This window comes from Citrus sinensis, chromosome 3 (genome assembly GCF_022201045.2).
Source record: "Citrus sinensis cultivar Valencia sweet orange chromosome 3, DVS_A1.0, whole genome shotgun sequence".
Classification (NCBI taxonomy): Eukaryota; Viridiplantae; Streptophyta; class Magnoliopsida; order Sapindales; family Rutaceae; genus Citrus; species Citrus sinensis.
In genome coordinates this window covers 43587335-43726089 of record NC_068558.1, presented here as the reverse complement: position 1 = coordinate 43726089, position 138755 = coordinate 43587335, and the positions used below count along the sequence as shown (strand labels likewise).

At 36.4% G+C, this 138755-nt stretch overlaps 17 protein-coding genes and 1 pseudogene across 64 annotated transcripts in view; 15 read left to right on the top strand and 3 right to left on the bottom strand.

Moving 5' to 3' along the window:
• The first annotated feature begins 16121 nt into the window (after nucleotides 1-16121).
• On the top strand, nucleotides 16122-22037 carry LOC102625540 (serine/threonine-protein kinase Nek2). 2 transcript variants are annotated; one of them, XM_015530830.3, is made up of 15 exons: nucleotides 16122-16452; nucleotides 16922-17055; nucleotides 17188-17254; nucleotides 17785-17850; nucleotides 18109-18155; nucleotides 18252-18297; nucleotides 18406-18486; nucleotides 18589-18631; nucleotides 18763-18812; nucleotides 18899-18980; nucleotides 19064-19113; nucleotides 19814-19887; nucleotides 20106-20157; nucleotides 20489-20950; nucleotides 21172-22037. In XM_015530830.3, the coding sequence occupies exons 2-15, from the start codon at nucleotides 16970-16972 to the stop codon at nucleotides 21796-21798; spliced, it is 1833 nt and encodes a 610-aa protein (XP_015386316.1). In that variant the 5' UTR covers nucleotides 16122-16452; nucleotides 16922-16969; the 3' UTR covers nucleotides 21799-22037. The 2 variants fall into 2 exon arrangements, with proteins under 2 accessions (XP_015386316.1, XP_006479670.1); XM_006479607.3 differs by lacking the exon at nucleotides 16122-16452 and having other exon boundaries at nucleotides 16492-17055.
• Nucleotides 22038-22245: 208 nt separating this feature from the next.
• Nucleotides 22246-25685, top strand: LOC102625270 (uncharacterized). 15 transcript variants are annotated; one of them, XR_008053083.1, is made up of 6 exons: nucleotides 22246-22941; nucleotides 23050-24168; nucleotides 24357-24421; nucleotides 24819-24935; nucleotides 25053-25169; nucleotides 25398-25685. XR_008053083.1 is itself a non-coding variant. In XM_015530831.3 (3 exons), the coding sequence occupies exons 1-2, from the start codon at nucleotides 22672-22674 to the stop codon at nucleotides 24124-24126; spliced, it is 1347 nt and encodes a 448-aa protein (XP_015386317.2). In that variant the 5' UTR covers nucleotides 22246-22671; the 3' UTR covers nucleotides 24127-24168; nucleotides 24819-25685. The 15 variants fall into 15 exon arrangements, 1 of the variants encoding a protein (XP_015386317.2); XR_008053082.1 differs by having other exon boundaries at nucleotides 25395-25685; XR_008053075.1 differs by lacking the exon at nucleotides 25053-25169.
• A 2738-nt stretch (nucleotides 25686-28423) lies between these two features.
• On the top strand, nucleotides 28424-31556 carry LOC102623744 (VAN3-binding protein). Its single transcript, XM_006479599.3, has 7 exons — nucleotides 28424-28858; nucleotides 28934-29056; nucleotides 29874-30306; nucleotides 30422-30655; nucleotides 30754-30803; nucleotides 30905-30962; nucleotides 31059-31556. Exons 1-7 carry the CDS (start codon nucleotides 28529-28531, stop codon nucleotides 31271-31273), a joined length of 1443 nt encoding a protein of 480 aa, XP_006479662.1. The 5' UTR covers nucleotides 28424-28528; the 3' UTR covers nucleotides 31274-31556.
• Nucleotides 31557-31901: 345 nt separating this feature from the next.
• On the bottom strand, nucleotides 31902-35331 carry LOC102624031 (protein LIFEGUARD 2). The gene is made up of 4 exons (XM_006479600.4): nucleotides 34796-35331; nucleotides 34602-34715; nucleotides 32374-32531; nucleotides 31902-32270 (listed from the first exon to the last, which is right to left on the bottom strand). The coding sequence occupies exons 1-4, from the start codon at nucleotides 35043-35045 to the stop codon at nucleotides 32064-32066; spliced, it is 729 nt and encodes a 242-aa protein (XP_006479663.1). The 5' UTR covers nucleotides 35046-35331; the 3' UTR covers nucleotides 31902-32063.
• A 2790-nt stretch (nucleotides 35332-38121) lies between these two features.
• On the top strand, nucleotides 38122-41739 carry LOC127900841 (uncharacterized). The gene is made up of 4 exons (XM_052436101.1): nucleotides 38122-38797; nucleotides 39056-39834; nucleotides 39940-40074; nucleotides 41659-41739. Exons 1-4 carry the CDS (start codon nucleotides 38122-38124, stop codon nucleotides 41737-41739), a joined length of 1671 nt encoding a protein of 556 aa, XP_052292061.1.
• Nucleotides 41740-48342: 6603 nt separating this feature from the next.
• Nucleotides 48343-49195, top strand: LOC127901308 (chlorophyllase-1, chloroplastic-like). Its single transcript, XM_052438386.1, has one exon. It carries the CDS (start codon nucleotides 48347-48349, stop codon nucleotides 49028-49030), a length of 684 nt encoding a protein of 227 aa, XP_052294346.1. The 5' UTR covers nucleotides 48343-48346; the 3' UTR covers nucleotides 49031-49195.
• A 4612-nt stretch (nucleotides 49196-53807) lies between these two features.
• Nucleotides 53808-54985, top strand: CHLASE1 (chloroplast chlorophyllase). Its single transcript, NM_001288890.1, is given in 2 exon segments — nucleotides 53808-54139; nucleotides 54250-54985. Coding segments are annotated over 2 exon segments (990 nt in total). The 5' UTR covers nucleotides 53808-53845; the 3' UTR covers nucleotides 54946-54985.
• A 4793-nt stretch (nucleotides 54986-59778) lies between these two features.
• Nucleotides 59779-63339, top strand: LOC127901492 (uncharacterized). The gene is made up of 8 exons (XM_052438931.1): nucleotides 59779-60583; nucleotides 60664-60813; nucleotides 60919-61059; nucleotides 61190-61282; nucleotides 61510-61638; nucleotides 61731-61940; nucleotides 62160-62509; nucleotides 62668-63339. The coding sequence occupies exons 1-8, from the start codon at nucleotides 60076-60078 to the stop codon at nucleotides 63280-63282; spliced, it is 2196 nt and encodes a 731-aa protein (XP_052294891.1). The 5' UTR covers nucleotides 59779-60075; the 3' UTR covers nucleotides 63283-63339.
• An 8493-nt stretch (nucleotides 63340-71832) lies between these two features.
• On the top strand, nucleotides 71833-74543 carry LOC107177588 (K(+) efflux antiporter 4-like). Of its 11 annotated transcripts, none has more exons than XR_008053657.1 (5): nucleotides 71833-72283; nucleotides 72537-72653; nucleotides 73034-73166; nucleotides 73592-73687; nucleotides 74291-74543. XR_008053657.1 is itself a non-coding variant. In XM_052438935.1 (4 exons), exons 1-4 carry the CDS (start codon nucleotides 72910-72912, stop codon nucleotides 74330-74332), a joined length of 306 nt encoding a protein of 101 aa, XP_052294895.1. In that variant the 5' UTR covers nucleotides 72660-72909; the 3' UTR covers nucleotides 74333-74543. The 11 variants fall into 11 exon arrangements, 2 of the variants coding, with proteins under 2 accessions (XP_052294895.1, XP_052294894.1); XR_008053651.1 differs by having other exon boundaries at nucleotides 74209-74543; XR_008053653.1 differs by having other exon boundaries at nucleotides 71834-71987; nucleotides 72100-72283; nucleotides 73034-73687; nucleotides 74209-74543.
• A 2528-nt stretch (nucleotides 74544-77071) lies between these two features.
• LOC102618533 (chlorophyllase-1, chloroplastic-like) lies at nucleotides 77072-79812 on the top strand (annotated as a pseudogene).
• Nucleotides 79813-84046: 4234 nt separating this feature from the next.
• Nucleotides 84047-85363, top strand: LOC127901493 (chlorophyllase-1, chloroplastic). The gene is made up of 2 exons (XM_052438932.1): nucleotides 84047-84468; nucleotides 84579-85363. Exons 1-2 carry the CDS (start codon nucleotides 84175-84177, stop codon nucleotides 85272-85274), a joined length of 990 nt encoding a protein of 329 aa, XP_052294892.1. The 5' UTR covers nucleotides 84047-84174; the 3' UTR covers nucleotides 85275-85363.
• Nucleotides 85364-90143: 4780 nt separating this feature from the next.
• Nucleotides 90144-93747, top strand: LOC102618249 (uncharacterized). 3 transcript variants are annotated; one of them, XM_052438930.1, is made up of 8 exons: nucleotides 90144-90907; nucleotides 90985-91137; nucleotides 91243-91383; nucleotides 91517-91585; nucleotides 91859-91978; nucleotides 92071-92385; nucleotides 92504-92853; nucleotides 93015-93747. In XM_052438930.1, exons 1-8 carry the CDS (start codon nucleotides 90400-90402, stop codon nucleotides 93624-93626), a joined length of 2268 nt encoding a protein of 755 aa, XP_052294890.1. In that variant the 5' UTR covers nucleotides 90144-90399; the 3' UTR covers nucleotides 93627-93747. The 3 variants fall into 3 exon arrangements, with proteins under 3 accessions (XP_052294890.1, XP_052294889.1, XP_052294888.1); XM_052438929.1 differs by having other exon boundaries at nucleotides 90145-90907; nucleotides 90988-91137; nucleotides 91517-91609; XM_052438928.1 differs by having other exon boundaries at nucleotides 90145-90907; nucleotides 91517-91609.
• A 1319-nt stretch (nucleotides 93748-95066) lies between these two features.
• LOC102624612 (uncharacterized) lies at nucleotides 95067-98589 on the top strand. 2 transcript variants are annotated; one of them, XM_025098964.2, is made up of 8 exons: nucleotides 95067-95729; nucleotides 95810-95959; nucleotides 96065-96205; nucleotides 96336-96395; nucleotides 96669-96788; nucleotides 96881-97195; nucleotides 97314-97663; nucleotides 97831-98589. In XM_025098964.2, the coding sequence occupies exons 1-8, from the start codon at nucleotides 95222-95224 to the stop codon at nucleotides 98440-98442; spliced, it is 2256 nt and encodes a 751-aa protein (XP_024954732.2). In that variant the 5' UTR covers nucleotides 95067-95221; the 3' UTR covers nucleotides 98443-98589. The 2 variants fall into 2 exon arrangements, with proteins under 2 accessions (XP_024954732.2, XP_006479665.2); XM_006479602.4 differs by having other exon boundaries at nucleotides 96336-96419.
• A 609-nt stretch (nucleotides 98590-99198) lies between these two features.
• LOC102623067 (protein TIFY 4B) lies at nucleotides 99199-104050 on the top strand. Of its 3 annotated transcripts, none has more exons than XM_025098965.2 (9): nucleotides 99199-99514; nucleotides 99602-99720; nucleotides 99934-100070; nucleotides 101233-101323; nucleotides 101414-101573; nucleotides 101761-101826; nucleotides 102431-102488; nucleotides 102720-102802; nucleotides 103334-104050. In XM_025098965.2, exons 1-9 carry the CDS (start codon nucleotides 99397-99399, stop codon nucleotides 103348-103350), a joined length of 849 nt encoding a protein of 282 aa, XP_024954733.1. In that variant the 5' UTR covers nucleotides 99199-99396; the 3' UTR covers nucleotides 103351-104050. The 3 variants fall into 3 exon arrangements, with proteins under 3 accessions (XP_024954733.1, XP_006479660.1, XP_052294893.1); XM_006479597.3 differs by having other exon boundaries at nucleotides 99200-99514; nucleotides 102588-102802; XM_052438933.1 differs by lacking the exon at nucleotides 103334-104050 and having other exon boundaries at nucleotides 99200-99514; nucleotides 102582-102731.
• Nucleotides 104051-108712: 4662 nt separating this feature from the next.
• LOC102622277 (ETO1-like protein 1) lies at nucleotides 108713-114345 on the top strand. 5 transcript variants are annotated; one of them, XR_003065288.2, is made up of 5 exons: nucleotides 108713-109841; nucleotides 109955-111670; nucleotides 111999-112290; nucleotides 112586-113155; nucleotides 113256-113462. XR_003065288.2 is itself a non-coding variant. In XM_006479593.4 (5 exons), the coding sequence occupies exons 1-5, from the start codon at nucleotides 109711-109713 to the stop codon at nucleotides 114148-114150; spliced, it is 2670 nt and encodes an 889-aa protein (XP_006479656.2). In that variant the 5' UTR covers nucleotides 108732-109710; the 3' UTR covers nucleotides 114151-114345. The 5 variants fall into 5 exon arrangements, 4 of the variants coding, with proteins under 4 accessions (XP_006479657.2, XP_052292945.1, XP_024954134.2 ...); XM_006479593.4 differs by lacking the exons at nucleotides 112586-113155; nucleotides 113256-113462 and adding exons at nucleotides 113469-113778; nucleotides 113930-114345 and having other exon boundaries at nucleotides 108732-109841; XM_006479594.4 differs by lacking the exon at nucleotides 113256-113462 and having other exon boundaries at nucleotides 112586-113166.
• Nucleotides 114346-115485: 1140 nt separating this feature from the next.
• Nucleotides 115486-117963, bottom strand: LOC102621785 (probable protein phosphatase 2C 51). The gene is made up of 5 exons (XM_006479591.4): nucleotides 117344-117963; nucleotides 116697-116950; nucleotides 116458-116599; nucleotides 116160-116322; nucleotides 115486-115956 (listed from the first exon to the last, which is right to left on the bottom strand). The coding sequence occupies exons 1-5, from the start codon at nucleotides 117663-117665 to the stop codon at nucleotides 115710-115712; spliced, it is 1128 nt and encodes a 375-aa protein (XP_006479654.2). The 5' UTR covers nucleotides 117666-117963; the 3' UTR covers nucleotides 115486-115709.
• Nucleotides 117964-119047: 1084 nt separating this feature from the next.
• On the bottom strand, nucleotides 119048-133158 carry LOC102621122 (probable protein phosphatase 2C 51). 10 transcript variants are annotated; one of them, XM_052435974.1, is made up of 22 exons: nucleotides 132551-133158; nucleotides 131528-131786; nucleotides 131250-131359; nucleotides 131025-131162; nucleotides 130628-130892; nucleotides 130087-130454; nucleotides 129209-129282; nucleotides 128280-128433; nucleotides 127655-127838; nucleotides 126868-127102; nucleotides 125028-125585; nucleotides 124440-124497; nucleotides 123582-123669; nucleotides 122836-122910; nucleotides 122665-122748; nucleotides 122347-122490; nucleotides 121508-121580; nucleotides 121030-121112; nucleotides 120862-120916; nucleotides 119968-120083; nucleotides 119696-119870; nucleotides 119048-119639 (listed from the first exon to the last, which is right to left on the bottom strand). In XM_052435974.1, the coding sequence occupies exons 1-20, from the start codon at nucleotides 132843-132845 to the stop codon at nucleotides 120021-120023; spliced, it is 3363 nt and encodes a 1120-aa protein (XP_052291934.1). In that variant the 5' UTR covers nucleotides 132846-133158; the 3' UTR covers nucleotides 119048-119639; nucleotides 119696-119870; nucleotides 119968-120020. The 10 variants fall into 10 exon arrangements, with proteins under 10 accessions (XP_052291934.1, XP_052291932.1, XP_052291933.1 ...); XM_052435972.1 differs by having other exon boundaries at nucleotides 119048-119621; XM_052435973.1 differs by having other exon boundaries at nucleotides 119048-119608.
• Nucleotides 133159-138627: 5469 nt separating this feature from the next.
• The window catches only part of LOC102620280 (heat stress transcription factor A-7a), a 3266-nt gene continuing 3138 nt past the window's right edge, over nucleotides 138628-138755 (top strand). For all 5 annotated transcript variants that reach the window (XR_008053142.1, XR_008053141.1, XR_008053143.1 and 2 more), the window contains exon 1: nucleotides 138628-138755. This exon is cut by the window's right edge and continues 541 nt beyond it. The gene's annotated coding sequence lies outside the window, so the exon portion shown is untranslated.

The following is a 138755-nucleotide window of genomic DNA, read 5'->3' as shown; positions in this document are numbered from 1 at the left end:
CTGTAGGGCCGTAGCTTCTTTGGCTTGCAACATTCAGCAAATTTTAATTTGCGAGAAAGATATTTGTATGGAAAGCACATTGATTGATGTAATCTAGTAGGATCACGAATTTTGGCTTGAAGGATATGACATTATTGACTTACTATATATGCCATTCTATCTACATTATTGGTTTGACTGTCCTTATGTTTATAGCATTCGGAAGACATCATCAATATAATGAGTTCTCCATTTCAAAGAGGGAATTAGTGAAAGCTTGGAGAATCATCTTTTTGGCCTGGTGACAATATCTTTTATATTGACCAATGGTCTGCTCTAAACTCTAATGATACAAAATTATTAAACATAATTTATGGTTGAAGCCATGTGGATGTTGGGACATTTAAGCACTATTTAGATGACCCAGATGAGCAATAATTGAGTTAGCAGAACATGCGCAATATGGCCGCATTTTAATTTGTCAGAACAGTACTGTTCTTTGCATCGCAAAATATCATCTGCTTATAGTTTAATTTGATTAAAAAAAATCATCTGATTATTATTGAGCTACATGAACATTGAACATGTATATGTTATTGCTATATGTTTATCGGACATTGGCCCACGATAAACAGTATCATTGAAACGAAACCAGAAAGGGTAACGATGGGAACCGTGTATGGAAAGTGTTTTGGTGGAGGAGGTCATTTAAGTTGGATCTAAAGATTGAGAAATAATGAATGGTGGTGATAGCGATCCTTATGAGTGGTGCTGATAGCGATTCCATCCTTCTTGTATGGTGAAAAGGGGTTGAAATTGAATCATTCTTTTTCCACACAGAAGATGACATGGAATTTATGGTGCAAATATTAATGAATCATATTGATTGTAGCCCTGTAGGTCAAGAGCTCGGAATGATGTCATATTACAGAAGCTCATACCTCATACCACTAAACTCTAAACTTATATATATTTTTAGTCCAATAATGATTGTTGTCAACAAGTTTGCTGTGATATTTATTCCCGTCACGCGCTTATCTATATTTAGCTCTGTAATGATCCTTAACAGACGTGAGAATAAACAGTTTTTGTGTTCCACTAGTGCACGAGTTGATGCCGATGCCATATAAAAGTTCGTCAGAGTTATAAACTCATTCTTACAAATTAGTTTATCGATGATCGTTTTAGACTTACATATTCAGCCTAAGAACCGTACGTTCTCAGCAAATTTAAGACTATTATGTGTAGTGTTAGATTTCAGAAACAAACTTTGTATGAATATTTCACAGACTTTTTTGAATGGTTCCAAATAATTAATTATAAGATGGCTTGACCATGCTGTCGCATCAGTAAGTAACATCGATCCACCGCTTTTTCTGATAAGAACTGTTTTGTTATTTGGAAATAATTTTTTCGTTGCATGTATAACTTATGCATTCGCACTCAATGTGTGTCACAGAATATTTGTGACTTATAAGGACAATGTTGTCATTTATAATAAAAAACTTGTTTTAGTAATAATGAATGACTGTTGTTACTTAGAATGCTGGAGGACTGTAGTTGAAGTCTTATGTTTCAGGCAGTGTGAGAAAGTGTTAGATGCCAATTTCAGTGAGGTGAGCAATGTTCTGCTTCAATGATGTATATAGTAGTGGAGTTGGCGAGGCCAGTCACGCTTGGGCCCTCGATTTTATCATTTCTTTCTGTTCATTTGATCTCTCAATTACTTACATGCATGCACATATATTTTTCAACTTGCCAAAAATATACGAATGATTGAAGTTAGAATTTCTTTTGATGATATCAATTCCTGCGCCGTCCTCCATCATGACATGCTCGGCATAAAATTCAAAATGATAAAATTTAATGTCACACACACACATAAAAGCATCTGAAAAGCTGAAAACAGACTTATGAAAAAGTGAAAGAAACAAGCACTAGTTCCAGGATCATACCCTTCAGTCTCCACATGGTGATGGACCTCTCTCTTTTTCTTCCCATCACATGTAGTGTAGACTGTGGACTGTGCAAGTAGAAATCCATCCCCTTCACCCACCTCTCTGCAAGAGAAGGCTGCCTACTTTCTTGTCCCTCTCCAGAAACCCTTTTGCTTCAAAACTTTCAGCTTTAATTTAATTATTATATTAGCCTTACTTAACACAATGTTAGACGCCAGCTGACCCACCAGTTGTGGCTACATATGGCATTACTGGTATATTTTCTGTACGTAATTGTTTCGATATATATTGTGAAGGTACTGAGCAGTGGTCCAATTCATCAAACTTTGCTAGATGGAAATTCTAGAGGGCATTGATTCCACCAATTCCATCACCCCCCATGCCTCTCTATATCAAATGTGTGCATATCTCTAATGAAATCATATTGACCCTACCGCAATTGTATACATGATTATCACTTGTACTAGAGAATCTTGACTATGGTAAATGCTTGTTTAGTTTTTATATTTTAGCTTAAGTGTCGGTTTAATTTTTTTTTTATATTAAAAAATACCTAGAGAGATTCCTACTATTAAATATATTACACTCATGTCCTTATTTTTTCTTACAGCAATATCCTTACAATAATATTCTTTGAGATATTAATTAATTTATATATATAAATTTTAATTATTAAATTAACCATAAAGGTAAAGTAAAAATGAATATAATTTTTTTATCATTTTACTTTTAGGATTAATTTTGTAATTTTTTAAATAAATAATTACTAGTAAGATCATAATTGCAAGCATATTAAACATTATTTTAAGTTAGCAAAGTCTTAATTTATTTAAAAATTGGAATATTGTTGTAAGGGTATAAAAAAATACCAATTCATTCAAATCAATAATTATTGGTCATTGAGTAATAAAATAAGTACGGGTTAATTTTTTAATTAAATATTTTCATAGATAGATTAATTGATGTCACCAAGATTGTAGTAAGTGTATTATTATAGAAGAAAAGAAAAAGCAAGCGCAAGAGCGTCACATATTCAATAACAAAGATGTCTTAAGATAATTTTTTAAAATATAGAAATTAAACGAATATTTAATCTAAAATATAGGAACTATTAAAATACTTGCCCCTTATAAGGGTCCAATTTTATCTACTTCAATGAGTTCACGGGTATCATCCAGTCGTTTATACTCCTATTTAATTTTCTCCGCTCTAGAAAAAATAGGTATCTTTTAGCCGTTTGTACTCATACTTAATTTTCTCCTTTCTAGTTAAAACAATAGAATCTCTTATGTTAAAACAATAAATTCAAGTTTCGAACCTTACTCATATAAACAGATAGAAAATTATAATTCTTAAAAGGGTAATTTTTAGGGACCTCCCCTGAGGTTTGAAGTATTAACACTTTAATAGTAAGTATTGATGTAATTACACATGCCTCCCTCGCCGTTAAGTACAAGTTAAGTTGACCGTTAGTTGACTATTAAAATTACTAAAATATCTTTCCCGCCAAAATAATAAATTATTAAATAAAATGAATGAGAACCAATGGGTACTAAAAATCGGGGGAATCACAAAAAATAAAAAAGACCAAAATGTCCAACTATATGAAGTAATTGACATTGCTTATTAAAAAAAAGTAAAACTAAAATAAATTTGTAAGTAAGCGATAAAAATTTGAGCAACAGCAGTTGCTATAATTGGAGGCTTAGTAAATCCCAAAGTACAATTTATTCTTCATTTTCTTCTTATCAACAGAAGCATTCAACAAAGGCATAAAAAAGCTTTGCATTTGTCTCAAACTCATCATTCATTCAACTCATCCACAGCAGCATTCAACATAAGGAAACTGCTGCATTGTCTCAACTAAATGGATTCTGAGAGCTCAAACACATCCAGCCAATCAAGCATGCAACAAATTTATGAGCCAGCTTGGAGGAACTTTGTTAATGGGAAGCTCATTAGGTTTTCAAATCGAATCTGCAGGTGCTGGATGAGAGCCGAAGTGATGATATCTGAATCGAATGACAACCCTCATAAGCTTTATTATAGATGCTCAAACAAAGCTTGTGGGTACTTTAAATGGTAGGTTCCAGAAAGTTATTTGGACTCGTTCCATACAATCTGACTGGCATGACTGCATTTATGGTAAAATCATATCATTTGGAAAGGAAAATGATTAGACAATCATCATATATAATCATATCAATGACCTAAAGTACACACCGAATAGCCTAAATTAGCCAAATTATCAATATATAATGTCTAGTTTCTTATCTCAACACTTGTGTAACTTGCATGATTATAAAATCCACAAGAGTTACAATTATTACAATGAGTAAGAAAATTTTTTTAATCGATTTAATGCTAAAACATTATATGAGAAATTATTGCTATTTCTTGTCAGAGGATTTAATTAACTTGTCAATTGATAGCAATCACATTGCTCAGTTCAGTGAATGCAGATTAGCTTAGACCAATACTTTCCTCTCGATAATTTAATGTCCATTTCTGCCCATTTGATGTATATACAAATCACGATGCTCGGTTGTGACAGTGATAAACCCACTAATTTTTAAATCAAAATTTACATAAAGGCTAAAGCTTTCTATCATTACACTTTGATTAGCTCAAAATAAAGAAAATCAAAACTCATAGTTGTTGAAATTAGCATGCCCAAAAAAAAATTCAAAATACAAAGAACTCATTTTCAGGTTCAAATTCAACAAAATCATCTACTGCATGTGATTCACATCTTTAAACTGTAATAAATGAAGATTACCTCTTTCTTGCTCCAATTCCAATCGCGGATGAAGCCGTTCGCCTCTGGTACTCGCTTCGTGGAAGACTTGGGCCACCATCAGAACTCATCTTGTTCGTAATTGAAGCTAAAATGTTTTTTAATCTTGAAAAGGTTTCAGGCAAATGCAGCTGCTTCTTCACAACCCTAGGAAGACGAAAATGGTGCTGGGTGTTGCTTTCATGAAAGAGAAAGCTAAGTGCAGGCTTGATTTTGTGAAGATTTTTTTGGCTTTTGTCCGTTGGATATTTACACACCACTGGATAATAGAGTAAATCAAGCAAGATTTCTCAAACATAAAGAAGTTTAAAGCTTTAATTTTGAATTATATTGAATTTTAAATAAGCTTTTACATTTACCCTTTTATACTAACACCATACGTATTTTTGTACTAACGGCGAGGGAGGCATGTGTAATTACATCAATACTTTCTATCAAAGTATTAATATTTCAAATCTCAGGGGAGGTCCCTAAAAATTACCCTTCTTAAAATTGATTTTATACCGGAATTGATTTTCTTTTAGAATTATAAAAATTGTACTTATTTGTAAATCTTGTTTGTTTTCTTATAAATTGTAGAAATAAAAAAATAAGTATCTGTTATGAAAATTAACAGGTAGTAATTAAAAATTCAAGTAAATAATATTGATTAGATAAAGAATAAGAGCTGAGAATAATGTAAACGAGAGAGAGAGAGAGAGAGAGAGCCTTGTAACTTATGTTGTCAGTATGAATTCGGTATTACCGAATTATCATTACATATTTGTAGTAGCTGACAACCAATAGAAATTCAACAGGCGTCAAGCATGCATGCACGCAGCTAATAAACTGAAAGCACCCACCCCTTGCTAATCTATCATTCGGTAGAGGGTAGGCCACGGCTATTCTTTGTACTTCTTCTGAAGCTAATAGGGATGGGCCAATCGTTGGGCATGACAGCACAGTCTCCTTATTATCATGTCCTTAAACCAAAGCTAGAGATGTGGATGCCTGGATGGACACTAGCGGTCATAACAGTTTCATATTTTCTTTTGATTTTGTTTTATTGTTTTCTATACGAAGGGTAATCTTGTCTTTTCAATAAAAATGGGGTTCCTTGTGGAAATCATCAGGGTCAGGACAGAATAACCCCAGTACTAGTCCCTTTCTCATTTTACCACTAAAAGGGCCCAAAATTGTTCGTGAAAGAATGTTCCCTTCTTCAGTCGCTTTTCTTTTGCGTCTTTCAAAATTGTGTTTTCCTTTTAAGTGGAATATTCTGTTACCTTTCAAATTTTTTTTTTTCATTTTTGTCTCGCTGCTCGATGTTTAAAGAGGTGTTTGAGATTAAAATTGGACAGTTATAAATTAAAAATTATATTACTAAAGTATTTGGTAAACACTATCTACTGTAGTTTAAAAGTTATATTAAAATGATTTTTCACTTGTATCATGGAAATTTTATTATATCTTTAATAATTTTATCAAAATTATTATTTAAAACTTATATTTACCATAAATTATTAATTTTTATTTCATAGTTACGGATTTTTTCTACAGCAGTTATAGTTTAAAAGGAACAACACCTCAATCCCAAATAAAACCAAATAGTACTAATAGTTAAACACTATCGAAACAAAAAAAGTATGATACTGTTCATACTACAACATTATTATTGTTTATATTATAATACTGTAGTTTCTATTATTATGGTGTTCAATTTGTTGGTGATCAAATATTATCATTTTCCAATGTTTAAAGCTAAAAAACAAAGTAAAATTAAAAGTTCTAATCTTATCTTTAGAAATTACTTTCTCAGCTACCAAACATCTACGGCCACTATTTTCACTGCATGCTTTTAGCTAGCAAGTAACTTGGGCAACTTGGACAAGGGATCAAATCCTAAGGAATGGTGCCGCTTACCGATCGGCTTCCGTAATTATCGACATTCTCCAAAGAAATTTCAACTTATTTTGAATGTACCAATTGGTACAATCCAAAAATTGAAATTAGTAAAGTAAAAAGTAAAATTAATTTATCGGGTTCATCACCGTACTATTTTCCTAACAAATGTCTGTTATCAGTCATTGTCTTCATATGTTGCAGCTATAGACTAATACATAGTAATGAATAGACAACATTTTTACCATGTTGTGCCCTGCTGTGTATAACTAGATTATAGAATTCATATCATCAACGTACAATTTGTATCAAAGTAAGATTCTGATAGCCTCATCTTTCTATTCTCAAGTGTACCTTTCCTATTTCAAATTTTCAATAAATTTTAAAATATCTCAATTCCCAACATAAGAGATTGCTGAAATGTTGAGTATATTATTACATGGAATATACTCAGATGCAGTATGAACAATAAAGTTCTCATGGAAACTGTGAGCTTTGCTCCTATCATCTTCCACTAGAAGGGATATTCAGAAGTATTCCAATTCGAACATATATAATTATCCGTAAATGTAGTATCTTGAGTAGATCATACCTTTATTTTGAGGAATGTATTGCCTTTGATCTTGTGAGATATTAATAATTTTCCAGCATGATACCTGCTGTCTACGTGAATGAGACTTTATGGAACCCTGCAGGGGGGCTGGTGGCAAGCAATCCCGATCGAATGCACAAGGTAGAGCAATGATAAAGAGCAACTATACTATCAATGCGACTCATGCAAGGCTGGTGTCCTGGCCAGCCTCAAGAAGAGCTGGAGGAAGGTCTCGGTGATCAACACCGTTGTGCTGATAATCCTGGTGATTTTCTGTGTGATTGGATGTGCAGCTTTTAGCCAGGAACAATCGCCGTATCGATAACGAGGAACCCTATGGTGAAGCCAGGATGACAAAATCACTACCTAGTATAGGATTCATATTTAATTAAAATGTGGAAGGCATGGAAAGTTGGTTTGTTAAGATTGTAATAGGTTTCGGCATTCCATTAGGACCGGTTTGCTTAAGACGAGGGAACTCAAATATTTGGTTTAATTTTTAAAATTGTTGGCTGTACAGAGCATGTCGTGTTCACAATGTATTTTATTTTCTCAGTCTTCCATTTGGAAATAGCAAGAGACACTACCAATGTATCAAAACTAATGCAATGGAGAATGGATTTCATTTGTACATGTGTGGCGCATGGAAAATGTTGATCGAGCAGGAAAAATTGAATCCAACAAAAGAAAAACAAATCCTGGGTTTAGACAACTGATAAAAATGGAATGCTGCAGATCTAAAGTCACAAATATATTTTTCCTACTTTGTTGACAAAAACACATTGTATCCCATTTGGAAATTTGCAGGAACCAATAAGGGACGGCCACAAATTACAACTTAGAACTACTTACGCGAGTTCTTATTGAAAAATGAAAAGCAAGATTCTTGTATGCGATCGACGTCTTGCAAAAAGAAACAAATGATTCAGATTTATGGTCGTCTAAATACCATATTTAGTTAATTTTGACGTGACAGCATATCATGCATCTGCATAAGACTGCAGGAATGCGTAAGGGAAGACGACTAGACAAGGAAACCATATTTTGGGCGTTGAAGCTTTGTGCTCTGCTGCCCATGCCTCTCACAACTGACAAAATTATAGTTGTTTTATCTTCCTCGGAAACAAGATTATTTTTTTTTTTTTTTTGAACTTTCATAAACAAGACAAGAATCTTGGATACTCCAGCCACAGAAGCAGTTTATGCGAATCCAGTTTCGTTAACAATTATGACCGAATCTCTCCAAGTATCAAAAATCTGCTCCTTTGACTTTGTCTGGTCTAAAAGTAAATGATATATTTTCGTATTCATTAGAGAGACATCTTGATGTTTAATTTTTTTTCCTAAAACTCTGTATGCCATTCAAGTGACATGATTCTCGATCAAGACATCTAGTTGCCCAGAAACTGCCTGCTTTTGCCGCAATACCTCATGTTCCAAAGAAGTGGATGCACAATCCATAACCAGCCATTTGTCCCTTATGGAAACTTGCAATTGATTATTTACGGCTATAAACCCAAACCATCTAACCTTTGCAAACACATGCACACAGAGCCAAATTGTAACACCTTAGGCGAATCCCACATCGGCAAAGCACGGGAGAGATACTGGGTTTATAAGGGGTGATCCACACCTTAATTGGCAAGACGCGTTTTGGGGTGTATGGGCGCCCCAAGAACAAATCCGTGCGGGCCTTGTTAAGGCCCAAAGCGGACAATATCTTGCCAGGTCTGGGTTGGGTCATGACATTATGGTATCACAGCGGCTTCGCGTGTCCTCTTGAGCGATGGTGGGGCAAACCTCAGCGAGGACGCTGAGTCCCCAAGGGGGGGTGTATGTAACACCTTAGGCGAATCCCACATCAGCAAAGCACGGGAGAGATGTTGGGTTTATAAGGGGTGATCCACACCTTAATTGGCAAGACGCGTTTTGGGGTGTATGGGCGCCCCAAGAACAAATCTGTGCGGGCCTTGTTAAGGCCTAAAGCGGACAATATCTTGCCAGGTCTGGGTTGGGTCATGACATTAGCCAATTAAGGTGTGGATCACCCCTTATAAACCCAGCATCTCTCCCGTGCTTTGCCGATGTGGGATTCGCCTAAGGTGTTACATACACCCCCCCTTGGGGACTCAGCGTCCTCGCTGAGGTTTGCCCTACCATCGCTCAAGAGGACATGCGGAGCCGCTCTGATACCATAATGTCATGACCCAACTCAGACCTGGCAAGATATTGTCCGCTTTGGGCCTTAACAAGGCCCGTACGGATTTGTTCTTGGGGCGCCCAATCACCCCCAAACGCGTCTTGCCAATTAAGGTGTGGATCACCCCTTATAAACCCAGCATCTCTCCCGTGCTTTGCCAATGTGGGATTCGCCTAGGGTGTTACACAAATAGAATAACGATATATAGTCTTTGCTTCAAATCTGCTCTCTTAAGAAAAACGATACCTTTTTAGGCGAAGGAAATAGAATAAATTTAATGCTCAAGGAACAACACCGAGAGAAAAAGCAGCAAATCCGTTAGTACTTGATCAAATTGACTTAATAATAGAACTGGATTAGAGGTCCAAAACAGTATGCTATATTCTTTGCTTCTGAGTCCAAACAACGCCCAAGAAGAAAAACCTAGTTTTCTTGAAAATCAATTTGATATATTTTTCTACCATAACAAGGTAAAAATAGATATAAAAAGGCTTTTTATGGCCAAATAAGATTTTAGTGAAAAATAAATTGAATTTGTTTTTTTAATCTAATTTGAATTTATTTTTAAAAAAATCTAATTTTTCTTCTAGGGTCCTCAACCCAAGGAATAGCATAATAACAATTATTATTATTATTATTTTGATACATTTATATTACAATCAGAATTTTATTGCTATATTACAATCATAGATCTACTAATATTTACAATTAGAATTCTATCAGAACTATCCTTATAGTTATATTGTGACACTGTCCGAATTTCGGTCCTCACTTAATAGTGGAGGGATATCTTTTCTACCCCTACCCAATTTTCTTGGGAGGAGAATGGAGTCCTAACAATGGTATTTTTTTTTTTTTTTCAATTTTCTCATGTAAAAAGGTATCATTGTTATTAAGAAAGCAGATTTGAAGTAGCATGATAGAATCATCAATCATTCTATTAAGAACAAAATGTATTTATTTATTCATTTCATTATGAAGATTGAAATTATTGCACTTTTTATCAGCAGCCAAGTTATATGATATGGTATGTAAGAATACTACAGAGGTGTTAAAGGCATTACTCTATCCATGTAACTTGCTTATTAAATTTAATTTTTTACATTCGGCCTTTTGCTTTTTCTAGCCCATTGCTAACATGGCTGCCCAAGATATTTGTGAATAATGCAATTGTTGCATAATTCATCGACGATCAGTAAGCTGCGGTGCATGCCACATGTGCAGCAATAATTGGCCAGGATGTGACCATGTTATGGGTATCCAGTTGGATACTCGTGCCTAGTTATCAGATCTTTCATACATAAAATAATGCTATCGATATTAGGATTTCTCTTTGAAAAAAGAAAAAAAAGTTGAGAAATTTACATCAATAACCATAAACATTTTGACTTTTTCCATCTTAACCCGCCAAACAAACTTCTATCAACATTAGCCATAAAAAGACATTTGAGACTAAAATACCCCTCTCTCTTATCTCTCCCCCAACAATCTCTCTTTCTCCCATCTCTCCCAAACCGAAGAACCTCCCATCATCGGCAGCCGTCGCTGGGCAACAGCGGGTGCGCTCGCGCCCATGCAGTCGCACCAGTTCTGCAGTGATCTTCCTGACAAGGCTGGGCCTCATTTTTTGCAGTGATCTTCCTGTCGATGCCAAAAACATTGTTGTTCATATTACCATCATTTGTTCTATTCAGGAAGCCGAGATATTGAGATGCAGCAGCGCCTTGGATGCCTGCGGATGGCATGAAGATGAAGACCAGACCATGGCCTGCAATTCTAAGTTGGCTAGCAGTCTGGCAATATATAGCTGCTGCTGCAGCAATAAATCGAAATTTTCTTCAAACATTAAATCCCAAACTAGAGAGTTAAGGCCCCATTTGCCCCAGTTTCTAACTTGGCTGCTGCATGGGAAGAAATGAAAGTTGACTAGTAGATAATTAAATACGTTTTGAATGGCAAGAGAATACCAGAACTAAAATTGTCAGCATGATAAAGTATGTATCAAGCTTAAAGGCTCGTAGGGATCAACACGATACTTGGCAACTTCAGCAAGGGATATCCAACACATTCCTCCTATTAATCACATAATAAGATATTGTCGTTTCTCTAAAATAATTTATGGCTAATAGTGAGCTCCACAAGAATGGCCCATAACGTAGAAATTACAGTTGCCGAGTGGAAAGAAAAATACAAGTGATGAATTGCAAATAGATTTTTCAAGTTTTGGTGCGACAGGCACCGGTCGTCTGTCGCACCAAGCCTTAGTGCGACAGGCAGTCTGTCGCCAAATTCACCCACGATTTGCAGTTCACTGAAACTCTCGAGCAAGTTCAGAAAATAATTCATACCACTATGTGATGCCGATTAGTGTTGGATTCGGATAAATTATGATCGCATTTCATTTTTATCGTTAACTTTTGCCGTCGTCGTTAGTTGATGATTCAAGAGTGGAAAGCTGGCTTTGGTTTGACGAAAGAAGAGAAAGAAAGTTGCTTTTGGTTTGTAAAGAAGGGTAATTTGGGGAGAAAAGCGTGTGTTTGGCTAATGTTGATAGAAAAAAGTTGAGAGGGTTAATTGTGAAAATAACAAAAATTTTATGGTTATTTTCGTAAATTTCCCAAAAAAGTTTATCTATCAAATATTTCAATTCACATTTTCATTTACTTCAATTATCTTAATTGATTTAAATTATTTATGTATTTAACCATTGTTTATATATTGGATATTTATAAAATTCCTTACTTGAAAAAGAGGGAAAAAAAATAAAAAGAAAGAAGAGGAAGCTCCTATAACCGTGACAGTTTTTATATCTGGATCGGGTCAAAATATATTTCAAAAGTCTAAGTAACCATTTTAAAATTAAGTAACAACTTACACGCAAGTTACTTCTTTGTAAAGGAACAAGACATCTGCTTAATTTATAATAATTTTTTTACTTTATTAATTATCTAATTTATTCCGAATTAAAGGAAGAAACTGTCATATGAGTTTGACCGCAAATTTTGGAAATCAAAATCACGCAGACCCAACCCAGCAACTTCTCTGAATAGATCTTGTATGCATCAGCCAGTGGCCACGTGTTAGAAATGGAATGTACCAAATACCAGTACATCATGGACTCTCGAAATCGACGGTTTGATTCTAAAATTACATCAAACTTATCCAAAAAAAAAATCACATTAAAAGTCAAAATTCTGAATTAGAATTCAGTGTTGAATTAAGTTTTTTTAACTGAATCTGTGTAAAAGGCATATTAAAAAATGAATTGCCCAATTTGCCATTAAGAGTCGTCTAAAATTGTAACTTTCAATATTAACAACTAATATTTTCTCAATTTTGTCATCCCTTATTCACATAAATTTATTTGCATGCTTCACATGTTGTATGACTCAATTTTCCTTCTTCTTTTTTTTTTCATTTATATTACAACATACTAAAATTAGATTAAAAAATTCATAGAGGATTTAAATTTATACCACTATAACCTAATTTTATAGGTACCGAACGTAATTCGAAAATATCCACCAAATATCTAAATTAATAACTCAACGAGTTTTATCTCTAATTATTTTTTGGATGGGATAAATTAGTTTTGAAAATATTGATTTAAAGCAGTCTTAAAAAGAAAATATTGTTTTAAAGAATTATTGAATTTAAATTTACTCCACCGTTAATAGTTGTTTTTTAAGCAACGATCAAGATTAGATTTTTAGGAAAATTGTGGCCAATAGGAAAGTGATATCAAATTATCAATACAAAGTAACCGATAAAGAGTAGTTTTGGTTAGAAAAATGGTAGCAAGAAACTGGTTAAAAATTACGAAGAGACATGAAGTTCTATATTTTCAGAGCAAACATTTTTTACTTCATTAATCAAAAACATTACAAGAAAATTGCAATTTCAGGAGGCGCATCATTGTGAGCCACTAAGATGCAGAATCTTGGTACATATATGTAAAGAGACAGAAAGTTCGTAGCATCGAATGACGAACGTTTTGTTGCAGTTAAATGCGAAAAGAAGGCACATAATGTCAAGTTGCAGAAGCCAGAAGCTCCATTTTCTCTATAATCTATTCAGAAACCAGCACCACCACATAATTCTGCCATCGCTGTCACTACTCCAAACTTGCCCCCGGCCATAAATTCAATTCAAAGAGAGAATACAACTTTTGTTGTTATACTTTCTCTTTATGGTAAATTAGTTTGTAATATTCAAATGCTCGATGTCCGCCGGCGGCACGACAATTTGGGTATTGTTATCTGTAAGTTGAATCATTTAATTTATAATAGTTGATGTTTTTGATAATACATGTTAAGCTTCATAATCTTTTTAACACATTGATATATTACAATCAAAACTTTATTAATATTTACAATTAAAAATGAATTAAGACTCTCCTTAATAATTTTATTATCCTCAGAAGAATACCCATTTTACCTCAAATTATGAAAAAAATAATTATATTACTACCACATTTTATTGGGAGGAGAATTGAATGTTAACTATTGCTGAAACTCGAATGCATATGCGCTGAGTGCGTGGTAGCTTACAGAAATTGAGATGTTTAATGACTGAAAAAAAGTGGAAGATTGCAACTTTGGTGCGCCTTTTTAGTATGGAGGCTTGCTTCAATAGGCTGAGCTAGTATCTCTATGAAAAAACAAATTTTCCCCTTTCCCATTTTTTGGCTTTTTCTTAACCATTAGCCTCTTTCCTTGATTGGTTGACTTGACTCTAGTTTTGAAGTCTCTTGATTTTGGATTAGGGGTAGGGGATGTTGGTAACTTTTGGCTTCATTAGTTTGAAAACACATGCTTTCTACTAAAATTAAGCCCACACTAGAGTATTACATTCACCTTAATTGTTGATACGGAAGTACATTCACCTTAATTGTTGCGTTGTTGTTATAGTTATTTACTTGTGCTTTTAATGAATAGTCTTGTTTTCCAGATCAGAAGATGGTCCAGCTCGTTACAAGGATGAAAATAACAAGCTTCGGTTAGGTAATGGACTTATTATAGCTCCCCGGATCTCGGCAAGGTAATTGGTTATTGAGTTGCTGCCTCTAGTAATGATAGTGTTGTGGCCTGTAAGGTTACATTCTATCAAGAATATAATACTGTCTGCGGAAGTCACCTTACTCCCGAGTCACGTTCTATTAATTATGGATCAATAATGCTAAGACCTTGTCACAATTATCATTCACTTTTACTTGGATTTACTGTTCATTATTCAATCTTCTAATATGCAGTTGCATTGATGTGTTTCAGACTTTTGAGTTTCATATAGGTGGGAGACTAGTGATATAATATTCCTTCAATTTCAGTTCCAGGGGCTAATAGAGATGTGTAATCAGTAGTCTATTGGAGGTTTTATGTTTTCTATTCTCTCTTCTACTAAATTGTCTAAAATTAAATGTTTTGTACTAAATTTTGCTACTTCAAATTCTACAATTTTCAAACTACATTCTAATATTTTTGCATAAGAATTATTTTGTATCATAATTACCACATCGAATTAGGAGATGAATTTAGTGTATAAGTCCATTATGTCATTCTTAAAAAGGCTATCCAATCGCCCACTTTTTCGCTATTCCGCAATGATGTTCAAAGCCTATGGGATATGGACAAGTCAAAGTATTTGGTGTGTATATATTATTCCAAAAAAGAAAAAAGAAAAACCTCTTTCTAATATATTTGTTCATGTAAATAGTAAATTAATAAATTGATTATCACATACCTAAATAATAATAAAATATTTGGGGATTTTTTTTTTTTGGAGAAATTTATGTTAGAAAGATTCATCAGAAATAGACATAATCACGATTGATATAAAATTGAATTAAAGAGTAACAAAGAGATATTTGATGTGAAGCATTATCTTAAAATTAAATAGTCCTTCCTTGATGTAGGTAATTTTAACCGGAGTCATGCTTTATTACATCATGTGTAATAATATATAGCAATCCGTGAGTAATTATCTTATGTAAAATAATCGAATTATTATAAGTGACAACTCATAGATTTATCGTATGTTATATTATATGTAATAGATTTATTGTATGTTATATTATATGTAACATGGTTAGTCGTGTTAATAAATTATATCACCATCATTGCCTTTATATCAAGAAACAAGCTTTTTTATTAGTTGAGTTTGGACTTAAGAATTAATAGAATAGGACAGTATCATATACCGTCCGATATTGCAACTCTTTTTATAGTCATTAATCGATCATAATAGTAGAATTAATGATACATTACAAATTTTATGTAAAAATATTTGTAATAACCAGATGCTAAAGAACATAAAATCTTTGAAACCTGAAGGAACGATGAAATATAATTGAAAAAAAAACGATAAATTCAGCATACATGGACGTTTGTTTGCAAAAACTTTGCAGTCTAGATCTTTTAACTACGTCATCTTAGCCACTCGGCCTTTGGTCAAGTGGTTGAGCTGTTACCCTTACAAGTATGAGGGCAGTGGTTCAAGCTTCCATAAAAATATTGTGGGGGCTGAAATATTAATAAGTCTTTATCTCTTATGAAATATAAGTGTAGTATAAATATCTTTCGTTCGTGAGAATTATTATTAAAAAAAAAAACTACGTCGTCTTAAGTCAAAACAAATGTCGGCGAGCGGACAGAGCAGTGTTAAAATTTAGAACGGCACGGCGTTGAACGTAAGCAAAGGCTCCACCACTTCAAAAGACGAAACAAAATAAAAGCAAGCCACCACCGCACCCGTGCACAGCCGTTGCTTTCAGGAAACCCAAGGAAATCATTTAAAAACCAAAACCAGTGAAAGTGCCACTTCACCTTTCTCTCTCTCTTTTTTGAATTTTAAAATTCTTTCTTCAATATTTTTGCCGCTCTCAGTCTCCTCACGTCCCTAGTATAGTAATAAAAGCATTAAAAAAATAATATTAAAGTGGGGCAAAGTTAAAATCAAAATTTCAAATTTGCCCACGGGCAGTCACAGACTCACAGTATACTATATCTTTCTCTCAAGCCCACCCCCAGTAGCTTCTTGCTAATTTCAGGTACTTTCTTTTTTTATTTTATTTATTTATTTATTTTTTGAAGATGCGTCAATTGAATTTTTCCTTCCTTTTGCTTCTTGGATGAGTGTTATCTGTTATGGATACATAATGATGGTCAAGTTGTTTAATCAGTGATTAGACGCACGAACGACTGGCTAAATGATACAATAAACACTCAATTATTCACCAATTCTTTTCATTTCACTGTTGCTTTGAAAGCGAAGCACTAACTTTGATGCATCAATTTCGCTTCCTTTTCTACGGAGTTGTGCAGTATTTGTGCTATTGGCTTCTGTACTTAGGCTGTAATTATGGGTTTAAAATGGAGCGACCTGTTTGATAACTCAAACCATTCCAAATAGAGAGGCTTATGCTTTTTTTTTTCATTTCTTTGTTTCTTTTACATGTTATCCAGCTTTAATTTAACAATATTGAATTTTGATTTTGCTTCCGTGTGGATGCTTGGTAGATTGAAAGTGAGAAACTATCTCTTCAAAGGTTCGTGATAAAACCTACAATGGAGCAATATGAAGTTTTAGAGCAAATTGGGAAAGGATCTTTTGGTTCGGCTCTTCTTGTTAGACATAAACACGAAAGGAAGAAGTGAGGATGCTTGCAGCTTTATTATGTGTTTGTTCTACTTGCTCGTGTCTTTGATGAGTGTTGGGTTTTTACCATATTTACGTGATTATAGGTAGTGCATTTTGTTCATGTTTTTTTTATGATCACCCGTAGGTATGTCTTGAAAAAGATTCGGCTTGCCCGTCAGACTGACAGAGCACGCAGATCTGCCCATCAGGAGGTCAGTGCTTCTTCTTTGTTTGCTCCCCAATTTAAAGCAGAGCTAGTTGAATTATTGCTTTTGTACTATTTTTCAAGGAGCACATTTGATAATCTAACATAATTACAATATAATTTTTGGGAAAACCTGGAGGTTGATTATTGAACCACTTTTTTTTATGTAAAATATCTAATGTATACCTTTAGTCAAATTATTGTATGTAGAAACATGAAAATAATGAAGTTTTAATGAATTTTCAAGAGCTATAGTCTCTCCTTCAATTTGTTTCTCTTTTTATGTGTTGATGTTGTGAGAACAATTTCCCTTTTTTTGGGGCTTCTTTGTAAGAACGATAGTTAATTTTAGATTGCGTGATACTTTAAACTATATATTGCTGCTTTGCAGTCACTGAAATTTCGAACATTATACAGTTGATAACTTGTTATAGATTGCAAGCATTCTTTTGCTAGCATATTTCGTCATAGACTGTGGTCTCAATTTTTTATTGTGATTTTAATTTTGAGATGCTGTGGTGCTTCTTTGTGTTGCAGATGGAGCTTATTTCTAGAGTGCGAAATCCATTTATTGTGGAGTACAAAGATTCTTGGGTAGAAAAGGTGAACAAATATTCACACAGATTTATTCTAATACTTTTGGATAAAAAGTATCTACAACCTTTATAGTTTTCTGTGGCTCTTGGGGCTCGCTAAAGATCTATGTTTTTGTTTAATGTTGTTGTGGAATTCAAATATCATTCTTTGTGAGATTACCGTATTTCTATTGTGTTTCAGTGCATTCAACATGACCCATTTGTTGAGAAATTTGTATCCTCTTTTATAGTTGTGCAATTCACAGTCCGCTGCCTTCTTTGTCAGGGTTGCTATGTTTGCATTATTATAGGCTACTGTGAGGGGGGAGACATGTAAGTTATATTTCTTATCTACCATCTACTTGTGTATGAACATAATCGTTGTCTATAATTTTGACCCTTTGGAAAATGAAATTTCTTATTTTACAGGGCAGAGGCTATAAAAAAGGCTAATGGTGTTCATTTTCCTGAAGAGGTAATTAATTTTGTAGCCAAGTTTTTACTCTATTTATGTTTTTGCTTTGCTTTCACCAACCTTGGGCTAGTTATGGTACTTTGTGGTAATCATTGTTTCATCTCTCAGAAACTTTGCAAGTGGCTAGTTCAACTCCTTATGGCACTTAATTATTTGCATGCCAATCATATTCTTCATCGTGATGTCAAGGTGTGTGGGTTTTGCAGATACAATTACTTTATATTCTGTTAATTGTTTATGTGAAGTCTCATGAGCCCTTACACTTGATTGGTGTTTTTAAAATTGCTTCAGTGCTCAAATATATTTTTGACAAGAGATCAGGACATACGTCTAGGTAATTGATCCATCTGTGACTACCATTTCTCTTGAATGATTATATGAGTGTGCCTGACTCTCACTTATGCCATCTATCTAGACCAGTATATTTTACACACTGTAAGCTGATTATATACACATTGGATGCAGGTGATTTTGGCCTTGCTAAAATGTTGATTTCTGATGATCTTGCTTCGTCTGTAAGTAGCAGTGTTGATTTGGATTTACTTTTGATATTGCCTGATTGCGTGATTTCATTATAATAATGTCTCTGCTCTGGAAACAGGTTGTGGGAACTCCCAGCTATATGTGCCCTGAACTTCTTGCTGATATACCTTATGGTTCCAAGTCAGATATTTGGTCTTTAGGTAATAGAATGATCATCTAAGGTTGATCAATTTCATCAATTTTTGTATTTCTATTATATGTTTAACATTCTAATTTTTTTCAGGATGCTGTGTATATGAAATGAGTGCCCAAAAGGCTGCCTTCAAAGCTTTTGTAAGTTGATGGTTTGCAGTCATTCCATTATATTTACTACTACTCTCCATGTCTCTGCATCAAACCCAATTATCTTTTACAAGACAATTTTGATGGTATGATCATATTGAATAATTGGTTTAACAAATTTTGCTTGGAATCTTTGATAGAGTTACAGAGAACTAATTATTGGATTAAATGAGACTAGTTTTCACTGTATAGTTTATACCAAACTTGTTCCCAAAAATTGTTATTTCTTTTTTAAAAATCTCTCTATTCTTGAAAAACATATCCTTGGATTTTGGCAAATCATGCCTGCACATTAGGAATTTTTTTTAGGTTCTGAAAACACATTACTATTATCATATTAAATGAAGTGGGAAATTTGTCGGAAAGTAAAAGGAATAGAAGAAATGAAGGAGGCCTCATGTTAATCGGTTAAAACTTAAAACCTAATTGAAATGTGTGGATGTATTGGTGTGTGTAATTTGGTGACCATTTGATTGAATTTTTCCCAATTCATTGTCCATAGATTTTGAAGGAACTATTCTGTCCCTATGGATGAACTTCAAGTAATTAGAGTTTCTCCCACATTAATTGTCACCATCAGTTTTATTTGTGCTCTTGGCATACTAATGGTGAAGCATGTCATAATATGATAGAGATTAAATCAGGTCAAATGGTATAGACTTACTTTGTTTCTACTTTATCATATATGCAGGACATGCAAGCTCTGATTAATAAAATAAATAAGTCTATAGTGGCTCCTCTTCCAACTGTGTACTCTGGTGCATTGTAAGTCACTCCCCTCCTAATACTTACTACAATGCCTAGCTCTATATGTTATTCTGCGTCTTTGCCAGGTTTTCATGTCGGTGAACTTCTGATTTTTGAAATAGTTTTTCTGTTATTTTTTCTTAACACCCTTCTGTAGACTTACAGGCCTTTATTAGTTACATAACATGGCTTTTCTGATCACTATTTTATTTCTTCCATTTTTATTGTGTTTATAGTCGAGGACTTGTTAAAAGCATGCTGCGGAAGAATCCAGAATTTAGACCAAGTGTATGTTTTCCCTCTTTTTTCCTTTAATTTTTAATCAGCAACAATTTTCTTTAAGTGATTTCATATTTGATATAGAAGGAAAGTTCAACCTGTAATTCAAAGAATATATAGGGAAGTGTTAAGTTGAACTGTTTAGTTTAAAGGAAAATGTTAAATTACTATAGGGAAGTGTGTACTCCGTCCTATTATGATGTCCCAAATTAAAACATGTACAAGCAAAATTGTTAAGTTGAACTGTTTAATTGTAGCTGGTTGATGATTTTTTCTTTTCAAATCTATTTGTTTGGATTAATGCACTTTGTTCAAGAGAAATTTATTGTGTTTATGTCAGGCTGCCGAGTTGCTCTGTCACCCGCATCTTCAACCTTATGTGCTTGGAATTCATCTAAAACTGAATGGCCCTAGACGGAATACTTTCCCGTTAGAGTGGTCGGATTCCAACTTCAAAAAAACTAGATTCATGGAACCAGAAGCTATTTCTATTCACAGTAACAGAGAAAAGCGGCAATCATTCAGCAATGACAGGGCGTTGAATCCTAGTGTATCTGAAACTGAACAGGACTCCCTATCTTCAACTCTAAGAGGACGTGCATTTGGAAATTATATGAATCAAAAGTTCAAAGAACTATCTATTGGTGTTGTCCATGAAGAGCTTGGTGTTGACATGTCAACAACCCCAAATGTTTGCAATGCTGGTAAAACCCCAAGACTGACACCAGCCAAAGTTTCTGCTACTCCCAGAAGACAGGCAACACCATCAAAGAATACACATATTGGTTCAAAACGTGATTCGGTAAGTAATCTAAGCTGAGAGAATTTTATTCATCTATTTGGCTTATTGATGGTAAGGTGTTGGATATGGTTATTAATTCTGCGGTCCCTGAGGATATGCTCTGACTACTTGAATACTATTTAAAGTGCCAGAGAGAAAAATTGAACTAGATTGTCAGATATTTTTCTTTGAAAGATGATCCTGTTTTAGTATATAACGCAAATTTGATGCTTAAATTGCAGCTGCCAATTTCACATAATCCAGGGGGTAAGCCTTCTCGCCCGGCACGTAGAGCATCTCTTCCTTTAACCACAACCAGAGCCTCAGAATCCCATTATCAGCCCATCACTTGCATCATGAAATCCCCAGATGTTTCTGTCAATGCTCCAAGAATTGACAAGATTGCCGAATTTCCCCTGGCCTCGTCTGAGGACCCCTTACTTCCCATCCCTAAAACATCTTCAACATCTGCATGTTGCTCGTCTTCTTCACCGGACAGCATTGATTGTTCAATCACAAAGGACAAGTGCACAATACAGGTCATGGATAGAACCGCCTCCCGGCCAAATTTTGTTGTCCATACAACCCATGGAACTATTCAAAATGGAAGTGAATTCTCAGAGCCTAATCCAGCCACTGGTGTTTCTAGTCATTCATCTTTGGAGTCACAGCACCGCCGATTTGACACCTCGTCATTTCAACAACGTGCTGAGGCATTGGAAGGTTTGCTTGAGTTTAGTGCACGGCTTTTGCAACAAGAGAGGTTTGAAGAGCTTGGAGTGTTGTTAAAGCCATTTGGGCCGGAAAAGGTTTCACCTAGGGAAACAGCTATCTGGTTGGCTAAGAGCTTCAAAGAAACCGCAGTCTAGCTGGAATACTTGAGTGCCCTGAGCACTGCCACTTGTATATATTGCCTCTTAACTCCATTTTTGTTTCTTGTATTAGTCTTGTTTTTACCCATTATAACTGAAGTCAGATTGGAGGCTAATGATGCGCATGTGCGTTCCAATGTGCTTCGTTTAATTTCAGTAGAGCTAGGGCATGTTTTTTGGAAGTATACCGATTTGAAAAGCGAGAGAGATGGAAATCAATATGTCTTCACCGAGTATGTATCGGAGTCGTGTGAGAATCTATCTATCCTATCTATCATTTGGTGCTTTTACGTGTTGTGTACTCATGGGTGACTCAAATAAATAAATGGGTGGCTGTTAGTCTTCAAAAAAGGAATAACAATAATTGGGACTCCAGGTCATTGTGCGATAGAAGTTGGACCTTTTACGCTTTGAATAATAAATTGCAAGCAATTTGAGCGGAAATAAAAATAAGTTCCGAGACGACGAAAGTTAACCAGAATCGTTCTTATGGCCTATGGGTGTTGACTTTTGGGGAAAAGAAAAAAACAAAGCTCCAACCGAACGAAAGAAATTAATTTTAGGGTAATTTTGGAATTTTGATGAGTTTTGATTTATTACATTTGTATTTATACAATTTCTGTATAAACCTACTTTTTTTTTTTTTTGAAAAGCTGTATAAACCTACGTAAATACTTACTAAATCCCACCATTAAAAAATAATAATAAGAAATTAATGAAAAATGGAGGTTTTGCCTCTGATTTCTCTTATTCATTATGGAGGGTGGGTTAAAATTTTCCCTTTGGTTAGTAAGTGTTTGGCGGAAAAGAAATCAAGTATTGTTGCCTAAACCCTAAAACCCCATTGTCGTCGGAGACGGGGAGAAAGACATGGCGGAAGCAGAAATCCTAGAACTGTACGAACTCCCCTATTCGGATTTGAAGCTCTTGTGTTTAGATAACACTTGTTCATCATCAACAGAAGAAATAAAAAGGTTTGAAACAGTAAGGACAAGTGTAATGGAAAACTTAGGCCCGGGTGGGCCGGGTCTTCTCTCAATCACCTCTGTTCCCAACGCCTCTATTCACCGCCGAAATCTCCTACCCCTGGCTCGCAAGCTCGCCCTTCTCAACCCAGATGACCGCAAACGCCTTCTCAAGGTAACCCCACTTCCTTTCGCAAGAAGCCTCACCCTTTTTTTTATTGGATCATTGAAGTTAACTATGCCTTGTTTCGTTTATGATCAAAGAAATTCTGTTAATTTTTAGGAGCACCACTTGGGTAGTGATGTTTCTTTGAAGAATCCGGAGAGGAATGTGTCCTCTTTTGCAATGCAACTTAGATATAAACAGGGTTTAGAATCAACTCAATGCAAATTTAGTTCTCGAGCGGATGACAATGTGAAAGATCAAGATCTAGGACAACTGCCTGATAATGAATTTAAGAATCTTGGCAATATGTTTAAAGAGCTGGGGTTTTGCATGATAGAGTTGGGGCTCTGTCTTGCACGAATATGTGATAAGGCCATTGGGGGTCAAGAGCTGGAGCAGAGTTTATTGGAATCATCTGTGGCTAAAGGGCGTCTTATACATTATCATTCGACTCTAGATAGCGTTGTTCTGAAAGAAGCTGGGAGAAAAGGGAGATCCTCCAAAAAAAAGGGTAATCCGAAAAGCGACCAGGGACAATGCATAAGGAGTGAGAAACAGACAGAATGCACTAATGTAGATGGAGATAGTGATGAAGCTGGAATTTCTGGAACTCATTCCAATCTGTGGCAGCAATGGCATTATGATTACGGTGTATTCACTGTATTAACAGATCCCTTTTTCATTTTGCCATATTATTCATCTGAAAGTAGAGGGAGTGATCAGGGATGCCCCTCCCCAGGTGGGCATACTTATCTACAAATTCTTGATCCCAACAAGAATAAGGTCCGAATGGTGAAGTCCTCTCCTGAAAGTTTCATTATTCAGGTTGGAGAATCAGCTGATATCTTATCAAAAGGGAAGCTTCGCTCAACCCTTCACTGTGTATGTAGACCGACAAAGTTGGAAAATTTAAGCAGAGAAACTTTTGTTGTGTTTTTGCAGCCAGCATGGAACAAAACCTTCTCAATTTCAGATTATCCAACGGAAAACTGCAATTTATCTGGTCAGGGTTCTGGAGCACCTGATGAGGAAAATCCTCCTGTCAAGCTGGGTGCTAATAAACTAGCTGAAGCAATTCAAAAAATGATTCCACCACTTTCCTCGAGACTCAATGATGGGATGACTTTTGCAGAATTTTCACACGAAACCACTAGGCAGTACTATGGTGGTGGTGGCTTACAACCTAACAGATAATAAGTCCTTGGAATTTTGTTTGCTGTATTTCTGAAATATTTGGTAAGAGCTTTAGCAGTATCTATTTTGTGATTGCTTTGCTTATTATTTTTCAATCACGCTTGTAAAGACTTTAAAATTGTTGCCCTTGTTTTATCTCATTTACTCTAATATTTTTCATTTTCTTTAGTTGCATTATTGTTATGGGAAGGACCTTTGATTATTGTTATAAGATTGTGGTCTTTGAATAGGGAGGAAGCGTGGATGAAGACTTTTCTAGCTGGAAATTCATTTTCTTGAGACAGATCCAGATGTAGTGAGTCATTTTGCTGTCCCAAAGTTGCTTCTGTTTTCCAGTTTTGATTTCCTGTTTCCTTCTCGTAAATGGGACAGGAGAATTCTGTAGAGTTCAAACCATTCATGTGCTTAGTAGTTATTCTGAAAAATTCTCGTGTTATTTTGAAGGTGCAAAATTGTGGCTACCTATTTACATTTGGCTTCACTCATAAAAATAACTACAACAAACCATAAAATTTTAATGGAAAAATAGGTGTATCTCTGATTGGATTTTTTTAAGTGCATGGCAACTGGAACTCAATGTATTTTTTTGGGCCCGCACACAATTTTTCTATCAGTTCAACTAAATTATTTATCTTTTCAATAGTTTGATCCGTGGGCAGTCTTAATGATTTCTATCGCAATTATGAATGCAGCAATTGGTCTTTGGCAGTGTCATACTGGTTGGAAAATGCTGTGACATTTGCACCAGGAAGCTGGAACAGTCGTTGATTTTGTTACACATGAGATCTGGGTCCAACTCACTGGAAGGAGTAAGTGCTGGATTTTCAACTCCTTCTGAAACTGTCTTTAACGAACTGATGTTGTATGTTTTCTGCTTCACTATGGAATGAACTAGTTTTCTCTTGTGCATTCATTTGCCATACAAGATATCAAAGGTTGGCCATGTATCATGAGTGGACTACTGGGGTCTTGGGAGTGCACAATCTGCAAAATTTAGCTGCATAAATGGGAGGACTGCATCTCGCAGTGGTCTTTACTTGAGTGTGAGTATTAGGCAGAGGTTACTTGTGCGGTGATGGGGGAATTGTTTTTGAAATGCCTACCGCTGCCTTTTGAATTTATTCTTGGAGCTGAGAAAACCTTTGTGCTTTTGAGTTAACTCTTTTCTCCATTATGGATGCTTCTGAAGTATACACACAGAACATCTCTCTACTCAAACAATTGAGATACAGTAAGTAATGCTTGATTAATTTTTGTTCTTTCCTCAGCAGGCTGCACTTGTCTTGTACCTTGCATGGCGAAATCCCTACATGGCTGGATTATACCATTGGCCTGCCTGATACATCACTATCTGTCATCTTGGTGTCTTCCACCTCATCCTCAATCTTGTACACCATGTCAAAAGGAAACTAACAAAATTCTTGTTAGCGTGGGTCTTATTCTGTTTCCTGCATTCTCAATTCTCTGTCATATGCCTCATGTTAACTTGACAAAGTGCTGTCATTGTCAATGAGAGAATCGGAATATAAGCACGTCCATGTCCCTTTGCGAAAGTTGAATTCATACGAGTTTCAAATTCGAAAATCGAAGTGGGTTGGTGTCAACTTAAACATAACAAGTTTTAATTCATACATCACGTGAACTTATTAGCTGTGTCTCGCTGCTTAGGAACTTCCTAAACGAATGCATTGTATCAAATTTTGAAAGAGGGGTGGGGGGAGGGGCATGTAGTAATAGAAGAATGTTAACGCAGATGGAAAATGGAAGGTGATAATGATACGATAGATTGGAGAAAAAAGAGGCAAAGGGAATAATGGGTACCCCTTTAAGCAGTGGGTCATCATTCATCGAGTATGAATGCGAAAGATTACAAAAAGAGAAAGCTGTTTCGCTTCGCTTCTCGTCAGCTTTGAGCTTTCGACTTTGGGTCAGAAAAAAAAAAGAATAAAGCAAAAAGCAAGACACTAGTATCTTGCAATTGTGGAGGGAAACAAAGACATTACGTCGAAAAAGAAATGATGACGTATCCAGGCACGCGTATTTTAGTCCTGGGGTTCTGTTTGCTTTTGGACAGTGGTTGGCTTAGCCAGCTGAGCCAGGTCTCCATTCTGCGAGCAGCTTTGTGCCCAAAACTGAGAGTAGCAAATTGCTTCTGCTTGAATTTGTCTGCATATATTAACATGTCGGCCTTGGACGTTGCCAAGACATGGGACACGTTTGAAACACGATCATTTTTACCGGTCTTTCTGTTGACTGTGGTCTTGAGGAACAATGCTTTGCAACAAATATGCTTTAAATTGTATGAAATTGAAACTACATACGGAGATGAAATCACTTTAGCAAATACATACCATGATATGGGTAGCTTAGGCTTCGTTTGAAGTTAAGATGCCGTGGCTTTAAGGCCGCAATGGTTGTGATCAAAAGTGAAAGTGTTTGATAATCGTAGCTTTTAAAGTGAGGACAAAAGTAACTTAGTAAACTTTGAATTGTTAATAAAGTGTGAGAGGTTGTTTAGAAGAGAAATCCTTTTATCACTTTCAAGTCCTTTAAGATAAGCTTATGGTTTGCCATAAGCTTAAAAACCAATAATAACAACTTTTAACAAAAGCAGTTCTCGATCAAGTAACTGGGGCGGGAATCATGAACATGGAGCAAGAAAATTAAAGTCACAAAAGCAGAACAAAGAGCCACTTTTTTTTTTTTAATCTTTCTTTGGGTTGGGTAAAGAGGCTACTAACACGAAATACTTTAAGGTAGCGTTTACTTTTTTAATTATAGTGGGAATCTTGAGGAGTGGAAATCCTAGGATTGGGAGTGTGGAGTGGGAGTGAGAGTGGGAGTAGATTGTTTACTTACACTAGAATAGAAGTATGGAATGAAGATTAGAATCTAATTTATGTGTTTACTTTATCTTGAATTGAGAGTAAATAGTTTCAAATTACAATTTTGTCCTTATTTAAAGAATTATAGTTTTTAATTACAGAGCTAATAAAAAATATATTTAATGAATAAATATTTATTTTATTATATTTGTAAATTTATAATAATTATTAATATTCTTAATTATGAACATCACATTTTCTATTAATTTTAATTCTAATATAAAATGAAACATTATATTATTTTATTTAATATAATTATATTAAATTTAAATATAATTATATTAAATTTATTATTATATAAAATAATAATATAATATTATTTAGTACAAAATTAATATTTTCTTAGAATAAAATATTTATTATTATTAATATTAAATAAATATAGTACTATTATTTTTAAAATAAATACAATAATATTATATTTATTAATTCTCTATTAATATAATAATATTATTTTAAAATAGTTTTAACTTAGAATCAATGCAAATTATTATTTAGTTAAATATAATAATATTATTCAAATAAAAATAAAATTATTTATTTTATTTTATTAATTATAAAATATTAAATTGAATTAAAATTAAAAAAAAAACGTAGAAAAGTAAGAGGTGAGAGTGGATTCCCACTCCCACCTCCCCTAATGGGAGTCCCACTCTCACTCCCAACTCTAAAAATAAGTGGGACCCACGGAATAGGATTCCTACTCTTTCACTAAATAAGTGAAGTAAACACTGGAGTGGGAGGAAATCCACACTCCTCACTCCCACTCCAAAAAGTAAACACACCCTAAGTTTCTACGTCAGTAGTGAACTATGGCCTGCCCTCTCTCTTTCTCTCACATTGAAGATTTCGCCACTGACCAGGAAATCGGAAAGCATTGAAGAAGAGAGCAAAAAGAGTTTGAGATAAAGATTAAATATGGCATTAAGTTTGATAGTTATAATTTTAAAAGTTATTGTATTAAAATTTTTGAAAAATATTAATTATTATATTTTAAAAATTAAGTTGGTTTGATTAATTATGATGAAAAAATTATAATATTTTTATTATTTTCATTGAAATTATTATATTTACTATATAATATTAAATTTTATTTTATAATTAAATTTTTTTACAATAACTATAACTTAAATGCTACATCGCCTTTGTATCAAAGCAAACCTTTTTTCTTTTTCTTTTCTTCTCTCCCTCTCATAAACGTTAATGTCTTAATTTTAGTAGTGTACTGCTAAACAGCTGAGGCAATACCAAATTATTGAGTGTTTATGAACAAAAATGAAAGAAAGTCGAAAATCGAAATACTTCAAAGCCAATGCCACGTGTCAAAGATCACATGACCATAGCCCTGTTCTACTTCAGACCAGACCTACTTCCTAAAGCAACCAAAACAAAGCCCCTCTTTATATAATAGAAACCTCACACCGAGTACCCACTACCCAGTACCCACCCTCACTCGAATTCAAAACAGGGAACCCACCACTTAAATAAAACTCTGCACTTTTGCCTTCAGAAAGAAAATGCAAGAAACAAATACTAGTCCAAGACTAAGACCAATTTCTCTTTCAGGAACTCAGTTGCCTGAGAGTCCAAGAGGGCCAATGGAATTCTTGTCTAGGTCATGGAGTGCTTCAGCTCTTGAAGTTTCCAAAGCTATCGGTCCTCCTCCTCCTTCTTCTTCTTGCGTTCTGCTGCAGGCTCCTCCCAAGTCATCAGCAAGCACTTCTATACCCGAAGATATTACTGCTGAAACTGAAGAGCTCGCAGCTGCCGCCGCCTCTGCCAATCAGTTCTCTTTTGCTTCCTCTGCTACCTCTCAGCTTGTTCTTGAACGCATCATGTCACAATCTGTAAGTGTCCTTTACAACTAATTTTGCTAACTTCATATGAAAGTTTTGGCTTACAATGTATGCTTTTGGTTGCAGGAGGTATCACCATTAACATCAGGGAGGCTCTCTCACAGCAGCGGACCTCTGAACGGTGGTTCTTTAACAGAAACAGACAGCCCACCGGTTTCTCCCTCGGAAGAGTACGACGACGTCGTTAAGGTTTGTTTAGTTTATTAATTTCTTGAAGAAAGTGAAGGAGACCAATGTCTCAGCTTTCTCAGTGGATCTCTGCCACAGTCAGCGTAGTACTTCTTTCTGTTACAGTGCTTTTAGTAGTATACACTCTACAGGTCAGGAAGGAAACCAACACAGCGCAGGGGTTTGCTTTTTTCTTTTGTCTTCTTCCAATAAAAAACTTTTATCTTGCACTGCTTAAGGTGTCTCATCAACGAAGGCTGATTTTCTTCACCACTTACACAACATACGAAGAAGAAGAAATCAAAATCTAGGCTGCTACCTTTTTTCTGGGTTGGTTCAAGCTTGACTAATTACACTAATTTATTTGACTGACCTAGCTAGCTACTACATGTTAAGTATATTTAAGGCAAGAAATGAGCTGGAGCTGGTGTAAACAGCCTTACGTTACCTGTATGTTTTCATGCAAAGAATTTTTTTTACTAGGAGTAAAAAGTGGAGTGTGAAATTGGGTAACGAGGCAAATCAAGCTGGGAATAGTCTTGTCAAGTGTCATGTTTCTCTGTCATCTAATGTGACTTTCCCTTGGTGCATGATCATATCCTTCCGTCAAACTTAAACAACCTGGCCTTTAGTCCTCATTATTAACTTTAAGCTAAAACACTAGTAGCAGGAAGAAGCTACACTGGTTGATATTTTTATGTTACATCAGTTGCTTAACATGGCAATCTCCTGAGAAAAAGTTGAATTTTGACGAAAGCATTATTACACCTTATATAACACCTTAATTAATACTTGTAGATGTGACAACACTCCTGACTTAAAATTGGAATGCATGCAGTATTTTCGTTGCCACAACAGCATCCAGCCTCTATTCACCAACAACCGCGCTAGCGCTGGTAATGCCTGTAACGCTCCTGGTGGTAGGCACAAGACAGTTGGGAGGTGGTTGAAAGAGAGAAAAGAGAAGAAAAGGGAGGAAAGCAGAGCCCACAATGCGCAAATCCACGCTGCCGTTTCAGTGGCTGCAGTGGCTGCTGCCGTGGCTGCTATCGCAGCGGCCACTTCAGCTTCCTCTTCCTCTAGAAAGAACGAGCAATCTGCCAAGACAGACTCGGCTGTGGCATCTGCGGCTACGTTGGTAGCCGCACAGTGTGTTGAAGCTGCAGAAACTATGGGCGCTGAGCGTGATCATCTTGCTTCTGTTATCAGCTCCGCAGTCAATGTCCGCTCACATGATGACATTGTTACTCTTACAGCTGCAGCAGCTACTGGTAGGACGTTACGGATTAACAGCTGAAATTCACATAATTGTATATGAACTAACTTTTCGAGACATTAAAGAAATAGTGAATTTACACCTTTCTTTTTTGTTTTTCTTTTCTCAAGCTCTACGTGGAGCAGCAACTTTAAAGGCGAGAGCAATGAAAGAAGTTCTGAATATTGCAGCTGTGTTACCAGCGGAAAGAGGGAGTACTGGAGGGCCCACTGGTGCTAAAGGCAATACAGGGCATCTTAACCACAGTTTTAGTGGAGAACTCAGCCCCGGAGAGGATTTTCTAAGTGCCTGTAGCCAAGAGCTACTAGCCAAGGGTGCTGAACTTCTCAAACGAACCCGCAAAGGTAATTGTAATACCTGGTAACTTTGTTCATTGTAAGATAGTTCATCTACTGGAATTTATCGACCCATCGTTAGATTTCATGCATCTATTATGGCACAGGTGACCTTCACTGGAAAATTGTCTCCGTTTATATCAACAAGACTGGCCAGGTAGCTTTTCTGTGATAAATTCATTTGAAGAATGCGAAAAGGGCTTACAGTTTTCATGATATTTGTGATGTTGGATAAAAAGTCTCTCTTTGTTTATGCAGGTGATGCTGAAAATGAAGAGCAAGCACGTTAAAGGGACCATCACCAAGAAGAAGAAAAGTAAGCTCTTCTTTGAATCACCAACTTGCTAATGTGAATAGAAAGCAGCATTCTTGCAATTTTAAGAAATCTTAGCCTGAACTTTTCGAACTACAGATGTGGTATTGGGGGTGTGCAAAGACATGCAAGCTTGGCCAGGGAGACATCTGTTCGACGGTGGAGAGCAACGTCGCTACTTTGGACTCCAGACAGAGGAACGAGGTGTGGTCGAATTCGAGTGTAGGAATCAGAGAGAGTATGATATGTGGACTCTCGGAGTTTCGAGACTTCTTGCCATTGTTGCCGAAAAAAGGCAGTCACTAAACACCTAATGCAGAGACGACTGCACAACGAAAACGACTGCCTTCTTTGAGTTGGCCGATTTCATTTGTTTCTCTAGTGCAGACAACCAGCGTAAGGTTAAGGGTTCCGTTTGGCATCAAAAGTTGGAAGAAGAAAGAGTCTGGGGTGGGTCGTTCAGATCGTAGATAAGAGTCGAGTCCAGGGTGTTTCAAACTTTTAATACAATGGTTTTGCCCACTTGATGTGTAGTTCAATTTCTGTCAACCATTACTCTCATACTCTATATATACATCTGAACTGTCCCTTTCCCTACTCATATGATTTGCCCCTTTTCCTTACTTTAACGAATAGTGCTATCAAGGTTCAGCATATAATAACATCGAAGATAAATGCAATGAAGTACAAGGAACATTCTACGAGCAAGAATATGATTGAGGTGAAAGAATCAGACACCCGAAAAACAGGGTCTTCAATAATAACTGCAGAAAATATAGCGGTTGCAAAGGGAAGGACAGATAACCCGAAGATTACTCACTTGTACGAATAATAACTGCTTGGCTGTCTTTGGATAACCCCATTCGGCCATTCCTGAAGCAAATTTTCACACCGGCACATAAGCGTGTACAAAACACTTGAAAACATACAACATACAGAATCTCTCAATTAATCAATCTTTTATGATTATAACAGAATCAACTTTTACAGCATATTGACATTTACATCTCCAGAACGTTAATGAAAATAGAACATTTGAGCAGCTGCCACAAATCGGTTGTACACCAAAATACAGAGAAGATGGTAACATGCCATTTATTTTCATCAATTGTCCGCAGCTCTGAAGATAGTGAGCAGTGAGAGGAAAAGATTAATGATATCCAGATACAGAGCAACCGCAGCCCATATATATTCATCATAAGAGTACCGCTTTATCAAGTTGTCTGTGTCATATATGATGTACCCACAGAAAATGATTGACGCCAAACCGCCATAGATCATCACAGAAATCCTACCCAATGGAAATAGAATCTGCCACCAGAAAGTAAGCAGCAACAGTGAGAAATGCATAATAATGCAATATTATGGTCAACACAAGTTTCAGAAAAGATGCACTGCAGGCATATTCATGTACCTGAATAAAAGCAAAAACCAGCAGGACCATTACAGCACCAAACAAGAAAGGCCCAAGAAAGTTGAAATCATGGCCTCTTCGTGCAGCCCAGAAAGTGTAGAGAGTGAGTGAAATAACCACCACAGCCGTCAATATTGCAGATTCCAGAATAACCTCCCCTGGTGCCAAATACAGTAGCATTTTCAAACATATTATTGAGTGTTGTACAATGTAAATATATAAGCCACAAATTACAATGTGAAATAGACATACATCACTAAGTACTAAGTGCTTTTTTGATATGACTTATCAAAAATTATGAGTACTTATTTAATCTCATAAACTCTTATAAAAATTTTTGTTATTATTTGTTTTTTTATTTAATGAAAATTTTCACGGTTAAATAAGCTACCTTGCCCTACCAGAAAAACTCAAATTTTAGACTTTTCGGAACAGAGGTTAAAAACTTTTTTAATTGTTAAATTGACTAAAATATCCTTACTTAACAATCTTATTTCATTCTTTTAATAACACAACTTTAAAAATTTTATCTGTTGAAGTAATTTTATAATTTTTAATAAAAACTCTACTTAAATAAGTTTTGACAAACAGAGCCCAAACACAGCAACCGTAAAAGCACTCATCTATCAAAATTAATCAATTGAATCAACTGTTGCCTGATGTGAGGAATCTAAGAATTTTTTTTGTAGGTCCCCCATTTCTAACGTATCTTCTTAAATCAAAATATGCTTAAGATGATAGCATATATATTGATACTGCTCTGTAAGGCGCAGATGAATCCATAACAACAAGACACAATCCAAAAAGTGAAATGATAGAAATGAGTTTCCCCTTCCTTCCATCCTATAAGCCAAAATAGTCCATTATTCCTCTCCCTCATCCTTTCCTTCTACTAAAGGCATCATAGATTGAAAATAGGGATGGCAATGGGGAGGGGAGGGGAGGGGACCAATCTCCCCATACCCATCCCCGATATTTTGCGTATGTCCCCGTCCCCTCCCCGTCCCCGTCAGAATTACTTGAGAGAATCCCCATCCCCTCCCCGAATAATAACAGGGGATCCCCGAGGGTCCCCGGTCCCCGAATAACTAATAGTCTAATACATTATTTTTATTTTCGATTTTAAATTAATCATATTAAAATAAAAAATTCAGATAAAAATAAAGTTCAAAATATATCTTACATTAATATTGATCTATTACAAAGTCACATTCAAAATATAAATTATTAAAATAATTATAAAACAATGAAAATAATATAAGTAAAGTAACTTATAAGTGCAAATATTAATAACTGTATAATATAATCACAATGTAAAATAAACTCATACTGTTATTGTAAGCTTGTAACCAACTTTGACAGCACATTAAGGCCTCCAATGTGCTTGGATGAAGTTTGTTACGGTGTGGGCTCACAACTCTACCACCAGTACTAAAAGCTGATTCAGAAGCAACTGTTGTAATTGGAATTGCCAAAATATCTCTAGCAATTCGAGCTAATGTAGGATACCTATTAGCATTTAATAATATAAATATTTTGATATTTATTATTTTTAACAATATTTATAATTTTGTTATTTATTTATTAGTAATTTTAAAAATAAAAATTAAATTAAAAATTAAAATGGGGAAATGGGTAGGGGATGGGGATTCCACCTCATCCCCGTCCCCTCCCCGAATAAAAAATTGGGTAAAAAATTTTCCCCGTCCCCTCCCCGAATAAAAAATTGGGTATAAAATTATCCCCGTACCCTCCCCGAATGGGGAAAATCCCCGAGGGTACCCGTCCCCGTGGGGATTTTTGCCATCCCTAATTGAAAAGCACAATTCCAGTTAGCTATCAATAAGCATAACAATCAATCAAACTGATTAACTGTGGGCATCACTCTCTTATATGAGTCCATTCCAAATGACAAAATAGACAAGCCATTTGATTCCATAAACAGTTAATACGAACACGGTCCACAATGTCACTGCCTGTACCAACCAGGCTAAAGGCAAAGGCACCAGAAAATAAACATTGGACGCCAGTAATCGACTACAGTTCCTCCGCCGCTTGTTTGACAACCAAAACGGATGGAAATTCTTCTTTTAGTTTATTTACTTCATTCAATTATTATTACTGGATGAGATATTAAACATTGCGAGCGAAGTTAAACAATAACATTTTGCACAACTAAAAGAAATAAATTTTTTAAAAAAAATGAAAACTTCTAAAAATAGAATTACCTTTGGTGTAAGCACACGTCAAACCCACCGCAAACGAAAGAGCGATGGTGAAAACTCCAAGTAAAAGATAATTCACTGGATGCTTCTGGTAATAGTAATACAACGGACACAACACTGTAACCCAATAAATTCAATCAATCACCAATGCGCCAAATATTACAGTAAAATCATGAAATTTCGAAACCACAACGTACCAATGAAAGGCGTGATTATTAGCACAATATAGAGAGCAAGGCCGGCCCCGGTACTCGAAAAGAAGTGTGAAATCGGACGCACCGAAACCACGACGGATGCTACCGCGATCGTCGCCAGTAATTGGATGGCTATGATCGAATAGATTTTGCGAATAAAGGCCCACCGGAGCTGCGGACTCTCCGACATCATCGGATACAGAGGCGTCGCCCCTGCCTCCACGTCGGACTTCCGATAAGGCTGGGCCCACATTTTAGAACTGTTTGGATTGAACGAAAGTTCTTCCTTTTAAGTGCGCGAGGTTGAAAATGGGAGGGAACCGAAGAGTGAACTAACTGCCTTAGGGCTTTGTTTGATGAGAATTGAGAACTAAGAAAAGGGAACGGTGCCTATAATGAATAAATAAATAACAACAGAAATTTCTTGATGCATCGCGCGTTTGATTGCCTTTTGCTTAGTACCGGTTACACGCGAGGTTGGCACGTGCTTTTTTCTTTGGTAGCACGTGGAATGATCTGGACTCTAGAGATTCTAGACGTCTCCCGGCTAGTAGTTCTCACAACTTCTGATGCTTTTAACTTCGTTGTGAATGAAGGGCCAGGAAGCACGCGGTGCGCGTGCTAGAAGAATGCGGATATAGGAATATAACCACCGATGAAGGATATGCTTGCGCAACTGCCAACGTCACTCTCGTGATCCAGAGTTCAAGCGCGTTCCATTTGTTACAATTTTTTTTTTTTCTTTTAAACAGAGACTAGAGACGGGTCCAGGAATGTTTTTTTACTAAAGCGTAAAATAAGTAATCTTTAAATTATAACTATTCATTTAATTTTATATCCTAAATTAAGTGGCTGTTTAATTTTTATATTTTAAAAAAATATCTCAATATATTTTTACTATTAAAATTCATATCTTCATATTTTTTTCTTCTGTAATAATGTCATTGTTACAATTTATAGCAATGTTTGATGACTTTACAATAATCTTACTATTAATTATTTATATAAATAATAAATTTAATTTACTAAATTAATCTTAAAAGTAAAATAAAAAAATATTTATTTATTTTTGTTTTACTTTAGGTCTTATTTTTTTATTAACTTTTTTTTTGTAGATAAATTAATTAATAATTTTGAGAATATTGTTGTAAGGATATAACTATAAAAGTGAAGCAAAAAAGAATATGAATATCACTTGTTCAAGAACGTGAGTATCTTTGAGTCATTTTTTTTGAAATATAAGGATTAAATAAATGTTTATTCTTTTTAAAATTAAAAAAAAATTACTTGAAAGAGCTAAAACCTTAATTGTTATGAAATTAATTCTCTATCCTTCAGGCTAGATTGGGTTCACATGTGAAAATCAGAGAGAGAGGAGAGGAATTTGAAGTCGTCTAAATTTTACTCTGTACAGTTAGTAACAGTGTACAGTGAATTAAATTGTGATAAAATTTTGGTTCTGGAATGTAGTGCATTTGAGATTTCTCAATTCGAATTCTGCCACTGCAGGATGTGTGAAATTGCCACAATTATCCTTTTAAATCGTTCAAACTAGACAATATATTATTTGCTATTTGAACAAAAATAAAAGGATTAGAAAATTGTTATCTCTGCACGTGACATTCACACACAAAACTGCATGACGACGTTTGCGACAAGGGCTGCTTATCGTGTGAGACGTGGAGTACACTTTCCTTCAGTCATTCTCCATTTTGTAATCGTTCAAAAATCATCGAAACACGTGCACTTGGTCCCCCTAAGGCCTAAGGCCGCTTAAAAATTCTCAATCAACATTATTATTACATGCTTTACATTTAAAAACATGTAAAATGTTGTCACAGACAGTGAGGTTTATATGATTTTTAAGTTGCGGCAGCAGCTGCAACTTAGCATGACCCATATTATAAAATCTGTCTTTGCCCTGCTCTCTTTCTCACGTCTCAATACCTTATCAACACACAAAAGTATATAGGCCGTAATGGCAACAGCGGCCGATAGCAAGCCCGTTTCCGTTGAAGCTAAGCCAGCTGGTTCGGCGACAGCCACACTTTCAGTGTTTTCAAACGGACCTTGTTGATGCGAGATTCCGGTTTTCCTCGTTCTACGATCAGGATCTCTGCTCGATCAACTTCGTCACGACCAGGAGGTCTCCTCGCCAGGCTTCTTCTCCAGAGGTCCCTGCGTACACAGATAAGTCAGAGTACGCCGGTTGTTTTCCCGGCGCAAACCCTCCGACGCTCAAGTCAGATATGAAGGTTCGGGAAAAGCTTGCCACAGGTCTTATGGCGTTTCTTGTGGTTTTCTCCCCTTTTCTCAAGAATGCCAACCCTTTTACCTTCGTTGGCTACCTTTTTATAGGCTTCCTCTGAATCTCAGTCTTCCGCTTTTTTCGAGACGGTATGGGACTCCAACTGCTGCGTTATGGGCAAAACATGGGATCTAGCGTGTTACGCCACGGTTCAGGGGAAAGCGTGGCTGCCATGGCTCTGTGAGACCTTGCGTGTTACGCCACGGTTCTGGGGAAAGTGTGGCTGTCATGGCTCTGTGAGATCTTGCGTGTTACGTCGCGGTTCTGGGGAAAGCGTGGCTGTTGTGCCTAGATTCTCGTGCTGGAGAGCACGTCTTGCCAACTGCCGTCGACCGGGTCTCCTCGCCTCTCGATCTCTAGCCGGAATGGCCTTATGCCTTTTATAGGAATTGGCCTCGCGGACGACAACATCGTGGACGAGCAGGATGTTTCTGCTCCTGTTCTTCCACGCGCCAGGCTTTAACGGAACACACCGGTTCGCAGAACTCCGCCATCAGATATCTGCTCGTCATTCCTGGTCCCTTCGACGCATTTGTCCCAAACAGTATCCCTCCCAAACACCGGTCCCCCAGTTTCTGGTGTTGGGTAATGTAGTGGACCAGCAGTAGAAACTCGATAGTACTCGCTCGCGTGGGTTTGGAAAAGGCTGCCAGGAGTCATGTCGCATTTAATTGCGGACGAGGTGACGTGGCAGAAATCCCCCCCTCCATTTGAATTTCAAACCGACGGTTACGAGATCCTCGGGATTCGGCGCAGTTATATGCTGGCAACCCAAGAGTCCGTCCTCATTTGGAAAGCCAAATCCTCTCGAACGGCATATTCACCATTCACTCTGTCTCCGTCTACGTCTCTGTTTCTCCGGCAAAGAAGTTCCGGCACGAAGCCCCCATCCTTGCCTTTCTCCGATTGGAGCAGTACTTCAGGTATTACTTCTCTCTCCTCGGTCTCGGATAGTTTATAGATAACTTCTTTTTTCTTTCGTTTGGGTAGTAGTTGGTGGCGTTGTGGTAGAGTTTAGGGAATGTCGAAGGGCAAAGAGAAGGTCATTGAGGTTGACGACGACGAGTTGGACTTCCCACCTAGTCTGCTCGCTGATCCCGCTTTTGATCCCGGGATCCCCTCAGAGCCCATTAGGTCTAGTGTTGGTACTAGCGCTAGGAGGATGTCTCCCCAAACAACCTCCTCGAGCGACAGTAGCGGTGAAGAAGGATCTTCTGGATCGGAGAACACCTTGAGTGAGGGTCAAGGGGATGATTCTGGTGAGGCGTCCCCATCAGGAGCGCCGCGACCAGAAGGGGGGAGTAGAATAGGAGGTAGAGCCCTATCGCGGGACTACGCTATTGATTACATGACGTGCACGACCACGTTTGATGAGCTCGAGGACCTCCGGCTGAGGTATAGCATTCCTGGTGAAATACTTCTCAAGGTCCCAGGAAAGAAGGATGCTCCTAGCCGGCCTCCTAGGGGATATGTTACCCTGTACCTGGATAGCTTTAAGTACGGGCTGAGATGTCCCTTGCAACCTTACTTTGCCCGGGTACTTAGCGGGCTAAATCTATCTCCTGGTCAGCTGAACCCAAATGGTTGGAGAGTGCTCTCTGGTCTGTTCATATTGTGGGACAGATGTTGTCAAAGCGAGCCCACAATTGATGAGGTGAAGCACCTGTACCAGCTGAAGAGCAGCCCCAAAGATGCCGGTTGGTACTACTTCCAATCTAGCACCAAGACCAGGAAACCCATAACCGACCTCCCTACTGGTGGTGGTGGGAATTGGAAGAGAAAGTTCTTTTTTGCTGGGGGTCCTTGGGGTCAGGTTGCACAAATGGACGGGAAGGATTACCGGGTCCCGCCCTGTTTCACGGTCCCAGGTTGCCTGCTCGCTTCAGATGTCTTGTATCCATAATTGTCCTTGTTTTATTGGCTTGTCTCTAACCAAGTGTCTGTTTGTGTTGTAGTTTCTTGGGGTGTCCACTTCCCGCTCAAACCTGACCAGCTCAAACGGGTCGAGGCGGTACGGGCCAATTCTTGCTCGAGCCGAGAACTGTTAAGCACATACAACTTGCTCGAGTCTCGCTTGATACTTCCTGGCCATTGGATGGAGGACGCTGTGATTGGGGCCCTGACCCGAAAACGTTCTCGACCTCCAACCACGAAGGGGGACCAGAGTAAGGATGCCCCTACTGCAAAGCGGGCCAACGTCGTGCAGCAGGCCCCACCCTTGAAGATTTTACCTCCAGCCCCTGAAAAAGTTGGGGAAGCCAGTGGAGCAGCCACAGGTCCTGCTACCTCTTCTCTTCCTGTCGGGCCTCGATCTCGCTTACCCGACAGCCGAGCAGAACATCTGGTCCCTTACCTCAATGAGTTAACCAAACTCGTGAGCAAGAAGGAGCTGGAGGATTTTGACGGCCGCACCTTGGGTGAGCTGGTGGGGGCCATGCAGCATAGCGCCTTCCACCTCAGCTGCATGACCACCTATTACAAGGCTAAGGTGGGCCGCTACGACCGGAAGATGAAGGAAGATATTCAATCGGCGACGACCAGAGCTGACGTTGCCGAGAAGAAAGCAGGGGAGCTGAACCTCGAGAACCTGAAGCTGATAGAGCAAGAATCACTTGCTCAAGCAAAAGCCATTACCCTCGAGGAGGAGCTTACCAAGGTCAAGGAGGATCTGCAAAGGCAGATGGCTATGTACGCGGCTCAGCTCGAATCTCTCCGCGACTCCCACCGAGCCCAGGTCGAGAACTTGGAGAGGGAAGTCGACAACCAGTACGACCAGGGACTTCGGCATTCCTACCGTTGCATCATGGCTGTCCTCGGGAAGCGACACCCTGATCTGAAGATGGATGACCTTGCAGCTGGTGTTGCTCAGCATATGGACGAGGAGGCGGCCAAGGAAGATGTCGAGGGGTTAGAGCCGATCGTGATTGAGGAGGGTAACTCTCCTCCTCGTGCAGTCCCTGCTGATGTTGGCGAGGCGAGCACCCCCCCGGACGCAACTGGTGATACCCCCCCTGCACCCGAGGAGGTCCAGCCAACCGATGCTGCTCGGCTCACTGATCCATCATCTTTTTTATATATTTCTTCTTGTATTGTAATGAACAACGTTTATGAAATTTATCCCCTCTGTTAGCCATTAATAAAAATGTTGTTGATTACTATCTCGTGTCGTACTTATGAATTAATTTTCGTCTGAAACGCTGATCGCTTCTGTCTCGCCGTAAGACAGGCTTTGAGACTTGGTGAGGCCTTTGCGTGCCGTAGAAAACTTTCCGAATGCCTTGGAGTCTGCTCGCCTTCTCGCGAACGAGCAGATCCTGGCATGCTGGGCTTTTGTCTGGCCCTAAGACAGGCTTTGAGACTTTGTCGAGCCTTTGCATGCCTTGGGAATCTTCTTCAAACGATTTGGATTCTGCTGCCTTCTCGTGGCCGAGCAGATCCTGGCATGCTTGGCTTCTGTCTCGCCATAAGACAGGCTCTGAGACTTGACGAGCCTTTGCATGCCTTAGGATTTTTTTTTCAAACGATTTGGATTCTGCTGCCTCCTCGTGGCCGAGCAGATCCTGGCATGCTTGGCTTCTGTCTCGCCATAAGACAGGCTCTGAGACTTGGCGAGCCTTTGCATGCCTTAGGATTTTCTTTAAACGATTCGGATTCTGCTGCCTTCTCGTGGCCGAGCAGATCCTGGCATGCTTGGCTTCTGTCTCGCCATAAGACAGGCTCTGAGACTTGGCGAGCCTTTGCATGCCTTAGGATTTTCTTCAAACGATTCGGATTCTGCTGCCTTCTCGTGGCCGAGCAGATCCTGGCATGCTTGGCTTCTGTCTCGCCATAAGACAGGCTCTGAGACTTGGCGAGCCTTTGCATGCCTTAGGATTTTCTTCAAACGATTTGGATTCTGCTGCCTTCTCGTGGCCGAGCAGATCCTGGCATGCTTGGCTTCTGTCTCGCCATAAGACAGGCTCTGAGACTTGACGAGCCTTTGCATGCCTTAGGATTTTCTTCAAACGATTCGGATTCTGCTGCCTTCTCATGGCCGAGCAGATCCTGGCATGCTTGGCTTCTGTCTCGCCATAAGACAGGCTCTGAGACTTGACGAGCCTTTGCATGCCTTAGGATTTTCTTCAAACGATTCGGATTCTGCTGCCTTCTCGTGGCCGAGCAGATCCTGGCATGCTTGGCTTCTGTCTCGCCATAAGACAGGCTCTGAGACTTGACGAGCCTTTGCATGCCTTAGTATTTTTTTCGGTTTCAAGCGAATGAAATTCGTCGACGTTACATTAATGGCAGGATTTGACTTACATGAAATTGTTCGGACATAAAACATAAAAATAAAAGATAAACAGCATGAGCAGAAATTGCTTTAAAATGTGAGCAAGTCTTACTGGAAGTATTTTCGGAGGTGTGCTGCGTTCCATGGGCGTTTCACTTCGTGGCCGTCCGCGCGAACCAGCTTGTAAGCTCCGGGCCCTGCTATCTGCTTGACTCTATACGGCCCTTCCCAATTCGGTCCCAGCACTCCTTGAGTCGAATCTTTGGTGCTCTGATTCACTCTTCTCAGTACCCAGTCTCCGACCCTGAATTGCCGTATGTTCACCTTCTAGTTATAATACCGAGCAACCCTATGTTGGTAAGTGACTGATCGCTCGGCTGCTTGTTCCCTCCTCTCCATTAGCAGATCAAGATTCAAACATATCTGCTCGTCGTTCTCCTGTTCATTGAAATGATCTGTCCGGTGTGTGGTCGTTCCTACCTCAGCCGGCACGACCGCTTCATGTCCGAAAGCCAAAGCGAACGGTGTCTCCCCCGTTGCGGTTTTGTGGGTTGTTCTGTATGCCCATAGCACACCTGACAGCTCGTCAACCCACGCACCCTTTTTTGCTCCGAGCCTGGTTTTCAGAAGCCTCTTGACTGTCTTGTTGGCTGCTTCTACTTGTCCATTCGATTGAGGGTGAGCAGGCGAGCAATACTTCAGCTCTATCCCGAGGTTCTGGCAGAAATCCCTGAAGCTGTGATTATCGAACTGCCTGCCATTATCCGTTACCAAGGCATATGGGATCCCGTATCGACAGACCAGGTTTCTCCACACAAAGTCTGTTGTTTTCTTCTATGTGATCCTGCTAAGGGCTTCTACCTCTATCCACTTCGTGAAGTAATCTATAGCGACTATTGCATGTGTTGCTGCTCCTCGTCCCTTTGGCAATGGGCCGATCAGATCAATTCCCCATTGAGCGAATGGCCAAGGGGAGGCCATGGAGGTGAGCTTCTCTGGTGGTTGGTTAGAGAAATTTGCAAAACTCTGGCAGCTTGCACAGCTCCTGGTCTTCCTTTGCGCATCTTGGTGCATCGTCGGCCAGAAATATCCCTGCCTTAGAACCTTGTGGGCCAGGGACCTCCCGCCAGAATGATTTCCGCAAATTCCTTCATGTACTTCCCTCAGCACGTAATCCGCGTCGTCATCGTCCAAACACCGAAGGAACGGTAATGTATATCCTCGCCGATACAGTACCCCATCGATCATCGTGTATCTCGAGGCCTGAGCTCTAATCTTCCGAGCCCGTAGCTTATCTGGTGGTAAGACCCCGTCTCTAAGGTATGAAACTATCGGGTCCCTCCACGAGCTTTTTTGTTCTATCCGCAACACCCCCAAATTTTGCTCGATACTCGGACGAGACTTCACTTCTAGGGGGACCGACTTTGGCATTTTTGGGTCGGCTACGGCTGCCATCCTAGCCAAAATGTCTGCTCGACTATTCTGCTCCCTGGGGATTTGTATCACCTCCACTGCTTCGAACTTCCCCATCATCTGCCTGACTATCCTTAGGTACTGTTCCATCTTCTCCTCTCTTGGTTGGAATCTTTCACTGACATGATTCGCAACCAGCTGGGAATCGGTTCTGATCTTAACTCTGTCCGCTTTCACGGCCCTAGCCAATTCCAGCCCTGCTATCAAGGCTTCATATTCTGCCTGGTTATTTGTGGCTGCAAATTCCAACTTTACAGCATAAGAGATCTCCTCCCCCTCTGGGCCTTCCAGGACAATCCCTGCTCCTGAACCCCGCTCTCCTGATGACCCATCCACAGATATTTGCCATACTTGAGTTTCGTCGTTGCCTATATCTGCATCTTGCTGATCCAAGCATACTTCGGGCTCCGCGAACTCAGCTACGAAATCGGCCATTGCCTGGGCCTTTATCGCCGCGCGGGGCTTATAGTCTATGTCGAATTCGCTCAGCTCTACAGTCCATTTGACGAGCCGACCAGAGGCATCTGGCTTGTGCAGAATTTGACGCAATGGCTGGTTGGTTATTACCGAGACCGGGAATGCTTGAAAGTACGGCCTCAACTTCCGAGCAGCAACCACAAGGGCCAGTGCCCATTTCTCCATCGTTGGGTATCTGGTCTCGGCGTCGAGCAGGGCCTTGCTGGTGTAGTATATCGGATACTGAATTCCTTCTTCCTCTCTCACTAGAACGGAACTGGTGGCCCGATCAGATACCGCCAAATACAGATTCAACTTGTCCCCATCCCTCGGTGTGGACAGTAGCGGAGCTTGCTGCAAGTAATGCTTCAAGTTCCGGAAGGCTTCCTCGCATTCTGGGGTCCATTCCGTTTTCTTTCCCCTCCTTATCACTTGAAAGAATGGCTGACACTTATCTGTAGCCTTGGATATGAATCTGCTCAACGCCGCCAACCTCCCCGTGAGGCTCTGCATCTCCTTCAGGTTTCGAGGAGACGTCATTTGCACAATCGCCTGGATCTTCTCGGGATTTGCTTCAATCCCCCTATGGCTCACCATGAATCCCAGGAATTTCCCTGACTCGACCCCAAAAGCACACTTCTCCGGGTTGAGCTTCATCTTATACTTCCTCAAAAGCTCGAACGTCTCCTCGAGATGTCTGACATGTTCCTTCGGGATTTTGGACTTGGTGATCATGTCGTCCACGTACACCTCCATGGTTTTCCCGATCAAGGGCTTAAAGACTTTATTCACCAGCCTTTGATAGGTGGCCCCAGCATTCTTGAGACCGAATGGCATCACCCTGTAACAGAACAGACCTTGGTTAGTGATGAAAGCCGTGCTCTCCTCATCCGGCTCGTACATGGGGATCTGGTTGTATCCCGAGAATGCGTCCATGAAGCTAAGCAGACCATGTCCAGCCGTTGAATCTACTAGCTGATCGATCTTTGGTAAAGGGAAGCTGTCTTTTGGGCACGCCTTATTGAGGTCTGTGAAATCCACACACATCCTCCACTTGCCGTTTGCCTTCTTTACCAACACCACATTTGATATCCACTCTGGGTAATTGACTTCCCGAATGAACCCTGCTCTCAGAAGCTTCTCCACCTCATCATTTACAGCCTCATACCTCTCCTGGTTGAAGCACCTCCTCTTCTGCCTTACTGCCCGAGCACCTTTCTTTATTGCCAGCCTATGACATGCTACCTCTGGGTCAATCCCTGGCATGTCCTCATGTGTCCAGGCAAACACGTCGGCATGAGCCTGTAAGCATTTCACCAACTCCTGTTTTTGCTCTCCCTCAAGTCTCGACCCGATTCTGATTGTCTTTCCCGGGTTCTCTGGTCCCATGCTTACTGTTTCCAGATCCTCTACGGGTTCTTGTCTGCCAGTCTTGTTTTCCACTCGGGTATCGAGGGATGTTATCTGCATCGCCTCCCTTGCTGCCGAGGAGTAGCAGTTTCTTGCGATCCTCTGGTCTCCTCGTACCACTCCGACTACTCCATTCACCCGGTACTTCAAAGCCAGATAATGGTTGGACAGCACCGCTTTGCTCATCCTTAAAAATGGCCGACCTAGGATCATCTGGTAAGGACCTTCCTCGTCCACTACGACGAAGTCCAGTATCATTGTTCTTTCTGTCGGGGGGCTCCCGATTGTGATAGGCAGTTCGACCACGCCCAGAGGGACCAGCTTCCCTCCTCCGAACCCCTTCAAGGAGGTGTTGGTGTATTCCAACTTCCGGTCGGCTATTCCCATCTCTTCCAAAGTTGATTTAAATAGCACATCAACTGAGCTCCCCGTATCAACCAGTATCCGGTCAAACTTCTTGCTAGCGATCGTAGCCTTGATGACTAAAGCGTCCTCGTGGGGGTATAGAATCCCTTCCTCATCCTCATCCGTCCACATGATTGGCACTTGCCTGACCCTTGCTCGTTTGGCTGCTGGGGTGTTGAAGAGTATCTCTTTACTGGTCATGGCGTATCTGGCATAATTTTTTCTCGATCTGTTCGAATCTCCGGCCAACGTTGGGCCCCCAGCTATCACCCTCGCTGCGGGCGGCTCGCGTCTCAAGATTCCATCACTCTGCTCCCCTTCATCCGTTGTGGCCACCATCGGGAAAGTCCCATCCATAAACTCGTCCAGGTACCGATTTCTCACCAAATCTTCGACCTGGGTCTTGAGATCTCTACACTCTGCTGTGGTATGGCCATGGGTGCCATGGAACTTACAATAACGTCCTCTATCCCTCCTGTTGGGTAGCTTTGTTATTGGTGTAGGGAGGTGCAGCAGCCCTCGACCCTTTATGGCCTCGTACACCTCATCCAGGGGCATCTTCAAGGGAGTGTACCGCCCATAGTCCTGGTTCTGGTCGACCAGATGCACTGCTCTTTCTCTGTTTGCCCCACTGTGAGTTGGGGGCGGTGGGAGTGCTTCTGGTCTGCTCGTCCTGCTACCGTGGGAATGTTGATGAAGATCGCCGGATGCCGAATCATGTCTTCTCCAAGGCTCCCTAGCTGGGGAACGAGGAGGTGGCGCCCTGCTGCGCTGATACTGTGGCGGCCTCTGATGAGGCTGGTAAGCAATTACCCTACCTCCTGCTCCACTACCGGAGATCTGGTGGTCCCTCCTCCTGATCGGCCCATTAGTTGGTAATGCTTTCTTCTCTTTCCTCCCTAACCCTTCCAACTGGTCTGTCTTGATCCGTGCAGCCTTCTCCTCCTCAATCTCGATGTCTCTTTTAGCCTGTTCGTATGCGGCTGCATACGTTTGAATAGCTGGGCTTCTCAAATTGTACCACAGTCTTCCTATCTTCACCCCTTCTTTCAGTCCCCTTAACGCCTGAGGGTGGTTGAAGGCTCCCAAGTCGAGGACAGCCCGATGAAACCTCTTGATGAATTCCCGAAGGGTTTCTTGCTCCCCCTGTTTCATGCTCTTCAGCTCCATCATGTCATCTTCCGGTGACATTGCCCCACTAAACTGCTCTGCGAATTCCTGGCACATCTGCTCGAAGGTTTTTATGCTGCCCCGAGGAAGTTTCCTGTACCATTCTCGTGCACGTCCCTCAAGGGATAGTGGGAACACCCTGCACCTTTGGGATGGAGATAATCCATGTACCCCCGTTATGTCGTTGAAGCGCTCTATGTGCATCAGCGGGTCAGTTCTTCCCGAGTATCTGAGGTCGGGGAGGCGGAAATCTCTCGGAATAACTGCCCTCATGATCTCTGCTGCGAGCGGTGATTCCCCGTCCAGCATTATCCTCCAACCAGGGGCTCTGTTCCTCCCTTGCATGTCGTCAATTATTTGCGCTAGCCTTCGCACTTCCTCCTCCAGCTGTCCTGCGCGACCAGGGTCGCGCGTTGCAGCTTGATCCCGCTCTCGCTCTACATCATGTAAGTGTTGCCTCAGTTCTGTTTCCTCTGCATCCACCACCCCGTCGCCCCCGTCACAAGTCTGTCTTACCGGGGACTGCTCTCTTTCTCTATGAAATTCTCCCCGCAGAGGTACGTTACCTCTCTCACCACCAAATCTCCCAGCGGTTTGACTTCTCTCCGCACTATCGGTACCTGGTGCCGCTCCACCGCCTCTCACCCTTCCCTCTTGGGTTACCCTTCGCTCGTTCCGCAGCTCATGCAGGATGGTTGTCAAGGTTTCCATCTGCTTTTCCATTCGCTCCATCCGGTCGAACATGACTTTTTCCCGTGCTTCGCTGATTACCTCCCTCAGCGTCACGGAATCGTTAAGCCTTATGTCACCCCCTTGTGCGCTACTTCCTCCTATCTCCATTGCCTTTCGCTTACTCCACCCCTCTTCTTGCTATCGACAGAAGCTTTTTGCTCTGGATCCCCACAGACGGCGCCAAAATGTTGATGCGAGATTCCGGTTCTCCTCGTTCTACGATCAGGATCTCTGCTCGATCAACTTCGTCACGACCAGGAGGTCTCCTCGCCAGGCTTCTTCTCCAGAGGTCCCTGCGTACACAGATAAGTCAGAGTACGCCGGTTGTTTTCCCGGCGCAAACCCTCCGACGCTCAAGTCAGATATGAAGGTTCGGGAAAAGCTTGCCACAGGTCTTATGGCGTTTCTTGTGGTTTTCTCCCCTTTTCTCAAGAATGCCAACCCTTTTACCTTCGTTGGCTACCTTTTTATAGGCTTCCTCTGAATCTCAGTCTTTCGCTTTTTTCGAGACGGTATGGGACTCCAACTGCTGCGTTATGGGCAAAACATGGGATCTAGCGTGTTACGCCACGGTTCAGGGGAAAGCGTGGCTGCCATGGCTCTGTGAGACCTTGCGTGTTACGCCACGGTTCTGGGGAAAGTGTGGCTGTCATGGCTCTGTGAGATCTTGCGTGTTACGTCGCGGTTCTGGGGAAAGCGTGGCTGTTGTGCCTAGATTCTCGTGCTGGAGAGCACGTCTTGCCAACTGCCGTCGACCGGGTCTCCTCGCCTCTCGATCTCTAGCCGGAATGGCCTTATGCCTTTTATAGGAATTGGCCTCGCGGACGACAACATCGTGGACGAGCAGGATGTTTCTGCTCCTGTTCTTCCACGCGCCAGGCTTTAACGGAACACACCGGTTCGCAGAACTCCGCCATCAGATATCTGCTCGTCATTCCTGGTCCCTTCGACGCATTTGTCCCAAACAGTATCCCTCCCAAACAGACCTTATACCCCAAAACCCATAACAGTGAAGACGTCAAGCCGCTGCTTCAATTCGTCACCTTCTCCGCCTCCAAAGCCGTTGTTTATCGTTTTCCCCGATAATCAAGGAAAATATGAAGTTATCTTGTTCTTCCCCGGCACTTCTGTCAGTAACACGAGCTATTCCAAGCTCTTTGACCACTTGGCTTCCCATGGGTACATCGTTGTTTCTCCTCAGGTACCTCTACTACTGTCTATACATTGTATATCCATTTATTTATACATTAAAATACAAACTAATAAGTGTAATGATAATATTATGACTTGAATTAATCGATGTTTAACATATTACTAGTTGTACAACCTTATGCCGCCGAAAGGAAACAAAGAAGTTGACGCCGCAGCGGAAGAAATCAACTGGTTACCCAAAGGCCTCCAATCACATCTCCCAGAAAATGTCGTGGCTGATCTAAACTACTCTGCTCTTATGGGCCACAGTCGCGGAGGACTAACAGCATTTGCTCTGGCACAGGGCTACGCAACAAACCCCCCACTTGGGCTTAAGTTTTCAGCATTAGTAGGTGTGGACCCAGTTGCTGGGATACCGTATTTTCATAGTGAACTTGATCCCCCGATTCTGGATTATGAATCATTCAACTTCTCAATTCCTGTTACTGTGATTGGCACCGGACTCGGTGGCCTCGCAAAGTGCGTGGTGCCTTGTGCTCCCGAAAAAGAAAACCACCAGCAGTTTTTCAACAGATGCACATCTTCTGATCGGGCTCATTTTGACGCTACCTATTATGGTCACATGGACGTGTTGGACGATTGTCCGCCGGACTTAAAGTCTCTGGCAATTTCAAAATGTATGTGCACAAATGGAACGTTACCGAGGCAGCCCATGAGGCAATGTGTTAGTGGCATCGCCGTGGCGTTTTTGAAAGCTTATTTTGACAGTGAAGGTGATGATTTCAAGACAATCCTGGCAGACCCTTCTGTTGCTCCGATAACGCTCGGTCAAGTTGAGTTCATTCCGGCTCCATCATCATGAGATCCTACATACAGTATGTGCAAAAGCTTAACCACATGCTAGCCAGCCATCAGTTATCAAATCATCATGTTCTTGTTGATTAAATTAATTTGTAATTGGGTTCATAGGCTACCAGTTTATTCTACGTTTTATAAAGTATTCAAGTCTTCCATGTTAATCTCCATTATCCGCTATCTAATAATTAATTCGCTAATTTTAAAGGATGATCTCAGTTATTAGTGTGAAAAATAACATCTATGGGTAACAGAAACGTTGGAAGGTCGGTCTCATAACATCAAATTTATTTAACCGAGCTAAAGATATCCTTAACATAACAAGTGGATGGTATTCGTCCATGGTGACCCCAACTGGATCGAGTATAACATCAAATAAAATAAATAAAATAATATTTTTTAATAAACGTGGAAAATATTATTTCCAGCTAAGAGGATTAGGAATAATTAGGATGCTATATGTCCACATCTTTTAAAGATGAGGAATGATGGATCCACTTCGTACAAATTAATGCGGCTCATTACATCTAAAAACGACTTATAAATTTTATTATCAACATTCCTATTTGCTGTCCACGGATTTGATTATTAAGAAGTGTATCCGCTGCTTCTTGTACCAATTTCTCCGGATACATTACTAATTTTTCCGACATAAATCTTCTTCTTGTTAATAAATCAGTAAGAGTATTATTCCAATAGATAACTCTTATTTAAAGTTCGATAATATCTAATGTATTTATACAAGCAACATGATAGAGTTTATATAGTTTGTAGATCTATTATTATTATTATTATGAGAATTGCTATGTTGGGATGCTCTAAATTAGAGCATCTCCTATGACTATCGGATAAGTGCGAGCATATCCAACATAATTGGACCACTCTCATTATATTATTATTATTATTATTATTATTATTATTATTATTATTATTATTATTATTATTATATATTTTTTGCCACATATACATTTATTGTCACTGTGTGAAAATATATATGCTAAGAAGAATCTCAATGAATCCTAGTCCCCAGACTCATCAGGATTTCAATTAGATGTAGTGATGAAGTCGATGATCAATTCAAGGCGGGCTTGCCTTTTCGTTCAAGACGGAGAGTTAGACAGCTTTGTGGAAGCATGCATCTTCAGATATTCAATTCATTTTGTTGCTAGGCACACGTACACTACACACAGGATAAGGTGTTTTGATTTTGTTTTTTGTTTTTTTTTTTTCAAAAGGAGGCACAGAGAAATAAAATTACAAGTTGATAAAATATTCCTCAGCCTTATCGTTAGCGACAAAGTTGCATTTAGAATTTTCGAAGGTCGGAGCTTCTGCATTAACTGACCACATCAACCAATTAAAAACCCTTTGCATATTTTGATTAGGGGTATTATTATTTAGTTATTTCAAGAATTACAATATATATATATAGGAGGCTATAGGAGTCTCGGATTGGAACAGCAGCTTTTAATTTTTTTTGGTTTGGCTGCACATGGTGGGCTCCATCATGTGCAGTCACAGGTGGCCACTAGCCTCTCTCCGGACATTGTTCTAATCCGGAATCCCGAATTGAAACAGCATTATATATATATATTAATGTTTATTATTATATTTTTATAAATTATTTTATTTTACTATGTTTTCATTAGGACTATTAATTAACAAGTTAATTAACTAACAAAACACCGATTTTACTACATTCTTTTTCACCTTTTTTCAATGACCAGAGAATTCAAAAGAAGAAAATGATTAATTTTAACTAATAATAGAGAGATTTTTTTATCATTTCTCTAATAATACTCTCAACAATTTTAGGCCGATATGGTACCCCAATACAATCATGATGAACCCATAACTCAGCCCCTAAAGGAGGTGAATTGAAAATATGCAGTCCAACAGGCAAGGAAATAGCAGAGTTTGCAAGAAAGTCAACTACAAAATTGGTTTCTCTGTAAAATTGATTCATATGCACTTGCCAACTTCTGTTCAACAATTCTTTGATACCCCTGATAAAGAGGCACATACGCATTTGGCCTAACAATAGCATTAGCCACCAAACGAGTAACACTTAGGTTGTCAACATCCACCTGAAGCTGCCGAATTCCATTATCCCAAGCCAAATATAACCCCTGATAAAGACCCTATAATTCAACACCAGTGATGGTACCAACACCAATATTCATGCCAAAACCAATTATCCACTCCCCATAATAGTTTCTAATCAAGCCCTCCGCACTAAACAAACCAGAACTTTTACAAGCTCCATCTATGTTGAGTTTAAACCAAGGCCAATTAGGTGCCACCCACCCAAAATATTTATCAATCTTCGTGGCAGCAGCAACAAACAAACTCTGATTAACCTTTTGAATTTACTCTATACAGACCTTAATATCCATTACAATATTAGTAGTGCTGGTGAAAGCACCATTATGCAGATTTTGATTACACCAAAACCAAAGCCTCCAAACTGTGAATCATGTAAATTTTTAATTTTCCCTCTTTCATGGGAAAAGTGAATCATAAATTTAATTTGTTACCCATTGTTTGCTGTAAATAAATTATTAAGGGTAATTTGGTCATTTTATATATTTCGACAAAATTATAGAATTTAGAGAACAACATTATTTTAAATAATTTTCAAAGCTGATTAAATTTAAAACAAATGAAAATTATTTATTTTTATATAATTCAACAAACTCTAATTTTATTTTTTGGTTGTAATCAAATTATCTAACTTGGAAATACTATATTGTCAAATTATTTAACTTAAAAAGTATTTCAAGCTTGTAAGTACAAGGTATTCAAATACAAGTTTAAAGGATATACTTGTAATATTTTTAGCTTTAAGAACTTTATAACCATCAATAAAAGAAAATAAGCATGCATGTCATTTAGATGGAATTGAATCCCCTCTTAGGCATTTTGTTTTCTCGCTTCTCCTAAGCTTTCTCAAATCTAAAGGATGAGATTGAATCTTATATTTCAAACAATTTTTTTTCTTAACTCAAAAACTTTCCCAAATGTAAACCTAAATATTGTAATTTTTTTTCTACCTAATCAAAATTATAATTTTGATCGGTCTTCTCCTTCCAATTAATCAATCTCTGATACCAGCATTTACACCCTCGCCAATACTAAATGGTGCAGATAGATCGAAGAGATTCTCGAACACCGTAAGTAGTAGAAAGCCATGTTGGAGAAGTTGGTGTGTTGGAGATTGCCCTCGATATGTTTGACGACATGGCTGGATGGAAATGGCGGTGGACGTTAAGAAGATTTGGAAGAGAATAGTGAATAAAAATGTTGGGTCTGACGTTAGAAGCTATAATTATTTATTGTGATTGTTTGCGAGAAAGATGAATCTCTGCAAAAAGAGTTTTAGTAATTAGTTTTGTGCCCTGTGATTCTTGCAACTGCTTGTAGATAGGTTGACTATAGAATGAATAATTGAGGAGGCTAAAGAATTGGTGGAGCTTGCAGATCGTGGCTGTCACAGGGAACAGTTTTTTTTTTTTTTTTTTTTTTGTGTGAATGGAGTTGTAATTTCTAATAAATTTGTTTCAGTGGTGTTGGATAATTGTGAGGTTGAAGTAGTTTGCCTATAGTTTTTATGTACTTAGAATTAGTGTTAAGCATAACTTTTGAAGTTACTACATTTTATGTTGCTATATCTTCCTTCTGATAAAATTTGAACTTTTTCTTTTGTTTAATTACAAATTGTTATTCGGGGTATCATATTTCCGAGTACCAAAAAGTTCGGCATCTAAAGAATCCAAGTCACTCAAGCATTCTAAAGGCATAATAATAAGCCTAGAACAATATAAAAGATAAATAAAGAAGACAAACATCAAGAACAAATGAACAAATGAAAAAAATTAAATTACTATTAATTGTTAAAGTAACCAAATCTGATAAAAGATTAAGATAACATACATAATTTGATTGAAATTTCTTAAAAAAACTAAAGCAAAATCTAAATCATAATTTGCTTAAAAAAATTGTCTTTTTTCAATTGTACTTTCTAATTTTATTTTTTTTAACAATTGGCTAGAGATTGATGTCAAAATAGAAAGAGTTGAGAGGAAAAGAATTATCAAGAAAAAAATTGATAATAGTTGAACACTCAGGCTTTGTTTGCTAAACTTTGAATTCTGAAATTTTATTAATTTCATATCTTTTTTTAAAGTTACATTTTTTTAACTTATATATGATTTTTAGACATTTACACCTTGAATAGTTTTTGTGACTTTTATCTAAATGAAAAAATATTTAAATAAGAAGTATATATAAAACCTAATTCCTTTAAGTATTTTGACTCATAAGGATATAAATGTCAAATAGTTATGTTTAAAACTTTTTTATTTATAAAAAAAATAAGATGTCACTTACATTCAGCATTAAAAAAAAAAACTCACAAACATATCAGTCAAGTATTTTGTATTTAGATCCATTTATATTTCAGGGAACTTCAAATTTGTTCATCCTTTAGATAAAATTAAAAAAAAAAAACTTGCTTTAGAGGTGAGTTTGGAGGTCAGTTTTTGGTATTCAATTTCGTTAGTGACACATGGATTATTAAAATTTGGAAGGATAGGAGAGGCGAGGAAACAAAATGGATTTGGTTTCCATTTAGACACATGCATACATTGAATTTTCTTTCTCACGACTAGTAAAATATTGTCGTGTTTCTCCAATCCTATAGACGTTAAAGTTTGACGTTCAGTCTTAACATTATATATAAATCTGAAATCCGCCTTTGCTGTTCATCTCTTTCAATTGTCTCTCAACAGTACGTTCTCGCGCGGAAAATAAAATCACGATAATGGCAGCAATGGTGGACGCCAAGCCTGCAGCTTCAGTGCAAGGCACTCCCCTTTTGGCTACGGCCACACTTCCGGTATTTACAAGAGGAATTTATTCCACAAAACGCATCACGCTGGAGACATCATCTCCATCCTCACCACCTCCTCCAAAGCCATTGATTATCGTCACGCCAGCCGGAAAAGGAACTTTTAATGTCATCTTGTTCCTTCATGGCACTTCTCTCAGCAACAAAAGCTATTCGAAGATCTTTGACCACATAGCGTCCCATGGATTCATCGTTGTTGCTCCTCAGGTATGTATGCTCAATATATCAATATATAATCCATATTTCAACATTAATTTTATTTACATGTACAAAACTATAACTTAATTTTAAACGATGTGTGTGCGTGGCATTTGTAGCTATACACCAGTATCCCGCCACCAAGTGCAACCAATGAACTTAACAGCGCAGCAGAAGTCGCGGAGTGGCTACCCCAAGGCCTGCAGCAAAATCTCCCAGAAAATACTGAAGCGAACGTAAGCTTGGTTGCTGTTATGGGGCACAGTCGCGGAGGACAAACGGCTTTTGCTCTATCACTACGCTATGGATTCGGTGCAGTAATAGGGCTAGACCCCGTTGCTGGGACTAGTAAAACCACTGGACTTGATCCCTCGATTCTTTCTTTCGACTCTTTCGACTTCTCGATTCCCGTTACTGTGATTGGCACCGGACTCGGCGGCGTGGCTAGGTGCATCACCGCTTGTGCACCTGAAGGAGCAAACCATGAAGAGTTTTTCAACAGATGCAAGAACTCTTCTCGTGCTCATTTTGTTGCTACAGATTATGGTCACATGGACATTTTGGATGATAATCCATCAGACGTAAAGTCTTGGGCGCTTTCGAAATACTTTTGCAAAAATGGAAACGAATCGAGGGATCCAATGAGAAGATGTGTGAGTGGGATTGTGGTGGCGTTTCTGAAGGATTTTTTTTATGGTGATGCTGAGGATTTTAGGCAAATCCTGAAAGACCCTTCTTTTGCTCCTATAAAGCTTGATTCTGTTGAGTACATTGATGCATCAAGCATGCTTACGACAACTCATGTAAAAGTTTAACGATCTTAAAATTAATTAAATGTACTTTAATTTTTTTGCTCCTTTTTTTTTTTTCCTAATTTTAAGAATAAAACAGCCAATTTCATTTATACTAGAATCACTAGTTATATATATGCAGGTGATGTTGTTCTCTGTTTGTAACGGAATCCTCTTTGTTACATTACTAATAAATTAGTCGCAGTTATGAGATTTAAAGTTATTCTCCCTCCGAAAAGATCTGGTCATTTTGTTAGTATAGCTTTGATCCGTATCAAATTAAATTTGAGTTCCGATAATACGAAAGTATATTTAATCCTGCAATCGAAACACAAATCACTTGGTGGTCGAGTGATAGACAACTTATATTTTCATTCTTGGTTGATAGGATTGAAATCCTTAAGTAGATCCAAGTTGTGTGCTTGATCGTACAGGTTCATTTTCTTTTATATACTTGAAGATAAATCAGATTCGCTTTGAGTTTAGATAATGGACTATGTCATCGTAGAATTGAATTAGAAAAATTCATAGACTTTACGATCATAATTATTAGTCGGTTATTGTAATGTAATTCTGAAAAAAAAAATTATGAAAGATATATTGTCTTTCTAGTATCTAGAAATAAATCTGGTTAGTGTGCAATTTAGAGGTTGATAAATTATAAAAAAAAAATTAAAAAAAAAACAGTACAAATTGAAGATGACGATCAATTTTGGTAGCCCAGCTTCGGTGTGGTTGAAGACGGGAAGTAGAAATATTTTTGAAAGCAGTAATAGATTTTTGAATCAGTCTTCAAAATACAATCATTCTTGCAGTCACAGAGGTCAATTATTATTGCAGTCACTGAGGGCCATCATTTTGGTTCATGTCCGTTACTGATGAAACGTAGGGTAACCTTCTTTGCTTACGTACAATCATGCACTTACTTGCGTATGGAGTTATATCATGTTGTTTAAAATGCTTTTCAAATGCATCTTGATTCCTTGAACGTGAAATCAATAATTCCCCTTGGACAAAATTCCGTAGGTTTTTATTTTTTTCTAATTTTTTCCGATAAAGACAAAAAATTCATAGGTTGTCTTGTCTAGTCTAAGAACAACCCGATAAATAATACAGCTCGAGTGGAGTGACGTGACAAATTGGCTGAATAAGATGGCTACTTCGCCAAAGGGTTCTTGTTAGTCCTTTACCAAGAGTCACCCTTGGATTTTATGTGACGGCTGCCGAAGAAAAGAAACGCAAATACAATTGGGAGTAATCTGACAAGCACAAAAACCCTTACTATGCAAGTGATGGATATGCAAACAACTTCTTGCAAGCATTCCAAAATAATCTCCTAAATATTTGCAAATGATTAGGTAATATATTGCCTAAATAACTGTTGGTTGAAAAAAAAACCCTTTGCTTTTTTTCTCAATTAATAGATATGTGCATCAGTGCATGGCTGTTGTGGATGAACATATTTAGTTATCTACTAGCAGGGCAGTTGCCCCCGCGGACTTTAATAGGAAATTATTTTGCAATTTTAACTAAAAATTTTACTTTCCAATTAATAGAGAGTCATTTTTATCCCTGCTGGCTTTGAATAATAAATATTAAAACATAGGTTCGAAATGATATTTTCATCACCAAAATCATTGAGGAAAATTAAATTTGCCCTCATTGAGTTTAAATGACGGCTACGCCAGCATAGCTTAAAAGGCTACAGTCATTGATAATGAAAATTTGATTTTACACTTTGATCTATTTTATGAGGCAATGCCACAAGAGAACAACATTTATGACTATAAGAAATCAAATGATTGTTCTAAGAAGAAATTAACAGATGCGAATGTTTGTAAGAAAGTTACATGCTATTCATTTCACAGTGAAGAAATATTTATACATGTCTTTGTACATCAATTAAGGAAAGAATAAATCAAGAATCACGTGAATATATAAATTACAATTGTTAAGCCATAGACTACGTACGTAACCCAAGGCTTGAATTGATCTTGCTGTGATGAAGGGATTGAGATCTATTCATTCTATTATGTTCCAATCGCTGTTTTCCTGAGCTGTAATATATGTTTCTCAGTTTATTTGCTGCTGACAATCATATCATGAAGAAGATGAAGATACAGGTTTGGGAAAATGTTTTTGTCCCAAAAGCTCCTAGTTTCTTGCAATCTTGAAGGCTGCAAGTTTTCATAAAAGTTTATTCTAAAAAGAATGTAGTGAAGATGAAGCCAAAATGATCATAAAAGCCTTTCCATTAATGACTCGAAGATATAAAGTGCAACCATAACTCCGTAAGTCTGTAGCCCCAGTTGTCCATAACTTTCCAGTTGTAACCTTGAACACAAATATACAATCACACAAGCAAAACTTCATGTGCCTCCTTATTTGTTCCCTTACTTTCTGTTCTTTTGACTTATGTTCTTGTGACCGGACCTTACTTCTTCCAGATTTCTGAATTGGTTTCATGGATCTTCTTGATTTTGTTCATGGCTAATACATTTCGGGGCATGTTTGGCTTACATAGTATTAAAATTTTGCATGGTATTAAATTTATGCTGTCTCATGTTTGGTAGCAAAATCACTTTGTATTACACCATATAAATCTATTATTCCAATACACTTAAAACCCGCATAAACTAAACCCATTTTAGATGAGAACCGTTGGATCGGCAAAGTAGCTGGACCTCTCAGATAAAACCAGTCACCTGAATATTAATGACGAAGGATAAAACCATCAAATTAGCACGTAGTAAGGAATATAAGCGTCTGCTTTAAATATTTACTTGAGCTTTGAAGAGAAATGGGCTGACAGGATCAAATATAACAGGAATTTGCTAAACAGATGAATGATGTTAAGAAAAAAAAATTGACAAGTAACAAGCTGAAGTTACTTTCACCAACATAAAAAATTATTTCTTACTTTTTATCTACATTTTCTTTTCTCAAGTATTCACATATCTTCCGAAACACCACATGTGCCAAAAATATTAGGATTTTGCTATCTTACGTTTAACGTAAGATAGAGTCTCTCACACAACTGATCTGTGAGTCCCACTAGAGCCCACAGTTGGTGGAGAGGACTGTACCTTATGTTAAACGTAAGGTACAGCTCCAAAATATTAATGTAAGTGAATTGTCACATTCAGCAGTCCTTTTGAGTTTTGACTCATGGTATAATTTTTTGTCAAATCGTTCATTCTTCCTTCACTATTCTACAATTTTTATTTTTATTTTATAAACAACACATATTTCATTCATATTAAATATGTAGAAAAAAAAAACACCGATAAGTTCATAAAAAATATATAGATTAATCAATAAAATCATGTAGAATACTTTTAGAAAAGATTTACACAGTAAGATAAGTCTCACATGAGAACTCAAACTTGTTAATTTCCTCTGTTATAAAGAGAGGAGTTTTGACAAACGGCCAATCCCTTCTCTGGAAATAAAAATATGACTTATAGTCGAAGCAAACACAGTTAGAGTTTTCTTTATTAAAAGAGGTTAAAGTAAATGGATCCATTGGAAAAGATAAACTCCCAATTTTTAGTGCAAAAGAACCTGGAGGAAGATTGAACGCGAGAGTCACGTTATTCATCATGAACATGCTTGTGGCCCAAGTTAATTGGGCCCATATTACAAAGCTCAGCCAATCAGTTGCATTATCACTTTACTTTTCTCTTTTGTTGGGGTCGATCATTCTATGCTTTACAAGTTCCAATATTTCGTCTGATTTGGTATCAGCCGATTATCGTAATTTGAGAAAAACATTGAAAGCTGAAACAATACAGTATGCTATTATGCTTAATGTATTGCATGGCTTATAAAATTTGACTCATTATATCAATTTGTGCTGCCCCTTCGCTCCAATTTTAAAAGTTTGTCTCAGTTTGTGTGCAAATGACGACATAAGAGATGAATATATTTATATAAACTCGTGCATATTAGCTGACATAACTAACTTTTTATTTAAATTTGAGATAAAATTTAATTGTGCTAAAAATATTAGGATTTTTCTACCTTATATTTAACGTAAGGTATAATTTCTCACACAACTGATTCGTGAGTCCCACTAGGGCCCACCGCTGATAGAGAGGGTTGTATCTTATGTTAAACATAAGATAGCAGCTCTCAAAATATTAATGTAAGCGAATTGTCACATCTAGCAGTCCTTTTGAATTTTGACTCAAGACATAATTTTTTATCGAATCGTTCATTCTTCCTTCATTATTCTACAATTTTTTATTTTATTTTATCAAGAATACATATTTCATTCATATTAAATATATGGGAAAATATACACCGATAAGTTCATAAAAAATATATAGATTAATCAACTAAATCATTAGATTACTTTTAGAAAAGATTTACACAGTAAGATAAGTCTCACATGAGAACTCGAACTTACTAATTTCCTCTATTATAAAGAGAGGAGTTTGGACAAACGGCCAATCGCATAGTTGAAGCAAACATAGTTAGCGTTTTCTTTATTAAAAGAGGTTTATTTTACTTTTCTCTTTTTCGTGGGGCCGAACATTCTATGCTTTACAGGTTCCAATTTTTGGTCTTGGTATCAGTCGATTATCGCAATTGTAGAAAAATATTGAAAGTTGAAACAATACAATATGCTTCACGTATTGCCATGGCTTATAAAATTTGACTCATTATATTAAATTTGTGCTGCCCCTTCGCTCCAATTTTAAAAGTTGTTAGTCTCAGTTTGTGTGCAAATGACGACATAAGAGATGAATATATTTACATAAACTCATGCATATTAGCTGACATAATTAACTTTTTTATTTAAATTTGAGATAAAATTTAATTGTGCTAACATGGCTTGTTCCAAAAGACAGAACAATATAATGTTATCTCCTCTCCATCTCTCTTATTTGTCCCAGAAGAATCAAACACGTTTAACGGGAGGCTACAAATGGAACACAACATATTTTACCTTTATCTTCATATCCATATCTTTAAATTCTTCTTAATTTTACATGTTTGCCAGTAGCAGAGCGACTCTTTTTTGGAGAATAAAATTATTAATACAGCTAAGCCTCTTAGCCAATACTGAGTATTGACAGCTCCAATTAAGTTAAAACCTGTAGCTCACAGCTAGTTAAATTTCCAGTTGAAGAGGAAGAGGCTTTAACAATGGCGACTGGGATTGACATTGATCAACTTAAAAAGGGTTTGTTCAAGAGTGCCATGAAAGGTAAGTGGAACGAAGTCGTTGAAAATTACGGGAAAGATGACAGAATTCACGAGGCCAGGATCACACGATCAGGCGGGACAGCGTTGCACATTGCTGTCTCCGATGGGCAAGAAGGGGTAGTGGAAGATCTTGTGGGGATAATTCAAGAAAAGCAGCAGCTCAAAGTCTTAAAAATTGGAGACGAGCGAGGCAGCACGCCTTTGCACATCGCAGCCGGGCTGGGGAATGTGAGCATGTGCAAATGCATTGCTACTGCCGATCCAAGATTGATTGGCGAGCGTAACCACGAAAACGAAACCCCTTTCTTCTTGGCTGCTCTTCATGGCCATAAGGATGCCTTCCTTTGCCTGCATTATCTCTGTGCCTCTGTAGACGATGGCTATACTTACTCTAGAAGAAACGAGGGCGATACTGTTCTTCACTGTGCTATCTCTGGGGACTACTTCGGTAGGTTCAGTTCAGATCACGAGAGAATCATATAATTCAATTGCAGGCTTTCACTAATATGGCGTTGTATTTTCTGATAGATTTGGCATTTCAAATAATTCATCGATGTGAAAAACTTGTTAACTCTGTGAACGAGCAAGGAGTGTCCCCACTCCACCTCCTCGCCACAAAGCCCAATGCCTTCAGAAGCGGTAGCCACCTCGGGCTTTGCACCGGTATCATATATCATTGTAAGTATTACTGGCCCCCCATTTTCTTCTTCCTTTACTAGTGCTTAATGTCACAGTTGCTAATTATTCTTTATTCCTTCGTTCAATGGATAATTGAATTGGAAGGTATATCCGTTGATAAGCTTCAGGAGGAGACATCTTATGACCAGTATCAGTTGGAAACAAGTAAAAAGCAAACGAACTACCCAGAGAACTACGAAACATGCCTCAACTTCATTAGACTGCTGAAAACGATGTTCATAGTTTGTGAGTCAAAATTTTCATTTGATGATTAACTACGTCGGCATATACAAGTGATCCAAAAAAGAAAAAAAGTGAAAATATTTCTTCCATTCATTGTACATTCCATGTACGGTAACGGAGTTGCCATTTCCAGTGTCTAACAGAGGAAATACAAAGAAAGAACAGACGCCAACAGATGCAGAGGACCCTGAAAGGTCAAAAGGTATCGACGACAGTGGAGATCAAGGTGAGTGGTTCCTATTTGAGCTACTTTAAGATGTCAAACCACCCATCTGGCAGATGTGAGCTTGTCACACCAGTTCCAGACAGAATGTTTAATCTTGAGCATAGGAATTATGAAACGCTTCGTAATGTTTATTAAAATTTTAGATTCCCAAGATTTGAAAGTTGCCTTACTGAAATGGTATGTAATGCTATATACTTACATAGTTGCAATTTTCATATTATATTCAGGAGAAGAATCAAGGCATAATTTTGGAGCTCAAGGTCACCAATTTTTTCCTCCCAATTATGGAACCTGCTTTGAGTTTGTCAAGCTAGTCATGCTAGTCCCCAAGGCAATGCTAGTTATTCTTGCTTTGGGTAGGGCAATATAACAATAACGATAATATTTTTTACCTTGTTGTTCCGGTTCTAACCATATCATAAGTTAACAAATTTACTTGAATAATTAGGATCAACCAAGATAAGAAAGATCCGAGAGAAGAAACAGAAACACACATGGTCTGTTCAGATTCTGGATGAACTTCTACGGCGCGCTTCTCTGTATGAGTATGACGACGATGGAGGAAAACCCCTACGCCGGCCATCATCACAAGCAGAAGAAGACGAGACAAGTCCTTACCCAATTGTTGATGGTGGCGACACTGATGCCGTCTTGGAAGGTGATCAGCAGCCAGATACCTCCCTAACTGATCACAATACTGACACACACAAACTGAGCCAAAACAATGGAAAAAATTCAGAAGACAGAAATGAAGGATGTGATTAAATTAATGATGCTTATGGCCTCTGACACTATTAAATGTTTATGGGGCGGGGAATCGGGGGGTACGTGTTGATTAAAATGCCGCTTGTATTATATATTATATTGTTTTGTGTAGGTAAAACAGGGAGTACTATCCCTGACATGGCAAAGAGGGAGACCCCAATTTTAATCGCGGCAAAGAATGGAATTACCGAAATAGTGGAGAAAATTCTAGAATCATTTCCAGTGGCAATCCATGACATGAACTCGGAGAAGAAGAATATAGTGCTGTTGGCTGTGGAGAATAGGCAACCCCATGTGTATCAGCTCTTACTCAAGACAACAATCATGAAAGACAGTGTGTTTCGTAAAGTGGATGACCAAGGAAACAGTGCATTGCACCTCGCTGCAACTTTAGGAGACCATAAGCCATGGCTGACACCGGGGGCCGCTTTACAAATGCAATGGGAACTCAGGTGGTACGAGGTATGTTACTGTATCATATTCAGTATTATATGTATACATCGTTAGCGCGGGCACACACACACACACACATATATATAGACCAAAGCTAATGGCATATCTAATTTATTATTTATATAAACCGTATATATGTATATATGTGCTTTGCAAAATGCATGCAGTTTGTTAAGGAATCAATGCCACTCCACTTCTTTGTTCCTTACAACAAGCAAGACAAGTCTGCAGAAGATTTATTCACCGAAACACACATAAGCCTTGTCCAAGAAGGCGACCAATGGCTAATCAAGACGTCCGAGGCATGCACGGTCATGGCTGCACTCATTGCCACGGTTGCTTTCACTTCCTCATCCAACGTGCCTGGTGGAGTCAATGGCGAAACCGGAGATCCGAACCTCAAAGACCAGCTGGCATTCAACGTATTCGCTATCTCATCTCTCGTAGCTCTATCCTTCTCTATTACAGCTTTGGTCGTATTCTTCACAATAACAACGTCTCAGTTCCAGGAACGAGATTTCCGTAATGATTTGCCTGGAAAACTCTTGCTTGGCTTCACTTCACTGTTCGTGTCCATAGCTTCAATGCTGATATCTTTCTGCGCTGGACACTTTCTTGTGGTTAGAGATAATTTAAAATACGCAGCATTCCCACTATACGCGGGGACGGGCCTGCCATTAACTCTCTTCGCTATAGCTCGATTCCCGCATTGTGTTTATCTTTTTTGGGCTACCTTTAAGAAGGTGCCGCAAAAAAGAAAACTTGAGTGTAAATTTAGCTGAGAAAAAATCCTTTCATTGAATTGATTAATGAACGAGATTACAAGCTTATATACTAACATCCAGAACTTTCTAAATACATCAAGTTCACGTGTATTTCAGCTCTCTGAGAAACGATATAACAAACAAACAATCACTAACAACTTTGTTGACTGGACTGCCACGTCACTATTATGGATTGTAACTAATTTAACGAACTTAACAATCACCATATATCCTTAACATCTCCCCTTAAGCTTAAGGTCTGGGAAGAACATTAAGCTTGTCACAAAGATAAGCAAATTGATCAAAGGAGAAGGGCTTGGTGAGAATATCTGCAAATTGTTCAAAACTGGAAATATGATTGACAGTGAGTTGTTTCTGTGCAATGTGCTCTCGAACAAAATAAAGGTCTAACTCAATATGCTCTGTACAAGAGTGATACTTTGGATTACTAGCTAAGCCCTTTGCACTTTGATAATCACAGTACAGAACAAGAGGTTGATTAAGATGAATCCTTAGTTCTTGAAACAAGTAAGTGAGCCAAAGAATTTCTGAAGTTGCCGAAGCTAAAGCTCGATATTCAGACTCTGCTAAGGAGCGTGAAACAATAGTCTGCTTTTAAGATGACCAAGAAATAAGATTGTTTTCTAAAAATACACAATACCATCCAGTTGACTTTCGATTATGAGGATCAGCTGCCCAATCAGCATCAGAAAATACTTTAATGAGACAAAACCTGAATTGAAAAATTAAATGCCAAAGTGTGAAGTAGATTGTAGATATTTGAGAACTCTTTTGCAAGCATGCCAATGTGAGACTGTTGGAGCAACCAAGAACTAACTGAGTTTGTTTATAGTATAAGCTATGTCAAGTTTGGTCAGCAATGTTGAGTGTTAGAAAATATATATTTATAAAGGAGAAAATCATCATTTTACATTTCAAGTCTTACTAACAACCCTTACTTTCATGTATTTAAACTTCTTGTAATTTAATTATGTGTGTTTTATTTTAATTAAGTATTTTATGTATTTTAAGGACATCATAGTCATTTCACAATAAACGAGAGATCAAACGGCAAAACGGACACTACTTTTGAACTCAGGACGGTCGAAAACCTTAGGAGGAGTATAAAAGAAAAAAATAGCACTATTCACATGTACGATATTGTTTACATTACTGTTCACGACACTGTTCACATAGACGGATCGATGACGTGGCATTGACCAATGATGTGGCATTGACTGATGAGGTGTCATGATCTTGTTGGACTAAAATTCTTATGTACTGTTGATCGATGACGAGACAGCATATCAGTGGACCAAAAATCTCGTGTACGGTATATGCATTACACAGAATTATTTTCAACCAAACCGTGTTACTGTTAAAGCTGGCTCAAACCGTGTGGTCAAACCGCGTACTGTTGACTGATGACGTGGTGCAATCCTGAGCGTCCAAACTATTTTTAATCCGATGGCCATGATTTACTCAATGTATCTATAAAAAGGGGGTCTCCCCCCTTAATTTGATAATCCATTTTTGGACTCCATTTTCTGTAATTCCTTCTTCATCTTGTATTTTCTATGTATTTTAATAAATTCTCATTTTGTCCCTAGTTCGATTATGAGTAGTTAATTTTTTTTCAAGCTTGGGTTGAAGGTGAAGTCTCAACATGTGTCATAGGCTTTATTTGGTAAACTTATTTTCTCTTACCCTCTAATTTTTGTGGATGTTTTGACTTCTCGTAGATAAATAATAATAATCTTGTCTAGATACCGCCCTGGTTTCACCGGCTCCCTAGTACAAGATTATTATTATTTGGCACGATAAGCCCTTAGCACCATATTGATTAGAGCGTAGTTCATGAGGTGTGGATTCTCTCCTCATGATTTAATTGGCATTAATAAGGATTATTTATCCCATGGTGCATGTTGATACAGATACGGATACCCAAGTACGTCATTTCAATATATTTCTCTTCAATTTATTCTCGCCATTTCAATTCTAATTTTAGGATAATTTAAGTCACTTTCACTACAAATCCAACCACTCATTTACAAAATTAATTCTACACACAATTAAAATTCACCTCCTCATGGGATCGACACTCGTCACCATTGATCTCTACTACAATAGATTCGCGCACTTGCGAGTTCAATAAAATTTGCACAACAAGCAACACATATTGAAGAGAACCTACAATGCTTCTGTATAATGAAAGATTGTCAAAAGTTGTACCACTGTCCTTTTTAAGTTTATCACCTGGACATATGAGTGTTAAATCATTTGCTATCAAGCATATTTGCTTTTCTAAGTATATCACCAATGTATTTGGTCTAAGATAGATGCAGTCCCTAAAGAGAATATGTCACTTCAATTCCAAGAAAGTACTTAAACTCCCTTAGATCTTTGAGTGCAAATTTTGAATGTAGATATTAAATAACAGTCTCAATGTGTTGAGAATTTGAACCAGTGATCAGTATGTCATCAACATTTATAAAAATAAGTAGGATGTCCTGACCAATGTGTTGGATGAACATGAATGTATCGGATTTTGAAGATTGAAATCCCTTATTGATCAAAGAACCTTTCAACATCTCATACCAAGCTCTAGGAGCTTTTTTGGGACTATATAAAGCTTTGTTTAATTGGCAAACATAAAATGGATATGCAAAATCTATTAATCCTTTAGGCTGGCGCATGAATACATCTTCTTCGAGCACACCATTCAAAAATGAATTATTGACATCCAGTTGTCTAATCGGCCAATAATGCATCACTGCTAGACTTAATATTGCTCTGATTGTACAAGGTTTCACAGCTGGATTGAAAGTTTCAAAGAAATCTACCCCTTATGTTTGATGATAACCCTTGGCAACTAATTTGACTTTGTATTTGGAAATGCTTCCATTAGGATTGTATTTTACCATATACACCCACTTATTTCCAACAATTTTAGCAGCATTTTTAGGAGGCACCAATGCCCAGGTTTGGTTTCTTTGCAAAGCTTTAAATTCCTCCTTCATGGCTTCAAACTACTTGAAATCTTATTTGACACATTTGACATTTGTTGGTTCAAGGTTTTGGGTTACTGCTAGATAAGATTTGGGTTTAAAAATACCAGCCTTGGCTCTAGTGATCATTGGATGAGTTAATAATAAGGATGATGCAGTATGATTGGGTTGTGGAGGTGAATGGTTAGAGAAAGAAGAAAAAGTCTATACTGAACTAGAATTTAATGAAGGAGACATTGCAGGATCAAGGTTAGTAGATGGTGACTCTGCATTACTATTGTCAGCATGAATAGAATTTTAAAGGAAAGAGAATTGTACGGATGAAGATGAGATATCAATGTTTGAGACATTTAAAGTAGATTGTTTAAGAAATAATTCTTTATAGGGAAACTTAGTTTCATTAATTGAAACATGTCTAGTAACAAACACTTTACCAGAAAGATCTAAGCACTTGTAACCTTTATGAAGTGGACTATAATCAATGAAGATATATTTTTTAGTATGAAAATCAAGTTTATGATGATTATAAGGTTTGAGAAAAGGAAAATATGAGCAACTAAAAACTTTAAAGAACGGATAGTCGGGTAGTTGATTATATAATTTCTGAAATAGAGATAAATTATTTAAAACTGGTGTGGACATTCTATTGATTAGAAGAAGGTTGTACGAAAAGCTTCCCACCAAAATGAGATTAGGCTAAAAGTGTTAAGACTGTCTTAATTATATGTCTGTGTTTTCTTTCAACAACACCATTTTGATGGTGTATATATAGACAAGTATGTTTAAAATATATACCCTCTTGTTGCAAAAATGTTTTAAAGGCTATAAACTCTCCCTCCATATCTAATTACAGTGTTTTGGTAGATAAGAAAATTTATTTTTCAACAAGAAGTTTGAAGTGCTTAAAGGTTTCTAAGCTTCTGATTTTAATGTGAGGAAAAATCCAAGAATATCTTGTAAAATCATCCACAAATGAGATATAGTATCTGTAACCATCCATGGAGTATTCAGGAGCTGGTCCCCATAAGTCTATATATAACAGTTCAAGTGGTGCTTTTGTTTTGATGTTAGTGATAGAAAAATGAAATTGATGTATTTTGCCATATTAACAAGCATCACAGAAGCTAATCGATTGATTTGAGATAAAGTGTTTGGGAAGACTTTTTAATACTGTTTGCAAAGCATGTTTATTAGGATGACAATATCTGTTATGCAACAACTAGACTGATACACTACTAGTAATAGAGATATTTTCAGAAACAGAACAAAGATAGGCTTTAGAAGCATGTTTATTGTTCAAAACAGACACTTGGTTATTAGACTTATGTAGAGAGTTTACAACTTTATTATCAAGAAAAACTGAGATGGAACTTAGTTTAAAAAGTTTGAATTGCAATTTGTAGAGTGAAGAAATGAGTCATTATGTGATAGTAGCTTGTAAATACCACCTTCAACAATCCCCCCTGTCAGCAAGGTTCCCTCTTTCTTATCCTTGATAAAGCACATAGTGGAACAAAATTCAATGATTATGTTATTATCCAAGAGAAGTTTAGATATACTGATGAGGTTTTGGTTATTTTTAGAACACACAAATTATTGGTTAAGGATAAATATGTGCCTAAAGAAGTATAGAGATAAGTGCAGTCAATATGTGTGATAGTGAGACCTTGACCATTTCCAACTAATAACAACTAAGTACCATTATAAGGTTTACTTTCAGCTAGATTATGCATATTGTTGGTGAAATGATGAGTAGCTTCACTGTTTATGTACCCTGATCAACAATCCTTTCTGAGGTGGCCATATAAGCAATTCTCGGCCCTTGATTCTGCATGAGAGGATTTGGAACAAAATTCCTATTGAGCTTGTTCTGTAATTAGTAGCAGAGTGATTTGGCTTAAAACAAATTTGGCAACTAATGTTTCCTCTGCCACTTCCTCTATCAAAGCCACCAAAAAATCCAGTATTTCCATTTCCATTAAATCTACCATATCTTCCTTGATTTCCAAACTAGGCTCTTCCTAAATTTTGTTCCATATAACCACCTCTACCAAATCCAAAAACTCATTTGCTATTGTAGTTACCATTTCCACTCTTATTCATAAAATTTCCATTCCAATTTCCCTTATTATTAGCATTCCAACTAGTATTATCCCCTGATTTCTTCTGATTATTACCAGTTTGAGCCATATTAGCTATAAAATTCAACTTAGTTTCCTTAGTTGCATTAGAGTGATTACTTTCAAGCCTAGCTTCATGAGTTAACAACATAGAGTAAGCCTCATTAGTGCTTATTTTAAGAACATTTGCCTCAACATACACCACGACAGGATATTAGGGTTGTCCTAGGCTAGAGATTAAATGTATAATGAAGTCAAGAGAGCTAACTAGACTTCCAGCCATTGTTAATTCATCAGTTACTGATCTAAGCTTATAAAAATATTCTGTAATTGACATAGATCATTTCTTAAGATTATTCGGCAACATCTTTAAATGCACTTTCTTAGTTGTGGTTTCAGAACCAAACTATTCTTCTAGATTTATCCAAAGTTCATGAGAAGTTTTAGAATTTACCACAAGACTCAAGATCTTGACTTTGATAGATGATAGGAGCCAGCTCAAAAGTATCTAATCCTGCCTTTTCCAAGCAGCATATGCAAGATTTTCTGAGACAACAACACTAGTACTTGATGATTCACCAGATAGCAATTGATTTGGACAAGCACGTAATCCATCAAGAAAACCTTTTAGCACATTTGCTCGAACAAATGAAAGGATATGTGATGTCCATATAGTGTAATTCGATCTGTCAAGTTTAATTAGTGTTGTGAATGTAAATGTTGAAATTGATGAAGAAAGATTTGTACTAAAACTTGAAGAAGCCATGAATGTATTGTGATTCAAGGCTTTGATACCAAATCAAAGTTTGTTTTGTTGTTTTAGAGTGTTTGGCTACTGAGAAAACTTGAGTGAAAACCAGAGAAAATTTAGCTGAGAAAAATTCCTTTCATTGAATTGATCAATTAACGAGATTACAAGCTTATATACTAACATCCAAAACTTTCTAAATACATAAATCAAGTTCATGTGCATTCCAGCTCTCTGAGAAACGATATAACAAACTAATAATCACTAACAACTTTTGCTGAACGAATTGTCACGTCACTATTATGGATTGTAACTGTTAGCCTATATGGCTATAAATATTGATTTTGATGATAACAAACCATATGTATTTATTAAGTAAAGATTTATGAATTGTGCTTTTATAATAAGAAAATGATTTTATGGAATTAAAGCATTTTGGACGAAAATGAAAGTAATTTCAAAATCTTTGATAGTGTTTTAAATTTCAGATTTGGACCTATTTGAAACTATTTAAATGTTTTTAGGTCATTCTATAATTTCACAAAGTTTGGGCAAAATCATAATTTCAGAAAGTTTGGGATTAATGAAGCATTATTTAGAAATTCTGAAATTGGACTTATTTACAAAGTTTCATAACGTTTTGGGTCATACTACAGTTTTATAAAGTTTTGGGGTCAAACTAAAAATTTGGGAAAATTTTCACTATAGCAGGTTACTGTAGCAAGCGGCTATCCGGATTCTGAAAACCGAAAATCCAGATACGGGCAGCAAGCGTCCAGAACGAAAACGGCTTACCGGATTCCATAACCGGCAAGCCGGATAGGCAAAATTCAAATTTTTGCCTTAACGGTAACATAAATCCGGCTTACCGGATTCTATTAGGGATGGCAAAATGTCGGGTCGGGCTCGGGCTTGGCCAAGCCCGAGCCCGACCCGATCAAAAAAATTTAAAGCCTGACCCTAAAAAAGCCCAAACACTATTTAGTTAGGGTCGGGCCGAGCCCGGCCCGAATCGGGCCAACATCGGGTCGGGCCCAACCCGACCCTACCGAAATAATTAACCCCACAATTTAATTTTCATTTTCCACCACCATTTCAACCAATTCGGCAATTACTCAACCATTTCAAATACAATCTAATCCACTTTCCACAACTATTTCAATCAATTCCACAACTATTTCAACCCCACACACAAATCAATTCCAAAATCCAACATGAAAAACACACAATGTAATAAAATAAAAAACACACAATGTAATTTCACAACTATTTTACCCATAAACAATTCAATTCAAGAACACAACATAAAAAATAAAAAATAAAAAACTCATGTCTTATATAAATAAAAATACAATGCAATTAAATTAAAAACACACAATATAATTTCACAACCATTTTAGTCATACACAATTCAATTCAACAACACAAAATAAAAAAAAAAAAACTCATGTCTTATACAAATAAAAATACAATGCAATTAAATTAAAAACACACAATGTGTGATGTTGTGTGTGTGTGTTAACTTGTGTTAGTTTTTTTTTTTTTTAAATAGGGTCGGGTCGGGTCGGGCCGGCATTAAGCCCTACCCTAACCCTAAATTTGTTCGGGCCTTAAAATCTTGGCCCTAACCCGACCCTAAACTTAAAAATTCGGGCCAAAGCCCTAAAAATTAGGGTCGGGCCAATCGGGCCAAAAATCGGGTCGGGCTAAATTGCCAAGCCTAGATTCTATAAACGGCAAACCGGATACGCCTGGAATGTGAGTAACGGCTAGTTTTTGAGCTCAAACTATAAGAACTCAAATCCAACTCATTTTGAAGCTCTCCAACAAGCAAAAACAAAAAGCACACGTGATATCTTGAGCCTTCAACTTGCAAAACACAAAACATTGAATCATTCATTGTTCTTCATCTTTGAATATTTACTCATTGAGTGAGTTTCATTGTAACTTTCATTTCTTCATTTCATTTGTAAGAGTTTGAGTGTGTGAGACACTTAAGTGAAGAGATTGAGAGATAATCTCGTTGTTGTAAAGGTTTATTGACACCTCGAAGTCAATTGTAATCGGTTGAAGCCTTGGAAAGGCTTGGATAGTGAAATCCTCAAGCCCGGTGCGCTTGAAGGCGTGGACGTAGGCGGGGATTGCCGAACCACGTAAAAATCCTTGAGTTTGCTTTCTCTTCCCTTGCTCTTTAATTATTGTGCGTTGATTGAACGAACTTATTGCTTTCAATTTTTATTAAGACATTAAATTGCTTGTTGTGTGGATTTGTTAGGATAATTTTTAAATTTCCAATTCACCCCCCTCTTGGGTTGCACATTTATATTTCAGTAACTAATTTAACGAACTTAACAATCACTATATATCCTTAACACCTTCAATACAAGAAAATAGGCAATAGATGACAGACAATTTATGACAGATTCAACTTATATCATAATAGTATGACAGATTCGTGATAAAATTTTCAATCTATCATGAATTAATGATGATTTTATGACAATATTATTTTCCATCACAAATTTATGATAAAATTGTGATAAAAGTTTTCTCTGTCAAGAAATTATGATAAAAGTCAAGAAATTATGATAAAAAATTTACTTTGACTATGTTTGACCTAAAGTTTAATATATTATTTTATTTAAAAAACAAAAGGGTGCATTTTAAAAATTCAAAAATGAAAAAAAGAGAAAAGAAAAACATTATCGTCTTGACCCACCAAGCCCCAAAATCACTGACACTCACACCCAAACACTCATCACTCTTTCACGACCAAACCTTAGAAATCAACCTTGCACTCAATCGATCGAGCAAAACACCATCCTTTCGCCACCATTCAAGTATATTGTAAGTATGCCAGCAATGTTGTTTAAAAATTGTTGCCCGTTGTTGTCGGCACTATTTTGCTAGTAGTATTAAAATGCTGGGTTTGTTGCTGCTGTGTCGCGTGGGGTTCGAGTGGCTGCTTCTATGTTGCGTGGGAGTGGCTGCTGCTACGTCGCACTGCTGATGCTGTTGGGTCGCTACTGCATCGCGTGCTGCTGGGTTGTTGATTGGTGACGGTTGTAATTGTTGTTTGGGTGTGTGAGGCAATGAAGGTGTGGCTGTCGGCTGTTGTTTGTTGTTGCTTCACGGATGGTAGGGTAAGTGATTTTGGGGATTAATGTTTTTGGTTGTTGCTTCATGTGAGAGATGTTATTCTGTTAAAAAGCAGTTCCATGACGCTCATATGTTAAATTTAAGCTCCATTCTCCTTTTTTGTTGCATTAGTTCTAGTTTTTAATTAATTCTTCACTGTAACTAGGATTTTCGAAGGGGCTGTTAGTCATTTAGTGATAATGTTATCTTTTGGTCAACTGATCTTTTCAAATGCCTCATGGGTCTGTCTTATGACAGGTCAACCCCTAATTTTATGCATTTAGGTGGATAACTCTGCTCTTAACGCACGAATTCAACATTGCGGACAACCTTCACATTTGGGACACACTTCTAAGTGACCCTGACGGCCCCCAGGTAGGGCTGATATTTTTTCTCTTAATATTTTCCTGTTTAATCTTGTTGATATTATGGAAGGATGCCATGTTCTTGGAACTGCGAAATGTAATAATTGATCTTTTATTAGAGTAATTGCCTTTGGGAGCTTTGTTGAAAAAACCATGAACTTAGTTTGTGGAACCATCAGCACACTTTCCTTTCCTGTTAAAGTTGCTATTGGGTATTCAAATCTGTCAGCCATTTAACTCTAATTATTTCTTTTTTCCCTTCTCTTATGGGTAAACAACTGGAGCATCATGGATTGCACATGCTAGGTGATGAGTGGAGCACTATAAGGGTTTCCTCATTTTGAAACTAGAGAATAATGTGTAGTCTTACGAAACTCTGACATATTGTAGGAGACTCTGCTTCGAGTATGTTGTGCAATGATGATTTGAGGCGTTTGCTAGCAGGGGATTTCACCTCTAATCTCAAGCTACTCCAAAATTATCCACCAACAAACATAAGCCATCTGCTCTATGTTGCAAACAAGTTGCGTACCTTAGGCTAATTTTTTAATCATCTCCCTTTTTTTTTTTTAATGTTTCTTTATCCTTTTGCCTTCTCCCCTCTACATCTGTTTGTTATTCTCCATTTAATGTTTGTATATTACTGGATGTAAATGTTGGTGGATAGTAATGGCTAACATGCAGGGATATATGTGTTTTTCAGTTTTTTGCCCACCTCACTTATGTTAGTTGTTTTTTTTTTTCCCATGGAATTGACATTTCTTTGATTTCTGCTTGGGTAAGTGCAATACGTCTGTTTTGTCAAGGTTAATCATCTTGCTGGCAATCGATTAATGGGTTCTGTTTTCTGCTTTGTTAATTTACTGTTTATGCACTAGATAATATGCTTTTATGCTGTTAAGTGATCATCCGCTTGGACAATGTAATACCTTTGGAGTTTCTTTTCAGTGCAGTGATAAGCTGGGCCTCAGTCTTGATCTGGGTTCATTCATAGTTGGAGTGATGATATCTACCACTGACTTTGCTAAACATACTTTAGATCAGGTACTTTTATGTGCTAGTGATAATTTCTCCACTTAGATTTTATTTTTATTTTGTGGATGAAGAATGCATTTTATTAAAAATCCTGACATATATATAGTCGTTTCCACTTTTCAGAAAAGTGTTGTTATGCTATTTTAAATAGGTAGGCAGGTTACAGGCCTAGAATTGGTGTTGTTGGTTGAGATAAGCTTGTCAAAGTTGGTTGTTTGGTTTCTGTTTCATTGGTTGATCAGTTCAGCCGGATCTGGATGCCATTGTTTTTTCTGACTTTATGATTTATTTTTGTCTCCTCACACTAGTCTATTGTTGTGGCTTCCTTTGCATTTTTAGCTAGCTTGCTGATTTTGATGAATTCCCATTCACCAAAAGTAATTTTAATCCATTGAGTATGTATATTTTGCTCATTCCATAAAAGTGAAGTCAGTTTAAATCAAATAGATTACTATATTTGATGTCCACATGTATTGCAGCCTCGTAATTTTCCTTATTCTGCTTGGTGTTTGAATCAATTTTGTTCACAGGAAGCTTGCAGGTCGCTTTGTAAGTTTCAATTTTCGTTTAGAGTGCTATCAGAAGATGATATTGTTGCTGGAATTTTTACAGGAAGTCTTGCTAGAAATCTTATTGTTGGAGTACTTGCATTAATCTTTGGAATTTTTGTTGGGTAACTTGGCTTGGTGGCCGGATTTCTTATTGCTTTTCTTAGAGTTTGATTGGAATTTGACTGCAATTTTATACTTTGGGATGACTTTTTCAATTTGGGATGTTTTATTATGTCTTGGTGTAGATCATATGTATTTCTTTTTAAATTAATTTTTGGATTGAATGAATGTTAATTGATATTAATTTTTTATGATATTTGTTTTATTAATTAATTAAATTTGTAAACAGGAATTCATCAATAAATTATAATTATAATATAATTTTAGAAAAAAATCAAAACTTTATGATAGAAAAGCCATCATATATTCTATCATAAATAATTTCCCGCCAAAATTGAATAATAAATTTTTAAATAATAATTGAATTTCTCACTAAAAAATTAAAAAAAGGTGTGAAAATTTAAATAAATTTAATTATTTTTTTACATTAAAATATTATGTGACAGATATATGACTATGACATGCTATCATAAATTCATGACAGAAAATATTTTGTTATAAATTAATGACAGTGACGTAGATGACGGATGATGGATAAATTGTATGTCATACACTTTTTTTTTATGACAGTTATTTCTCGTCATCTATTGCATGTTTTCTTGTAGTGCTCTCATTAACTCTTTTCGCTATAGTTCGACTCCCACTTTGTGTTTCTCTTTTTTGGGCTACCTTTAAGAAGGTGCCGCAACAGAGTTACAAATCGATACACAATCCCGTGTTGTCCTTTGCATGCCCTTAATTTTCACAGTTCATTTGTTTGCTATGTTTTTGGTTGATGTAATTGAACCAAAACGGAGGGTTCTGGCCGTAAATTATATTTAATTTTTCCATATAGTATTTCTTTTCGTGAGAAGTCATATAGTAATTATTTAATTAATTAGTAATTATTTAGACAAGCTGGGTGTGCGGAGGAGGAATCGACAATCATTGTTACTTTATAACGTGGTTCATCCTTTCGTATAGGATAAGTAAGCCCCACCATGGCGCCTTCTTAATTGCCTAGCTGCCTCGACAAAAGTGACACATCAAGAAGTAGTAAGGCGGTCCTCTCATTTTTGCTTTTCCTATTGAGAAGATTGGAAAAAACGGGTGTGGTATGGCACGTGTCAATAGAGGGGATATAAACTGGCACAATGGAGGGCCCGATGCTTATCATTCCATACCACAAATTATTGGTCAACGCATGATCTCACCCTCTTTTGTAGACTGCGTTAGGCTTAGCACCACATGTTTAAAACTTTTTTATTTATAAAACTTCTAAGATGTCACTTACATTCAGCATTAAAAAAAAAAACACTCACACACATATCAATCAAGTATTTTATATTTAGATTCAGATTTGAGTGAACTTCAAATATGTTCAAATAATATCCTTTTAAAGATTGCTTCAATTCATCCTCCCAAAGTTTCTCACGGAGCTGACGGATACTTTTGGGGAGTTTCCTCTAATAGAATTTTCTTTGTAAAATCTACTTATGAGCTTTTAGATAATCATATTATTAATGTAGATCGTAAATTTTGGCGTTTGGCTTGGAGTTGGAAGGGCCGCCATAGCATTGTGTTTTTCTTTGGCTCCTCTTGCATGGTCGGTTGAAAACGAGGAAGGAACTTTATAGGAGACATTTGGTTGTTTCTACTCAATGTGATAGATGTGGATGGCCGGTTGAGGATATTCTTCATACTCTTCGTGACTGTGTTACGGCTAGGGTATGGTCTTATCTCTTACCTACCCATCATCCCCCTAGCTTTTTTCTTTGCTCTCTTACTAATTGGTTACAGATGAATCTGATGAGAAATACAAATGACACAAGTCAGGAGTATTGGAGAGTATGTTTTGGAGTAGCGATGTGGAGATTACGGTTTTGGAGGAATGACTTTCTCTTTAATCATGGCTCGTGGGAGAGTGGCTTTATAGCCACATACATAAAGGCTCGAAGGCATGAGATTTTACGTTGTATTCATCAACCTTTGCTTGGGAAACAACAGTGAGTGGAGACGCTGATCAAGTGGAAAGCTCCTATTTGGCCGTGTGTCAGTTTAAATACGGATGGTGCCAGGAAGGGGTCTGGATATGCTGGGGCTGGTGGATTGATTTGAGACTCCAATGGAAATTAGCTCATGGGCTTCACTGTTAACCTTGGAATGTGTTCAGTTCTCTCGGCTGAGCTTTGGGGTCTTTTGCATGGCTTGAGAGTGGCTTGGGATCATGGCTTTAGACGTCTTCAAGTGGGAGTGGATAATAAGAGTATAGTGCATCTTTTGGAAAGGGCTCATCCTTCAGCCAACGAAAATGCAATTCTTGTCAAAGCTATTCGGGAATTATTAGCACGTGACTGGATCGTCCACATGGAGCATATGTACAGAGAGGCAAATAGTGTTGCGGACTTCCTTGCTTCCTATAGCCTAATTACACCCATAGGCTTGCATGTTCTTCTTTCTCCTCCTCTTGCTATTTTTAGTTTACTTTGTAATGATACTTATGGGATTGCACACTCTCGTTTAGTGTTGCATTAACTTTTCGTGAGCCCTTCTTTAATAAATAATAATAATAATAAATAAACGCTACTTCACACGTGAATTTGGAGGTCAGTTTAGGTATTCAATTTCATTAGTGACATATGGATTATTAAAATTTGAAAGGCTAGGTGAGCCAAGGAAACAAAATGGATTTGGTTTCCATTTAAGACACATGCATGTTTTTAATTTTCTTTCTTACGACTAGTAAAATATTGTCGTACGTGTTTGTCCAATGCTTTAGACGTTAAAGTTTGACGGTCGGTCTTAACACTATATATAAATTTGAAATCCGCCTTTGTTGTTCATCTCTTTCAATTGTCTCTTAACAGTACGTTCTCGCGCGGAAAATAAAATCACGATAATGGCAGCAATGGTGGACGCCAAGCCTGCAGCTTCAGTGCAAGGCACTCCTCTTTTGGCTACGGCCGCACTTCCGGTATTTACAAGAGGAATTTATTCCACAAAACGCATCACACTGGAGTCATCATCTCCATCCTCACCATCTCCTCCAAAGCCATTGATTATCGTCACGCCAGCCGAAAAAAAGTAACTTATAATGTCATCTTGTTCCTTCGTGGCACTTCTCTCTGCAACAAAAGCTATTCAAAGATCTTTGACCACATAGCGTCCCATGGATTCATCGTTGTTGCTCCTCAGGTATATATGCTTAATATATCAATATATAATCCATATTTCCACATTAATTTTATTTACATGTACAAAACTATAACTTAATTTTAAACGATGTGTGTGTGCGTGTGCGTTGCATTTGTAGGTATATACCAGTATCCCGCCACCAAGTGCAACCAATGAACTTAACAGCGCAGCCGATGTCGCAGAGTGGCTATCCCAAGGCCTACAGTAAAATCTCTCAGAAAATACTGAAGCGAACGTAAGCTTGGTTGCTGTTATGGGGCATAGTCGCAGAGGACAAACAGCTTTTGCTCTATCACTACGCTATGGATTCCATGCAGTAATAGGACTAGACCCCGTTGCTGGGACTAGTAAAAGCACTGGACTTGATCCCTCGATTCTTTCTTTCGAATCTTTCGACTTCTCGATTCCCGTTACTATGATTGGCACCGGACTTGGTGGCGTGGCTAGGTGCATCACCCCTTGTGCACCTGAAGGTGCAAACCATGAAGAGTTTTTCAACAGACGCAAGAGCTCTTCTCGTGCTCATTTTGTTGCTACAGATTATGGTCACATGGACATTTTAGACGATAATCCATCAGACGTAAAGTCTTGGGCGCTTTCGAAATACTTTTGCAAATATGGAAACGAATCGAGGGATCCAATGAGTGAAATGCAAGTTATGCAACCACTAGGGGGTGAATTCGAATTTTTAAATATTACGCTAAACAATTCACACAATAATTTAATTTATTGCCTTAATTAAATAAAAAAGAATAAATTCAATAAAACACAATAATAAAAGAGTAAGGGAAGAGAGAGCAAACATAATAATTTTTACTTGATTCGACAATCCTTACCTACGTCTATGCCTCCAAGCTAACCAAGCTCGAGGATTTCATTATTCAAGCCTCCTAAGATTTCAAGTTCGTTATAATTGACTTCTAAGGTGTCAATAAACCTTTACAACTAAGAGATTATCTCTCAATCTCTTCACTTAAGTGTTTCTCACACTTATACACTCACAAATTTGATAAAGAAAATGTAGAATACAACAAACAACTCTCTTTTAGAGTGAATCTACAAAGAATAGCACAATGATGATTCAATATATGAAGATTTGTGAAATGGAAGCTCAATATATGTTTTATGCACTTGTTTATGCTTGCAAAAGTCTTGAAATTGAAGTTGGAGTTGAATTTTTATAGTTAAAGCCCGAAAACTAACCGTTATAGGTAAATTCCAACGCCCAAGCGGCTAGCCACTTAAATAATCCGTCTCGCCACTTCAGAACAGTAATGTTACCGTTAAATTTGAATTTTGCTACAATAATATTGTTCATAAAATTACATATGTGCCCATAACTTTCAGTAATTATACTATAACTCAAAACGTTATAAAACTATGCAAACAAGTCCAAATTTAGAATTTTTTAAATAATACTTATTCCCAAAACGTTTTGAAATTGTGATATGGCCCAATACATGATAATATTTTTCCAAAATAATTCTTTTCAAAATTTAACATAATACTTATAAATATTAAAGTTTTCAAAATTTTTTCAATTTAGTCCAAAATTTGAAAGTGTGAAGCTTCCTCAAGCGGCTAGCCGCTAGCTCTATGTCTGCTTAGGATATTTACACATGAGCCCTCATACTTTCATATATTATAGTATGACCCAAAAGATTACAAATATTTTCAAATAAGTCCAACTTCAGAATACAAAACAATACTTTTTAGAATCAAAGATTATAAATTTTTTTTTTATTTTAGTCCACATCTTGAAAAATAACTAATTTCATAAAATATTTAGCTAATACTTGTAAAACCTTTGATTTATGAAAAATGATGATTTATTAAATAAAATTTTGAGCTTCTCAAATGTTAAACCATGCATATATTAAATCATACCGACTTTACAAGAATTGTCGCAATAATGAGTCCGTTGAGCTCTAAACTTTATTCTGAATCGTACCGTTGTCCGTTGAGTGTCTTGAGCTTTATTCCACCCTATTCACTTCCTCGTAAATAATATCCTTTAAGAACTAGTGAAATGTGAAATACAATATTTTTCAATTTACTTAAGACATATGTTTGTTATCATCAAAATTACAAGATGTGTATCTCTTTAGGCTATCAATGAGAAGATGTGTTAGTGGGATTGTGGTGGCGTTTCCGAAGGATTTTTTTGATGGTGATGCTGAGGATTTTAGGCAAATTCTGAAAGACCCTTCTTTTGCTCCTATAAAGCTTGATTCTGTTGAGTACATAGATGCATCAAGCATGCTTATGACAACTCATGAAAAAGTTTAACGATCTTAAAATTAATTAAATATAATTTAATTTGTTGCTCCTTTTTTTTTCTAATTTTAAGCATAAAACAGTCAATTTCACAGAATAAAACAGTCAATTTCACTTATACTGGAATCACTAGTTATATATGCGGTGATGTTGTTCTCTGTTTGCAACGGCATCCTCATTGTTACATTACTAATAAACTAGTCACAGTCATGAGATTTAAACTTATTCTCCCTCCGAAAAAATCTGGTCATTTTATCAGTATAGCTTTGACCCGTATTAAATTAAATGTAAGTTTCGATAATACGAAAGTATATTTAATCCTCCAATCGAAACACAAATCACTTGGCGGTCGAGTGATAGACAACTTATATTTTCATTCTTGGAATCATGGATTTAAATCCTTACGTAAATCCAAGTTGTGTACATGTATCGTACAGGTTCATTTTCTTCTATATATTCGGAAATAAATCAGATTCGTTTTGAGTTTAGATAATGGACTGTCATCATAGAATTGAATTAGAAATTTTCCTAGACTTTACGATCATAATTATTTGTCGGTTATTGTAATGCAATTCTGGAAAAAAAATTATGAAAGAAATATATTATCTTTCGAGTATCTAGAAATAAATCTGGTTAGTGTGAATTATAGAGGTTGATAAATAAAAAGAAAAAGTACAAATTGAAGATGATGATCAATTTTGGCAGCCCTGCTTCGGTGCGGTTGAAGACGGGAAGTATAAATATTTTTGAAAGCAGTATTCGATTTTAGAATCTGACTTCAAAGTACAATTATTCTTGCAGTCACAGAGGTCAATTATTCTTGCAGTCACTTGGGGCCATCATTTTGGTTCATGTCCGTTACTGATGAAAATATAGATAAAGTGATTGTAAACTATAAATTTTTGCAATAGTTTGATGGAGATAATCATAACTAATAAAATAAAAGTTGACTCAGAGAATTTAAATAATTTAACCGTTTGTTTGGATTTCCATTGCATTATCAGTCAATCTATTAAATAATGTGTTTTGAGAAGAATTTGATTGGATGTTTGTTAAGTTTAAATTAATTTATTAGAAAATCAATAATTAATCAACGTAAATCTTCATCTATGTTTAGTTAGTGTGGCGTAGTCTGAAATGACAAAACACATAAATGTTATTTGAAGCTCTTGTGACCCCTTGTGTTCATGCATTTGAATCAAAGCTACTAAAATGACTAAAACAGAAATTTCATATGAACTTGGGACAGCTGTACGGGTCCAATTTAAATGACAACTACGTGGAAAATAAAAATTTTGCATATATTATTACAACTACGTGGAAAATTAAAGTTGACTGACTTTCAAATTAAGCCAACAAACAGTGGCCATCAATTCTTTTTCCACTAACAATTAGTGGCGACGGTCAATACTATAAAATAAAAGTTGACTAAGAATTTATGTAATTTAAGAGTATGATTGGGTTTGCACTGAATTATCAAAAAATTTATTCAAGGATTTATATTCTAAAATATTTAGTGAGTTTAGAAAATTATTTTATAAGATTTTTGTTAATTTTTTATATTATTAGATGGCCAATAATTAATCAAGTAATTTTCCATATATATTTGATAATTTACTCATAAAAGCGTGGACTACATTCAAATGACATTTTATATGATGTATGATATATGTAGAGGTGAAATTTAAATAGGCTTAATTTTATAAATAAATACATATGTATTGCAGCATTCAATCATTGTGTTAAAGCGTCAATCACAGTGACCACCAAAACTTAAGAATGATTAGTTCCATCGAAACCCAATGTATGCTCAATTAATATTTCTGATCAAGATCAAATTTTTCACTCTATTGCTTCACCAATCATGAGCATAAAAGCTCGATTTATACAAAATTTACGAATTTATGAAAAAAATGTCACAATTATTATAATTGGAAGTTTGATTGATTTTTAAAGATTGATTCAATCAATCTTAATGTTACTGGACAATCGATCTTAATATTAATTCAAAATCAATCTTTATAGCGATTGGCACAGATAAAGATAATTAGTTTTGGTCTCTATAATGACTGACGAAGACTTGTAAGACTTGGACCAATGAGGAAAAACGCTTCATTAATACTCCATGAAAAATAAATGTTGACTGACTTTCAAATAAAGCCAACATACAAATGGTCGTCAATTCTATTTTTTACAAAAAATTGATGGAGATAGTCAACTAATAAAATAAAAGTTGATTGAGATAATTTAAAGAATTTAGGCGTAAGTTTGGGTTTTAAATTATCAAATAATTTATTCCACTATTGATACTTAAAAAAGTGCTTTGGAATTAATAATTCAATAGGATGTTTGATATATTGGAATTTGTGAAAATCAATAATCAACTATTTTTTATACATGTTTAGAAATTTATTCGGTGTGTATAAGGGCTTGTATATTTCACAATAAACATGAATTAGTACATCCATTGATTGACGTATAATTATAATCATATAATCAAACACGCACACTACAAGGCGACCTTCGATTGACGTATTCTGTCAACTAACCCAGGGACATGGAGGATGTTTTAACGTTATATAAAAAAAATTGATGAATAATATAGTTCCAGGCAGTGCTTAAACCATAATGTACGCCAGTATGAGTTTATCCAAAGTCACCGGCTACACCAATATCATAGTGACATAGGAAGCGATGAGGAAATTTACGAAAGATTTATTAAATGATCGGAGACTTTCTGCAATTTCATTGACTTATTCTACGATAATTATAATCAAACACGCACACTGCAAGGCGACCTTCGATTGACGCACTCTGTCAACTAACCCAGGGACATGGAGGATGTGTGTTTGAGGACCACAACCGCACGGTGAAAGAATTTGAATGGAGGAAAAGCAAAGGAAAATGAAAAGGAAAAGAGGGGAATGCTAAAGAAAAATAAGGTGATTCATCAGTAACTCCATATGACATTTGCACACAACTTTTGGATGTTTTTAATTGAGGAGGCTAAAGAATTGGTGGAGCTTGCAGATCGTGGCTGTCACAGGGAACAGTTTTTTTTTTTTTTTTTTTTTTTGTGTGAATGGAGTTGTAATTTCTAATAAATTTGTTTCAGTGGTGTTGGATAATTGTGAGGTTGAAGTAGTTTGCCTATAGTTTTTATGTACTTAGAATTAGTGTTAAGCATAACTTTTGAAGTTACTACATTTTATGTTGCTATATCTTCCTTCTGATAAAATTTGAACTTTTTCTTTTGTTTAATTACAAATTGTTATTCGGGGTATCATATTTCCGAGTACCAAAAAGTTCGGCATCTAAAGAATCCAAGTCACTCAAGCATTCTAAAGGCATAATAATAAGCCTAGAACAATATAAAAGATAAATAAAGAAGACAAACATCAAGAACAAATGAACAAATGAAAAAAATTAAATTACTATTAATTGTTAAAGTAACCAAATCTGATAAAAGATTAAGATAACATACATAATTTGATTGAAATTTCTTAAAAAAACTAAAGCAAAATCTAAATCATAATTTGCTTAAAAAAATTGTCTTTTTTCAATTGTACTTTCTAATTTTATTTTTTTTAACAATTGGCTAGAGATTGATGTCAAAATAGAAAGAGTTGAGAGGAAAAGAATTATCAAGAAAAAAATTGATAATAGTTGAACACTCAGGCTTTGTTTGCTAAACTTTGAATTCTGAAATTTTATTAATTTCATATCTTTTTTTAAAGTTACATTTTTTTAACTTATATATGATTTTTAGACATTTACACCTTGAATAGTTTTTGTGACTTTTATCTAAATGAAAAAATATTTAAATAAGAAGTATATATAAAACCTAATTCCTTTAAGTATTTTGACTCATAAGGATATAAATGTCAAATAGTTATGTTTAAAACTTTTTTATTTATAAAAAAAATAAGATGTCACTTACATTCAGCATTAAAAAAAAAAAACTCACAAACATATCAGTCAAGTATTTTGTATTTAGATCCATTTATATTTCAGGGAACTTCAAATTTGTTCATCCTTTAGATAAAATTAAAAAAAAAAAACTTGCTTTAGAGGTGAGTTTGGAGGTCAGTTTTTGGTATTCAATTTCGTTAGTGACACATGGATTATTAAAATTTGGAAGGATAGGAGAGGCGAGGAAACAAAATGGATTTGGTTTCCATTTAGACACATGCATACATTGAATTTTCTTTCTCACGACTAGTAAAATATTGTCGTGTTTCTCCAATCCTATAGACGTTAAAGTTTGACGTTCAGTCTTAACATTATATATAAATCTGAAATCCGCCTTTGCTGTTCATCTCTTTCAATTGTCTCTCAACAGTACGTTCTCGCGCGGAAAATAAAATCACGATAATGGCAGCAATGGTGGACGCCAAGCCTGCAGCTTCAGTGCAAGGCACTCCCCTTTTGGCTACGGCCACACTTCCGGTATTTACAAGAGGAATTTATTCCACAAAACGCATCACGCTGGAGACATCATCTCCATCCTCACCACCTCCTCCAAAGCCATTGATTATCGTCACGCCAGCCGGAAAAGGAACTTTTAATGTCATCTTGTTCCTTCATGGCACTTCTCTCAGCAACAAAAGCTATTCGAAGATCTTTGACCACATAGCGTCCCATGGATTCATCGTTGTTGCTCCTCAGGTATGTATGCTCAATATATCAATATATAATCCATATTTCAACATTAATTTTATTTACATGTACAAAACTATAACTTAATTTTAAACGATGTGTGTGCGTGGCATTTGTAGCTATACACCAGTATCCCGCCACCAAGTGCAACCAATGAACTTAACAGCGCAGCAGAAGTCGCGGAGTGGCTACCCCAAGGCCTGCAGCAAAATCTCCCAGAAAATACTGAAGCGAACGTAAGCTTGGTTGCTGTTATGGGGCACAGTCGCGGAGGACAAACGGCTTTTGCTCTATCACTACGCTATGGATTCGGTGCAGTAATAGGGCTAGACCCCGTTGCTGGGACTAGTAAAACCACTGGACTTGATCCCTCGATTCTTTCTTTCGACTCTTTCGACTTCTCGATTCCCGTTACTGTGATTGGCACCGGACTCGGCGGCGTGGCTAGGTGCATCACCGCTTGTGCACCTGAAGGAGCAAACCATGAAGAGTTTTTCAACAGATGCAAGAACTCTTCTCGTGCTCATTTTGTTGCTACAGATTATGGTCACATGGACATTTTGGATGATAATCCATCAGACGTAAAGTCTTGGGCGCTTTCGAAATACTTTTGCAAAAATGGAAACGAATCGAGGGATCCAATGAGAAGATGTGTGAGTGGGATTGTGGTGGCGTTTCTGAAGGATTTTTTTTATGGTGATGCTGAGGATTTTAGGCAAATCCTGAAAGACCCTTCTTTTGCTCCTATAAAGCTTGATTCTGTTGAGTACATTGATGCATCAAGCATGCTTACGACAACTCATGTAAAAGTTTAACGATCTTAAAATTAATTAAATGTACTTTAATTTTTTTGCTCCTTTTTTTTTTTTCCTAATTTTAAGAATAAAACAGCCAATTTCATTTATACTAGAATCACTAGTTATATATATGCAGGTGATGTTGTTCTCTGTTTGTAACGGAATCCTCTTTGTTACATTACTAATAAATTAGTCGCAGTTATGAGATTTAAAGTTATTCTCCCTCCGAAAAGATCTGGTCATTTTGTTAGTATAGCTTTGATCCGTATCAAATTAAATTTGAGTTCCGATAATACGAAAGTATATTTAATCCTGCAATCGAAACACAAATCACTTGGTGGTCGAGTGATAGACAACTTATATTTTCATTCTTGGTTGATAGGATTGAAATCCTTAAGTAGATCCAAGTTGTGTGCTTGATCGTACAGGTTCATTTTCTTTTATATACTTGAAGATAAATCAGATTCGCTTTGAGTTTAGATAATGGACTATGTCATCGTAGAATTGAATTAGAAAAATTCATAGACTTTACGATCATAATTATTAGTCGGTTATTGTAATGTAATTCTGAAAAAAAAAATTATGAAAGATATATTGTCTTTCTAGTATCTAGAAATAAATCTGGTTAGTGTGCAATTTAGAGGTTGATAAATTATAAAAAAAAAATTAAAAAAAAAACAGTACAAATTGAAGATGACGATCAATTTTGGTAGCCCAGCTTCGGTGTGGTTGAAGACGGGAAGTAGAAATATTTTTGAAAGCAGTAATAGATTTTTGAATCAGTCTTCAAAATACAATCATTCTTGCAGTCACAGAGGTCAATTATTATTGCAGTCACTGAGGGCCATCATTTTGGTTCATGTCCGTTACTGATGAAACGTAGGGTAACCTTCTTTGCTTACGTACAATCATGCACTTACTTGCGTATGGAGTTATATCATGTTGTTTAAAATGCTTTTCAAATGCATCTTGATTCCTTGAACGTGAAATCAATAATTCCCCTTGGACAAAATTCCGTAGGTTTTTATTTTTTTCTAATTTTTTCCGATAAAGACAAAAAATTCATAGGTTGTCTTGTCTAGTCTAAGAACAACCCGATAAATAATACAGCTCGAGTGGAGTGACGTGACAAATTGGCTGAATAAGATGGCTACTTCGCCAAAGGGTTCTTGTTAGTCCTTTACCAAGAGTCACCCTTGGATTTTATGTGACGGCTGCCGAAGAAAAGAAACGCAAATACAATTGGGAGTAATCTGACAAGCACAAAAACCCTTACTATGCAAGTGATGGATATGCAAACAACTTCTTGCAAGCATTCCAAAATAATCTCCTAAATATTTGCAAATGATTAGGTAATATATTGCCTAAATAACTGTTGGTTGAAAAAAAAACCCTTTGCTTTTTTTCTCAATTAATAGATATGTGCATCAGTGCATGGCTGTTGTGGATGAACATATTTAGTTATCTACTAGCAGGGCAGTTGCCCCCGCGGACTTTAATAGGAAATTATTTTGCAATTTTAACTAAAAATTTTACTTTCCAATTAATAGAGAGTCATTTTTATCCCTGCTGGCTTTGAATAATAAATATTAAAACATAGGTTCGAAATGATATTTTCATCACCAAAATCATTGAGGAAAATTAAATTTGCCCTCATTGAGTTTAAATGACGGCTACGCCAGCATAGCTTAAAAGGCTACAGTCATTGATAATGAAAATTTGATTTTACACTTTGATCTATTTTATGAGGCAATGCCACAAGAGAACAACATTTATGACTATAAGAAATCAAATGATTGTTCTAAGAAGAAATTAACAGATGCGAATGTTTGTAAGAAAGTTACATGCTATTCATTTCACAGTGAAGAAATATTTATACATGTCTTTGTACATCAATTAAGGAAAGAATAAATCAAGAATCACGTGAATATATAAATTACAATTGTTAAGCCATAGACTACGTACGTAACCCAAGGCTTGAATTGATCTTGCTGTGATGAAGGGATTGAGATCTATTCATTCTATTATGTTCCAATCGCTGTTTTCCTGAGCTGTAATATATGTTTCTCAGTTTATTTGCTGCTGACAATCATATCATGAAGAAGATGAAGATACAGGTTTGGGAAAATGTTTATGTCCCAAAAGTTCCTAGTTTCTTGCAATCTTGAAGGGTGCAAGTTTTGATAAAAGTTTATTCTAAAAAGAATGTAGTGAAGATGAAGTCAAAACGATCATAAAAGCCTTTCCATTAATGACTCGAAGATATAAAGTGCAACCATAACTCCGTAAGTCTGTAGCCCCAGTTGTCCATAACTTTCCAGTTCTAACCTTGAACACAAATATACAATCACACAAGCAAAACTTCATGTGCCTCCTTATTTGTTCCCTTACTTTCTGTTCTTTTGACTTATGTTCTTGTGACCGGACCTTACTTCTTCCAGATTTCTGAATTGGTTTCATGGATCTTCTTGATTTTGTTCATGGCTAATACATTTCGGGGCATGTTTGGCTTACATAGTATTAAAATTTTGCATGGTATTAAATTTATGCTGTCTCATGTTTGGTAGCAAAATCACTTTGTATTACACCATATAAATCTATTATTCCAATACACTTAAAACCCGCATAAACTAAACCCATTTTAGATGAGAACCGTTGGATCGGCAAAGTAGCTGGACCTCTCAGATAAAACCAGTCACCTGAATATTAATGACGAAGGATAAAACCATCAAATTAGCACGTAGTAAGGAATATAAGCGTCTGCTTTAAATATTTACTTGAGCTTTGAAGAGAAATGGGCTGACAGGATCAAATATAACAGGAATTTGCTAAACAGATGAATGATGTTAAGAAAAAAAAATGACAAGTAACAAGCTGAAGTTACTTTCACCAACATAAAAAATTATTTCTTACTTTTTATCTACAATTTCTTTTCTCAAGTATTCACATATCTTCCAAAACACCACATGTGCCAAAAATATTAGGATTTTGCTATCTTACGTTTAACGTAAGATAGAGCTTCTCACACAACTGATCTGTGAGTCCCACTAGAGCCCACAGTTGGTGGAGAGGACTGTACCTTATGTTAAACGTAAGGTACAGCTCCAAAATATTAATGTAAGTGAATTGTCACATTCAGCAGTCCTTTTGAGTTTTGACTCATGGTATAATTTTTTGTCAAATCGTTCATTCGTCCTTCACTATTCTACAATTTTTTTTATTTTATAAACAACACATATTTCATTCATATTAAATATGTAGAAAAAAAAACACCGATAAGTTCATAAAAAATATATAGATTAATCAATAAAATCATGTAGAATACTTTTAGAAAAGATTTACACAGTAAGATAAGTCTCACATGAGAACTCAAACTTGTTAATTTCCTCTGTTATAAAGAGAGGAGTTTTGACAAACGGCCAATCCCCTCTCTGGAAATAAAAATATGACTTATAGTCGAAGCAAACACAGTTAGTGTTTTCTTTATTAAAAGAGGTTAAAGTACATGGATCCATTGGAAAAGATAAACTCCCAATTTTTAGTGCAAAAGAACCTGGAGGAAGATTGAACGCGAGAGTCACGTTATTCATCATGAACATGCTTGTGGCCCAAGTTAATTGGGCCCATATTACAAAGCTCAGCCAATCAGTTGCATTATCACTTTACTTTTCTCTTTTGTTGGGGTCGATCATTCTATGCTTTACAAGTTCCAATATTTCGTCTGATTTGGTATCAGCCGATTATCGTAATTTGAGAAAAACATTGAAAGCTGAAACAATACAGTATGCTATTATGCTTAATGTATTGCATGGCTTATAAAATTTGACTCATTATATCAATTTGTGCTGCCCCTTCGCTCCAATTTTAAAAGTTTGTCTCAGTTTGTGTGCAAATGACGACATAAGAGATGAATATATTTATATAAACTCGTGCATATTAGCTGACATAACTAACTTTTTATTTAAATTTGAGATAAAATTTAATTGTGCTAAAAATATTAGGATTTTTCTACCTTACATTTAACGTAAGGTATAATTTCTCACACAACTGATTCGTGAGTCCCACTAGGGCCCACCGCTGATAGAGAGGGTTGTATCTTATGTTAAACATAAGATAGCAGCTCTCAAAATATTAATGTAAGCGAATTGTCACATCTAGCAGTCCTTTTGAATTTTGACTCAAGACATAATTTTTTATCGAATCGTTCATTCTTCCTTCATTATTCTACAATTTTTTATTTTATTTTATCAAGAATACATATTTCATTCATATTAAATATATGGGAAAATATACACCGATAAGTTCATAAAAAATATATAGATTAATCAACTAAATCATTAGATTACTTTTAGAAAAGATTTACACAGTAAGATAAGCCTCACATGAGAACTCGAACTTACTAATTTCCTCTATTATAAAGAGAGGAGTTTGGACAAACGGCCAATCGCATAGTTGAAGCAAACATAGTTAGCGTTTTCTTTATTAAAAGAGGTTTATTTTACTTTTCTCTTTTTCGTGGGGCCGAACATTCTATGCTTTACAGGTTCCAATTTTTGGTCTTGGTATCAGTCGATTATCGCAATTGTAGAAAAATATTGAAAGTTGAAACAATACAATATGCTTCACGTATTGCCATGGCTTATAAAATTTGACTCATTATATTAAATTTGTGCTGCCCCTTCGCACCAATTTTAAAAGTTGTTAGTCTCAGTTTGTGTGCAAATGACGACATAAGAGATGAATATATTTACATAAACTCATGCATATTAGCTGACATAATTAACTTTTTTATTTAAATTTGAGATAAAATTTAATTGTGCTAACATGGCTTGTTCCAAAAGACAGAACAATATAATGTTATCTCCTCTCCATCTCTCTTATTTGTCCCAGAAGAATCAAACACGTTTAACGGGAGGCTACAAATGGAACACAACATATTTTACCTTTATCTTCATATCCATATCTTTAAATTCTTCTTAATTTTACATGTTTGCCAGTAGCAGAGCGACTCTTTTTTGGAGAATAAAATTATTAATACAGCTAAGCCTCTTAGCCAATACTGAGTATTGACAGCTCCAATTAAGTTAAAACCTGTAGCTCACAGCTAGTTAAATTTCCGGTTGAAGAGGAAGAGGCTTTAACAATGGCGACTGGGATTGACATTGATCAACTTAAAAAGGGTTTGTTCAAGAGTGCCATGAAAGGTAAGTGGAAAGAAGTCGTTGAAAATTACGGGAAAGATGACAGAATTCACGAGGCCAGGATCACACGATCAGGCGGGACAGCGTTGCACATTGCTGTCTCCGATGGGCAAGAAGAGATAGTGGAAGATCTTGTGAGGATAATTCACGAAAAGCAGCAGCTCAAAGTCTTAAAAATTGGAGACGAGCGAGGCAGCACGCCTTTGCACATCGCAGCCGGGCTGGGGAATGTGAGCATGTGCGAATGCATTGCTACTGCCGATCCAAAATTGATTGGCGAGCGTAACCACGAAAACGAAACCCCTTTCTTCTTGGCTGCTCGTCATGGCCATAAGGATGCCTTCCTTTGCCTGCATTATCTCTGTGCCTCTGTAGACGATGGCTATAATTACTCCAGAAGAAAGAATGGCGAGACTATTCTTCACTATGCCATCTCTGGGTACTACTTCGGTAAGTTCAGTTCAGATCACGAGAGAATCATATAATTCAATTGCAGGCTTTCACTAATACGGCGTTGTATTTTCTAGTAGATTTGGCATTTCAAATAATTCATCTATATGAAAAACTTGTTAACTTTGTGAACGAGCGAGGAGTGTCCCCACTCCACCTCCTCGCCACAAAGCCCAATGCCTTCAGAAGCGGTAGCCACCTCGGGCTTTGCACTGGTATCATATATCATTGTAAGTATTACTGGCCCCCCATTTTCTTCTTCCTTTACTAGTGCTTAATGTCACAGTTGCTAATTATTCTTTATTCGTTCGTTCAATGGATAATGGAATTGGAAGGTATATCCGTTGATAAGCTTCAGGAGGAGACATCTTATGACCAGCATCTGTTCACAACAATTAAAAAGCAAACGAACTACCCAGAGAACTACGAAACATGCCTCAACTTCATTAGACTGCTGAAAACGATGGTCATAGTTTGTGAGTCAAAATTTTCATTTGATGATTAACTACCTCGGCATATACAAGTGATCCAAAAAAGATAAAAAGTGAAAATATTTCTTCCATTCATGGTACATTCCATGTACGGTAACGGAGTTGTTCCCATTTCCAGTGTTTAATAGAGGAAATACAAAGAAAGAACCAACGCCAAGAGATGCAGAGGACCCTGAAAGGTCAAAAGGTAATGACGGAACTGGAGATCAAGGTGAGTGTTCCTATTGTTGACCAAAAATTAAACTATTTGAGCTACTTTAAGATGTCGTACCGCTCTTCTGGCAGATGTGAGCTTGTCACACCACTTCCAGACAGAATGTTTAATCTTGAGCATAGGAATTATGAAACGCTTCACAATCTTCATTAAAATTTTAGATTCCCAAGATTTGAAAGTTGCCTTACTGGAATGGGATGTAATGCTAAATACGTACATAGTTTGTAATTGTCATATTATATTCAGGAGAAGAATCAAGGCATAATATTGGAGCTCAAGGTCACCAATTTTTTCCTCCCAATTATGGAACCTGCTTTGAGTTTGTCAAGCTAGTCTCCAAGCCAATGCTAGTCATTCTTGGTTTGGGTAGGGCAATATAACAATAACAATAATATTTTTTACCATGTTGTTCCGGTTCTAACCATACCATAAGATAACAAATTTACTTGAATAATTAGGATCAACCAAGATAAGGAAGATCCGAGATGAGAAACAGAAACACACATGGTCTGTTCAGATTCTGGATGAACTTCTACGGCGCACTTCTCTGTATGAGTATGACTACGTTGGAGGAAAACCCCTACGCCGGCCATCATCACAAGTAGAAGAAGACGAGACAATTCCTTACGCAATTGTTGATGGTGGCGACACTGATGCCGACTTGGAAGGTGATCAGCAGCCAGATACCTCCCTAACTGATCACAACGTTGTTACTGACACCCACAAACTGAGCCGAAACAATGGAAAAAATTCAGAAGACAGAAATGAAGGAGGTGATTAAATTAATGATGCTTATGGCCTCTAACACTATTAAATGTTTATGGGGCGGGGAATCGGGGGGTACGTGTTGATTAAAATGCCGCTTGTATTATATTATACTGTTTTGTGTAGGTAAAACAGGGAGTACTATCCCTGACACGGTAAAGAGGGAGACCCCAATTTTAATCGCGGCAAAGAATGGAATAACCGAAATAGTGGAGAAAATTCTAAAATCATTTCCAGTGGCAATCCTTGACATGAACTCGGAGAAGAAGAATGTAATGCTGTTGGCTGTGGAGAATAGGCAACGCCATGTGTATCAGCTCTTACTCAAGACAGCAATCATACAAGAGACTGTGTTTCGTAAAGTGGATGACCAAGGAAACAGTGCATTGCACCTCGCTGCAACTTTAGGAGACCATAAGCCATGGCTGATTCCGGGGGCCGCTTTACAAATGCAATGGGAACTGAAGTGGTACGAGGTATGTTACTGTATCATATACTGTCATAATCGTATTATATGTATACATCGTTAGTGCGGACACAGACACACACACACATATACACCCAAGCTAATGGCGTATCTAATTTATTATTTGTATATACCGTATATGTATATATGTAATTTGCAAAATGCACGCAGTTTGTCAGAGACTCAATGCCATTCCACTTCTTTGTTCGTTACAACGATCAAAACAAGTCTGCAAAAGATGTCTTCACCGAGACACACAAAAAGCTTGTCCAAGCAGGCGGCCAATGGCTAACCCAGACGTCCGAGGCATGCACGGTCATGGCTGCACTCATCGCCACGGTTGCTTTCACCTCCTCATCCAACGTGCCAGGTGGAGTCAATGGCGAAACCGGAGATCCGAACCTCAAAGACCAGCTGGCATTCAACGTATTCGCTTTCTCATCTCTCGTAGCTCTATCCTTCTCTATGACAGCTTTGGTCGTATTCTTCGCAATAAAAACGTCTCGGTTCCAGGAACAAGATTTCCGTAAAGATTTGCCTGAAAAACTCTTGCTTGGATTAACTTCACTGTTCGTGTCCATAGCTTCAATGATGATATCTTTCTGGGCTGGACACTTTCTTGTGGTTAGAGATAAATTAAAATCCGCAGCATTCCCAGTATACGCGGTGACGTGCCTGCCAGTAACTCTCTTCGCTATAGCTCGATTCCCGCTTTATTATTATCTTATTTGGGCTATCTTTAAGAAGGTGCCGCAACGGAGCTACCAGTCGATTCCTCCGTAACGCACCCCATGTTGTCTTTTGCCTGTCCTTAATTTTCACAGTTCATTTGTTTGCTATGTTTTTGGTTGATGTAATTGAACCAGAACGGTGATTTCCAGCCGTAAATTATATTTAATTTTTTCTTATAGTTTTTTTTTTATTTGGTGAGAAGTCATATAGTAATTATTTAATTAATTAGTAATTATTCAGACAAGCTGGAGGAGGAATCGACAATCGTGGTTCCTTTATAACGTGGTCCACCCTTTCGTACGGGAAAGTAGGCCCTACCCTGGCGCCTTCTTAATTGCATAGCTGCCTCGATAAAAGTGACAATCAAGAAGTAGGAAGGCGGTCCTCTCATTTTTACTTTTTTATTGAGAAGATTGGAAAACACGTGGGTGGTATGACACGTGTCAATAGAGGGGATCTAAACTGGCACCATGGAGGGCCCGATGCTTATCATTCCGTACCACAAATTATTGGTCACCACATGATCGCACCCTCTGCTGTAGACTGCGTCGGGCTTAGCACCCGGCCAGCCTACCTATATCTATCATAAAAATCTCTAATTACCCCTACATGCAAATTCCTCCCATTCTTACTGTCAAGGTCAAATGTTAATAATTTCTTTCAGGACTAAGACGGGGATAGTACCGTCATTACAAGCAGATACAATATATAGATTATATATTAACACAATAAGATAAGTCTCACATGAGAACTCGAACTTACGAATTTCCTCTGTTATAAAGAGAGGAGTTTTGACAAACACAGTTAATGTTTTCTTTATTAAAAGAGGTTAAAGTTAATGGATCCATTGGAAAAGATGAACTCCCAATTTTTAGTGCAAAAGAACCTGGTGGAAGATTGAACGTGAGAGTCACGTTATTCATCGTGAACATGCTTGTGGCCCAAGTTATTGGGCCCATATTACAAAGCTCAGCCAATCAGTTGCATTATCACTTTACTTTTCTCTTTTTGGTGGGGTCGATCATTCTGTGCTTTACAAGTTACAATATTTCGTCTTATTTGGTATCAGCCGATTATTGTCATTTGAGAAAAACATTGAAAGCTGAAACAATACAGTATGCTATTATGCTTAATGTATTGCATGGCTTATAAAATTTGACTCATTATATCAATTTGTGCTGCCCCTTCGCTCCAATTTTAAAAGTTTGTCTCAGTTTGTGTGCAAATGACGACATAAGAGATGAATATATTTATATAAACTCGTGCATATTAGCTGACATAACTAACTTTTTATTTAAATTTAGATAAAATTTAATTGTGCTAATATGGCTTGTTCCAAAAGACAGAACAATATAATGTTATCTCTTCTCCATCTTTCTTATTTGTCCTAGAAGAATCAAACACGTTTAAAGGGAGGCTACAAATGGAACACACAACATGTTTTACCTTTATCTTTATATCCATATCTTTAAATTCTTCTTAATTTTACATGTTGGCCAGTAGGAGAGCGACTCTTTTTTGGAGAATAAAATTATTAATATAGCTAAGCCTCTTAGCCAATACTGAGTATTGACAGCTCCAATTAAGTTAAAACCTGTAGCTCACAGATAGTTTAATTTCCAGTTGAAGAGGAAGAGGCTTTAACAATGGCCACTGGGATTGACATTGATCAACTTAAAAAGGACTTGTTCAAGAGGGCCATGAAAGGTGAGTGGAAAGAAGTCGTTAAAAATTACGAGAAAGATGAAAGAATTCACAAGGTCAAGATCACACGATCAGGCGGGACAGCGTTGCACATTGCTGTCTCCGATGGGCAAGAAGAGATAGTGGAAGATCTTGTAAGGATAATTAAAGAAAAGCAGCAGCTCGAAGCCTTAACAATTGGAGACGAACGAGGCAGCACGCCTTTGCACATCGCTGCCGGGCTGGGGAATGTGAGCATGTGCAAATGCATTGCTACTGCCGATCGAAAATTGATTGGCGAGCGCAACCACGAAAACGAAACCCCTTTCTTCTTGGCTGCTCTTCATGGCCATAAGGATGCCTTCCTTTGCCTGCATTGCCTCTGTGCCTCTGTAGACGATGGCTATACTTACTCTAGAAGAAACGATGGCGAGACTATTCTTCACTGCGCTATCTCTGGGGACTACTTCGGTAGGTTCAGTTCAGATCACGAGAGAATCATATAATTCAATTGCAGGCTTTCACTAATATGGCGTTGTATTTTCTGATAGATTTGGCATTTCAAATAATTCATCTATATGAAAAACTTGTTAACTCTGTGAACGAGAAAGGAGTGTCCCCTCTCCATGTCCTCGCCACAAAGCCCAATGCCTTCAGAAGCGGTAGCCACCTCGGGCGTTGCATCGGTACCATATATCACTGTAAGTATTAGTGGCCCCCCATTTTCTTCTTCCTTTACGAGTACTTAATGTCACAGTTGCTAATTATTCTTTATCCTTTCGTTCTGTGGATAATGGAATTGGAAGGTATATTCGTTGATAAGCTTCAGGAGGAGACATCTTATGACCAGTATCAGTTGGAAACAAGTAAAAAGCAAACGAACTGCCCAGAGAACTACGAAACATGCCTCAACTTCATTAGACTGCTGAAAACGATGGTCATAGTTTGTGAGTCAAAATTTTCCTTCGATGACTAACTACGTCAGCATATACAAGTGATCCAAAAAAAAAAAAGTGAAATATTTCTTCCGTTCAATTTACATTTAATGTGCGGTAACAGAGTTGTTCCCATTTCCAGTGTCTAACAGAGGAAATACAAAGAAAGAAAGAGATGCAGAGGACCCTGAAAGGTCAAAAGGTAATGACGGAACTGGAGATCAAGGTGAGTGTTCCTATTGTTGACCAAAAATTAAACTATTTGAGCTACTTTAAGATGTCAAACCGCTCTTCTGGCAGATGTGAGCTTGTCACACCTGTTCCAGATAGAATGTTTAATCTTGAGCATAGGAATTATGAAACGCTTCACAATGTTCATTAAAACTTTAGATTCCCAAGATTTGAAAGCTGCCTTACTGGAATGGGATGTAATGCTAAATACGTACATAGTTTGTAATTTTCATATTATATTCAGGAGAAGAATCAAGGCATAATATTGGAGCTCAAGGTCACCAATTTTTTCCTCCCAATTATGGAACCTGCTTTGAGTTTGTCAAGCTAGTCTCCAAGGCAATGCTAGTCATTCTTGGTTTGGGTAGGGCAATATAACAATAACAATAATATTTTTTACCATGTTGTTCCGGTTCTAACCATACCATAAGATAACAAATTTACTTGAATAATTAGGATCAACCAAGATAAGGAAGATCCGAGATAAGAAACAGAAACACACATGGTCTGTTCAGATTCTGGATGAACTTCTACGGCGCGCTTCTCTGTATGAGTATGACGACGATGGAGGAAAACCCCTACGCCGGCCATCATCACAAGCAGAAGAAGACGAGACAAGTCCTTACGCAATTGTTGATGGTGGCGACACTGATGCCGTCTTGGAAGGTTATCAGCAGCCAGATACCTCCCTAACTGATCACAACGTTGTTGCTGACACACACAAACTGAGCCGAAACAATGGAAAAAATTCAGAAGACAGAAATGAAGGAGGTGATTAAATTAATGATGCTTATGGCCTCTGACACTATTAAATGTTTATGGGGCGGGGAATCGGGGGGTACGTGTTGATTAAAATGCCGCTTGTATTATATTATATTGTTTTGTGTAGGTAAAACAGGGAGTACTATCCCTGACATGGCAAAGAGGGAGACCCCAATTTTAATCGCGGCAAAGAATGGAATTACCGAAATAGTGGAGAAAATTCTAGAATCATTTCCAGTGGCAATCCATGACATAAACTCGGAGAAGAAGAATATAGTGCTGTTGGCTGTGGAGAATAGGCAACCCCATGTGTATCAGCTCTTACTCAAGACAACAATCATGAAAGACAGTGTGTTTCGTAAAGTGGATGACCAAGGAAACAGTGCATTGCACCTCGCTGCAACTTTAGGAGACCATAAGCCATGGCTGATACCGGGGGCCGCTTTACAAATGCAATGGGAACTCAGGTGGTACGAGGTATGTTACTGTATCATATTCAGTCATATGCGTATTATATGTATACATCGTTAACGCGGACACACACACACACACACATATATATAGACCAAAGCTAATGGCATATCTAATTTATTATTTATATAAACCGTATATATGTATATATGTGCTTTGCAAAATGCATGCAGTTTGTTAAGGAATCAATGCCCTTCCACTTCTTTGTTCGTTACAACAAGCAAAACAAGTCTCCGAAAGATGTCTTCACCGAGACACACAAAGAGCTTGTCCAAGCAGGCGGCCAATGGCTAACCAACACGTCCGAGTCATGCTCGGTCGTGGCTGCACTCATTGCAACGGTTGCCTTTGCCACGTCAGCCACCGTGCCCGGTGGGGTCAAGGAAGATAGCGGGGAGCCAACACTCGAAAACCAGCCAGCATTCAACGTGTTCGCTATCTCGTCTCTGGTAGCTCTCTGCTTCTCTGTCACGGCCGTGGTCATGTTCTTAGCAATACTAACGTCTCGGTACCAAGAAGGAGATTTCCGTAGCGATTTGCCCGGAAAACTCTTGCTTGGATTAACTTCGCTGTTCGTGTCCATAGCTTCTATGCTGGTATCTTTCTGCGCCGGACACTTTTTTGTGCTCAGAGAGAAATTGAAATACGCAGCATTCCCAGTATACGCGGTGACGTGCTTGCCAGTAACTCTCTTCGCTATAGCTCAATTCCCGCTTTATTTTGATCTTATTTGGGCTACCTTTAAGAAGGTGCCGCAACGGAGCTACAAATCGATTCCTCTGTAACACACCCCCCCACCCCCCCCGGTCTTTTGCGTGTCCTTAATTTTCACAATTCATTTGTTTGCTATGTTTTTGGTTGATGTAATTGAACCAGAACGGTGAGTTCCGGCCGTAAATTATATTTAATTTTTTCATGTAGATTTATTATTATTTTTTTTTGGTGGGGGTGAGAAGTCATATATATAATAATTATTTAATTAATTAGTAATTATTCAGACAAGCCGAGTGGGTGCAGGGGGGAGGAATCGACAATCGTCGCTACTTTATAACGTGGTCCATACTTTCGTACAGGATAAGTAGGCCCCACCGTGGCGCCTTCTTAATTGCATAGATGCCTCGATAAAAGTGACACATCTCGTTTTTACTTTTTTATTGAGACGATTGGAAAACACGTGGGTGGTATGACACGTGTCAATAGAGGGGATCTAAACTAGCACCATGGAGGGCCCGATGCTTATCATTCCGTACCACAAATTATTGGTCACCACATGATCGCACCCTCTACTGTGGACTGCGTCAGGCTTAGCACCCGGCCAGCCTACCTATATCTATCATAAAAATCTGTAATTACCCCTACACGCAAATTCCTCCCATTCTTACGGTCAAGATCAAATGTTAATAATTTCTTTTAGGACTAAGACGGGGATAGTACCGTCATTACAAGCAGATACGATTACGTGGCGTCCTGGGGTTGCATGCTAAGACAGCATTTTTAATTGTTTTGTTATTATTTTTTATTAATAAATAAGCCTAAGCGTAAACAAAAGCTGAGACGCGGACGCTACAACCAAAATTCCCGTAAAATTACGCGCTCACTCTTCCTAGCTCGCACGCTCGTGAAAGGTGAATAGCTATATTTACTAAAATGGTAACCAGAGGAGGCACCGGGAAGTGTATTAGAACCTGAAAATTCATCGATCCGTCTCTGCAAGTCATTATAGACCGGAAATCGAGGCCATGTCACCGGGAGAGACGGTTTCCCGGTCGCTACTTGACAAGCCTCTCCACCAGCTCACTGAAGATGACATTTCTCAGGTCACTCGTGAAGATTGTCGCCGATACCTCAAAGAAAAAGGTCCCCTTCACTCTGTCCTGTGATCTTACGTACCTCTGTACGTGTAACGATAATTTGAGTGAGGTTTTACTTGAACTTGAGGTGCAGGCATGAGGAGGCCATCGTGGAACAAATCGCAGGCGATCCAGCAAGTGATCTGCCTCAAGACGCTGCTTGAAACAACGACGGATACCGAGGCCACTGAGGCACGAAGGAAACTCTACAGTGTGAGTTTCAACTTCTTCTTTTCCTCTGCCGTGACTTTTTTTTTCCCCTGTTATTTTATCAATCGTTAATTTGACGATTAACGCTGTTACTTTTATTAAATAAGTGCAAAGTTGAGGACACTTTTATAATTTATCTTTTTTTTTTTAATTATTGTTTATGAAGTGGTGCACCTGTGTATTTCTTTATTTGATTAAATTAATAATTTCTTGTAGGTCCCTTCACATTCGGCTGTTACAGTTAAGGAAACATGTGAACCGGCTCCTTGTCGGCGTCAGGATGCCCCCATGCCTGATTTTTCAGGCGACTCTTCTAGTCGACTTGCAGCTGACAGTGAATCTATTTCTCCCAGGTTGAATGTAGAATTGAAATTTAAAGGTTTAACATGTTTATCTACTTTAAATTTATATTGCTTGGAGCACAGGAGGATTTTAGTTGGCTAGATTAATGTGAGATTTTGAATGCCTTTAGATTAGGGTTTTGTTAATACTTCTGGATAGACTCAATTTGGACTTCATGGGACATGCTGGTCAAGTTTGTGGCGATGGCTGTTGGGTCAGCGAGTCAACATGCTAAGTCTCACCATTGTGGATGTGAGTGTGCGTGGACATATGGGCGATTATACAAGTGAAAACATGCTCACTTTTACCACTCTATCATGTGTGACTGAAATTAGAAATTGCTCAGGATACTTGCCGTTTGGGCTATCGTAAGTGGTGTATTGGTGACAAGATGATTGTTAAATTATTGTGCTTATAACTATGCAAATACGTTATTCTTTGGCTGATCAAAGTCTAATTATAGGAATGAAATGATGTGTACATCAGTAAACATTCAGTTGGTCATGAACAATATCAATGTGTGTGAACCTGAAAAAACTTTCTATAGTTTGAATATCATTTAGTCATCTGTTACATTTGTTATTATGGATACTCTTGAAAAAGAGTTCATTGCAGATATGTCGAGACATTTATAGACGAGATTCATTGAACTCTTTAGCTTATGAAATTTTTGGTATGACCTCATGCTTATTAGATCCTGTTATCGGTACACTGTATGGTTAATGGTTTGATGGTAGCGCCACACTTCTGTTACTTTTTTGCACAAAATTTTGGTCAGTCTTTTTGTCACTTCTATTAGGAAAATTCTTAATTGGAGCAAATTTATGGCTTTACCTGGAATTAAATCTTGCTATGAGGATTTTTTTTCTGGTTTGTAGCATTGCAGAGATTTTGTAGGGATCCTTATTTCATGGGATATATATCACTGATCTGACCCAATGTAGGATGATTCTCCATTTCATGTGTATAGTTTAATTGCGTGCAAGGTTACTTTGGTTCAAAACTACTTATTCGAGGTAAAAAAAGATAATAAAATTTTCAACTTAGATCAACTCACACGAATTCATAAGTATTTAGTTCTGATTTGAAATCATCATCAAAATGACTTCTGAGGAGTAGCTAACTGGACTATTTATAGAAGTTTTGAAATTTAAATATTCTTAAAATGCCCAGAACTACAGTAGCAGCAAAGGAGGCAGTAGGACAGATGACAATCTTTTACAGTGGAAAGGTGAATGTCTACGATGATATGCCGAGTGAGAAGGTGATGAAGTCTTCTTTTTCTTTTTAAAAACTATTGAGTATATATCTGTTATGAACTAGCCTAGTAACATCATTGGCTGGTAAATTTCAGGCACAAGCAATTCTGCAGCTTGCTGCAAGCCCACTCCCTCTATCACAGAAAGCTCCATCAGATGGAACAACAGGACTACAGTCTGTTCCGTGCCACTTGCAAACTGCAGGTATCAATGTTGGCCCAAGTTCTCCGGTGATCTTCCCAACGTTACAAACAGGTAGGTATTGGGGTAGTGTCTGGGGTTTCCATTATCTTGTTTATTGGCGGATTCAAGTAGAATTTGTGGCGTGATTTGAGATGCACTGCAGAGGACTAGTACTTCTCAACTGAAAGTGCTAGGACTGTGATGTTATGGCAATTATAGTGGGATAATCTTTTGTCAACATTGTTGGTTTTATTTGCAGTGAAAGTGGTGGAAAACTGTCAGCTTCCCTGGGAAGAAAGCAACATTTCTCATGAAGACAGCTTTGGTAAGTGCTTCTACGTAATTCCATAATTGTCTCATAATTCCATAGTTGTCTTATTTTCTTTGTATTAGATGTACATTGATTGCATAATACTAGATGAGCAGTTTTCTGTTATGTTCGTAGGTCGTTAATATCTTTATAATGTTGCTTTTTTGAAAATGAAACTACTTCTGCAACCCTTGGTCTTAAATTTCCAGTACAAGTTGAGTAATATTTTCTTTTAAATATTATTTTTCCCTCTTTATTGGTACTGATAATTCTAGTTAGTTTTTGCTGTTTATGTCCTTGATCATGTCAATGTTTGAGTTCATACATTCCTTTCTCATAGCTCAACCCTTAGCTTTATAGACACTTATTTTTTACTTTATTAACAGTTTTCTTGCTTGGTATGTTATTTCTGTGTCACCATGCACCAACACTGGATTGTCTTTTTCTGTCCTTCATTCCATTCTGCTGCTTGTTATCGAGAAACTTTCTTTTATGTAATTAAATTATGAGTTCTTAGAAAATATGATTAACAATTTTAGGAACTTATACTTTCGTCACTCTGCTTTCTCTTTCTTTCATCTCACCTCATTTTTCTTATCTCTTTGTTGGTTACTTCTAGATGGGCCAACCAGCAGAAAAGCATCGGTGCAGAGATACCGGGAGAAGCGGAAAGACAGGTATCTTAAAACACTGATAGGCTCTAAATGACAACACTATAAGTTTACGAATAGCAAATTCCCTTTCCTGTACGTGTCTCATACCCCTGTTAGGTGAAGGTTTAAGAACAAGAGAAAGATAGCAATGCCTTCATCCAGTAGTCTGGACGTCTACTTAAACCGCTGGGTGGGAGATCAGTTTGCAAATGAGCAATTGAATCCTAGTGATGTTTGCTCTACTCTTCAAAGCAGGCCATCTCAGACATCTCCTGGATGTGGTGTGGTTGAGAATTTGGCAAATGTTTCCAATCTTCCTGTGGATCCTAATGACAAAGGTAACAGACTGATCTCGTTGCATGCTTTGTTTCGTGGTAGTTCTATAATAAATTATGTTCTTTCTTGATATGTGAAATGGGAGAAATTTAAAAAAATTCACGTAATCTTTTCTAACACACTCATGGATACCTGCCTCTACAATGTTGACAAGCAACTTGCTCTTATCTGCTGATAACTGAATTTGATATCCATAAAGTGCCGAAGTTTCCTTGCATCCACTGACTCCTTCCACTCCCCCAACCCCTGGAATATGAACAAAAGACAGAAGAAAATAAAATGATTCTGATGTTTTATATATATGTCATCTTCGCATGATTGCACTAGAACTGGGTCTTTGGTTTTAGTGTGAACAATTAGTGCAAAGTTTGCAACATGACTTGCAAATCTCAGGTGTGAAATGATATGAAGTTTGTATGCATTGGGGGATTGTAATGACACAGCATATCACCCTATTCTACATTTTTGTGATGTGAAATAATTGTAGCTGCTTCGTTAGGAAACTGAATGATTAGTGTGCTTTTTGTTTGCAGATGTCACGGAAAACTGAATATAGAGAGTAGGAAAATTGATTTGTGCGTAAGAACTTGCTTGGAACTTGTATTTTATCCAAGCTAACCACGTTGGTGTGCATAAAGAATACAAGTGCGTAGACTTTGTATGATGGTTGGTGACATAAAGTTTATACAAGTGCGTAGTCTTTGTATGATGGTTCGTGACATAAGGTGTAGTGTGTTGTTTTAGTTGCAGCAATTGCTTTTTGAGTTACATGAAGGACATTCAAGATAGTTCTTCATGTTGTAGTCGTCTCTAAATCTGCAATCAAATAAATGATCGCAAGATGAGAACAGGTGGAGAGTGTCATCACCAGAGTTGGTTCCTTCACGTACATGTAAAGCGTCTTAAACCAGTAGGGTTTGTGGAAGCAACAATATGTGACTGAATTTGCTCAAAAGCAGTCCATTGTGCTCTGTTCTCCATTGCAATCATATAATTTTTTTCAAAGATGACAGAGATTCCAAGATTTACAAATTGCTAATCCTTGTAAGTACATGGTCGTTAGACAGGATTATTTTGGATAATGCATTGTAGCAAAATCTAAAGGTATGTAATCCGCAATCCGAAAATGAAGATGCACGTGAGCTGGCCTACTGTATCCATTACCGGTTGAAACACTTACGGCATCTTCACTTTATTAAACTAGAATGTTACTAAAATATAAATAAATATATATTTTAATGAATTGTAAATTATTTTTTTATCTATAAGTATATTTAAATTTGTGTTTTTTGCTGGTAGTGGTATTTTTATTTTGTTAAAATAAAGAATGTCTTTATTGCAGAATTCTTCTGTATGTGTATAGAGAAAGATAGTCATTATCTAATAAGAGATTTATTAAGTTATTAAAATTAGGGATAACTGAAAGGAAGCAAAACACATATGTTAATCTAATGTATTTTGTCTTGTAGTGTATTATATCATGTATCGGTTGTTTTTTTTTTTTACCTTGGTAATTTGAAGGATTTTTTGGAAAAATTATTATTATTATTTATGGAATTTTGATCAAGTGCGAGATTGTACGCATAGTGAGTCCCTATTAGTGGAGTTGTGTTGTGAGCCCTTAGCTCGACTAATGAAAGCTCATTGTGTGTTATCTTCGTGAATCATAATTTGTATTAAATCAGGCAGATATTTGGAATAGAATAAGATGAGATGGGATAAGATATGATAAGATTATATTTAATGTTGTTGTTGTTATTATTAACTAAAAAAATAATTAGTCAACTAATCATAGTTTAATTGAATTAATACAAATGAAAATTCATTTAATAACAATTTTAAAAAACATTTTTAATTATAAGATATTTTAATATTTTTTATTCATAATAATTTATATTATAATATTACAGTTGACAAGTTTTTTCTACTAGTATAGACTAAATTTTTTTGTACTATTAATTATACCAATCAACCTCAATAATATTAATTAAATATAAATCATAATTTAAATTATTTTTATTTTTATTTATTAAATTTATTTATTTATTTATCTATCTATCTATTATTTTTAAAATATACATTTTGAATATTATTTTAATAATTAGATAAAAATGTAAATTTGGAATTATAAAAATATTTAAATTAAAACATAATTGTAATTTAATGTGAAATAAAAAAAAGATATTTACTACAATTTATTATTTACATTATTAAATCAATAATTTTTTATTACATTTATCACATATTAATATAGTTTTAATATTTATAAATTATTATGTTTAATTAAATTGACAATATAATCTTAACCTACCTAATCCCATTGCCACCACTCAGCCTTTGATCGAGTGGTGGTCTGCTTGCTTTCACAAATTATTGATTGAGTGGACTCAAATGTGAGAGCAGTGATTCAAGTCTGTATGATTTCTCAATTAAACATAATTGAATGGACCCAATTTATAGTATTTCTCTCTTGCAAAACACTACGTGTGGAGAGATGCATACATGATGAAATATCAGTTCTCAACAAAAAAAAAAAAAACCCATTTCCCCCGTTAGGATAACTGCCTTTACAAAATTGAGTGAAGGAGGTTGAACGGCTGCTTTTTGACTTTTTTTTTTTTTTTTTTTGTATCAAATTCACAAAATAATTTTCTGCCTCCTCCTCTGAACAGACAAGCAAGATAATAAATTTTACACAACAATCTGCAGACTTTGTGGTGTAGATTATGTTTTCCGGTAATGTGAGGAAGTGGACGTTGGACCCAGGCTTATAGCTTTCTGCGGTTGTGATTATTCCATAAGAATTTCTTGGAAAATGATTGAATATAGAAACTCCATAACATTTGGCGATCTCATCTTGGATGTGTCCATATTAATGGTTAATCGGTAACTAATTATTTTGATGAATTATTTCTTCAAATAAAAGAATAGTATGAAAAATATTTGTCGATATCTCACTTATTAGATTTTATTGTGGAAGACCCACTTTATTCTAAAAGATTCACAATGCATTATTTTATCTATGCATAATATATATATATATATATAGAGAGAGAGAGAGAGAGAGAGAATTTCGAATAAGAGCTTCCTAATTATATTACAGTTAAGAATAAGTTAAAATATAGAAAAATACAGACGCCAATATATTATCAAACAAATATTGTAAGAATTTAAAAATGCACTATCCTAATGAAAGGTTCTAAACGTTTGTTATTTCTCAATGGGTTAATTACCTCTAGGCAATACATGTTAGAGGTAATACATATTTTACAATTTTAAAAAAAGGTGACACATGTTTTAAAAATACTCAAACGAGTGATAAATCGTTAATTTTGTCGTTAACTTGAATATAAACAGTAAATTAATAACATTTTTACCCTTAAAATTAATTATAAAATGATGTTTATGCCCCTACAATAGCTACAAAATGATATTTTTATTCCTACAATAAGTTACAAAATATGTTTTTCCACTACTCAATTATTTTTTATTTAAAAATAGAAAAATGATAAAAAAAATTACATTTAAGTGCAATTAACATGCTTTTTTTTGGTTAATTCATACAATTTTTTTTAAAAACATCAATTTAAAGAGGTAAAATAACTTTTTCTATTTAAAAAATAAAAAATAATTGAGTAGAGGCAAAAACATATTTTGTAACTAATTGTAGGGATATAAATGTCATTTTGTAGATATTATAGGGGTATAAACATCATTTATAATTAATTCTAGGGACAAAAATTTATTTTCTAATTTATTTACTGTTTACATTAAAGTTAACGGTCTGTCATCCGCTCGAGTATTTTTAAAATGTGCCACCTTTTTAAAATTTATCAAAACATTTATCACCTAGAAATAATTAACCATTTCTCAATTTATTTCTTTAGATGAAAACTCTATTTTTTAATGTTTCTTGATCGAATTATGAATGTTTGAATTGAAATTGAGGTTATCTTTTCTTCTTCTTCTTTTTTCATTTTTGCCCTTTTTACATTTAGGTGAAGACTTTGACCAACAGCATACAATGCAAGAACAATGAAAATGATGAAGAAACACGATTATGACAAAATTTTTGCAATTTTTTATTTAATAATTTTACCTTTTTTTTTAAAAAAAAAAGATTCTTAAAATTTACTAATTAAAAAAAAAATCTTATCATGATTTTATTCATTTGTTAATAGCAATTTAAGTGCTGTTTTACGGAGTCGTCTACACTTAAATTGGTAATTTACTGGAGGCGGAGCAGCTGAATCTCCATAGTCCCTCGTCTCTACATGCCCGCGGCGCGCCCCTACCGCAAACCCCCCCCCCCCCCCCCCCCCCCCCCCCCCCCCCCCCCCCCCCCCCCCCCCCGCCCCCCCCCAACCACCCGCAAGCAGCAGCAGCGGCATTGGCCACGGGGTGGGTTTGGCAGATTAATTATTAAAGCAGCTCCAAATTCAACAATTTTATCGGAATACGAGATGCTGGGTAATTTAGTCATTTCACATGCTATTTCCCCGAAAATTTAATGGCGAAAACATCGGCACTTGCTGGTGTGACTAAAGCACGTGCTGTTCAATATTTTTCTCAATCTCATCGTTGGGAAAAATTCCCATGTAGTTACTCACAACTTCATCAATTAATCCTCCGTTCTGTATTTACTTTTTGTTTATTTTTTGACAAGAGTATTTACTTATTTATTTATTCATGAAATCTCAATATGATTTATGGTACATTTACTAAAAAGAAATTAAAATGAGCGGAAATCATAATGAACTGGAACCATAGTAAGAAATAAAAATCAGAATAAATTGTTCATTTTAGTTGTAGGAATCGAAATCAGAATGAGTTAAATTGTTATAAATTATTACAAAGTCCTTAATTAATTATTTGTCATAATTATTATTTTTTATTTTAATTATTATGATTATTATTATTAACATTAATATATTGATTAATTATAAATACTTTTATCATTATTAATAACAACAACAACAATAGTAGCAGCAACAGCAATAACAACAAAATGGAATCAAGCTAGTTGCCGCTGTTGAATCGCGACTGTTGCTACTACTAAAAAAGAGTCCAAAAGAATACGACATCAGTGACTAGCTACTGCTCCACAGCTGACGACAATGGTTTGGCTACTCAATCGCAGTTATTGCTGCTACTCGATTTTGTAAGTCAAATCACGTCTAGCTGCTGCAAGTTGCGGTTTTTTTTTTAATTATTTGTTTATTTATGAGAAAATATTTTCAGAATTTTAAAATATTAATGAGAGTAGAACCGTTATTCCCGATAGAAAATTCCCTATTTTCAAATTAAGTAACTTTACGATTTTAATTCAAACTCCCACTTTTAATTTTATGAAGTGAATACTCTCGATAATTTTAATTTTAATTTTAGATTTTGATTCTAGATTTCAATTATCCAATTTAAGAAGTAAATATACTATTAATTTATTCCAACAGCAGCCAGCATAGCACTCACTGGCCGTGCCAATATACATTGTAAAAAGAGTAATGGGATGATGATATAATATGTATACATAACGTTACATTTTTAGTGGTAACTACCTCCAACCAACGCAATCCCAAAATCTATGTGATGTACAAAATACAGAAGAATGTCAGAATCTTTTTGACCAGCAAATCCCCCACTCGTTCACAACATTTGGTTAGAAAGTGCTTATTTTCAAAGATACATAAAATCACACTGCCTCCAAATTCATTTGATTTACTCGATAGATATCTTTCGGCATGAATTATTTTCCAAACGTGGGGCCAGTTCCTGGATGGACCCCTCACCAGTCGCCATTATGATCATCATTCATTTATTAATCTTATCATCTTTCACTAAAATTAGAGGGCTGTACAGATCTCTTAGCTTAGCAGTCTATCGAAGACAGACAGTCTCCTTTTCATTCTTAATTAATTCTTACTTGCCATAATTCATTCTACTAGCAAGCAGTAACTTCAATTCAAAGGACCCCGCCGTGGCAAAGTAATTATTAATACTACTAACAGCACAACTCTGGAGCATTATTCATTTTCTATCGAGACGACGCGTCGTTTTTCCTCCGGTCCACATAAAATGAAACGACATTATTATTAAGATTTTGATTTATGACTTTAGTTTTGTATTTCCAACAAACAGTGGCTGAAATTTTTCTGGTCTCCAACCGAAGGAAAAGAAAAAGGGAAAAAGAAAAAAAAGATTTTCCCTTTTATCAAGCAAAAGCCAAACAAACAAAGTGGAAATTCAGAAATTTTCCGTTTGGATTACATTATTCACTTTGATCTCTCCTTCATCAAGCCTCTGCAGCTCTGTCAGATTTGCTTCAGTAAATTCAAACAAAGCCAAAAACAGAGCTGGCTCTTCTCTCTCTTTATTGTCTGTTATGTCATTTTTCTTTGTTAGTAAGAGGCTTGCGTGGAATATAATGTGGGTTTGGCTTGGTTTCCTTTCTGGTAGAGATCTTGTATGACTGTTGGTGGGTGTTTGGTCTTTATATGCTCTTTGCTTTGCTTTGCTCTCCATTAGAGCTTAGTTTAATTTTGCTTAATCATTTCTGAAAAATAGGACCAATACGGGTTTGTTTGACTGCAATTTCAAAGAAAGTTTCAGTTTTTATTAGGGAAAGGAACCTTCTTTTTTGTTAAACTTTTTGGAGTTAAGTTAATTATGATGAGTATACCCATATAGATGTTTGTTGATATTAAGCTTCAATTAATCATTTTGTGGCTTAGTGAGGCTGGAAGATTTCTTAGCTAGGTTTGCGTTTTGTGATTAAGTGGGAACTGTTCTTGTTGTTGTGTATTTCCTGTTGTTATTACATTATTTTCTAGTTGTGTGTGAGTTTTGAAGAGAGAGAGAAACACATCTGGCTGTTGTGGAGATCTGGGACTTGTTTCATCTCTTATGTCCCATGAGGACTTTTTTCCCCTCTGATTCTTGTAAAGAATCACAGCTTAATGGCTTCAATCCTCAGTCTTGGCTCCAAGTTGAAAGAGGAAAGCTCTCGAAACTATCGTCACACAACTCTTCTTCTTCATCAATGTAAGTATCCTTGCTCAATTTTCTTCCTTCTAAAATCTATGCTGTTTTGATTTCCATGCTCAGTAGATTGAGACTTTCTTTTATAATTTTTTGGTGGACTTAAAATATTGCAGAGAATCCTTTATCAAGGTACCTGAGCCGCGAATACTACCTAATTACAAACCAGTTGATTACGTAGAAGTTTTAGCTCAAATTCATGAGGAACTCGAATTATGTCCTCTTCAAGAGAGGTCGAGTCTCTATTTATTGCAATTTCAGGTCTTTAAGGGCCTTGGGGAAGCCAAACTTATGCGGCGAAGTCTCCGCAAAGCTTGGCAGAAGGCTAGCACCGTTCATGAAAAGCTTGTGTTTGGGGCATGGTTAAAGTATGAGAAGCAAGGGGAAGAGCTTATTGCTGACCTGCTTATCAATTGTGACAAATGTTTGCAAGAATTTGGACCGATAGATATTGCCTCTCATCTTCAGACAGATATAAATGTGGCCGGCTCCCATGAGACTGTTTCAATGAGTGGGGACCAAGTTCTGAGAAATGTTGTTTTTAGGATTCACGAGGAGAAAATAGAGTGTGATAGGCAGAAATTTGCAGCCCTTTCAGCTCCATTTAGTGCTATGCTTAATGGGTCTTTTATGGAATCACTTTGTGAAGACATAGATTTGTCTGAAAACAACATCTCTCCTTCAGGTTTGAGGATAATAAGTGACTTCAGTGTGACTGGCAGTTTGAATGGAGTCACTCCAAATCTTTTGTTGGAAATATTGATATTTGCAAACAAGTTTTGCTGTGAAAGGCTCAAAGATGCATGTGATAGGAAACTTGCATCTTTGGTTGCTTCTAGAGAAGATGCTGTGGAACTCATGGGATATGCTATTGAAGAAAACTCGCCTGTTCTCGCTGTGTCATGTTTGCAAGTTTTTTTACGGGAACTGCCTGACTGTTTGAATGATGAACGGGTGGTGGAAATATTTAGCCATGCTAATAGACAACATAGATCAATCATGGTTGGGTTGGCCTCGTTTTCACTGTACTGTTTATTAAGTGAAGTTGCTATGAACCTTGATCCTCGATCGGATAAAACAGTTTGTTTCCTGGAAAGATTGCTAGAGTCTGCTGAAACTGATCGACAGAGACTCTTGGCGTTTCATCAGTTGGGATGTGTGAGGCTGTTAAGGAAAGAGTATGATGAAGCTGAACATCTATTTGAGGCTGCTGTAAATGCGGGCCACATCTATTCCATTGCAGGCTTGGCTAGATTGGGTTATATTAAGGGTCATAAACTTTGGGCTTATGAGAAGCTCAACTCTGTGATATCCTCAGTCACCCCACTAGGATGGATGTATCAGGAGAGATCATTATACTGTGAAGGTGATAAGAGGTGGGAAGATCTTGACAAAGCAACTGCTTTGGATCCAACTCTTTCTTATCCCTACATGTATCGCGCTTCTTCCTTAATGACAAAACAGAATGTTGAAGCTGCACTTGCAGAAATTAATCGGATTCTTGGGTTTAAACTAGCTCTAGAATGCTTGGAGCTCAGGTTTTGTTTCTTTTTGGCTCTTGAGGATTACCAAGCAGCCCTTTGTGATGTTCAGGCAATTCTCACGCTCTCACCAGACTATAGGATGTTTGAGGGACGGGTAGCAGCATCCCAACTCCATATGCTTGTACGTGAGCATATTGACAATTGGACTATAGCAGATTGCTGGTTGCAATTGTATGATCGGTGGTCTTCTGTTGATGATATCGGATCGCTCTCTGTAATCTACCAGATGCTTGAATCTGATGCTCCAAAAGGAGTATTATACTTCAGGCAGTCTTTACTTCTCCTTAGGTGGGTACAGGATCTAAATCTTTTTTTGTTCTTTTTTTTTTCCTTTGTGAAGAAAATGGAGCTTATATTATGCATGTTATTTCTTTCTAGTTTACTTTTTTATAATCATCCATAACATATGATTAACCTAGCTGCAAAATATGCAACTTTAACTGACAATGGAAGGAACAAAAATAAAAATTTCCTGAAAATTCAAGTTCCTATTGTGAGTAATTTCGATTATTGGGCCTGATCTTCAGCTCCGTGTTTGTCTTCTGTACCTTCAGAATTTAAATGTTGTTATGATTATAGTGCAAGGGTGAGCAAAACTCACTTCTATCTTGATCAGGTTAAATTGTCCTGAGGCAGCCATGCGAAGTTTACAGTTAGCTCGCCAACATGCAGCCAGTGATCACGAACGCCTGGTGTATGAGGGATGGATTTTATATGATACGAGTCATTGTGAGGAAGGGCTTAGAAAAGCAGAAGAGTCTATCCAAATGAAGAGATCGTTTGAAGCCTTCTTCCTTAAGGCCTATGCATTGGCCGACTCTAGCCAGGATTCATCTTGTTCTTCAACTGTTGTTTCACTGCTTGAAGATGCCTTGAAGTGCCCCTCAGACAGGCTGCGCAAAGGTCAGGTATGAATTGACCTACGATTTTGTTAAAGGTTTCCACCCTGTTAATTGTGATAATCGGTCTGCCAAAAATGTTTTCTTTATTGTTGCTCTTATTGTTGGATATTGGTCCTCCGCGAACTGCTATTTCTTCTTCTTCTTCTTCCCTTTTTTAATTTGTTTTTTAAAAGAGAAAAAATTTAGAAGAGGGGATGAGGAATTTTAAATGTATGTTCTTGAAGGAATTCAAGTTTTTCCTTGTATATGTTATAGCACAATTCTGCATTAAACCAAAATTGATGTTATGATTCTATTTCAGTGTCTTAAAGTTCTCACTTAATTTTTGGGTTCAAGAACATATTGGCACCTGTGGTAGATGACAAAGTGCACCAGATAAAAGCTATGGTTCCTACTATCAATTGAATTCCGCTTTTCAATTGATTAAGATAATAAGCATCTGCTGATTGAAGATATTAATTAGAAGAGATTCAACCGTATTGTCTCTACTTGTAAACATTGGTTTCAATGTTGTGCTAAGGAATGGGGAATCTTTATTTTGCCAAAGTGTCTATTCTACAAATTTGAAAGTCTGGATGGCAAAATTTGATGATGACTGCAATTCCTGGTTTCCTGTCCAGTTTCAGTGCAGTACATAAATGAGATTCCTGCTTATTTCTGTTGTGCTTGATACATTATTGTGGGGATGTTTATTTCATTCTGGTTATTAGAAAAGATGTGCTTGGGGCCTTTGTTTACCTTGAAGGTCTAGAAGATTCTCTTAGAAGATGGGGGTGGAACCAGCTGCCCTGTAATACTGTATACCTCTGGAGAACGTGACAATGTAGTAGCTTATTGGATATTTGCATGCAGGCTTCCCAAATATTTGAGAGTAATGGTTTACTATTGAGGATTTGTATTTCTATTGGCCTTGGTAATGAGATGGGGTGTTTTGATGCAAAGGCTGACTTAGTTTTGTTTCTTTTTCATAGAAAGTTGGTCATTAGTGGAGCATATAATTTGGGATTTTACAAGCTGCAACTTTTCCCAGTTGTTACGGCTTTTTGCTATTATCAGCTTATTTATCCTTTTGTAAGATAATTTATGTCGTTACGTTATTTCCAATGGTACACTTAAGTGGAGTAAAAATGTTGGGATGATACAATTTTCTAGTTTATTAAAATTTTTGAATTTCCAATTTCCAGGCACTGAACAATCTAGGAAGTGTTTATGTTGACTGTGGGCAGTTGGACTTGGCTGCTGATTGCTACAGCAATGCACTAAAGATCCGGCATACCCGCGCTCACCAGGGTCTTGCTCGGGTTCATTTTCTGAAAAATAATAAAACAACGGCATACGAGGAAATGACGAAACTGATTAAGAAGGCTCGGAACAATGCATCTGCCTATGAAAAGAGATCTGAATACTGTGATCGTGAACTCACAAGGGCAGATCTAGAGATGGTCACTCAATTAGATCCCCTCCGGGTTTACCCTTATAGATATCGAGCTGCAGGTCTGATTGTTTTCCTTAATTTGCACATAACAGTTTGCATTAGCAATTTGTCTTGTATATGAGACGTGAGAAAGATTTAGTTATCATATATTTCTATTATATTTCGAGGCATTTATTTGTTGGAGCTGGTTGTGGTTTTGGTTTGAAACAGTTTTAATGGACAGCCACAAAGAGAATGAAGCAATTGCAGAGCTATCAAGGGCAATCGCATTCAAAGCAGACCTTCACCTTCTACACCTGCGAGCTGCATTTCATGAGCACACTGGCGATGTATTGGGGGCTTTGCGAGATTGTCGAGCAGCTCTCTCTGTTGATCCAAATGATCAAGAAATGCTGGAGCTTCATAGCCGTGTATACAGCCATGAACCATAAATGTTGAACAAGACTGTTAAAGACGAAAATGTGAGAAAAGAGAATTGTATAATCACCGTGTATACATAGATACGAGTGTGTAAGTAAAATCCATGTCATTTTTGTCCCTCTTTTCTCCTCCATTTTTTATTTTCGGTAATCTGTCATTGTGGATTTTGATAATCAAATTATTGATATTGGCAAAATATTCCTTGATCTTTTGTTTATCATGGCTGGAAAATGCTGTTTAATTTCTTGTAAGTCAGTTTATGCGTCTGACTTTGATAACGGTTACTTGGGTTACCGCTGTGGTAACAGACTCCATTTTTTGTCTTTTTCTAATCCACCTTAAGATCTAACCCCAAATAAGATGTTCTTGTTGGATTATTAACATTGCAGTCCCCAGTGTTGCTACAAAATTAAAAAAGTGAAAAAGATTCAAAATTTTCACACGAGTCCATAGTATTGAAATTTTTTACACTTAGGTGTATTTGATCCAGTTAATTTCACAGACAAAATAACTTATTCTTATATTTGAATTAATATATTCAAATTAATACAATTATTAATTAATTAATTAATTCAATATATAGTAAAATTATGTATTAATTATAAACCATATTTTATGATAAATATGAATATGAATTTAATCCTTGTTCTTAATTTGTAGTTAATATTTTTTTCATTATACTTGTTCAATATATAGTCAATAATTTCATTATGTAATAAAAACATATTTATTAGTTTACTAATTATTATTTTTTTTTATTGTTCAATAAGGTCTCAAAAAGTGGGGGAAAAAAAGAAAAAATTGCTCTTCATTTTTTTTTCTTACATCTAAGAACTTAATGAACAAGTTTGAAAGTATTTTAACAAGGATTTGGAGGCAAAGTCATTTTATGCTCGACACTTATTTAAGAGATTTTTTTCACATCTCATATTCAATAACTTTCGAGTCAGTGATAGAATTTAATTGTTAAATGTTAATTACTGGAGATATGAAACTGACGCTAGTGCGCATGTAAATAATTTAATCAATTTTTTATATATTATTTTAATCATTTTTTTAGCCCAAATAAAAAATTAATTTTATCAAGGATACATTTGACATTTGGGTAGGTGCACAGAGTAAATTTTCTTTTTGAAACTCAGATGATAAGTGTGTGAATTAATAGTTAAAAAAATACCCCCCCTTTAAATTAAGTTTAAAAAATTAAAATAAGTAGGACTATGAGTCAAAATTTTAAACTATCTGATTGTTTTGTAATTAACCCAAGAAAGACAAAAGAATGGGAATATGTTGCCGCAGTTAATGGTAACACAGTTGAGCCCATAATTTAATCAACGAAGGAAAACTGTTTGAGCGGACGGCGTACGAACTGCTCAAAAAATAAATCCGCAGTAATCGATTCAACGCCAGCAAAGCTCTGTGACTGGCAAGCAGATGTTAGTATCAGAAATCAGAATAATTTGTGAATATGGATGCCAGATCATATGGATGCAGCATTACGGTACGGAAAACATTAGCGAGGCAAAACAGTTGATGCTAATTCCTTGTACGAGTTTCTGAAAAGCCCAACTCATAAGGGAATCAAGATGACAGAAAGGTTATCTGTACTGCCTTTATCATAAGCCGTGTTTACAATATATTCAGCCAACGAAGATGATGATCCTTGGATATCGTGTGAATTCCATTCTAATATTAGATCACGGACATCATTTGCTGTCAGGCTCTCAAAAATGCCGTCAGTTGCAACCATCAAATACCTATCAGCAGTAGTCAGGGGTTGCCAACCTGTTAACTCGGGTACTGCTATAACACCATACCTGTAATCAATGTTAGAATACTTTTGAATTAGAAGCGCAGCCCCCATGTCTTTAACAAACTCTGATAATTGTTAATCTATTGGCACGGAAAATGAGACCCAGCGGCCAGAATCGCCATTAAAGACAGCGAGGAAACTAGTTAATTTCTAGCTTTCTACCAGCTTTGACAATGAATCCAAAATTAAATGAATTTAGAGGCTTACCTTTTCAAATAAATGTCACCAATGGATCGCGACATTGCAAGGACGCCATTAACTCGAGGCACTCCCCAAACAATAACAGAGCCACCAGCTGCTTCAATTCGAGCTCTTTCATCATCTCTATCTGGATGATGATCTTTTGTTAATTCTATAGCAGAAAGCATTGCTGCCAAATTACCATTTAACATCCCACTCATAAGCTGTTCCATGTAATAAAATTCAGTTGTCAAGTGTGTGTACTATTTGTGTAGGTGCAATACTTTACATGGTTAAACACAGAGCAGAACAAGGAAATTGAGACCTTCAGCACCCTGACCAGACTGAATCTTATCAGAAAAGAGGAATGCTTTTGAATCACCAACATTTGCAACTAAAATTTGCCTATCAAACATTAGAATGATGGTGGCTGTGGACCCACAAATATGATTATTCTCAAGAGCCACCTGAGGATAATGAATGAGCCACATGCAAAGTTACGAGGAGCAAAATACTGGAATAATTGCGAGAATCAAAATCAAGAGAATGAGGCACAATACTGACCTGAGTAAATTTGACATCAATATCATGGATTGTACTCAACAGTGATTCTTTTAAAACTTGCAACAGCAAAGACTTACTCTCAGCCATAGTCAGCTCTCCCTTGTATTGCACCATTAGCTTGTACATTTTGGATACATAGTGCAGGTGAAAATAATTCAAGAGAAGATGGGATGCCATTTCACTAGCTTCTGAACCGCCATGACCATCAAAAACTGCTGCAATACCAAGCCTAACTTCCTTCAGATCATTTTTGCCTGCACCCACAGATTCAGTAGTAAAGCTATACATTGTTTTAGCAGTAAAGCTATACATTGTCAAACACCTTGCACCACCCCTCTCAAGAAATCCCTTTTATGCTGCGCTTGTATTTCTTCAAATTAGGCGCATGCATCCTGTAATTTCCAAAATAATAATTCTAGGTTTACCTATATTTGCGTTGGGAGGTGTTGAAGTAGAGCAGGTTCCCAAATGACTACAACACTAACTTGCCTTGAAGTTGGTCAAATATCATTAGTCTCTTTTACAGCAAAAATGTGTTTGTGAAAATTACCCAACCAACTTGTCAAGTTTAGATAGATGTCCTTCAATGTCAAAATTTAATACCACAAATTAAACATAATCAAATAAAAAAGTGAGAGAGAAATAACCAAGAGACGGCATGTTCATGTCAAGATCACATGTTATACGATCTTCTTGGTATTTTCGGCGTCCCTTAAGCTGCGCAAACTGACACTCGATCGTACGATTACGAAGAGATGCAGTTGTAGAGATTGGCCATTGGAGGAGACTCAGACACTCATCAGACGCAATAACACTAGGAACACTGCCTTCGTCCTCATGGATCATCGTACATGATGATACAGATATCCTGTTCCCATTCCCAAATGAACACGACGCCGTATAAGAAGAATTAAGTACAAGTCCAAACGAGAACAATAATAATACTGTATCAATTTCAAATCCATCCATTCTGGCTGCGTGACGGAGCAGTTCAGTAATATCTTTCGACTCGAGTTCAGTTCTGTCTGAAATAAAATGCAAACTAGAAGAGCAAATTACTCATTCTGCGCTCTTTAATTCAGATACACATAATAACACCAGTCTTCTTCATCCTTTGATCCCCGAATAAGTTAACAGCTTCGTAGTATACATTTGACTATTTGAGAGCCCAAAAATGTTATAGGATTGCACATTCACATCAATGGTATTGTATAATAATCTGAATACGGAGCTTGTTAAGGTAAACAACTGTCCTCCACCATTTTATGAAAATTCAACTGTAGTGAAAAAATAAGATTTTGTTACTTCATATTTTTTTAGTTGTTTAATTTTTATTGAGAAGTTGCAGGATAATTGTGTATCTTACATTATTATATAAGGTGACAAGTGTCTATGAATTTTATTATACATGGGCTCTTATTTTATTTATTTATTTATTGTCAAGATATACTATTCTATCATTTGACTTAATAATATGTAATAAATGAGAGCATCTGTATGAGAAAAAAATTAATTATTAATATTATTTAATAAGGACATCTTTATTTTAATAAAATGAAAATATTATTATCAAATAAAAAATACAGTCTCTAATATATTAAAATATGTATTCTTTTATATTTTAGTGGCATCTTCATTTTAATATCCTCATTTTATTGAAGTGACAATGTCTTTATAAAATAAAAACCATATTCTGTTGAATTATAATTAAAATATAAATCCTTTTATATTTTAATGAAATTCTCCCTTTATTAAATTGATGATGTCCTCATTAAATAAGATTCTATAGAAGATCGATATCACACAAAAAGCTAATATCCCCCTATTTGAGATATTGGTTCAGGTTATAATACTTCTTGAGAGTGATTGAACTAGCTTTTTGAGTATTATATAATAAAAATCCTTAACTTTATTAAGTAATAAATAAATTAGAAGACTAGAAAAACACACATTTTAGAATAGTACATTTTATCTTTTAGTGTATGACTGTGTTTTTATTGTTTTTAGGGGAATCCCTCACTTTAATGAAAGAATATTTTCTACTCTTTGATTGTATATGAAAAAATAGAAATAAAAATAACCACAGTTTTGAATATTTATATACTCTTGTTAGGTTATGTATGCTTCTCAGGTACGGATCGTAAAATGTAGATTTCATGTGGATACAACTAAAAAAATTAAAAGAAAAATACCTATTTCAATTCATTCTTTCGTCTTTCAGATGTGCAGTTTTCGTGCACATCTGAAAAGCCATTACCTGTACCTAATCAAAATGGCTGTGGCTTCGCAAGGTTTTACAAGAATGTGCTTTACATTTTGCTGCACTAATTAACATCATTCAGTAACCACGATTTAAGAACCCATTTTGAATTGAAGTGTTGCTTTTAATCCACATTTTTCAAAAATATAAAATCAATATTGTCAATTAAAGTAAATAATTATAACATTAGTTTTAAAAACATAAAAGCCGTTTTGCGGACAACTTCAGTGCAACACTAGGGAAATCGGAGGTGAATAACATTTCAGTGTCCAATTCAAGGGCCCAAATATGGTGGTCCCATGCCTTTTTAACTCGTGGCAAAATTGCAAACTAGGGTCAAGACCATTTCAGAATCCTGTTGAAGGGACGAATATGGTTGTTCCCCACTTTCTGCTACCGAGAAGTCCCCATACTACCCATAGCAAAAGAGAACTGAGAAACTGTCATTATCCCCCTGTGACAGTCCTATGGCAGTATTCTTGAACTGAAAGAGGACAGCGATGCTGAATATAATCATAGTCACCAGCAACTACTCCTGGTGATGCATCAATTCAATAGAAGGTGCTGATCTTAGGCTGTTGCAATCTTATCACGGAACTTGAACCCATCCTCCACCTGAACTCCCGTCGAGTACCTATTGAGTAGCAAGGCACTGATTCGGACATCTGCAGTTTTCAGAAAGTCTGAATGGTATATCAACACCAAGTATGAATTAGAACAAAAATTCAGTGAAGTTCACCTTATAGGTACCGCTTGAAGCCAGTGACAGGTCATCCTAATTTTGAAAAGCCAAATGTCTCACGTTAAGAAAGAAGTGAATCTCTAGTCCAAGGGGATGCTTTCTTTAGCTTGACTTAGTGGCATGCCTATACTTGACTTGTGGATTTTACTCTCTATTTTGCCCGCCATCATACCTGAAAAAGATTTGCATCTACATAAATAAAATCTAGAGTATAACAACAATATGTATTACGTCTGGTAATTACTACAAGAAAATGAAGAGTACTGTACCTTTAGTGGGACGGGGGAAAAAAGTGAAAGAAACTCGTATACCTCTCACCAACTCATCTTTTGGAAGGTTGGAAATAAGGATGCCGCAGAGCAACGTCAACACTCAATCGATCCTCCTACAAGTTAAATGTACTTCAGATTGGCTTGCAATAATAAATCAACTGCACACTACAGAACTAAAATCTAAAATACTGAAGGTGATTGAAAAAATTTAGCCATATTAATTCTAATGCCCGATAATCCTAAGCTATAATAACCAGCTCACTTATCTTCTAAACCCCAAACCATGCATGTAGCTCCCACTTTTTGACTGGAGAAAATAACAAAGAAGTTTAAAGGCCGTCATTAGCTCAGCTGACAAAATAGATGAACTTAAATGCTGTTTCAACTATTCCCCCCCCCCAAAAAAAAAAAACCAACCAAAAAAAACAAAGAAAAAAAAAGGTAAGTGAACTTAAATGCACACACCTTCGCACAAGAAAAAATATGTCCCTTACATTACTGCCTTCATTTAGAATGATAAAACCGAGTAATTCAGAATACAATTCTTAGTGCAAGAGATCAGACATTACAAAGAGCAATAATGGGCCTTTCTATTGTCATTAATTCCAAAATCAATATTTCCCAACTTGAAACCATGGCCCCACACACCCATTCTAATAAACCAATATTTTTACACATTAATTACTTCCCAAAAACTGAAAGAACTTATAAAAAACATATGAATGCTACAGAAGCTAAGCCAAAAGACAACTTAATATTATTTTAAACATTTTGTAGATTGTCCAACAATGTAGTGTTGGCTGTATTAAAACAATTCACATTAGTAACTACAAATTCAAGCCTTAAATGCTACGCAACAACATTATAGAACTATGGAATCTGAAAACTTACTGCATCCCAAAGCAATAATTGGCGCACTAACCGCAATGCCCAAACATTTGGAAACCTAAAAAGATGGTAAAAACAAGAATATGATGACTAAAGAACAGTGCTGAGGAGAAACGCAACATTCAGAACAACATTTTCTTAAAACACATAATGCAAGATATCATAATTTACCCTTGTTTAAGTGGATCTCTACCCTTTATTTTTAGTGAAAAAAACTCTTCAGAGCATTTCCATGAAGCAGGGGAGAGTCCACCCTGAATACCAGAAATCAAATTTTATTAGTACATCATTATCTGAAGGATAATAATAGGCAAAGAGTTTTCAGAGCACCATTGACAATAACATACTATAATCCTCTAAACTTTGACTAAAAGCTGACTTAAGAAGGAGGGTGATGCTGAAATTTTAAATTTTAAAATAAGAGAGACAGAATAAAATCCACATTAGCAATCATGCCGGTCGGGTACCTATACAGTGATATATGATAAAACGATAGTTACTATCTAACAAACTAAGTAAATAAATCGAGAAAAGAAAGAATGTGCAAAAACAAACTCATAAAACATATAGCCAATATGGTACCCCACAAACACAAAGACGGGAACAAAAGTACAGGGGAACATCTGGAAACAAACAAAGGTAAACTTACTTGGTTTGAAGTATGCTTAAGCTTTGAGGAACCCCCAGGAATTAAGATACATAATTCCATGTAAGACCTAAGTCTGGCACCACAAAACAAAGACAAAACCAAAAATTTTAAAATTCTTCCTATAAGCATGCAAAAAATTAATTCCCCTATTGAACAACATATTAATTTCTCAATCATAAAAGAATAAAAAATAAAATCACAATTTAGAGGGCCCTAATTTCAGAATATTTCAGAATTCTACTTGATATTTCAACAAAAATTTAAACAAAGCTTCAACTAGTTGTGGGTAGATACTAGTGACCAAGGTTTACCAATAGCTTTCTATAATTCCCATACTCTTTTTGCGGACAGCTTGTTCACTTTATGTAATCCCCATACTGGTTTTAATATAATTCAGGTTTCATTTCTTACAATGAGAAAAATAAAATAGAACTGACCGTTAGATCTGCCGACCCCATGATATGGCACAGGTACTGAATGCAGAGGAATATCATAAATAAATATGGCATATTTGACCATGAAGGCAGAAGTTGGGCTTATAAGATAAAGACTCAAAAGTGGGAGAGGAAGAAAGGGATGTGTAGCACGTTGGTCTTATACAAAGCACTTATGTTTCAACATGTAGGAGTTCACTAGGAATATCTGTAAGCAAAAATTGGCGGCCCAAAACTAACAAGATTAGAAGCACAAGTCAGTGTTTCATAAACTTGTTGATTATGATGGAATAATTATCAAATATCCCTGGTGAAGTAGAGGTGCTCAAATTTTCAAAACTAAAAGAAAGAAAAGGTATTTAGCAATTTTTAAGCTGAAGGCCTCCAAGAACAACACACACTTACCTAAAAGCAAGCTCTTTTAAGCTATCATTCCAACCCTCAAGATGGTGATCTAAAAGAGCACGCGTTAAATCACTTATCTGAAAAACATTCGGTGATCCTAAAATCATCTCTAAGATCACAACACCAACACTCCACATATCATACCTGTCAAACAAATAAGTAATGGCAATTAATAATTGCGAAAAAAAAATATAGATGGAAGCATATGATAACCCAACAAGGACAGATATCTAGTGTGACTAGAAAAAACTAAAGCATATATTCTTGAACGTAGACAAAGAAAGTTAACTATGTTGATTGAGTAGGAACATGACATACTTCAAAGTTGTGCCTATTGGCCCTTGATACCAAGTAGCATTAAGAAAAGCTTCAGGAGGGGTATATTCAGAAGTTTGTTCAGCTCTAGCAAAACAAAAGATAAATATCAATTAATATGATTCAGAAACGTGGATAAATAAAGAACATAACTCTCAAAAAGAAATAATTTACTTAGAAGGTCCAGTTGATCCATATAAATGCTTCACTGTGAAGTCATCTATTGCGCTGCCAAAGTCAATAATGCGCCTAAAAAATTAATGAAGAATATATCAATAAAAATTTTTTTATCATAAATAAACACAGAAGTAGATAGAGAACAGAAACATTCAAATTCTTGCAAGTGGTGGTGAAAGGTGCCCTAAAGTTTGATGCAAAATACAAGGGAAAGAATGGAATTCTGAACAGTAAGAAAGAGTAAACAAAAGTATGAAGATAGTATCAGGAAAAAAAAGATGCTGCTTTTTCTCTTTTTCATTCACCACCCAGACTTCGTTAAAAATAATAAAGAAAAGCACAAAAGAGGGGGAAAACCAGATTGTCAACAATAGTCCCCCTGACTTGTTAAATAATGAAATGACAAGCAATAGCCAGAGTGCTATTACTAAAACTTTATTAATGAAGTTATTACTCAAAAGGTCACTTGGAAATTACATTGGTAAATGATGGGAGTAAAACTAAATATAGAGAAGCAGTCATGTATGAAGAGAGGAAGGGCCAATTAAAAAGGGAATCCTCTACTGTTTATGTTAGCTTGGTCGGTTTGGCAAGGAGAAAAGAGAGCGAGGTGGGTTTGTGAAGGAATGTAGTACCTTGAGGTCTGCTCATTATGCCATAACCCATCACATCGTATCACACTTCAGCATATAACATGGAACAAACTTCAACTAAGAAGCAAATTGCATGTCATTCCAACTTACATTCTGGTGGTAACATTCTTCTCTTCACTTGGAGGTCCTTTCAAACATCTCCCAGTGTCCTGATCTTCAAAGCATATCACCATATTCTCTTCCAATAAGAGATACAAAAACATTCTGCGTTAGCATAATCCATACACAACTATTCTTGCAAATAAGTAACGTGAAAAATGATCAGAGAAAAGAAAAGTTCAAAAAGAAAAAGAGATAGAGAGAGATCACTATAGATATATTGGTGATTAAATGTAAAGCAAAAACTAATCTCTGATTCATAAAAAGATTTCTGAAAAGTACATGAAAGACAAACTGGGACAGGAAGTAGTCATTAAACAAATATATATGGTTAAATTACTAAAATTCTGTGTATGCCACATCAAAAAGAACATGACTCCAAATGCAGATAAATTGACATAATCGGCCACGACATCTCAAAATTTACTCCCTAATTTGTACTTAATATCACAAATGGTTGGCGTGAGATTGTAAAAATATTGAAAACTAATATTATTTTCCTACACAGCTCTCAGTAGTCTCTGCCACAGACACACACTTGACAGCAGAACTGTTTGTCACAACAAAAACCACTGTAAATTGTTGGAGTCACAGCAAGTGATTCTCATCAGCATCATTAAATGACAATCAGCTTCTGCATCAGTTGTCGCCATGAAGTGTGAGGGAAGATCGTGAAAGCTAAACAGGCAGATCGAAGTACATATATAGCAATGATTTTTGACTTGCCACCGCGGTGTTTGGGGGTGGGAGTGGGGGTGGATAAACTTTGACCAAGACCCAAAAATAGCATCATTGTTTTAGTAAATTATTATTTATTTATTGCATGCTACTCTGCGTTGGTGTCCTTACCAGGTTTGATGTCCCTATGAGTTATATTGCGGTCATGACAAGACTTGAGGGCCATCAACTGTGAAAAGGAAGAAACAAGCACATCATGTATGTAGCTAGGTGCAGAAGTAATATAACAAGAGGTAAGAGATGACTAATTTGGTATACACAACTAAAAGTCATATTCAATGAAAACAATGCAATTATTCTAGATAGAGTCATAAAGACTTCATATGAGTTAATTTGATCTCCAATTTGAAGCACTGTTCATTCAGTAAAAGCTGAGATTGAGAAATGAAAATATGGCCAAAGTGCTAAATTACCCTAGCATGATATTATACACATGTGACCTTCAAGGATTTTGAGACAAATAATCCTTTCCTTTAGGGGAAGTTTCGTTTGTTGAACATGAACTCATCCTAAATTTCAATGATAGAATGAGACAAATATCTCAACTTCCTTGCCCAAAATCCAGATGCTAAAAGGATGCATAGTCAATGAAATTGCAAAGCCAAAAAATATAGGTATAAAAGCCATCCTGTTAATCCAAGCCAGGTAACGATTCACGCAAGAATCCAATATGAAATAAAAAATTTGAAAATTTATTACTAAAGTTTCTGAGACTGTTTGACATAAGCTGAAATTGGCACACAGACACACCAACTGCCATATAAGATTGCGCATTTCATCTTGTCCTGCTTCTGTTGTCTTCAACCAATGCCACCATTTAGATGGACGCAATACCTGAGCCTCCTTTACTTTTTCAGTCTTTTCTTCCTCGGGACTAATTTCCACTTCTTCCACGGTATACATAAGTTTTGACAAGGAGATGCCTTCATGGCGGAATACAAGCCATACTTCGTTAGACTGGGATTCAAAAGACTCTACATATCTGGCAATATGGTTCAAGCCTGCCTCAAACGAAGCTCTCTCATATCTAGATTTGTTCGAAAATTTGGTTTCAAAACTCCAGCTGTTCCCCAGGTCACGGACAACTGATTCATTAGTTTCCAATAGGTCAAGAAAATTTGATCTTGATTCTTCCAAGAATGTGTTTGATGTTGCAGAAAAATGAAAATCTCCAAGAGATGTAGAGGCATTTAAGAAGACTTCACCAAAATACTTCTCGCGCAGACCACTTAAGTAAACAGTAACTCCTCTCTCTACCTGTTTAGCAATCAATCAACTAAAATAAAAGTACCTTCGAAAACCAAACTGAAATATGAATTTCATCAAAAACAGCAAAGTAGCAAGTTTCAAACAAAAGGATGTATCCAGATAAACAGACAGATGAATGAAGAAAGAAATGAAATTACTGAAAAGATGAACACGTAAATGGTAGGAGATTAGTTGTATCACTTAAGACACCAGCTATAGAAGCACAATGATTGATCGCATTTCACGGCTTTAAACAGTTAACCTTACATAAAATACTTTCTATATTGCTAAACACACCTTATAAGGGCAGTTGTTTTTTCATTTATCAATTTGTAGTTTCAACAGAGAATTGAATTCTTATCAAGTATAATTATCCTGCTAATAGTCAGAGCCAAAAAATGCAAAACACAACATGAAAATATTCAATGTTCAGCAGAACACAAATTCTAGACAAAGATGTATGATTTTACAACTCTGCATTTTTGCTTATGAAAAGTTTGCCTCATAAAGTCACCAGAAATACAATAATGTGAGGAAATAGTACCAGACTTTGCAAAATATTACCACTCGGAATATGCCCAGCGACCTGGATGTTTAACCCCACATCTAAAGACTGCAAAGTCCCAGTCCAAGATGGTATGCAGCTACCTCTAAATGTTGGGATAGTGTGTGTGGATAAGAAAAAATTACTAATAATAAAAGAATAACTAAACTAAATAAATAAATATCCCTAAGAAAAAGATGTGTGATAGAGAATATTGCCTTGAAACAGAAAAATCAAGGGGCAAGTACGAAGAGATACACTAGGAAAGAATCTATGAATTAGTAGATGTCACAGAAACATTAATGACAATTGAAACACAACAGCCCATGTGTTACTACAAGTACGTTTGTAATCACCAAGGTTTCAACAAGTGACTAAAGGTTCAATTGATTGAGTTATATTAGAGCTTTCGTGGGGGTTGTTTCAGGGGTTGTTGATTCTTTGTATATAAGATTTTGAGTGTTTTTTTTTCCCCTTTTTCTTTTTTTTGTAAAGCTATAAATACCCCATTTTCAGAGTTTTTTTTCCCTTTTTCCATCTTCATTTTGGTAAACTTGCGCACAAAAAAGGTTATATTTCACACAATTTTTAATCATATTCCGATAATATCCAGCACAGATAAAAAAAAAGGCTAGAATTTAGAAATAATGATATAGTCCTCAATATACACTCGTTTGAGCTTATAGGATTAAAGGCTTGGAAGGGGAAAAATAAAAATAAAGAAAAACTTACAATCAAAATGCTTACCATTATACGTTTTAAAATGAACAGACTGTCATGAAAATAACCACCATGGAAATCATCAGTAGATGAACTGTTACAAGGATTTCTGATAGACATATCTTCACAAATGCTTTCCCCTGAAACATTTTTAGTTAATTCACTCCAGCGTGAAGAATTATCGCCTTCATGACAATTCCAATGAAAGGCCAGCCATACTTCACCATATGATCCACGACCAAACCTTTTCTTTAGTACATACCTGGCAATCAAGAAGCACCTAGTATCTAAGATGCTTGTTTGGACAGAAAAAAATAAAAAAATAAGATGAAACAATAAAAAATCAACTCTATCCACTTAGCCAAGATCCCATGCAAAGATCACTACAAAAACTCTATGTTGATACCATTAAAATAATAATTCGTTCATATCACCTTCCACTAGTCTCATTCTTCTACCTATTAGGTTATGGTTGTACGCGCTTTAGTTTTTACAAGCATATACACATTATCCAACCACTAATATCAAATTGTCACAATATGATGACATCCCAGCAAATAAACACCATACTCATCAGACAGTGACATCTTAGATACAACTTTTTAGTGCTACTTTGATCATTTCATAAGGTATACTATAATTATGGTATCTGTGTAAGGTTAGGTATGCATTTGTGCGAAATTAGTTATTGAATGCATGTAATCAGACTTAACAACTTCAAGTTCATTTCTTTGCATAGTAAAGCAAACTTGAACTATCAATAGCTTAGTTAAAAGTCATTGAGGATAGAAAACTAACTAAAGAACATATGTACCTCTCAGGCATCACATACTCATTTGATCCATATTCTGAACCAACATCAAGGAAGGGTATAGATTCAAGCAAACCAACGAAACTAGCAAAGCCTCCGGGCTTAAAGCATTGATCTTTAATTCCATCCATTGTCGTCCCAAAGTGCAAGCACATATTTTGGTCATTATACAAATTTAGAAGTTCACCTACAGAAAGGAAAATGAAAAGAAATGGCTTTCTATTAATAAATGCGCATGCAGTCTGGCTGTAAGATGACCAGTTCACTAACATTCCTAAAAGGATTAACAATTCAAAAAACTATTAATAAAAGGACCCAGACATTGATTAAACAAGTTATCAAAGGAATTAAAATGGCTTTGTCCAGGTGCACATTTGCTAGAATAACACTGCCAAGAAGATGAGAGATTCAAACTAAAATTAAAATCCATTGACAAAAAGGTAAGAAGAAGAGATTGATTGGCCTTGAATCCAACACAAAAGGAAACAAGGACAAAATAGTGTCAGTTAAGGGGTCATTTAAAACCACCATTTAGTAAACACCATCAGTTGAAGAACTACCAATCTACTCCTCCACCAAAAGAAGGGAGAAAAAGGCAACATTAATTACAGTATAGAAACTTACTTACCATACTGATGATTAAGGGTGTCAGGTAAAGTCTGCGATAAGTCATACACATAATCTTCTGGGTCATCCTTTTGAGCCCCAAATGTGCTATCCACATTGTCATTTAGGTTTTCAGACAAATAAAAACAGCCAAAACTGCCATGGTTTCCTTCAACCTAGAGGGAGAAAAGCAGCCAACATCATTTATTCAAACTAATCTTGCATTGATGATACAAGCCTCCATGTTATATTCCTATAACTTTCTCTTCAGTTCAATTGCCAAAATTCGTTGAACAGCCAATAATCAAATTTAATGATCTAGCAGTTAGTTAAACAGAGTTTTTAGATGGTCATAAGTAAAATGTATGTAAAATCTACTAAAGGAACTCAGGCAACATAATCCAATCAAATTGCCATTGTCACAACAATCAATTCAATTATCTTCTCTACAAGAAATTTCATGCATAACAAATCAAATAAATGCACAAGTTTAAAGAACATGAAACCAGTCAGTCAGTAATTAGAATGGAAAACTAAAAGGAACCTCAATTCAGTGAGTTAACAGAAAAATAATAGAAACTAAGTTGTTATATCTGACAACAAAAGAAAAAAGAGACCCTTCACAATAGAAAGGAAAACGAACCATATGCACAAAAGTTGGTTGAAAATAACTTAACAGATATTGTCTGAATTTGCTAATTTCTTTTCTTTGAGCATACATTATTAAGAGCATGAGGATAAGTTGAGTACGGGAGCATAAAAAATGTGATGTTCTAAAACAAAATGAACAAATCAACCTAAATATCTCAGCGCCCCAAAAGTTTCTCAAGGAAAAGTTATGATATATTTCCTCATAAAAATTCAACAATATCAAGGAAAAATATAATTAAACAAAGAGTTAATTTCAGGCAATACATCAAGAAAAGAAAATTAAAAACTTTCCATCCTTACCAATAGCCTGTCAAATTTTGTTGTAAGTGGATGAGCATGTTTCAGTTGTAATAGGTTCATATTCATGCCGCTACCTGATTCATGATGACAAAGATACAATTAGTTCATTAGCAGAAAGAAGCTATCAAAGTGATCAGACAGAAAGAAGATGAAAACATGTCACAGCCAATAAATCATTCAACATGAAAAAACACAAAAACCACTTTGTTATCTTAAATTCTCACAGCCAATAAATCATTCAACATGAAAAAACACAAAAACCACTTTGTTATCTTAAATTCATAACATGACATCAAGAATTGAACATCGGCACTAGTTACAACCATCATGGTAAAATTAAATTCTAAAGAGTATATGTATTTAAGTGAAAGGTGAAATACAGTGTGGTATTCACATGTCATACACATTCAGAGTAAAACCATATAATATCTAAACATAGATAAGCATGCAGAAGATATCAACAAAACTGAGAACATAAAGTTACAACAAAAGATTCAGGGGAAGTTTTTCCATTATTTATTTGGCTGCCTTGAGAAACCAAAAAGTCAGGTGTGACTGGCTATGGATCTAAAATTGCATGTCACAAACACGGCCGATAAGAAGATTCATATTTTACCAGGCAACCAGCCAATAATACTCTTCTAACTTTTGTGTTGTTCTCTCTTAAAGAAAGTGTGAAGTCGTCATGTCCAATATAATACAAGTCCCTTTGTGCACTTTTAAAGCATTTTCATAATTAAGATGAACAGAATAATAGCAGGCAATAGATTATAGAGTCATAAATCATAAATGCAATGCAAATACTACAAACTAATTTCCAATGCCCATGAACCGTGCATCACATAAGCTGTCAGAAAGTCCATGAACAGGCAATTTACCCGATTGTTTATAGACAAGCTTTTGCAGTCCTTTGCTAGGGCAATCTATGTCTCCCTCCTCCATGCGTCTTTCTCTATGCAGGTTTTCAGAAACATAAATAGATCCAAGAGGAACCACAACAGCAGCCATATTGTCCATGCTGCCTTTCTCAAAAGCAGTGTCCACTAAGCAATCAGCTAGTGAGTATGAGCATGAAGAAGGGAATCCTGGTCCAGCAGTACCATGAGTGTGTACTTCCCAAAATACATCACAAACGTCTTGCAAACTCAGCTTTTCAAACACACCATCAGATGCAGCTACCAGATAACTATCATTGGCAGTCAGAGATTGCCAATCTGTCACCTCCGGCACAGATATAACACCATAACTGACAATTATTAAAGTAAAAACTCATAAGAATGTTAAATTATAAAAATGCTTTTGAATCCAGCTTAAGGATACTGTAAGATAATCAACATGTCTAAATGTTTAGTAGAAATGTTCCATTGAAGGAGAAGGGAATACCAAATATACTTACTTCATTATGGTCAGGAACCTCACCTTTTATAAGATAAATCTCCAATAGCTCGGGAAACAGCTAGCTGGCCATTTACTCGTGAAACACCACCCCACTGAAGAACATAACCACCGGCAGCCTCCACTCGATACCTTTCATCTTCCCTATCCGGATGATGATCTCTTGTCAGTTCCTTGACTGTAAAATGTGCAAGTCCATTGGATACTGTGGATTTTAAGTAATTATAACCTTGTGAAGTTGAAATAGCATTATTATCCCTTCGCTTCCTGTATAACCTTAATAAAGTAGCTGTAATATCCAAGAACCATAAAATGAATTACCTTAACAATGTCTTTACCAATATCACAAATATAATTATGGTGCTGCCAATATACTCCTTAAGCAGACATGATTAAGCATCATAACATAAACAAAACCAACCTTTGGCCTCAGCAGGAGACTGAAATTTTTCAGAGCACAGAAGAGCTTTTGAATCTCCAATGTTGGCAACTAAAATTTGGCCCTCTGCTATCAGTACAACTGTGGCTGTAGAACCTGAATCAAGCTTCTTTCTAGATGCTTCCTTCATGGCCCAGCAGAATGAATGTCAACATAAGAGAAAAGGCGATGAAGTACACCAAAATTATAGAAAACATTAAATCAAACTTGCCTTAGAGAATGCTGTGTCAATGTCGTGAATTGCCCTTAACAATGCTTCCCTTAAAATTTCCAAGTGGAAAGAATCATCAAAAATATCAGGCAACGAGAACTTAAACCTGTAAAATTATTCATAACTGTGTAAACATATCACCAATAATTGGAAAAAAAATAAATAAATAAAAGATGAAATAACCCAGGGATATTGAGTGAAACTAAGCAGTTGAATCCATATTTATAAAACAAGTCATAAGAATAATAATAACATAATGCAAAAAGAAAAAAACCTTTCAAATTTCAACTCATGCCGACCGAGTTTTTCATCCCAATTAAGCACTTGGAAAACAATATCACGTTCTCCCTTGTTTGGCAATCTTCTTGCGGATTTCTTTAATACAGCAGAATATGTTGCATCCAAGAGAAAATATGTATGCAGAGCAAAATACTCCAGTAAGAGCTTTGAAGCCAATTCACTAGCTTCGGCACCATTATGGCCATCAAAAACTGCCACAATTCCTACTGTAACCTCCTGACGCCCTCTCCTACCTGCACCAATACTAAATGGTATACTTTTTAGCAACCACTACTACAAGATCAACAATAATTGAGACTTCTATATTCAACAAAACCATCATTACAACTGCTCAAATTCTCAAATGTGTTTCTACCCATTACCTTGTGCAATTGAAAGTGCAGCATTTTTAATTTGGAATTGAAAATAAGTGCAATTAGATTTTCTTTTATTGTGAAAAAAAAAAACACCTCAAGTTCAAATATTAAAGGCCAAATGGCCAAATGGCTTGCTACCACATGTAAACTTATATAATTTACTTTGACCAAACAAACCATAACTTCAGGTCGAAGGAAAAAATAAAATACCCGTCAAAGAACTTATTCTCCTCAAGACAACAAGGATTCTTTTCTCAAAATCACCTCAATAAGATCACTACCTCAACATAGAGCTACTTTTTAACATTCAAAGCAAAGAAGACGCTAGTCTCAACAAGATAACTTTCTTATTTTTACTCGGAGCAATTCCACATCCTTTGACAGTAAATATTAAGTCACTGACAAATATTCTTCAGTTTTGTCCAAATTAATGTTAATTTACTAAAAATTTCACCATTAAGCATTAAACATATACAGAATTTATCATTTTAATCAAAGTGTGTGTGTGTGTGTGTGTGTACATACATATTTTGCTTTACAATTAAACCCTAATCTCAACCCCTAATTTCATTTCATAACACAGACATAAATATATGTCTCAATAAGTAAGTAAATATAAATCTACAGAGAGATAGTGTAACCAGGAAAGGGAATGTGAAGGTCGAGAGCGCAGAGAGTGCGATCCTCTTGAGATTTTCTTCGGCCTTGGCGCATAGCCGACTGGCAACGGCTCGTGGTGCGTGGTGGCGAATTGTAATCTGAGAGCTTCCAGCGAGGGCATTTTGGGGATTGAAACACCGCCGGTGCACCGCCTTCTTTGTACACTGTCAAACACGTCGACGATTCTCCGCTTGAACGCGTCGCCGCATGTGTAACAATAGCAACGATAATAAACCCTAAAACGGACAGATGCGACTCGAGCTCATAAATCCTCATTTTTCTTTACGAGTCTTCTCACTTCTCATTTTCTACGATAGAAATTGAAATGAGAGCGTAGCTGGTAATCAAATTGAACGGGGATACGCGCGCGCTCTGTTTCTTGATTTCGCTCTCCAATGGTTTATTTTTAACACTGCGGGACCACAACGGTGGCATTTTGAATTTTCCACGGCATAGCATAGATCTCATCAATCAGTTTAAGTATGTACCCTAGACGGCCATTGTTTGCTTTCCTAAAATCCCACAGGAGTAACGAGTTTCTTTTAAAAAGGAAGAAAAAAAAACACCCGAAATGCGGGAGTTTTAAAAAATATTGGATCCTGTTAGGGCTTCAGCATATTATATTAATAATAACACGGTTAAAAATAATGAATAACATTGGAAAATTAGAACATAGTTAATGACATTATATATTTACTTAATTACTTTTGTATATTGTATTGCAAGTCGATCAATTTTAAAATCAGTCTTTTTTTTAACATAATTATACAAAAGTAAATATGTAATCTCATTAATTATATATGTTAGCATAGTTTTAAGTCATGTTTGGGATTGAGGTGCTGTAACTATAGTTATTGTGAAAAAAATATGTAATTATAATAAAAATTAATAATATGTAGTAAATATAAATTTTAAATAATAATTTTGATAAAATTATTAAAGATATAATAATTTTTTTATCATACAAGTAAAAAATTATATCAATATAACTCAAATTCTTACCAGAGTTATTAATATCAAGCGTTTCAGCTTTGGGTGAGTTGACTATTCATACAAGAGTTATTAAATAAATATATATGTATTTTCTTTTTTATTTCAAATTAATACGTGAGTTTCTCTTTAAAAAAAATTAATATTGTGGATTTAGACTCGGAGAAATAACTCAAATTCTTATTTAATAAAAAACTGGTTTAGGTTAATGCAATTTTAGTTGATGGAGAAGTCGATGCCTAGCCGTTGGGTTGCATTTTGAACAGGAAGTCCATAATAAGAGTTTTGCCTGTGCTTGTCAACACAAATAATTATATAAGGCATGAAAACTAGTATTAAGAATGAATGACACTACTACATTTCACAGAAGAAGAAAAGAAAAAAAAGAGAGAGAGAGAATGACACTTCTGACATCACATCACTACCCGTTTCCTAGTTTCATCACAGTAGTTAATAACATAGTCTACATTTTACATCCTATTTGGAATTAAAGAGCTATAATTTTTAAACTGTAGCTGTTATAAAAAAATTAATTATAAAAAATTAATATAATAGTAAACAATAATTTTGATAAAATTATTAAAGATACAATAGATATTTCATTATCAAAATAAAAAATCATATCAACATAACTGCTAAGCTACAGTAGTTAGTGTTTACCAAACATCTAATGATATAGCTTAAAAAGTACAGCTCCCTAACTTTAATCCCAAATACACCATATGTTACATTATAACACAAGTATTATATCCAATAAGTTTTAGTATTATTTGGTTATGAAATTATTTTGAATTGTTGGGTGTAACTTTTGTAAATGTGATGTATATTATAGCCTTGTCCCTCTCGGATAAAGTAGGATATGAACCATATTGATTAGTAGTGGCTGATAAAAATATTTAATGCAAATGGTACTGTGAAAGAAAGTCTATTTCTAACTTAGTTTACTTTACAGTAATGAATTTATATATAAAAAGAGTCAATTTATGAATCACATTTTATGCTATTTAACCTAAACAATAGGTGAATTTTCTATTGAAGGCCAGATTGGTATGATATGGTTTTAAAATAATTGTTGTTGGTTATAATGTATAAATAATCAATTGTGAAAAAAATCAGTCAACTGTTTGATTTTTTTTTTTAATGCTACGAATTTTAAAAGTAATCTCATGTATTAGTTAAATATTAAATCTTACTGTTTAATTTATTGGAAAATGGTAGTGAGTCAACAATTAAAAGTATATTCATCAAATTGTAACATAACGTGAATTCATATAAGTAAACAACAAGTAAAAGTTAGTAAACAGGCATGCAGTAAATCGTTTGAGCAGTAACAATATAAACAATAGGAAAAAAATGAAAAATATAAAGTATAGAAAAAAAAACTCGAGGTCTGTTAAACAACAATTTCCTTAAAACAGATTTACCACCTACTACGGTGCTTTTAGGTTCGTTGGAATCTATTTCCTAGGATACAACGGGAACAAATTATTCGTTAAGCACATACAAATAATTTTGGCGAACAGAAACAATGTAGAATCTTGGTCAAAACAGAACGTCAGAGGAGGAATTTTTTTTTTTTAAGTGCTCTATGTGATTGTTGTATATAAAACATAAAAGGGAGATTGCCTTTTATATACATGAGGGCATGTAACCGTTGAATAATAAATTTGAATATTTGATTTAATTTGCTTCTTCAACAACCTATCGAATTCAAAATATTCAATTATGTAATGGCTCAAAATTTTATTCACAATGTAAGGCCCATTGAATTCAAAATATTCAATTTTGTAACAACCCATGTAGGCCTGAGTAATTTTGGGCTGATATTCGTGTATGCAGGACGTGTGGGCACACACTACTTCAACCAAATTGAGCTTGGATTTACACTCTCCCGCGCACGCGCACATGGAGAGAGCCTCTATCCTTAAAATTCTTGTTCATGTATGGATGAGTATCTATATATAAACACAAATTCCTTAGTTTATTTTTTTCTTGTAGGATAAGTTTCATTTCTTTTCAAATTTTTAACTTTAAGAGTCAATTTCTCATTCACACAGGCATCATTTTGAGTATATAAATATGCTATTTCGAAGAATTCATGGAGTAGAATCAAAACATCTCAAGATTTTGCACTTTCGCTAAGTGGGTCTCACTCAAAATGTGCCATCAAAATAGCATACTAATATACTATTTTTTCAATAGAATTGTTGTAAAAATGTAAATGACTGAATTAGACATAATATTAAATAAAGTTTATTTAAATGTTTATCAAAATGTATATAGAATATTTTTTTATTATGTACATATAATAATTGATAACCAAAATAAATATTTTATATTATTAATTTTATATTTTTGTTTTGTTATCTCAATATAATTGGTAATAATATTTTTTTAAAAGTTAGTTACTTTATTTCCTAATTTATAAGGATAATTTTGAATTTTTATAATATATATGAAGATATGTATGCAGGGGCAGATTCACCTTAGGACCAGTGGGGACTTAAGCCCCCACTGGAAATTTTTTTTTTAATAATTAATTTAGTTTTCTTAAAATTCTCAATAATTTTTTCTAAAGCCCCCACTAATTTATAATCAAGCCTATAATTTTTTCTAAAGCCCCCAGTGAATCACTATACTATCTCCGCCCATGTATGTATGGAATTGTATTAAATATAAAACTGATTCTCAATTCAATTTTTAAAAAATTACTCATTACTTCATTTTCAAAATATGTTGTAGAATGAAATGATTTTGTCAAAAATAAATTATAAGAAAATGTACTAAATATCAAAATTAATTTTAAATTTTTAAAATCACTTTTAAATCTCTCAATATATAGGAAGATATGATTGAGATTAAGAATCGAGGCCAAAAAAAAAAAATAATAAAGTCCTACCCATCGTAGACAAATCTTGCGCTACCTAACGCTTTGGCCAAGGCCATGCATATTCCAAGATTAATATGGAACTGATTTCCAGCAGATTTGTTCTTTTATTCCAAATCCTTGTATTGAATCTTATCCAGTTGCCAACCTACATCGTACAAGAACTGGAAATTTTATATGTATTAGAAGATTTTAGAACTTTCTTTGTCAAATAACTGAGCCTAAGAGAAGCTTCGTTCAATGAATTCTTTATGTACCCAATAATTCATTGGGGTCTTATAAAAAAGAAAAAAAAAAATTCATTGGGGTCAGGTCAGGTGGGTCTTCAGTAGTTCTTCACTTCTTCTACATGTACCCCATTAGTATTTGTGTTAAGGATCCCCCTAAGTTACGTTTATCGTAACTTCAAAGGTCACATAAATTCTCACCATTTTTTTAATATTATATATGGTGGACCAACTTCAAGGTCGCACACTTGATTGTACCTAATAACCTAAAAGATACATGTATTTTCTATTTTGCCCCTTTCCCACTCTCCCTCTCTCTCTTTTTGATCTTTTTCTTTTTCTGTACTTTTCCGTGGCATGCGTCAGTTGCCCATTTGTACTTTCGCATAGTTTACTCAGCGGATTCGGGCTTCATAATTGATTGCGAGGAGCGCAGTGTAGGTTAAACGAGCTCGAAAATACCGACATTAAAATATGAGTGCCTGTGAACTCTTCAACTTTGAATTTTGGCAACGTGACACGTTTGCGACTTACGCGCATGCCGACCTAATCAACCAATCAAAATACACCACGCAGTTGTGCGGAGAAAGAAAAGGAGCCTGGCTTTGGCCGTGGGATGGCCTACGGGCCATTGCTCCCCGACCGGAGACCACGCGTAACCTAGGACGAGCCGTAGACCTAACCAGTCAACTGTTCTTACAAAGAATATTGTATTAGCTTAGCTGGCTCCAAATCATCCGACGCTGAAAAATCTCTTCAAAGCAGCAGTCAAAGCGAAACAAAAACGGAAGAGAAATTAAATCGAGAATATGATCTTGGGGATCTAATTTGTAGATTCGGTGATCAAATTTATTACGGTAACCAAAACGAATAAGCTCAGGCTCAGCAATTTATTTATTAAGTAAAATCTCCCAACTTTCTCGAAGCTTGTAGAAGGTAATTCGGTTTGGATAATACATATCTAGATTCTCAAATTTTTTATAACGAATGTGGCTGTCACTTTGACGACAGCATGGGGACTGTCTCTGCCCTATGGCAGACTGGCTTTTGGCTAATTATTTATTTATTTTTTATTTTTATGGGGGGTTCATTTTTAAAATAATTGCATATTCATTTTTTGGATTTAAATAATCGCAACTTGTTGGCCACCGTACCCCACTTGGGACTTGGCCAATATCAATTCCCCATTTGTTTATCCCAAACTCGCCCACTTGCTTCACACGTGGCATCCTGTACGCTTGCCACGTTTCACCTCTCTCACCTGATTAATCCTTCATTCTTCATTAACCTTATTAATTCGTTTCCTGCCTTCTATTTTGATTGAGGAGACCTTCTGATTTTTACTCATCCACTTGTCTTCTTCAAATTGCGACACAACTGAATAAGCCAATCAACTATTTAAAAAGTTGATTATCGATAATGAAAACAAGATAATAATCACAGCATAATGAGTAAAGCTCATTGCTCTTTTCTTTGCCCTTCTTTTTTTTTTTTCAACTTTTCTACATATATTCACATTAATCACTCACACCCTACCAACCACGCAAAAAGCACTACTTTGCTAGCTTCAATCGTGGATGAAAATATTTTTTCTGATTTTAAGCTAATCAAGGAGTTGTTTTCAATGATGTCACCCAATTATAGGGTAGGGTATTTTCTCCACCAATGAAATTTCATAAAACAATTTGTGGCGCTAATTTAATATGTCCCAAAGCTGCCACTCCATGCCTCCACCACGCATGCTATCGTACGCGCCCCCTTCCCCAATATAAGTTCCAGAACATTCTGAAGGACCTCACCTCACTCACACTTACCCAATAAAGCAACCATTGCTACAAATAGAAAATTATTAAAAAAATAAAACCAATGGGGGGTTGAATATCTAGAACTTTCGAAACCATTATTTTAATAAACCCATTATTGCTATTTAAGCAAGTTTTAACTCTTCCGCTGCTTCAATTTTTTACACGAGCATGACCTCATGTCTTGCATCCGCGTTCTTTCTTTAACGGCTTAAACGACCTTCACAAACAAAAATTTAAAGCAGAGCAAGAAGAAAAGTAAAAATATCAAGTGCCACTT

Excerpts from the sequence above, each read along its gene's own strand:
- LOC102623744 (XM_006479599.3), top strand. The coding sequence starts at position 28,529 with ATGCAAGAAACAAATACTAGTCCAAGACTAAGACCAATTTCTCTTTCA. Across the intron at positions 29,057-29,873 it reads AGTACGACGACGTCGTTAAG|TATTTTCGTTGCCACAACAG; the intron begins GTTTGTTTAGTT and ends GAATGCATGCAG. Across the intron at positions 30,656-30,753 it reads TCTCAAACGAACCCGCAAAG|GTGACCTTCACTGGAAAATT; the intron begins GTAATTGTAATA and ends ATTATGGCACAG.
- LOC102624031 (XM_006479600.4), bottom strand. The coding sequence starts at position 35,045 with ATGTGGGCCCAGCCTTATCGGAAGTCCGACGTGGAGGCAGGGGCGACG. Across the intron at positions 34,716-34,795 it reads AATAATCACGCCTTTCATTG|TGTTGTGTCCGTTGTATTAC; the intron begins GTACGTTGTGGT and ends ATTGGGTTACAG. Across the intron at positions 32,532-34,601 it reads GACGTGTGCTTACACCAAAG|GGGAGGTTATTCTGGAATCT; the intron begins GTAATTCTATTT and ends ATTTGGCACCAG.
- LOC102621785 (XM_006479591.4), bottom strand. The coding sequence starts at position 117,665 with ATGGATGGATTTGAAATTGATACAGTATTATTATTGTTCTCGTTTGGA. Across the intron at positions 116,951-117,343 it reads CATGAACATGCCGTCTCTTG|GCAAAAATGATCTGAAGGAA; the intron begins GTTATTTCTCTC and ends CTGTGGGTGCAG. Across the intron at positions 116,323-116,457 it reads GTCTGGTCAGGGTGCTGAAG|CAATGCTTTCTGCTATAGAA; the intron begins GTCTCAATTTCC and ends GTAATTTGGCAG.
- LOC107177588 (XM_052438934.1), top strand. The coding sequence starts at position 72,910 with ATGGGTAAACAACTGGAGCATCATGGATTGCACATGCTAG. Across the intron at positions 73,167-73,596 it reads CTGCTCTATGTTGCAAACAA|TGATAAGCTGGGCCTCAGTC; the intron begins GTTGCGTACCTT and ends TTTTCAGTGCAG. Across the intron at positions 73,688-74,208 it reads CTAAACATACTTTAGATCAG|GAAGCTTGCAGGTCGCTTTG; the intron begins GTACTTTTATGT and ends TTTTGTTCACAG.
- LOC127901308 (XM_052438386.1), top strand. The coding sequence starts at position 48,347 with ATGCCGCCGAAAGGAAACAAAGAAGTTGACGCCGCAGCGGAAGAAATC.
- LOC102618249 (XM_052438928.1), top strand. The coding sequence starts at position 90,400 with ATGGCGACTGGGATTGACATTGATCAACTTAAAAAGGGTTTGTTCAAG. Across the intron at positions 91,610-91,858 it reads TGACGGAACTGGAGATCAAG|GAGAAGAATCAAGGCATAAT; the intron begins GTGAGTGTTCCT and ends TATTATATTCAG. Across the intron at positions 91,979-92,070 it reads GCTAGTCATTCTTGGTTTGG|GATCAACCAAGATAAGGAAG; the intron begins GTAGGGCAATAT and ends TTGAATAATTAG.
- LOC127901492 (XM_052438931.1), top strand. The coding sequence starts at position 60,076 with ATGGCGACTGGGATTGACATTGATCAACTTAAAAAGGGTTTGTTCAAG. Across the intron at positions 61,283-61,509 it reads CGACGACAGTGGAGATCAAG|GAGAAGAATCAAGGCATAAT; the intron begins GTGAGTGGTTCC and ends TATTATATTCAG. Across the intron at positions 61,941-62,159 it reads CACTGATGCCGTCTTGGAAG|GTAAAACAGGGAGTACTATC; the intron begins GTGATCAGCAGC and ends TGTTTTGTGTAG.
- LOC102622277 (XM_006479593.4), top strand. The coding sequence starts at position 109,711 with ATGAGGACTTTTTTCCCCTCTGATTCTTGTAAAGAATCACAGCTTAAT. Across the intron at positions 111,671-111,998 it reads CAGTCTTTACTTCTCCTTAG|GTTAAATTGTCCTGAGGCAG; the intron begins GTGGGTACAGGA and ends TATCTTGATCAG. Across the intron at positions 113,779-113,929 it reads TTATAGATATCGAGCTGCAG|TTTTAATGGACAGCCACAAA; the intron begins GTCTGATTGTTT and ends GGTTTGAAACAG.
- LOC127900841 (XM_052436101.1), top strand. The coding sequence starts at position 38,122 with ATGTCGAAGGGCAAAGAGAAGGTCATTGAGGTTGACGACGACGAGTTG. Across the intron at positions 39,835-39,939 it reads GCGACTCCCACCGAGCCCAG|ATGGATGACCTTGCAGCTGG; the intron begins GTCGAGAACTTG and ends CCTGATCTGAAG. Across the intron at positions 40,075-41,658 it reads TCCCTGCTGATGTTGGCGAG|TACCCAGTCTCCGACCCTGA; the intron begins GCGAGCACCCCC and ends CACTCTTCTCAG.
- LOC102624612 (XM_006479602.4), top strand. The coding sequence starts at position 95,222 with ATGGCCACTGGGATTGACATTGATCAACTTAAAAAGGACTTGTTCAAG. Across the intron at positions 95,730-95,809 it reads TATCTCTGGGGACTACTTCG|ATTTGGCATTTCAAATAATT; the intron begins GTAGGTTCAGTT and ends ATTTTCTGATAG. Across the intron at positions 96,206-96,335 it reads GAAAACGATGGTCATAGTTT|TGTCTAACAGAGGAAATACA; the intron begins GTGAGTCAAAAT and ends TCCCATTTCCAG.
- LOC102625270 (XM_015530831.3), top strand. The coding sequence starts at position 22,672 with ATGGCGGAAGCAGAAATCCTAGAACTGTACGAACTCCCCTATTCGGAT. Across the intron at positions 22,942-23,049 it reads ACCGCAAACGCCTTCTCAAG|GAGCACCACTTGGGTAGTGA; the intron begins GTAACCCCACTT and ends GTTAATTTTTAG.
- LOC127901493 (XM_052438932.1), top strand. The coding sequence starts at position 84,175 with ATGGCAGCAATGGTGGACGCCAAGCCTGCAGCTTCAGTGCAAGGCACT. Across the intron at positions 84,469-84,578 it reads TCATCGTTGTTGCTCCTCAG|CTATACACCAGTATCCCGCC; the intron begins GTATGTATGCTC and ends TGGCATTTGTAG.
- LOC102623067 (XM_006479597.3), top strand. The coding sequence starts at position 99,397 with ATGTCACCGGGAGAGACGGTTTCCCGGTCGCTACTTGACAAGCCTCTC. Across the intron at positions 99,721-99,933 it reads CACGAAGGAAACTCTACAGT|GTCCCTTCACATTCGGCTGT; the intron begins GTGAGTTTCAAC and ends AATTTCTTGTAG. Across the intron at positions 101,324-101,413 it reads ATGATATGCCGAGTGAGAAG|GCACAAGCAATTCTGCAGCT; the intron begins GTGATGAAGTCT and ends GGTAAATTTCAG.
- LOC102621122 (XM_052435974.1), bottom strand. The coding sequence starts at position 132,845 with ATGAGGATTTATGAGCTCGAGTCGCATCTGTCCGTTTTAGGGTTTATT. Across the intron at positions 130,893-131,024 it reads GTCTCCTGCTGAGGCCAAAG|CTACTTTATTAAGGTTATAC; the intron begins GTTGGTTTTGTT and ends TGGATATTACAG. Across the intron at positions 120,084-120,861 it reads AATTATTGCTTTGGGATGCA|GAGGATCGATTGAGTGTTGA; the intron begins GTAAGTTTTCAG and ends TTTAACTTGTAG.
- LOC102625540 (XM_015530830.3), top strand. The coding sequence starts at position 16,970 with ATGGAGCAATATGAAGTTTTAGAGCAAATTGGGAAAGGATCTTTTGGT. Across the intron at positions 18,156-18,251 it reads TACTGTGAGGGGGGAGACAT|GGCAGAGGCTATAAAAAAGG; the intron begins GTAAGTTATATT and ends CTTATTTTACAG. Across the intron at positions 19,888-20,105 it reads ACTGTGTACTCTGGTGCATT|TCGAGGACTTGTTAAAAGCA; the intron begins GTAAGTCACTCC and ends TTGTGTTTATAG.